Source organism: Balaenoptera musculus, chromosome 4 (genome assembly GCF_009873245.2).
Source record: "Balaenoptera musculus isolate JJ_BM4_2016_0621 chromosome 4, mBalMus1.pri.v3, whole genome shotgun sequence".
Taxonomy (NCBI): Eukaryota; Metazoa; Chordata; class Mammalia; order Artiodactyla; family Balaenopteridae; genus Balaenoptera; species Balaenoptera musculus.
In genome coordinates, this window is record NC_045788.1 from 40994289 (window position 1) to 41138467 (window position 144179).

At 37.7% G+C, this 144179-nt stretch overlaps 1 protein-coding gene across 1 annotated transcript; it reads right to left on the minus strand.

Annotated features, from left to right (window-relative positions):
• Positions 1-27819: 27819 nt before the first annotated feature.
• LOC118893961 (serine/threonine-protein kinase MARK2-like) lies at positions 27820-113751 on the minus strand. The gene is made up of 2 exons (XM_036849649.1): positions 113063-113751; positions 27820-28138 (listed from the first exon to the last, which is right to left on the minus strand). Exons 1-2 carry the CDS (start codon positions 113749-113751, stop codon positions 27820-27822), a joined length of 1008 nt encoding a protein of 335 aa, XP_036705544.1.
• Positions 113752-144179: the final 30428 nt, after the last annotated feature.

Here is a 144179-nt window from a genome sequence, read left to right on the forward strand (position 1 = left end):
TCTAATTGCTTTAGGTGCAAGGTTAGGTTTTTATTCGAGATGTTTCCTGTTTCTTGATGTAGGCTTGTATTGCTGTAAACTTCCCTCTCAGAACTGCTTTTGCTGCATCCCATAGGTTTTGGGTCGTTGTGTCTCCATTGTCATTTGTTTCTAGGTATTTTTTGATTTCCCCTTTGATTTCTTCAGTGATCACTTCGTTATTAAGTAGTGTATTGTGTAGCCTCCATGTGTTTGTATTTTTTACAGATCTTTTCCTGTAATTGATATCTAGTCTCATAGCGTTGTGGTCGGAAAAGATACTTGATACGATTTCAATTTTCTTAAATTTACCAAGGCTTGATTTGTGACCCAAGATATAATCTATCCTGGAGAATGTTCCATGAGCACTTGAGAAAAATGTGTATTCTGTTGTTTTTGGGTGGAATGTCCTATAAATATCAATTAAGTCCATCTTGTTTAATGTATCATTTAAAGCTTGTGTTTCCTTATTTATTTTCATTTTGGATGATCTGTCCATTGGTGAAAGTGGGGTGTTAAAGTCCCCTACTATGATTGTGTTACTGTCGATTTCCCCTTTTATGGCTGTTAGGATTTGCCTTATGTATTGAGGTGCTCCTATGTTGGGTGCATAAATATTTACAATTGTTATACCTTCCTCTTGGATCGATCCCTTGATCATTATATAGTGTCCTTCTTTGTCTCTTGTAATAGTCTTTATTTTAAAGTCTATTTTGTCTGATATGAGAATTGCTACTCCAGCTTTCTTTTGATTTCCATTTGCATGGAATATCTTTTTCCATCCCCTCACTTTCAGTCTGTATGTGTCTCTAGGTCTGAAGTGGGTCTCTTGTAGACAGCATATATATGGGTCTTGTTTTCGTATCCATTCAGCCAGTCTGTGTCTTTTGGTGGGAGCATTTAATCCATTTACATTTAAGGTAATTATTGATATGTATGTTCCTATTCCCATTTTCTTAAATATTTTGGGTTTGTTATTGTAGGTGTCTTCCTTCTCTTGTGTTTCTTGCCTAGAGAAGTTCCTTTAGCATTTGTTGTAAAGCTGGTTTGGTGGTGCTGAACTCTCTCAGCTTTTGCTGGTCTGTAAAGGTTTTAATTTCTCCATCAAATCTGAATGAGATCCTTGCTGGGTAGAGTAACCTTTGTTGTAGGTTTTTCTCCTTCATGACTTTAAGTATATCCTGCCACTCCCTTCTGGCTTGCAGAATTTCTGCTGAAAGATCAGCTGTTAACCTTATGGGGATTCCCTTGTGTGTTATTTGTTGTTTTTCCCTTGCTGCTTTTAATATGTTTTCTTTATATTTAATTTTTGATAGTTTGATTAATATGTGTCTTGGCGTGTTTCTCCTTGGATTTATCCTGTATGGGACTCTCTGTGCTTCCAGGACTTGATTAACTATTTCCTTTCCCATATTAGGGAAGTTTTCAACTATAATCTCTTCAAATATTTTCTTAGTCCTTTTCTTTTTCTCTTCTTCTTCTGGGACCCTTATAATTCGAATGTTGGTGCATTTAATGTTGTCCCAGAGGTCTCTGAGACTGTCCTCAGTTCTTTTCATTCTTTTTTCTTTATTCTGCTCTGCAGTAGTTATTTCCACTATTTTATCTTCTAGGTCACTTATCCGTTCTTCTGCCTCAGTTATTCTGCTATTGATCCCGTCTAGAGTATTTTTAATTTTATTTATTGTGTTTTTCATCATTGCTTGGTTCCTCTTTAGTTCTTCTACGTCCTTGTTAAATGTTTCTTGCATTTTGTCTATTCTATTTCCAAGAGTTTGGATCATCCTTACTATCATTATTCTGAATTCTTTTTCAGGTAGACTACCTATTTCCTCTTCATTTGTTAAGTCTGCTGTGTTTTGACCCTGCTCCTTCACCTGCTGTGTGTTTTTTTGTCTTCTCATTTTGCTTATCTTACTGTGTTTGGGGTCTTCTTTTCACAGGCTGCAGGTTCGTAGTTCCCGTTGTTTTTGGTATCTGTCCCCAGTGGCTAAGGTTGGTTCAGTGGGTTGTGTAGGCTTCCTGGTGGAGGGGACTAGTACCTGTGTTCTGGTGGATGAGGTTGGATCTTGTCTTTCTGGTGGGCACGTCCACATCTGGTGGTGTGTTTTGGCGTGTCTGTGGCCTTATTATGATTTTAGGCAGCCTCTCTGCTAATGGATGGGGCTGTGTTCCTGTCTTGCTAGTTGTTTGGCATAGGGTGTCCAGCACTGTAGCTTGCTGGTCGTTGAATGAAGCTGGGTCTTGATGTTGAGATGGAGATCTCTGAGAGATTTTCGCCGTTTGCTATTACGTGGAGCTGGGAGGTCTCTTGTGGACCAGTGTTCTGAAGTTGGCTCTCCCACCTCAGAGGCACAGCCCTGATGCCTGGCTGGAGCACCAGGAGCCTTTCATCCACATGGCTCAGAATAAAAGGGAGAAAAATATAGAAAGAAAGAAAGAGGATAAAATAAAATAAAACTATTATAATAAAAAATAAGAAAAAAAATTAAGAATAAATTTATTAAGAAAATTTTTTTTTAATTTTTAAAAATAGATTTATTATTTTTATAATAAAAAATAAAAAAATTAAGAAAAAATTTATTAAGAAAAATTTTTTTTCATTTTTAAAAATAAAAAATATGAAAAAACTTATTAAAAATTTTTTTAATTTCTAAAAATAGAAAATAAGGAAAAAATTATTAAGAAAACATTTATTAGGAAAAAATTTTTTTTAAGTAAGAAACAAACAAACAAAAAAAAAACGGACGGACCTAACCCTAGGACAAATGGTGAAAGCAAAGCTATACAGACAAAATCTCCCCCAGAAGCACAGACGTATACACTCACAAAAAAACGAAAAGGGGATAAATTAATATATCCTGCTCCCAAAGTCCACCTCCTGAATTTGGGATGATTCGTTGTCTATTCAGGCATTCAACAGATGCAGGCACATCAGGTTGTTTGTGGAGCTTTAATCCGCTGCTTCTGAGGCTGCTGGGAGAAATTTCCCTTTCTCTTCTTTGTTCGTATAGCTCCTGGAGTACAGCTTTGGATTTGGACCCGCCTCTGCATGTAGGTCGCCTGAGGGCGTCTGTTCCCCGCCCAGACAGAACGGGGTTAAAGGAGCAGCTGATTCGGGGGCTCTGGCTCACTCAGGATGGGGGGAGGGATGGGTACGGAGTGTGGGGCGAGGCTGCGGCGGCAGCAGCTGTGGTGACGTTGCAGCAGCCTGAGGCGCCGTGCATTCTCCCAAGGAAGTTGTCCCCGGATCACGGGAGCCTGGCAGTGGCAGGCTGCACCGGCTCCCGGGAGGGGCGGTGTGTAGAGTGACCTGTGCTCGCACACAGGCTTCTTGGTGGAGGCAGCAGCAGCCTTAGCGTCTCCTGCCCGTCTCTGGGGTCCGCGCTGATAACCGTGGCTCGCGCCCGTCTCTGGGGTCCACGCTGATAGCCGCGGCTCACGCCCGTCTCTTGAGCTCGTTTAGGCGGCGCTCTGAATCCCCTCTCCTTGCGTGCTGCGAAACAAAGAGGCAAGAAAAAGTGTCTTGCCTCTTTGGCAGCTGCAGACTTTTTCCCGGACTCCCTCCCGGCTAGCTGTGTTTCCCGGGACTCCCTCCCGGCTAACCCCTTCAGGCTGTGTTCACGCCACCAATCCCAGTCCTCTCCCTGCGATCTGACCGAAGCCAGAGCCTCAGCTCCCAGCCCCGCCCGCCCCGGCGGCTGAGCAGACAAGCCTCTCGGGCTGGTGAGTGCTACTCGGCACCGATCCTCCGTGCGGAAATCTCTCCGCTTTGCCCTCCGCACCCCCGTGGCTGCGCTCTCCTCCGTGGCTCCGAAGCTTTCCCCCTCTGCCACCCGCAGTCTCTGCCCGCGAAGGGGCTTCCTAGTGTGTGGAAACCTTTCCTCCTTCACAGCTCCTGCCCACTGGTGCAGGTACTGTCCCTATTCTTTTGTCTCTGTTATTTATTTTTTCTTTTGCCCTACCCAAGTACGTGGGGATTTTCTTGCCTTTTGGGAGGTCTGACGTCTTCTGCCAGCATTCAGTGGGTTTTCTGTAGGAGCAGTTCCACGTGTAGATATATTTCTACTGTATCTGTGGGAAGGAAGGTGATCTCCACGTCTTACTCTTCCACCATCTTTAATCCAGCCCCTACATTTCTTACTACATATTTTTATAGTCCTTCTCAAACGGAGTTTTCCATTTCACAGTGCCCTTGGCAGCACCTTTACCATACTTTCATCACAGCCTGGCCAACATGCTTTGACCACTAATGAAGTTGAACATATACAATGTGCTATTCAATAATTTTTTTCTGAAATTTTTCCATTTATATTCTTTTTCTTTTTAGACATTGTTTCCTTATACATTTAAATGTGCTCTTCAAAAATTAAAGGTATTAACTTTTGATGTGGAGGAGAAAAGCTTCCACTCTAATACTTAAACTCTAAGTCTTCTCAAAAATTATTTATTTTGACTGTAAAATAAAGGATACAAAATCTAATACCTCTTTTCCCTCTGGTTTGGTTTAGATCCAGATTTTTTTCCTCTACTCTTAGCTGTTGCAAACATTATCCATTGGCTGTTAGAATATGTAGAAAAGATATTTGTTGAGGCATTTGGGGTTATAAGTACAAAGAGTTTTGGCTGGATCTATAAAGAGAAGCCCCTTTGAAAAAATATTTAGCAAGTTAAATAAAAAAAGTATCCATCTAAACTTGTTGAGTCAGAGATTTTAATTCCAGTATGATTTTCTCAGGGGCAATCTCTGCGAGCTACTTAAAATGACAACAAATACCTTTTTAGAGACATTTCTTCTTTGATTTTTGCAGAGATCACTTTAATAATCCTATATGCTGTGATGGGCTGGGATATATAGTGTAGTTTTGTATGCTAATCTTTTCCATCCTTCTCAGCCAGACATGAAAATGGGTCCAGATTGTCCCAGTGTTCGACCCTCCAAAGAGGGAGGAGACTAACAGACTCAGGAGTGGGGAAGATTGGTAGATGCTGCAGCTGTGAGAAAAAGGGCCAGCCTCTAACTAGAGCTTGACAAGTAACTTACAGAATCCTGCCTTTAAAGGCTATTATCATTATACACTTGTCAGTAGCTTTTAGTTGTTATAATACATAAAAGCTTAACAGTGATTTTACTTTGAGCAGTGACAGTCATCACGGTGGAGATAAACTCTAAGCTGATAAATGCTCTGCTTAAAACCGGAGGATCTGATTCATTACCTAGTTCCAAACCCCAGTGTGACATGGTAGCATAATATTTTAGCTTTAGGGGTAGTGTTGTCGTAGTTTTATTGGTATGGTGTATTATTTATAATCTTAGCTACCATACCCCTTCTCTCTAACTATCCATCAACTTTTATATGTACAGCTAAAGAGAGTAGAAATCATCTTTCATAAAATTAAACCTAAATCCCTTAAATTTATTATATACAGTCTAGCTCATGGCAGGCCTTCCATATGGTCAACTAAATATTAGTAAACAGAACACTACATAAGAAAATTAGATTCTGTTATGAGTTAGACAGGGCTAATAAAAAAAAAACCTACTGGTTTCTATTTTAGATAGGTTGGGATTTAAATGAGGAGTACTAAATTTTACTGTATCTTTAGAGTACTATTCTGACATTTCTAGGCATCTCCATAAACTTTCATTGCCATATAACAGTTTATTAAGCTACTGGGTCTTCATAAATATGCAAACTACCTTACTAAGATTGTTTGCCATGATTGTTCATTAATTTGGTATTGAAAGGGCACTAACCCAGTCGATAGAAATGTCTAGTGGTGGAATGGTCTGTGGCATTCCTAATCTTGCAGCCTATTTGTCTTAAAGGGGGCCATAAACTATTAAAATAATAGAATCACATTATTTGCATAAGTGGAATTACTCTTTTGTTCATTGGGCTTGATATCTTTTGTGTAGTTACATTTCCCAAACCTGTAAACAGTCCTAAAAATGTAAGTTTGCCTCCTGGTAATTTTATTTTATTACATAGGCAGTTATTGTTTGGGAAATAAATTGCTGGCAGATTAAATGGACAAAAAAATTGGTCTTAGAGTGGATCAGGAAAAATGCATGTTTATTAAAGAAACTCTAGAGCGAAGAATTTATTTAAAATAAGGTCTAATTTCCTGAAGAGAGAAAGTTTATATAAATATTAAAAAACAGGTGTTTCATTAGTTTATTTAACTTTTAATTTGAAGTAATTATAGATTCATAGGAGGTTACAAAGAAATGTACAGGGAAGTCCCACGTATCCCTTCTAAACATCCAATGCCAATATCCCACACAACTACAGGATAATATCACAGCCAAGAATATGACATTGGCACAATCCATACAGATTATTCAGACTTCACCAGTTATATATGCACAATTTGTGTGTGTGTATGTATGTAGCTCTATGCAATTTTATCACATGTGTAACCTCTGTAACCACCACCACAATAAAGATACTCAACGGTACCATCACCACAAAGCTCCTTTGTGTTCCCCCCTTATAGCATTCCCATCTCCTCCCCTTTTCCTACCCTCTGGCAACCACTAATCTGTTCTCCATTTCTATAATTATGTCATTTCATGATTGTTACAGAGACGGAATCTTGCAGTATGAATCCTTTTGAGATTTGCTTTCTTCACTCAGCATCATTTTTTTGGAGGTTCATTCGGGTAGTTGCATGTAGTAGATCATTGGTGTTTGTGGCTGAGTAGTATGCCATGGCATGGATATACCGGTTTGTTGAACCATTCATCCTTTGAAAGGCATCTGGGTAGTTTGCAGTTTTTGGCTCAGATAAATGAATCTGCTATGAACATTTATGTATAAGTTCTTCTGTGAAAGTAAATGTGTATTTCTCTGGGATAAATGATCAATAGTACAATCACTGTATCATATAATAAGTCCATTTTCAGTTGGGACAGGAACTGCCAAACTATTCTCAGAGTGGCTGTGCCACTTTACATTCACCAGCAATGTGTGAGTGATCCAGTTTCTCTGCATCCCTGCCAGCATTTGGCATTTTTCATTTTAGCTATTCTGATAGGTCTGTAATGATACCTCACTGTGGTTTTAATTTGCATTTCTGCTGGCTACTAGTGTTAAACACATGAGTTTTTTTTTTTTAAGACTCTGCTTCTCTTTAAGATTTTTAGATACTGTATTAATCAAGGATTTGCAGAGGAACAGAATCAGTCGAATATGAGAGAGAAGGAGAGAGGCATTTAGTTTACTTGAAGGAATTGGCTATGCAAGTGTGGGGCTGGCAAGTGTAAAATCTATAGGACAATCTGCAGGTTGCAGATTCAGGTAAGAACTGATGTTGTAGTCTTGAGTCTGAAGGCTGGAAACTCAGGTAGAATTTCTATGTTGCAGTATGGAGACAGAATTTTCTTCTTTGGGACACCTCCGTTTTGCTCTTAAGGCTTTTAACTGATTGGATGAGGCCCACCCACATTACAGAGGGTAATCTGCCTTACTGAAAGTCAACTGATTGTAAATGTTAATCACATCGAAAAAATACCTTTACATTAATATCTAGATAGTATTTGACCAAACTAGTCTAGCCACCATAGTCTAGCCAAATTGATGGATAAAATTAACCATCACAGATACTTTTCATTGAAGGGATGCTTTTTTATTAGAACAATTTATTTATTTAAAATTTATGGAAAATATATTTGCCATTTCAACCAGTTTTAAGTGGATAGGTCAGTGACATAAGTATGTTCACAAAAGTATTTCACACTGTTGCACAACTGTCACCATCAACTGTCTCCAGGACTCTTTTCATCTTGCAAAACTGAAATTATATTCATTGAACAATAACTCCCTATTTCTCCTCCCCTGCAGTCTCTGGTTACCACTATCCTACTGTCTGTCTTCATGAATTGGACCACTCTAGGCAGCTCATAAGTTGAATCATACAACATTTGGTCTTTTGCGACCGGCTTATTTCACTGAGCCAAATGTCTTCAAGGTTCACTCATGTTGTAGTATGTGTCATAATTTCCTTCTTTTTAAGGCTGAATTATGATTGTATGCCACATTTTGTTTATCTGTTCATCTGTGGATGGACACTTGGATTGCTTCCACCTTTTGACTATTGTGAATAATGCTACTATGAATATGGGTTGCAATTATCTTTTTGCACCCTGCTTTCAATTCAGAAGTGGACTTTTCAACCCCGAAGTGGAATTGCTGGATTGTATGGTAATTCTATGTTTAATTTTTTGAGGAAACTCCATTCTGTTTTCTATAGTGGCTGTACCATATTACATTTGCACCAGCAGTGCACAAGGATTCCAATTTCCACATCCTCACCAACACTTGTTATTTTCTGTGTTATTTGTTCTTAAAAACTTTTTACTTGACTTTGGTCATTTAATAGCAGCATCTAGCTTCATTAGCAAATTTGCTTGTTAAATAGCACTTTTTGGAAAGAGCATATGAGCACATGTCAGGAGATTGGATTTCAGTCTTGGCTCTGCAGTTTAGAGCTGAGCTACCTTGGGCAGGTGGCTAAATGTTTTTCTTTATTATCAAACAGGAATAATATCCACATTGGGAAGGTGAAGTGAGGTTTTAGCTGTTTAGCATACAGATGCAATGCTTATTATTATTATTGTTGCTGTTGTTATTACTGTGTTTCCTGAAACATTCTACTAAACAGAGTGCATTGTCTTAGTTTTTTGTAAATGATAATATGACAAAAATGTAGCCTCTAATAAGTCTTTGCTCCTTTATTTCAGTTTCTCACCCAGTATTTAATTACCTGCATATCTTAAGAATGGTTTTATCTTTGATAATTATATTAATACATAATAAATAGTGACACATAATTTTCTAAATTTCTATATACTTTCTTACCAAACTATTTTATTTTTAACCTCATGACAGTCCCAGGGGTTGTACTGGGTTGCTCTGTCATTGTACAAATGAAGACACCAGCCTTCAGTCAGGACAGCATTGTGGAGGGGAGCCAGGCAGAGGGAACCTGGGCTGGGATGGTGTCCTCTGTCTCCCAAGTCTCAGCACATGCAGTTTCATGCGTGCCATCTTCCAGAAATGTAATCTTATCCTCTTGATCTGATAAAGTTTTTATTTTGGCTTTGTTCATACTGATTGTCAGAACAATTGCTAATAGGGGCTACCTTTGCATGATATCACACTTTATTCAGCTAATTACTTTTAGGGGAATTTTTGACCATACCATAAAATCATATGATGTGAAAACATTTACTACTGTCAGAATATATCCCAAGAATCCATACATTTTATTTTTCATGGCCACTCAATATATATGTGTTACATTTATAACATATCCACCTAAATATCTTATTCGTGAAAATGTAAGGGGCAACTTAAAGGTGTTTTACATTTCTGACTCTTGATATAAAATGAAAGCAAAACCAGAATAAACCAATCCCACTAAAACAATCACCGCTTCCATCAATACCACACCTGGGCAGCTACACACCCTTCAGAATGTGTGTGTGTGTGTGTGTGTGTGGGGGGGAGGAGCAGGGGGAATTGATAAGTGGGCAGGACCCTGCAATTTTATAGCCACTTTGAAAAGTCCAAGTTTGGTTGGAGTTCTTTTTATGACATTTTCTTGGGGCTAAAATCTGACACTACATTGTTCTTGATTCTGCTGGAAACTTCAGTACTCTGGTTTCCACATCTCTTTCTCTTTCTCTTTTTCTCCCCCCCATAGATTCAGCACAAACTCTGCTAATCTAACTTCCCAGATGGTTTGTGGGGTGGGGTGGAGCGCTGTGGGTAACCCATGGAAATGATAGCGCTGTCAAAAGTGTAAGGAGTCAGCTCTGTCCACTCGGAAATGTCCTGCATTTCTATTTGGTCTCAGTAGAAGACTGCACGAGAAATTCTGGATACCATTGGCACCCACCCTTCTGTACTCCAAGGTTCTCCTCTCTTCTTTACCTCCTTTCTTTATTTCATCTCTTCTCCTTAGTTTGTGGGCACAGGAGCATGTAGTAGATGAAGGTTTTATCACTGGAAGAGGAGGCATCTTCATTCTTTACTTGGCCTCAGAGAGTGACTCTATGACAGATCATCCATCTTGCAAATGCAGGCTCTTCTTCAGTGGAAAATGAGAACATAGAGAATCAGCACAAGTCAATCACCTCTAAAGGGAAAAGTAACTACAGGAGCTAGGTTAGGTGGATTAGGACAACACAACACTAAAGGGGAAAACTATTTCTAATAATTCTTGTTCCTTCCTTTTGGCTTTGCTTATCCTTTTATTTCTAGCCTTTCCTAGCCTGATCTGTTCTGTTTTCTCTGGGGAAAAAAAAAAGGAAAAATTTGCATTTATATTTATTCTTGTCAACTGAAAAATAAATGAAAAAACAGTTGGATATCTATAACATTACACTGGTGAAAAGTTTTACTTAATATCAGAAGAATTAATTTTGGCCCAATTATTCAGAACGTATATTGTGTTATCGACTTTATTTAGTTTTCCATAAACTTTCTTTCTCTTGGTGGTTATGAATTAGAAGCAGGGATGCTGACGCCATTCTAAATAATCTGATCTTTATTCGCACTGGTGACTCTTGGGAGGTGACTATGATCTGGTGGTTAGAAAATCCAATTTTTCTTCTGTCCCAAAGGAAAAGCAATTGGTAAGTGATCACCTCAGCTGAAGACAGGAGAGCCTTGATGAAATATTTCATTTGTACTTTAAAAAACTGCTGTAAGAATGTGACTGTCAGATTTTTACTGACAAAAATGGAAAAACAGTGAAGTAGAAGGCAGGGTAACTGGGCACTGTTCCTACTTAACTAGCTGAGTGACCTTGGGTAGTCATTCAAACTTTCTCCTTTTCATCTATGAGATCAGGCTAAGAATATCTTCTCTACCAGTCTCTTATAACATTTTTTAAAAAAAGGATCATAAGAAAAAATTACTTGAAAGCAATTTGAAAAGTAATTATAAAGTATACTGCTTGTGTAAAATAGCATAATAATATTATTGAGAGGAAAACAGTGAATTTACTTTTACTGTTGCCAATGTTAAATAGGTTTAAGTGGCAGATTTTTATTGCACATTAGAGGTTTATTTTGGGAAATATTCATGTCTTTAATAATGTTAGGGAAAAACTGAATATGATATGTTCCAGGACGGAATGTGTTTGCATGTGGAAAAAGATTAATTAACCAGGAAGTCTTTCCTACTTCAAAAATAAATGAAAATGCTTCTTTTCAGGTTTCTTGTTTTATGAAAATATAATAGGTCAAGATTTCTTTATATTCTCTTTTAAAAATGTTACTTTATTATGAAAGCTATTAAAATAACAAGAAATGTGAGGCAAAAATTGCCCATTGAAACCTAGTCAACATTTTTATGTGGCCAAGTTATTTCGAAATCATTGATCATATCTGTTTAAAATTTTTACAAACTGCAGTAATAATATAGATAGGGCTCTGTAGTCTATATTTTTACTTAATGTTACATCAGAAGGTTTTTTTCCATTTTATTAATCTTTTATTATTATTTAAATTTTTTTCTCTTCTCTTCCTCAAGGTAACCAATGTACCAAGCCTGGTACATACCATGCTATCCCTTCTCCATCATGAACCTCTTTGAAATCAGCAGATAACGGATCTAATTCATATTTTTTGAATAGCTTCATGACATTCCATGATAAGAAATTTATTTTATTATTTCCCTACTGTTGGCATTCAGTGTTTCTCAAGGTTTTTTGTTTTTTTTTTTTTGCCGCTACAACAATGCTCCAATAAATATTCATGTATTTATTTATTTAGTAGATATTTATTGAGCATCTGCTATGTGTCAGGCACTGTTCTAGCTCCTAGGAAATGCCTGTGGACAAAACAATATCCCAGCCCTCATGGAGCTATGTTTGAGCCAGGGAGACAGTCAGTAGATAATAAACACAGTAAAAATTGGATTATAGGGTGTGTTAGAAAGTGATGTGTTATGGAAAAAAGATAAAGTAGAACAGGGAAAGGGGTTTGGGAGCATGAGAGGATGAGTTACAATTATTATTATTTTTATTGGAGTAGATTTGATTTACAATGTTGTGTTAGCTTCAGGTGGACAGCAAAGTGAATCAGTTATACATATACATATATCCACTCTTTTTTAGATTCTTTTCCCATATAGGCCATTCCAGAGTATTAGGTAGAGCTCCCTGTGCTATACAGTAGGTCCTTATTAGTTATCTATTTTATGTATAGTAGTGTGTGTATGTCAGTCCCAATCTCCCAATTTATCCCTCCCCTCCTTTTCCCTCCTGGAAACCATAAGTTTGTTTTCTACATCTGTAACGCTATTTCTGTTTTGTAAATAAGTTCATTTGTACCATTTTTTTAGATTCCACGTGTAAACGATATCATATGATATTTGTCTTTCTGTGTCTGACTTACTTCACTCAGTATGACAATCTCTAGGTCCATCCACGTTGCTGCAAATGGCATTGTTTTGTTCTTTTTTATGGCTAATATTCCCTTGTATATATGTACGACATCTTTATCCATTCCTCTGTCAATGGACATTAAGGTTGCTTCCATGTCCTGGCTATTGTAAATAGTGCTGCAATGAACATTGGGGTGTATGTATCTTTTCAAATTGTGATTTTCTCTGGATATATGCCCCAGAGTGGGATTGCTGGATTATACGTTAGCTCAATTTTTACTTTTTTAAAGGAACCTCCATACTGTTCTCCATAGTGACTGCATCAGTTTACATTCCCACCAACAGTGCAAGAGGGTTCCCTTTTCTCCACACCCTCTCCAGCATTTATTATTTGTAGATATTTTGATGATGGCCATTCTGACTGGTGTGAGGTGATACCTTACTGTAGTTTTGATTTACACTTCTCTAATTATTAGTGATGTTGAGCATCTTCTCATGTGTTTTTTGGCCATCTGTATGTCTTCTTTGGAGAAATGACTGTTTAGATCTTCCATCCATTTTTTGATTGGGTTGTTTGCATTTTTGATATTGAGCTTCATGAGCTGTTTGTATATTTTGGAGATTAATCTCTTATTGGTGGCTTCGTTTGCAAATATTTTCTCCCATTCTGAGGGTTGTCTTTTTGTTTTGTTTATGGTTTCCTTTGCGTGCAAAAGCTTTTAAGTTTAATTAGATCCCATTTGTTTATTTTTGCTTTTATTTTCATTACTCTAGGAGATCAAAAAAGATCTTGCTACAATTTATGTCAGAGAATGTTCTGCCTATGTTTTCCTCTAAGAGTTTTATAGTATCCGGCCTTACTTTTAGGTCTTTAATCCATTTTGAATTTATTTTCGTGTATGGTGTTAGGGAGTGTTCTAATTTGTGAGTTACAATTATAATTTGAGTGGTTAGGACAGGTCTCATTGATTAGAAGGAATCTGACCAAAAATTTGAGGATGAGGGAATTAGGGGGGAAGAGAATTCCAGGCAGAGGAAACAGCCAGTGCAAAAACTCCAAGGTGGGAATGTGCCTGGGGGTGACCAGGAGGCCTGTGTGGCTGGAGCCAACTGCATGGGAAGTATGGTCAGAGAAGTAATAGGAGTACCGGGTCGTATAAGGCCTTATAGGCCATCATAGAGTCTTTAGCTGTTTTGAGTGAAACAAGGAGGTATGTCTGGGTTTTGAACAGAAGAATGAAATAATTTTTTTCATTCAACATTGTTTTGAAGAACTAGTCATATGAAGCTTTTAAAAAAATTTAATTACTGCTGGATATTTCATCATGTGATGTTTCACATTTGATTCATCCATCACCCTATTAATGGATATTTAGGTCATTTATAATTTTTGGTTACTACAAATCTTGCTGCAGTAAAAATAATGGTACATGTCTCCTTGTATACATGTGTCAGAATTCCTCTGGGATATATTCTCAGAAGTGCAAATGCAGGGACATTTTGTGACTGCATTAAGGATCATTTCTCTAAACAAATTTTTATTCCCCCATCCCTTTCCTAATAGATTTAGAATTTATTTTCTGCATTCCTGTATTCAGGTTCTTCAGAATTCATTTTTGGTTATGGTGCATGATAGCAATCTAGCTTTAATTTCTCTCTCATGGAAATTTTTGCTACAATATAACTTTTGAATAGCAAATGTGTGTGTTTGTATATTTGTCTATGTGTGTGTGTGTATAAATGTAGTGGGCAGAATAATGACCTCCAAAAGATATTCAAGTCCTAATCCCTAGAACCTGTGAATATGTTATCTTATAAGGCAAAAGGGACTGTGCAGACATGGTTAAATTAAGGATATTGATATGGGAGATTATCTTGGGTTATCCAGGTGGGCTCACAGTACTCATAGGGTCCTCATAAGAGGGAGGCAGAAGGATCAGAATCAGAAAAGTTGTGATGATAGAAGCAGAGGTCAGATCGATGCCAGGAACAGGCCATGACCCAAGGTATGGAGGTGGCCTCTGGAAGCTGGAAAAGGCAAGGAAATGGCCTCTAGAAGCTGGAAAGGGAGCTTCCAGAAGGAATGCAGCCCTGCTGACACCTTGATTTTAGGACTCCTGACCTCCAGAGTTGTAACTGAGTTGTTCTAGTAAGTTTGTATTCTAAGCCACTAAGTTTTTGATAAGTTGTAACAGTAATAGAAAATGAATACCATATATATATAGTGTGTGTGTATATATATATGTATATATATGTATGTATAGTAATACCATACACATGTATTTATTAATTATTACTTTTTTTTTCTATAGAGGTGAGATTTCTGGAATGCAGGAAGTATATATTTATAATTTTAATTAATATTTCCAAATCACTTTCCAAAATTGGTATAGCAATTCACACTTCCACTGAGATGTATTACATTGGCACTAGATACTAATATTTTCTTAAGTTTTTGGTCTTATAGCTGAAAAATAGTGTTTCAGTTTAGCTTTAATTTGCATTTCTTGATGGCTAGTGAAACTGAATACCTTTTCCCATATTTATGGGTCATTTGAATTTCCTCTGTGACTATTCATAACTTCTGTGCATTTTCTGAAGACTAAATTATCCTTTTGCTATAAATTGGTAGGAACTCTTTGCACTCTGTAGTTGACCCTTAACCTATTCTATGGGTTGTAAATATTTTTTCTGTTTATTTCTCCTCTTTTAATGCTAGTTTTGATGTTTTTTCACCTAGAAAATTATTTAAATTCTTATATAATCAGAAATGCTTATTTTTCCTTTAATTTCTTGGTTTCCTCTCATTTTTATTTTGATGTAGAAAAGAGGCTCATTTACCTTAAGGATCATTCTTAGTTTTAAAAAAATGATGACAACCTTGCTATTAGAGAAGTATTGTGTTAATATGAAGAGGAAAGCTTCCGTCATTATTTTCAGTCTCTATCAAAGCCTTATTCAGGTTTTGTAGTATGGGAGAGCATATCTGATAATGAATTTAAAATGATTGTTCTGGAAAACAGTATGGCGCTTCCTTTAAAAACTAAAAATAGAGCTACCATATAATCCAGCAATCCCACTGCTAGGCATATATCTAGAAAAGAGGAAAACTCTAATGTGAAAAGAAACATTTCTCCAAAGAAGATATACAGATGGCCAATAGGCACATGAAAAGATGCTCAACTTTGCTAATTATCAGAGAAATACAAATCCAAACTACAGTGAGGTATCACCTCACACGGGTCAGAATGGCCATTATCAAAAATTCTACAAATAATAAATGCTGGAGAGGGTGTGGAGAAAAGGGAACCTTCCTACAGTGTTGGTGGGAATGTAAACTGGTGCAGCCACAATGAAAAGTAGTATGGATGTTCCTTAAAAAAAAAAAAAATAGAGTCACCATATGATCCAGCAATCCCACTCTGGGGAATATATCCAGAGAAAACTCTAATTAGAAAAGTTACATGTACCCCAATGATCATAGCAGCACCATTTACAATTGCCAAGACGTGGAAGCAACCTAAGTGTCCATTGATAGATGACTAGATAAAGAAGATGTGGTGTAAATATACACAATGGAATACTACTCAGCCATAAAAAAGAGTGAAATAATGCCATTTGCAGCAACATGGATGGACCTAGAGATTATCATACTACGTGAAGTAAGTCAGACACAGAAAGACAAATATCATATGATAATATGATATCACTCACATGTGGAATCTAAAATATGATACAAATGAACTTATTTACAAAACAGAAACAGACTCACAGACATAGGAAGCAAATTTATGGTTGCCAAAGGGGATGGCGGGGATAAATCAGGAGTTTGGGATTAACAGATACACACTACTATATACAAAACAGATAAACAACAAGGACCTACTATAGAGCTACTACTATATATTACTATTATGTATACTTGACAAATATTATATGATATCACTTATATGTGGAATCTAAAAAATAATACAAATGATTCTATAAATAAAATAGAAATAGACTCACACACATAGAAAACAAACTTATGGTTACCAAAGGAGAGGGATAAATACAGGAGTATGGGATTAACAGATAACAAACTACTACACATAAAATGGATAATCAGTAAGGATTTACTGTATAGCACAGGGAACTATATTCAATATCTTGTAATAACCTATAATGGAAAATAATCTGAAAACAAATATAACTGAATCACTTTGCTGTACATCTGAAATGAACACAATATTGTAAATTAACTATGCTTCAATTAAAAAAAAAGTTGTTCCCACCAGTATCTGAGATCAGTGTTAAAGTGCTCTGGGAAACTTAGACTATTGCTATCTTTCTTTGTGTACAAATGGAATAGTGTGTTTTTACTGGCTTTATTGGTCAAACTAGTCAGATACCAGTCAGATTATCTGGAAACACACAACATGATTTGAATAGTTCAGTCTAATAACTGGTGTAGTTTTTTTGCTAGACCAACTTGGTTTCTTTGCTTTGACCCAAGTAGTCAAATCAGTTAAGGCATTTAAAGTGACCTGCTTTGAGTATCATATAGTTTTATTGTATCTACTGGGATACTTGACCATGAAATATGAAATAATCTGAATAACTCTTAGGACTCTATTTTGAGATCAATGCTTCTGCCATATAAGAAAGTGATAGATAATAGCAATTTAAGTAATGCCTGATACCTACTGATTACTTATCATGAGCCAGTTACTGTTTAAAGTGCTTTGCATCAAACTATCCATTAAATTCTGCAACAGCTTTATGCAGTAGATACTATTATAATCTTCATTTTACAGATGAGAATCCTGGAGGACAGAGAGGTTAAGTAACTTCCCCAAGATCACACAGCTCTATTGTAGTAGAGCCAGGATTTATAGGTAGGAAGTCTGGCTCTAGTCTTTGTGCTCTTAACCACTACACTACACTTTGTTAATTTATTTTCCGGTCTCCTTGACAACTCTACTGGATCTGTTTCAATTTCTTTGCCATGAGGAAAGAGAAAGTTTGGGTCAGCATTTTTCAGGCAGTTTCTCTATTCAGCCATAGAAAGTAATTTGAAGTTCTTTTCTGTAGTGATAGATGTAAGAATTGGGTTGGGTTTTGCTTTGCATAAGCTACATGTGTAATTAAGGAATCTTTCAGACACAGGGGTTTTATAAGGAAGTAGAAGTCAGATTGCCACTGCCAGTACTTTGATGAAAAGGTAATTAACTCCATTATGACTAATTTTGATGCTTTTATTTGACTAAAGAAATGAGAGATAAAAAAATCATTTTTAATTGATTTTGTTTCTGGTTGAGAGCTAACAGTGATAATGACGTGAACAATTATTAGACCACATTTTAATATTCCAGATTTAAAGATACATCTCCATGCTTTGTATTTCTAATGCACAATTCTGGATAAGTCCATTAGAACTATTTAAAATAATACACTGGTGTATCCTCTAAGTGTTATTAATCACTTACTTTCTTTGGTCCTTAATTGTCTAGATCTCAATCTTTTCTTGCCCCTTGTTTTAACATGTGGTTGGATCAGACAACAAGCCCAAGAGGCTCTTTCTATCCTGACAGAGCAAAGGGACAGGTGAATCATCACATTCATGTGCTTGGCAGCAACTGTGGGTCAGTTCTAGTTCTTTTTTTTTTTTTTTAAACTACTTTATTGACGTCTGACAGTGAAAAGCTGTCCATATTTAATGTATAGAGCTCAGTGAGTTTGGGGATAAGTATACACCCTTGAAACCATTGCCACCCTCAAGGCCATGGACATAATCATCACCTCCTAAAATTTCCTCCTGCCCCCATTATTTTATTATTATTATTATTATTTGTGGTAAGAATACTTAACATAAGATGTACCCTCTTAGCAAATTTTCAGTATACAATACAGTATTGTTAGCTATAGGCACTACGCTGCATAGCAGATCTCTGAAAATTATTTATCTTACGTGATTGAAACTTTATACCCTTTGACCATCACCTTCCCACTCCCCCTCCCTGCCGCTCTGGACACCCACCATTCCACTTTCCTCTATGAGTCTGACTATTTTCAATTACACATATAAGTGAGATCTTACAGTATTTGCCTTTTTTGTACTTGCTATAGGCCAATTCTAGTTCTTTCTCCTTCTCCTATGCACAGGATATTTTTCTTAATTATATATATTCTTATTTTTCTCTTTTTTTAGTTAAAAATTTATTTTAAAATAATTTCAAACTTAGAGAAAAACAACAATAATCAAGAAACTTTTTTCCTTCAACACTTTTCAGAGTAAGTTGCTGACATGATGCTTCACAATCCTAAAATACTTTAGTTTGTAATCCCAACAAAAAAAATACTTTTCTATATAACCACAACACAATGGTCAAAATCTGGAAATGGACTTTGATATATTACTGTCATCTAATTGTCTGACCCCCTTCAAATTTTCACCAGTTGTCCTAATAGTGTCCCTTATAACAAAAGGATCTAGCTCAGCATCATACATTGCATTTAATTGTCATGGTCCTTTAATTTACTTTCATCTGTAATCCTCAGTAATCCCCCTGATCCTGACACTTTTCAAGATTATAGGCAGGTTGTTTTTGAGAATACCCCTCATTTGGATTTATCTGATGGTTCTTTTTGAAAAAATTCAGTTTATGTATTTTTGGTCAGAATATCACAGACATGATTCTGTGTTCTTTTCATTGCATCTATTCAGGTGTTAATATGATTTTTATTTGCTCCTTTGCTGGTGATGTTGACTTTAATCACTTCATTGAGCTGGTGTTTGTCAATTTTATCCAATGTAGAGTTTCTCTTTTTTTTCTTTATACTTAATATGTATTTTGAAGGGTGGTACTTTGAGACTTTGTCAATATCACATTCCTTATTAGATTTCACCCACTGGCTTAGCATCTACTGATGTTTAGCTAATAAATAGCTAAATAGATTATTACTATACAGTTGCCAAATGATGATTTTTATAATTCAGTTATTTTTCTGCCTTTATTGGTTGATACTCTATTGTAAGAAAAAAAATTTCCTTCTCTCCATTCGTTTATATCAATATAGTCAAATAGATTCTTATGTTATTTAATGTAATCTTTTACTATCGTTATTTATTCTGATGCTCAAATTGACCCAGATTTGGTCAGTGGGACTCCTTCAAGCCTACTTCTCTGTTTTCTTAACATCTCTCTGTCATTTTTAAAGCCCTTTTAAACTTTTTTGACACAGAATTTCAGGATTGTTTTGTACTATCTCTGCTCCAGCTAATTCTCCAAGGAGCCCTGCTTCCTTTTAGTGAATAATACTGTTTAGAAACCAAGATCTGGCAGTAGGTGTGCTCAGTGTTCTTGAGGTATCTTGCTCTCAGAGCCTCTCATTGTATGGAGCTATGAAATATGTGTTTGTGTGTGTCTGTGTGTGAGAATATATACAGCACATACATTTATTTCTGTATTTATCAATGTGATTGAAAACTATGAGTTATGCTAATATATTCCATCCCTGACTTACAATGGTTTGACTCAGGATTTTTTAACTTTACAATGGTGTGAAAGTGATATGCATTCAGTAGAAACCTTACTTTGAATTTTGATCTTTTCCTGGGCTAGCAAATGTGGTACAATACTCTCCCATGATGCTGGGCAAGGCAGTGAGCTAAATTTCCCAGTCAGCCACGTGATCACAAGGATAAATAACTGATACACTTACACTCATTCAGTACCCATACAACCATTCTGTTTTTCACTTTCAGTACAGTATTCAATAAGTTACACAGGATATTCAATAAATTACACAGGGTATTCAATACATTTTTATAAAATAGTCTTTGTGTTAGTTGATTTTGACCAACTGCAGGCTAATGTAAAGGTCCTGAGCACGTTTAAGGTAGGCCAGGCTGAGCTGTGATTTGGTAGGTTAGCTGTACTAAACGTGTTTTTGAATTACAATACTTTCAACTTAAAATAGGTTTATTGGGACAAAACCCCATTGTAAGTCAAGGAAGATATGTACTTGAATTCAAATCTAACATTACAAAGCTGATTTCTAGTTTTGTCTCCTTCCATATTGTAACTTCCTTCTTCAACAGTGAAAAACTTGCCTTCCATTATTTTCAGTCTATATTTTTATTTGATCAATCTCTTATATAGAATCACTGTTTCCTCCACCCCCAACCCTGCACGAATGTTTACTTCTCACCCCATTCAGGTACCAAACTTCCGAGTGGGCCACTGCCATCACCTGCTGGAACACTCTTGCACTCTCTGCCATGTCCCATGGTCTCCCACCTCACCACTCAGGCTCTGACACTCTGAGTAGGGCTGTGCCCACCTCCCTTCTTCTCTGCCCCGCCTCTCTCACACCTTGCCCTACCTAATTGTTTTTAGTTTGAATTATCCAGGAAGGGAAGCAGATCATTACATTCTTTTGATATTTTATTTGTTCCCTATGATACAGATGGAGTTATTACCACCTCTTAAAGAGATAAGGACATACAGAGATTGTTCAAAGTCCTAAGACTTTGGGAGCTCAAACTCAGGTTGTTCTGACACCAGCTCCAGTGCCTCTTATTAGGACTAGCCATGATATCTAAACGGGTTCTCCAGTTTAGTGGTTCCCATCCAGCAGCTCAGCAGTAACTCACAGGTCTGAACAACTCTGCTTAAAGGATGGATGTGCACCTCCAAGGGCCAGGATTACCCCAGGAGTAATCACCTGATTACCCTCGCTAAGTCTCAAGGAAATAGCTGGGTGTAAAATTTAAAACATAAAAAACTGGTCAGGCACAATGACTGACCAATAAGAATGAACACTAGGTATAGGCTGGAGCAAGAATCCTGTAGCCCCCCAGATCTGCCAGGTTTTATTCCCTGGGAGGTTCAAGTGTTTCTGGTAGAGAGGCTGGGGCTGACAGGGTAGCAGTGGCAAAACTCATAATCTCGGACAGCCTCTATTTACCAACCAATATGGAACAATTTCAGTATTTTAACAATCAGTATGGCCTGTCCAGCGTTTACTGGATGGAAATCAGGCCTCTAGTTGCTAAGGCAGACACCATCATGTTCTTTTCACTTGGCAGGGTTTGGGAAAGGAAGGAAATAGACAAACTCACCCGGGTATATTCAGGGTAAAGCCAATGAACTGAATGTTAGGATGGGAGTGTTTGAGATATGAATTCATGTGTTTTCTACTGTTCCTTGTTCCTTTCTATCTGATCAAGAGACATCCATGGCCACTGTTAGGCATGTTATAGCAGAAACAGAGAAATTCCAGGCTCTGAAGGGCCTCAGGGTACAGACAACCTGAGCCCAGATGAAGTTTTCCTGAATTAGAGAGAGTGAAAGAATACGAGGGGAAGTGAAATGATACTAGAATTAGGTGTGTACCTGAAAGATGAGCCCTGTGTCCTTTGCCATCCCTCCTCACTTCCAGGGTAGGGCACAGGACAGAAATTCAGATAGGATTGGGAACCTGAGAGGAGTGGGGTCTTGTGCCTGCTTACTCAGATGGACCCTTAATTTTCCCTTGTGCCTCAAAGATAATGGAACAGTAGAAAGATTTCCTCGTTCCTAAATGATGCCCAGAAGAGGTGAAAAGCATCAGACAGCCTCACGGAATTGCTTATAACAGCAGAATCATGTGTGTTCATGCCCTAGGGGGACCATACAAGGAGCCATGCATTAAGGAACAAGGGACAACTCAACAACGACCACCTGTCATACATGACAGGAATCACGACGTCTTAGGAGATGCCAACACACAGAGATGGTGACTCAGACACAATGGCTATCCCAATGCCTTGTTGCAAGCCATAGAAACAATCTGATAGCTAAATGGCATCACAGGGAAAATGAGGATAGTCCTTGAACTGCCCTCTTTCTTTCCTTCAGGGAATAGGGATTTTAATAGGAATTGAGTTCAGTTGTTGAAAAATGAAGTTGTATTTCTTGCATATCTGAGGTGGTGGTCTGCTATTCTTCCCCTCTACATTTGGTGTATCTATACTGATCAGTACCTCTACCTGGTACTGATCAGTATAGATACCCCAGGATTTTATACTTTTCTTTCCAAGATGGCCCAAAGTAAACTGCCCAATGTGAGAGAGAGGCAATTGTGACTCAGCAGTATAACAGCTCAAAGACACTCAAGGCAGGCAGGAACTTTTGAACTCCACTATTTTGCAAGTGACAGTGACTTGGGGGAATGTAATTATCCAGGACAGTTCTTCCCACCTATAGCATCTGTTTTTCAGTCAGCTCCTGCTGCCTGAACACACTTTGGCAGCAGGGTTCACTGAGGCACAAAGGAGTCAAGTGGCTTGACTGGGCCACACAGAGAGGAAGTGGCTTGGTCTACCTTGAGATCTGGGACCATTATGGCATTCAATTATCTGCTGTCAACACTGGGGCTTCCTGCCTTCTGAATGCAGCTGCAGTCTCTTGCTGAAAAATTCACCTCCTTTCACATAGAAGGCGTAATTAAGAACACAGCTGCAAATTGGCTCTTCTCAACAATTTTCCCTGCTGTCCCATAAAATGTGAAAAATACGGGCCAGTACATTGATTAGACAGATTCTTAGGATTGAATTGTGTGTAATCTATCCACTTCTGGCACTTTGAAATAAGTTTTTTTGCTCTTCCACTGGAATTTAAAGGAAGGAACAGAAAATAACAGTAGCCTGGGTGCTTTTGGTTGGACACTTCATGGACACAGAGTGAGAGGATGTAATCAGCTCACATCTTCATGTGAGTTTGTAACACACACACATACACATACACACCCCACCCCCCAAACACACGCACTTTGTCTTGATGATGACACAGTGTATGTTTCCTGGCAAATATTGATCTATTCATTTCCTCTGTGAATTTTTTGAGTGAAGAATCCTTGAAGCAGCTTGTCATTTTTTTTGGCTCTGCCCATCTCTGTGAGATGAAGGAGAGGACATCTAGGTTGGGTGTACTGTACTTCCCAGGTGTCTATTCTTTTCTATTCTAGTGGTGTTGCATAGAGGAGTGGACTTACTATGTGCATTGGAATCAGGTTCAATTTCCAGACTCACCACTTAAGCTCTGAGAACTTAAGCAGTTAGTTTAGCCTTTAGGAGCCTCAATTTTCTCCACCTGTGAAGTTGCAGTGATTAGTGCTTGTTTGACAGAATTATCATGAACATTAAATGTAGTTGCAAATTTATGCTTTCTAGCATATTGCTTGGCCTATAGAATGTGCTCAATAAATCGCATGATTGTCTAAATCTTCACTGAGATTTAGAAACAAGAAACAAGCCTGTTAAAGGGAAAGAGGGTAATCTAGCTTTATTTTCATTGAATCATCACGACATTTATACAAAATAATTTGGGTTAGAATGGGGTCAATAAACTCAAGGAAACTATGGAGAATATTGTTTGGATGTAAGTTCTCTGAGCAACCTGTATTTAGGGAAAAATGCCAACAGTGAAACCACTTATAACCTAATTCTAAAAGAAAAAGGAGAAATGGTACTGCTGCACTGACATTTAAGGCAAGCCACCTACAGAGGACAAGGTATAGAGGAGGCACCACAAAGACACGGGCTACATGTTCCTGGATCTTTATTTACTTCACTCTGGTTCTTTCCCAAATAATGAGTTCAAGAGAGTTCTTGGCAGTTTCACAGCAAGCTCCCAGTTGAATGTTCCCACTTGTATTCTCTGTTCGCTACAGACCATGCACAGATGCCTTCTGTGCAGATTCGCCCTGATAAACGGCTGGGCCCCTACAGAATACGTGGCCTCAGATTGTGGGATGAAACGGTTGTCAGTGAGGGGGTGCTTGGTCATTACACGGCCCCCAAAAGGAGAGGAAAAATGGCCAGCGTATAACAGCAGCTTCAATGGAGGGAATTTAATACTCTTCCTACCTGGTTGCTGCCCTACTTTCGCTCCTGGGGAAGATCCTGCAGGAGGAAAAGCCAAGGTTCCGTGGTTTGCTCAGCCATAGTTAATGCACCTGTATCCTCCTGAAGATGAAAAGTCAGATTCTTTTTTTAAAATTGAATATAGTTGATTTACAATGTTGTGTTAGTTTTCTGGTGTATAGCAAAGTGATTCAGGTATACATATATATATATATATATATATATATATATATATATATATATATATATAATCTTTTCCATTAGGGTTTGTCCCAGGATATAGAATACAGTTCCCTGTGCTATACAGTAGAACCTTGTTGTTTATCCATTCTACATATAGCAGTTTGCATCTGCTAATCCCAACCTCCCAATCTATCGCCCCCCCCTTCTCCTTGGCAACCACAAGTCTGTTCTCTACGTCTGAGTCTGTATCTGTTTCATAGCTAACTTCATGTGCGTCATGTTTTAAAAGTCAGATTCTAAATCCGTGGAGGACATCTCAAATCAGAAAGTAATGCATTCCTTTAAGTGCTTTTGCAGCTTTTCTCTACCCTCTCACCCACCCACTCCAGTCCTGCCCACCACATTTAATCATAAAGAAATGAGCTGGAGAAATAAAAGCACATGCACCTAAATAGCATTCTTCGTAGAATAAAACAGATGTGTAAATCTCTTCGCCGGTACTTATTCTAATGAAGAAGATTAAATTCATCTTAAGTATTCACCTTTATACAGAGGAAGAGAGCTTTTAAGATGTGAACGAGCACAGATGCCCTGTGGTAAGAAAAGGCAGCTGGATTTGCCGTGTCAGGGAAGCGTGACTCCACAGTTTAAGTCCCCACAAATGCCGTTCAGAGCCACCGTACTTACATCAGAGACAGATGAGTGCAGGATGCTTGGACGAGGGCAGGGAAGGGAGCAGCGTTGCTTAACCTTTGTTCTTCACATCCCTCAGGAGAGCAGACAACACCTCTATTTTCAATGTTTCTTCTGAATGATTTCCCTCCTGGTGGATTGACAGGTACTCTGATTATCTGCCTAAGGAAAATGAAGGGATAAACAGCTGAGAGATGAAGATTGACTTGAAAGGACTATATCAAGGAGTGTATGTTACACTTGGATAAAGAAGGGTATAAAAAGGGGACTTGTGGAGAAATGTCAGATTAGCACCTAAATATATTTTGGAGAAAAACAGCATTTTGCCAAACTGGTCTTTACTTGAATAGTAACGATTTCAGATTGTCACTGTCATAGCTTAGAGATTTATTTGAGGAAGAGAAATGCCTTTCTCTTTTCACCATCTAGAACAGGGTTGTGTAATGGAGATCTTGAGGCATCTCATTCAGTTGTCTGGGGTCGAGGCTGGGAACCTTTATTTTAGAAGCTTCTCCTTTCAGGTGGATCTGATGGCAGTCAGGGTGGGGACCATACTAGTAGAGGTGGGTGGCATGTTCTGAAATGACTTCTTTGCTGCATTTGATTTCCTCCTGCTGGAAATTGTCTGGCCCCATTTCACCCATCTTCTCACCCTTAACCCAGCTTTGAATAGTCTTCAGGGCAGATGTCATGTAGCTGAGTATCACTACCTAATAATTGATTTTTCTCCCAGGTGGATTCTCAGCTGACTAGGGGTCAACTTAAAGACAGAGAAGATGAGGTTAGAAACAGGAGATTATTTCCTACCTGACCTTCTAGTTCTGACAGGTGCTTTATAATGGTGTAAGAATGAAGTGTTTTCCTTGAACAGAACAGTCTTAGGGGGGATTGTCTAATGTCATATTAGGGTTTTTGAAAAGAAGATCATAAGAACTGAGGAAAGCAACACTATAGCCACGGTAACCAAAAAGAACAGCCAAAGCAAGTGGTCCATGGCTATATAACATCATGTTTGCCAACTCTGTTATCTTCTCACAGAGTTCAATGATCTGGTGGGTGGCAGGAGAATTTTCTGTCAAAACCAGTTGTATAAGGGAGTGATGAAGCCTTTGGAAGCATCCCCGCATTATCTCCTTCTCACTGAATTAGAAAACAGAGCCACGAGCAAAGGCTATTTTTATGACCTTCTAGTGGTGTGAGCTCTGCTTTTGCCCACTTATGTCAAGACTGGAGCACGGCAGGGGAATTCCCTTGTGGCCTGGACAGATGGGGTCGTTAGGCCTTAATCTCTTTATCCTTGGCCACGGTTTGCACTGCTTTAATCCCCGGGCTCACATTGCTGCTGAGGCAGGGCATAATTCTTGTCATTAAGAGGGTGCACAATGTGGCATGTGTGTTTGAATATGAATTTGCATTCTCCCAGCTCACACTTCACTCCTTTTTTTGGAAAACGAAATACCCCAAGTCCCTGATGACTGAATATGAAAAATGCTCTGGGTAGGCTTTGCTTCAAAATCTGCTCCCCAGCTGTGTTTATATTTATCCTAGTCCTACTCACATGTCCCCTCTTCCTGGGGCCCGGAAAGGCAGATCATTGGTGACCGTGGACAGAGCACGGCACTTGGTGGCAGAAACAGGAGTTTCCAGGACTTGACCTCTGACCTTAATGAATACATTCAGCCCTTACCTAGCCCAGCTCACATTCACAGCCTGCATGAGTTCATTTATGTACTTTTGTCATTGCAGTTCTCTGCCCTCCCTGTCCCTACAGGCAAGAGGGTGCTCTTGTCATCTTTTTCCATGGGGAGGATTTGGAATAGGCAGTAACATAAATGATGAGCACCCGACCTCAGAAGAACTTGGTGTCCTATTCAGCAGTTTGTTTTTTCATCTGGGCCCGTTAGCAGGGAAGCATTTGTAAAGGTCTAAACGGCTATTGTTGTCTTTTGTGCTGGATACACACGTTCCTTCTTTGCTGTGTTTGGGTGTCCGTGGGGAGTGATGGGCACAGCCCACCCAGCGCAGCGCCTCCCCATCCCGGAAGGCAGCCGTTCTGCATAGAGCTCGGCCTTCTGCCTTGTGTAGGTGACACAACTGGCCAGCTGCCTTGCCTCTCTCTCTCTCTGTCCCGCTGACTGATGCTCCCAGGTTGTTCAGCCCCCTGTTCCCGAGGTTGTGCCTCAGGGCTCCTTAGAGCGCGTCGAGGCAACGCCCTCGACTGCTCTATTCTCCTGCCTGACTCACTCGTCTCCCACCTCCCCACTGGCCCTATTTCCCTCCCTTGCCAGATCCAGCTGGGCTGAGTGGCGGGGAACCATGTGTCCAGCCTGGCTGCATTCCAGAAAGGTCAGGAGGATTCCCCAAGGGAGAACAACACCGCTTCAGTGACCCCCCTGCACATTCTCCCTAACCTTCCAGATGTTGGCTTGACAACAGACAATACAGACTTCACCCCAACCTCTTAAGAGGCCATTGCCATGCTCAGAGCTGTGGACCCTGATGGCATTTCAACAGGGAACAAGGACTGATCCGGACATCTGCATCAGGCCTCCCTCAGGGGACTGAAGGCTGAGGAAAGAGCCCCAGATTTTCACGATCCCACAGTTTTCCCCCCTCACCCCACCTCGTGTTCTTCTAGAAGCGAACATTTGGGAAAGCTGAGTGCAGCGGCTTTGCGTGCTGGCAGATCCCTGGCCCAGGCCTGTGCTGGCCAGAACTGGGCGCGTGTGGCTTCAGGACTAGCCGAGTGGGTTTATGGTGCAGCCGTGTGTGGCCCAGGTGCCTTGCTGTGGCTCCAGGCACAGGACAGGCACATGCTATCAGCAAGACCTCTGTTTCCTGCTGTGACTTCCCAAGCACACTGCTCTCTGCAGTGTGTCCGAGGTCCACGGTGGTGGGCCAGGCCGGGCCAGAGTTGTAATATCCAGCACACAGCTGATTTGTTAGGAAACACCTTCAATGTGCAATGGTCGAAAATCACCTCAATGTCCTTAAGAGACCCAGGCAGCCTGCTGTGTGCACTGTGCTCGTCAAGTGAACATGGAATTGTCAGCAGATTCTTTCCCGAGCTGTCAGCACTGAAAATTTATGCTGCACATTAGGTCCTCCCTTGCTTGTAATGCTGACGACGGATGCGGGCACTTGATTTCTCCTCATTTTGCAGATGAGTTGGTTTGAAGACTGGAATTAAAACATGAGTGGCTTATCAGATAGCAGCAGTGAATGTGGCAGGAAGCCTAGAACCCGGCTCTCATTTCCATTTCCTTTTCCTTTCTCTTTCTTCTTCTTCCTCTGTCTCTCTGTTTGGCATTTCAAATCGTTGTTCTTTGTATGGTTCACCTTGATCGACTTGGTCTGTAAAACATTTTTTTGCTAGAAGCATGTAGATTCTCAATGTGAAAGGAAGCATAAATATTAGCTCTGCCAGTGCCGGCCATTAGAACTCTCTGCTGTGATGCAGATGTTCTCTATTCTGCTCTGTTCATTTCAGTAGCCATGGGCCCCGTGTGACTACTGAGCATTTGAAGTATGGCTAATATGACTAAGGAACTGAATTTTAAATTTTATTCAATTGTAATTCATCGAAATTTGAATTGAAATAGCCATTTGTGACTATTGACTACAAACCCATCCATTATACAGATGGGAAAGTGAGACCCAGGAAGTTTACTGGAACTTGCCCGAGAGCACAGAGTGAGCAGCTGTCTTAAAGCCATCTAGAGCAGGGGTCCCCAAACCCTGGGCCACGGACTGGTACCGGTCCGTGGCCTGTTAGGAACCAGGCCGCACAGCAGGGGGTGGGCGGCGGGCAGGCGAGCAAGGGAAGCTTCATCTGTATTTACAGCCGCCTCTCCCCGTCGCTTGCATTACTGCCTGAGCTCCGCCTCCTGTCAGCATTATGATGAGTAGTATAATTATTTCATTATATATTACCATGTAATAATAATAGAAATGAAGTGCACAATAAAGGTAATGCACTTGAATCATCCCCAAACCATCCCCCTTCCCCCAACCCTGGTCCATGGAAAAACTGTCTTCCATGAAACTGGTCCCTAGTGCCAGAAATGTTGGGGACGGCTGATCTAGAAGATTAGTAGGTACCTTTTGACTAATAAAATAGTAATTGATATCTTCAGCATAATGTTTTTAAATGCTTCATAATTTACAAAATAGAAGAAATAGGCTACTACTAAAATACCATTACATTTTGTGCCAGGTTAACCCTTTGCGTAGTAATTGCCTTGTATGAAAGGAGGGGTACACCAAGGGGGAAATTGGGCTGGGCAAGCCTGGCCTGTTATTCCACAAAAGGCCCTGGAGTGGCGCTGTTGTATAACTTCTGAGGCCTGTAGACTCCGAAATCAAAAAACCCAAACAAATGAAAAACCTACCTTGTTCTTCCTATTCCTGCTCTGTCCACCCCTAACCGTTTATTCTTTTATGTTCAGATCTTTGAATATTTTACTTCCTAGTAGAAAGAGAAATAAAATTCTCTCTCTGAGCCTACAAAAATAGAATTCCATTTGTAGGGGAGGAAAGTATGAATTTGGTTCTTATTTTTAAAATGCATTGAGAATTCTAACTCCTAAAGGAAGTTTGAACACCTGTTTATCCATTTTTTCAATAGATAAGGTTAAGGTGGTACAAAGCCGTTACTCACCAATACTCTGAGGTCTTGTGCTTTGAGGACACTTTCTTAAATGACATCTCAGATCACTTAAATGGTCAGCATGTCATTTCTGGGAAAGGTGGGGCAACACATATTTGTAGATGGTGGCAGGATAAGGACATCTGGCAGCTAACGTGCAAGGTTCCTGTCTAAGATTTCTGAAGACCTGACTAAAGGGCATATTTATAGTTTTCTGTGTAAGCCACCTGGTGCTTTAGCATCTGAGGCCCACAGATTCAGTTCCTCCCATCCTATTAATGTTGTTCTCTCTCCTGGAGAGAACACTTCATGTAGACATTCAATAATGCCGCGTGCCTTGTAATTCCCTTAAAAGTTAATGAACGTGTTAGAATTAATTTTAATAAATGTTGATTAATTGCAGTTTGACTTGTGTTTTGAAGAACAAAGGCGTCCCACAGTATTTGGCCGCTTTTCCTCAGTCACTGTGACGCTGCTCACAGCAGGTGGCGCTGTGGCCCCGCGGATGCCAGCAGGAAAGGCTGGTGCAGGACCAGAGGGAGAAACCCCACCAGACTCTCAATCCGGGCTCCACAACAAGAGCTACCCCATGACAATCAGGGCCTGGACAGAGACAGAATGAAGGGCTTAAGGAAAATTTAAAAGGGTCACTGAGACTGCAATTAACTCAAAATATGGGAATCGCTTGAGCCTTCTGTAATTTTATTCAATCAAGTTTTATTGAGTTCCTGACAGGTTTGGAGTCACATCTGTTGTGAATAGCATGGTTATTGCCTTCCCAAAATATCAGATAATGGTTTGCTGTGTGTGTGTGTATGTAAGTGTGTGCTGTGTGTGTGTGTGGTGTGTGTGTAAGTGTGTGGTGTATATGCAAGAATGTGTGTGTGTATGGTATATGGAAGAGTGTGTGTGGTGTGTCTGGAAGCATGTGTGGTGTGTGTGTGGTGTGTATGTGAGTGTGTGTGCATGAAGTGTATGTAAGCATGTGTGTGGTGTTTGTGTGTGTATGCAGTGTGTTTATGTATGTAGCTGTGGTGTGTGTGTGTGAGAGGTGGGGCGAATGGGGGGAGGAAAGATGTGTAACTGATACTACAACGTGCTGCCTATAGACAAATATGTTCTAGGTACTGCCGAGGCCAATACTTGCTGCTACACAGGAAAGATCTCTCATCACAGGTGCACAGAGAGGGAGCATAGCTACATCCTTTTTTTGTCTGGAGAACGAAGAGACAGAAATACTGACCTTGCAAGGTCACCTCCAGCTCTAACATTCTAGAAGTCTGTGGATATTTCCATAAACTCTGGCACTTTCTACACCTTCAGAGTTTACAAAACAGACCATTGTCCTTCAAATCAACTGGGCTAAGGGGAGTCACGGAGCTAGATTACTCTTGATGTCATGTCTTATTTGGCCTTCGGAGGCTATTTAACAGGCTTCCTGTCCAAATGGCCTGTGATGGTGACCAAGGCGATTAGGGAGATTGATTTGGCATGTACCATTTCATGCTCAGCTTCTTATGGTGAGAGATGGCAGAGCCCATCAGGGTCCAAGATAACCAAATTTGATTTTGCCCAAATTAGGACGTTAATTTTCCAAGTTGTTTTGGTGGTTGGTATGTTTAACTTAAATCTTATTATTTTTTAGAATAAGTGTCTCAGAAAGAGGATTTTCAAAATTATATTAAATTTAGTTGTCCTTCCTAAAGGTCTTTTTGTTCCCTTTACACTAGTTTATAGTTTAAAAATTAAAAAACAAAACAAAACACCAATAAAGTTTCAAATTAATTTCATGGTGTTATTTTCCGAGCTTCTTTGTGTATCACGTACTATGTCACTTCAATCTGTTCATTACTTTTAGGTTGCTTTATTTTTTTACTACTGTTTTTCTGCCATTTGAAGGCATTAAAATGCCAGAGAATAATAACCTTGAACAAAAAAGCCATGGCTAAAACAGCTCTGATATTTTCTGGATATTGATTCCCTAATTGGATTAGAGTCTCCCTTTGACAGAATTCCAACGAGGTAAAGGGCCAGTCCATGATTCACAGCTGGCTGTATCTCATCCCAGGGACCATGAGTGAAACTCATTCATTCAACAAACACTGATTCAGAGTCTACAGTGGGCCTGGCTCTGGGCGCTGCTGGCCTTGCCCTTACACTGCTTTCCTGATGTCAGTTATGGGGCGAGTAGGCAGGAAAGGCAGCACGAATTTTGGAGTCTCTTCAATCTGTTCTCATCTCTGTCTCAGCGGGGAAGAGCCTCTGGGAATTACTGAGGGGAAGGGAAATGGCAGGTGACCCGAGAAGCGTTGCCAAGGCTTTTCTCTCCGTGTACCTGGAAACCTAGGTGGCTCCTAGGTGACAGTCTAGACTTTATGGGATGCTTTTGGACCAGGCTCAAGACATTGTGGCTGCCCCAAGAGCATGAAGGCAGAATTAGCTTTCCAGTGGGGATTTAAGCCTACAATCCTGGTAGATAGCTTCTGAAATTGCAGCTGATGGGGAAATACATTTTGTGAGACTTCGAAAGATATTGGGAGTCTTGTGGATTTTTCACTGAAATATTCACTACAGATACTCAGGCAGAACTGACCATGACATGTCTATTTAAAAAAAAATATTAATTGATTGATATTACTTTCTTTCAATTAAGTTTTCTAGACTTTTGTGATTAGATTTGCAGGTCAGGCAAGGCAAGTTAGCCTGTAAGGTGCATATGTCCTGCCATGCTTTCTCATTCACTTACCCTCACCCTGGTTCCCTGGGAGTAGACTGGGCATTTTGTACCTAGAAACAAAAATTATGATCAGGCAATTACCACATATTAAGTGTTTTTAGATGCCTTACTTTATTTAACCCTGGCATCAACACTCTGAAGTAGATACCACACTAGTGACATCTTACTGAGGATCAGAGAAGTTTCCTCTTAGAGGCAGGATTTAAATCCGATTGTGTGAAATTCTAAAGTTCATGTTACTGTGGTCACCAAATGCAGTTGTCTTCCCAGGACCTCAAATACATGGGGGAGAGGTTGGCTGACCAGTTCTCAACAATATTTACTGATATTCATGGAAGCATTGCTTCCATGGATATCACCGCTGAAAGATGCCAAATTGGGCAATCAGGTGTTACTTAGCATCTTCATCCAGACTCACATTATTGTAATTGATGAAGTTGCTAATTTCTGGGTGAGACTATTGCCCAATATTACAGATTTCAGCATTTTTGAGAGGCAGCAACTGCACTGGATCTGGATATCTAAGCTTTTCTCACTGTTGCACTAGTTTCCTTGTTCCTCACCTGCTTTTTATTTTTTTTTGAATTTTATACAGCAGGTTCTTATTAGTTATCTATTTTATCTTATTAGTGTATACACGTCAGTACGTTTGTTCTCTACATCTGTGTCTCTATTTCTGCCTTGCAAACTGGTTCATCTGTACCATTTTTCTAGATTACACATATATGTGTTAATATATGATATTTGTTTTTCTCTTTCTGACTTACTTCACTCTGTATGACAGTCTCTAGGTCCATCCATGTCTCTACAAGTGACCCAATTTCATTTCTTTTTATGGCTGAGTAATATTCCATTGTATATATGTACCACATCTTCTTTATCCATTCGTATGTCGATGGGCATTTAGGTTGCTTCCATGACCTGGCTATTGTAAACAGTGCTGCAGTGAACATTGGGGTGCATGTGTCTTTTTGAATTATGGTTTTCTCTGGGTATATGCCCAGTAGTGGGATTACTGGGTCGTATGGTAGTTCTATCTTTAGTTTTTTAAGGAACCTCCATACTGTTCTCCGTAGTGGCTGTGTCAATTTACATTCCCACCAACAGTGCAAGGGTGTTCCCTTTTCTCCACACCCTCTCCAGCATTTGTTGTTTGTAGATTTTCTGATGATGCCCATTCTAACTGGTGTGAGGTGATACCTCATTGTAGTTTTGATTTGCATTTCTCTAATAACTAGTGATGTTGAGCAACTTTTCATGTGCCTCTTGGCCATCTGTATGTCTTCTTTGGAGAAATGTCTATTTAGGTCTTCTGCCCATTTTTTTTACTGGGTTGTTTGTTTTTTTAATATTGAGTTGTATGAGTTGTTTATATATTTTGGAGATTAATCCTTTGTCCATTGATTTGTTTGCAAATATTTTCTCCCATTCTGAGGATTGTCTTTTCATCTCGTTTATAGTTTCCTTTGCTGTGGAAAAGCTTTTAGGTTTCATTAGGTCCCATTTGTTTATTTTTCTTTTTATTTCCATTACTCTAAGAGGTGGATCAAAAAAGATCTTGCTGTAATTTACATCAAAGAGTGTTCTTCCTATGGTTTTCTCTAAGGGTTTTGTAGTGTCCGGTCTTACATTTAGGTCTCTAATCCATTTTGAGTTTATTTTTGTGTATGGTGTTAGGGAGTATTCTAATTTCATTCTTTTACCTGTAGCTGTCCAGTTTTCCCAGCACCACTTATTGAAGAGACTGTCTTTTCTCCATTGTATATCCTTGCCTTCTTTGTCATAGATTAGTTGACCATAGGTGTGTGGGTTTATCTCTGTGCCATTGATCTATATTCCTGTTTTTGTGCCAGTACCATATTGTCTTTTTAATTTTTAATTAATTAATTAATTAATTTATTTTTGGCTGTGTTGGGTCTTCGTTTCTGTGTGAGGGCTTTCTCTAGTTGCGGCAAGCGGGGGCCACTCTTCATCGCGGTGCGCGGGCCTCTCACTATTGCAGCCTGTCTTGTTGGGAGCACAGGCTCCAGACGTGCAGGCTCAGTAGTTGTGGCTCACGGGCCTAGTTGCTCCGTGGCATGTGGGATCCTCCCAGACCAGGGCTCGAACCAGTATCCACTGCATTGGCAGGCAGATTCTCAACCACTGCGCCACCAGGGAAGCCCACCATATTGTCTTGATTACTGTAGCTTTGTAGTATAGTCTGAAGTCAGGGAGTCTGATTCCTCCAGCTCTGTTTTTTCCCCTCAAGATTGCTTTGGCTATTTGGGATCTTTTGTGTCTTCATACAAATTTTAAGATTTTTTGTTCTAGTTCTGTGAAAAATGCCATTGGTAATTTGATAGGAATTGCACTGAATCTGTAGATTGCTTTGGGTAGTATAGTCATTTTCACAGTATTGATTCTTCCAGTCCACGAACATGGTATATCTCTCCATCTGTTTGTGTCATCTTTGATTTCTTTCATCAGTCTCTTATAGTTTTCTGAGTACAGGTCTTTTACCTCCTTAGGTAGGTTTATTCCTAGGTATTTTATTCTTTTTGGTGCAATGGTGAATGGGATTATTTCCTTAATTTCTCTTCCTGATCTTTCGTTGTTAGTGTATAGGAATGCCAGAGATTTCTGTGCATTAATTTTGTATCCTGCAACTTTACCAAATTCATTGATTAGCTCTAGTAGTTTTCTGGGGGCATCTTTAGGATTATCTATGTATCATGTCATCTGCAAACAGTGACAGTTTTACTTCTTCTTTTCCAATTTGTATTCTTTTTATTTCTTTTTCTTCTCTGATTGCTGTGGCTAGGACTTCCAAAACTATGTTGAATAATAGTGGTGAGAGTAGGCACCCTTATCTTGTTCCTGATCGTAGAGGAAATGTTTTCAATTTTTCACCATTGAGACTGATGTTGGCTGTGGGTTTGTCATACATGGCCTTTATTATGTTGAGGTAGGTTCCCTCTATGCCCACTTTCTGGAGATTTTTTATCATAAATGGGTGTTGAATTTTGTCAAAAGCTTTTTCTGCATCTATTGAGATGATCATATGATTTTTATTCTTCAATTTGTTAATATGGTGTATCACATTGATTGATTTGCATATATTGAAGAATCCTTGCATCCCTGGGATAAATCCCACTTGATCATGGTGTATGATCCTTTTAATGTGTTGTTGGATTCGGTTTCCTAGTATTTTGTTGAGGATTTTTGCCTGTATATTCATCAGTGATATTGGTCTGTAATTTTCTCTTTTTGTAGTGTCTTTGTCTGGTTTTGGTGTCAGGGTGATGGTGGCCTCATAGAATGAGTTTGGGAGTTGTCTTTCCTCTGTAGGTTTTTGGATGAGTTTGAGAAGAATGGATGCTAGCTCTTCTCTAAATGTTTGATTGAATTCACCTGTGAAACCATCCGGTTCTGGATTTTTTTTTTGTTGTTGATAGATTTTTAATCACAGTTTCAATGTCATTACTTGTGATTTGTCTGTTCATATTTTCTGTTACTTCCTGGTTCAGTCTTGGAAGGTTATACCTTTCTAAGAATGTGTCCATTTCTTCCAGGTTGTCCATTTTATTGGCATAGAGTTGCTTTTAGTAGTCTCTTATGATGCTTTGTATTCCTGCAGTGTCTGTTGTAACTTCTCCTTTTTCATTTCTAGTTTTATTGATTTCAGTCCCCTCCCTCTTTTTCTTGAAGAGTGTGGCTAAAGATTTATCAAAGAAACAGCTTTTAGTTTTTTGATCTTTGCTATTGTTTTCTTTGTCTCTATTTCATTTATTTCTGCTCTGATCTTTATGATTTCTTTCCGTCTACTAACTTTGGACTTTGTTCTTCTTTCTCTAGTTCCTTTAGGTATAAGGTTAGAATGTTGATTTAAGATTTTTCTTATTTCTTGAGGTAGGCTTTTATTGCTATAAACTTCCCTCTTAGAACTGCTTTTGTTGCATCCCATAGGTTTTGCATCATCGTGTTTTCTTTGTCATTTGTCTCTAGGTATTTTTTGATTTCCTCTTTGATTTCTTACTGATCTCTTGGTTATTTAGTAATGTTCTGTTTAGCCTCCATGTGTTTGTGTATTTTACATTTTTTTCCCTGTAGTTGATTTCTGATCTCATAGCATTGTGGTCGGAAAAGATGCTTGATACAATTTCAATTTTTCTAAGTTTACCCAGGCTTCATTTGTGATCCAAGATGTGATCTATCCTGGAGAATATTCCATGTGCACTTGAGAAGAAAGTGTAGTCTGCTGTTCGGATGGAATGTCCTATAAATATCAATTCAATCTATCTGGTCTATTGTGTCATTTAAGACCTACCTTGCAAACTTGTACTTTCTTCACAAGCAGGATATATTTCTGTATTTTTGAGGTATATACAATAGTAATGAATACTGCTAAGAAGGGAAAATCCTGTGACCAATATCTTTGCAGTGTCTAAAAATATGCAAATACTCTCTGGAACAAAGTTTTTGCTTGGGTGTATTGCTATAAGTAAAATTATTTCCCATCTGCATGACAGTTGAATTTTGGTGGCTGTTTTTTCCCACCCAATCAATACCTTTGACCTTTTATTCCCTGAAATAAGCTCCCCCTATGTAAAAAGTTATATTGGCTCTATGATATACCTGTGAAATCTTAGGCTGGCTTCTAAGCCTGGACTGAATTTCCTCATATTTCTCAAAGTAAGTTTGCCAAATGACACTCCTGACATTCATATCTTTGTGTTTAAACAAAGTGGGGACTAACTTGAAAGTGAAGCTCTGTAATGACTAGTAGATACTTTATTATTGTTTCTGATTGTTATATATAGAAGATAAAAAGAATCTATTAGTTTCATTTTTTTCTTTCCTTTATATACCACAAATTTACTAGTTCAAGTAAGTGCCAGGCACTTACAAAGCTCCAAATGATGCTTTTACAATTTATAAAATGCTTTCATGTACATTATAACCTTTAATATTCCAGATATTCATGAAGTAATAGTGAATACCAATGACCCCAAAGAATATATAGCTAATTAAATAATTATTTGGCTTAATTTTCTATTTTTATTTGTAGTTTTATTTGCTTCTTAATTGTTTATTGCATCCTGGCTAATTTTCACATCTGAACACCTGCTGGGTTGCATATTTGGACATGACTGTGGTCAGTTTTAGAGTTGACAATTTAAAGATTGATATAAAAATGAATAGGATTTCCTCAAGAAGAGGATTAGGATTTTGCCTGAGGGAAATTGGTATTTTCTCAGTCTGTGATTGCACTGGTGAAGCCTAGAAAGTAATTCTAGGCTCCTGAATATATTTCTATATAATTCTTGCTCTAAGGAATAAGAAGACTTTTGTGGGTCCAGATGGATTGTACAGCTGATGCACTGATGTGCACCTTCAAGGAAGTAGAAGGGTAGCTGTGGAAAGTGCCCTGTGAACTGTGGTAGAGACAGAGACCCCCAAAACAAGGCCAGAGACATGGGGTTGGGGCCGGTTGGGTAGACTGCAATATTCCACAACAATGTGTTTTACTTCTCTGAAGAATTTGCATTTTTATATCTAAAATTAAGAACAGGAGAAAATGTGATGTCAAACTTTTTTTCCCTGAAACTGTGAAGGAAGCATCTCCTAAATATGAAAATCATAATAAAGCATACTTTTGCAACAGATAATAATCCAATAAGGAAAAGAGCTTTGATTGCTGGTAATTTTGATAGTTTGGCTTTACTATACGAAATATTCAGATAGGGATATTTATTTCTTTATAGTGGATAAAGGAATGCATTTGTATGTGTTGTTTCCTTGAGTTCATAAACAAAATATACAAAATGTGACTGTTTTCAAAATATATGTTGGATTCTGGAGGAGTGTTAAATTTATTTCTTTATTTTTCAAAGCTGGCAATGTGCCTATGGCCACCTTGAGTGCCAGTGGAAGAGAACAGTGTTATTTCAATGACAGGGGCCATCTCTGATGGCTGTTAACTTATGAAACACAAACTAACTAGGTGTATTTTTTTTCAGTGGAGGGGAGGAAAAATGAGTGGCCTAGAACGTCTGTAACCCTTTAGTGCCTTGGCACAATGAGAACTCCCCACTGGAGAGATGATGGTTTAATGCATTAGCATCACATGATGCTAATGAATTAAAACATTTGGGATTATCTGCTCTAAGTTAACTATAAGAGCAAACCTCGTGTTTCCATAAGAAATGTTTATATGTGTTTCTCTCTTCCTAAATTTTATAACAAGGTGTACAATAAAACGTATGTCTGCTAGCACATGGGCAGACACAAGGAGACACAGGAAGAGGATACTACAACACAGGTGATAATAGAGACAAAACAGCTCTGTCTCATCAGACACAAGAAAGGGTTCGCCCAAACAATAAAACTGTCTTAGAAAATATCTGTCACATTTAAGCAATCATAACTATTACCTATAATTTTATTTTCTCTTAGAAACAGATCCCTAATGCAAAACACTTTTTTTTGATACATCCACTTGATAACCAATACATATCATCCATAGTTATTATATACAGTTTTAATACAGGAGAAGTGACACTAAATCTAGAAATTTAATTTTGACCTAAGCTAAGTCAAGTTTTTCTCAGCAGAAGATTCTGGGGGAAGTGTAATTAATAAAAACCAATAAATAAAAAGATGATGTGGATTAATCAGATCTGGAGAAGGAGTAGGAAGTATTCAGGTTGGTTGTAGCCCATAGATGGCAGGAAAATTAAAAATGGAAATACAATACCAGAAAGAGAATATAAAAAAGAGAACGTGACTTCATCTATATAAATTTTTTAATTTAAAATGAAAATAATCTGAGAAGGGGTGTATTTTGCCAGGTGTAGTTTGTGGCAGTGTGGAATACAAAGGAATATTTTGGTTTTTGATATGTGAAAGAGATATAATCATAGGTGTCCATGTGAACAAAAAAATAATTAAAAATAGAAAAGTCTGTTTTCCCTATGCAAGCTGAAAAAGTTTTCCCTAGGCCTTTTGTAGTGGACACTTTGAAATTCCAAATCTCTAGGCCTGTAAAGCTTTAACTTTATTTCTGCTTATGATTCACTTTAAAAGGTTGGCTGACTTATTGGACCTGTAGAGAGTAGCAAATTTGGTTTGGGTATTACATTTCATTTCTTAAAAGTCCCATGCATCTCATTAGACTTACTTGTGATTAAACTTGAAATATATGCTATGTTTATGCAACTTCAATAGAGAAAAATATTTGTGGGCTTGCCTTAAATTAAGTGAAGTAATGCAAAGCATGAATGGGACATTAATGAGGTCATTAGCATTTCTGGGAATAATGTATTTTCAGTCAATATAGGAATGATTATTTATGGTTGGGTTTATCCATGAGTAAAAGAAGCCAGGGTATCTATTTCAATGGAGGTTATAACTGCCTTAATTAAAAAGTTTAAAAGAAAAAGAAAATATAGCGATGATCTATATTGAAGGTAAATTTATGGTAGATATGAAGTTAGTTGGAACAATAATGTGGTTATGTGGGAGGGCAGTTTAACTTTTTCCCTCATATTTTCTTTTTGAGTTAATTAGGTATAAAAAGTCAGGTGCTGGGCTTCCCTGGTGGCGCAGTGGTTGAGAATCTGCCTGCCAATGCAGGGGACACGGGTTCGAGCCCTGGTCTGGGAAGATCCCATATGCCGCGGAGCAACTAGGCCCGTGAGCCACAACTACTGAGCCTGCGCGTCTGGAGCCTGTGCTCCGCAACAAGAGGGGCCGCGATAGTGAGAGGCCCGCGCACCGCGATGAAGAGTGGCCCCCGCTTGCCGCAACTGGGGAGGGCCCTCGCACAGAAACGAAGACCCAACACAGCCATGAATAAATAAATAAATAAATTAAATTAAAAAAAAAAAAAAAAAAAAAAAGTCAGGTGCTAGTGCTTACATTTTAGACTTTAGACAATATATTGGACTTAAACTAGAGACTGTTACTAGTGTTTTATTTGGTTTTGTAGCAAAAACAAACTTTAAAATGATAGTGTGTTTAGAAGTATTTTTTGTAAACCTAGGTTTTTAGGGTTCAATTCCTAGAGTTTTGGAGATGTAACTTTGATCTAGAAAGATGTTGCTTTTTTTTTTTTTTTTAGAAAAATGTTATTTGTTAAATTTGACTGATTCATCGTAAAACTGATAAGGAAAATGGGGTTTGTAAGCACATGATCTGTATAATGCCTCAAATTACACTTAATTGTGTAAGAAATGTTGGGCCTTTTTTTTTTTTTCTTAGAATATAACAAATTTAATTAAGGTTCTTGTTAAATCTTAGCCTCATGGATGAAAAGAGAATGAGAAACTCCAATTACATAAAAGGGTATTTGAGTAAGCTTCAAAGAAGTGATTCTAACAGGATCAACAATGGCTGTGGAGTTGGCAGATGTCTGGTCCCTCCCCTAAAAGTCAGCCTGAATCACTAATATTCATGATTTCATCGTGTCTAGGAGCTCTTTGGGCAGATACCTCAAGGAGGAGTAGTAATTAACAGTTGGGGCGGCTGGAGGGGGAATTCAGTTGGAGGAATTTGAATAAGGTGAAGTAAGTTGGAGGAATTTGAATAAGGTGAAATAAGGCTCCCAGACACCCAGACACCAGGTTAACAAAGCACCAGCTAGTGATGACCTAATTGCAACTTGTGCAGGTTAAGTTTCAAAGTTCCTGGCAAAAAGAAGTAAAAAGCAGCTAGTAACCATCTGTTGACTTGACTAGATGAAGTACCCTATGAGGGCAGTGGCCATGCCATTTACTGCTATGTCCCCAGCAGTGCCTGGCACAGAGATGTGTTCAGTAAATGTTGAATGAAGGAGAGAAATACCAGATAAATGAAGCATCAAGTATGGTTAACAAATCTACTTTGCTGAGTGCATTCTGGGAAAAATAGGCCTAAAATTAGTGATTTGGGATTTGAGTCCTACCGGTAGCAAAATCAGGCTAATAAAATATTAAAGAAAAAAACACTGAACCAACTCACTGCTGTAATTATTCTGGACCAGAGCTCAATTAAGCTCTTTAGAGTTGCCCTACTCCAAGTGGGGTCTGCAGACCAGCTCTGGTGTGCAGTGAGAGTGAGTGTTTGGAGAACTTTATAGCCTTTTGAGCAATTTTTTGTAACTTGGATCTAATAATGAAAAAAGTTTGGGCTTGTATTTTACATATATCTATTTTTAATTATTTTTCGAGTAATTAATTTTTATTTAAATTTAGTTATGTCAGTCCGTGACAGATTGAGGGAAAAATCCAACAAAACTGTTCCTTCATAACTGATCATTAGAGAAACAAACTCTGAAATCATTATGCTATTTCCCCATACTATTTGCAATTAAAAAATCCTAAACTTTAAAATAAATTTTTTTTGAAATGGTGCAAAACTTAAATTCTTCCTATGTGTTCTCCTCTCTCTATGTCTCTCTGGGCCCCAAGGACATGCTCTGTCTGCCTCTTGGTTAACCTAGCCCTGCAAGGTGATCCCTGAATATATAGGAACAGAACTACTAGTGACTTGCAAGTTTCTGTCTGACTGTATTATCTGTGTTAGCCACTGGAGCAGTTCAAGAACAACTGAATCCATGTGGGTGTCTGTTCTGTCTGTAACTAGGAGGTGCTTTCTCCTTCTGCAGGGGTCCTGAATTCAGGGCACATTGGGGTTAGTTCTTGGTAATGAATCCCTATTCCTAACCAGGTTAAGACTAGTGACTCTAGCATAAAGAGGGAGCAGACAAGTGCAGGAATATATAATTTAACATGCAGTTATCGGCGTTTTTGTAATTTTCAGCTCAGGGCCGAATAGTCTGGACTGGAGAGATTCTTTGGATTGCTCTGTCAGATGGGATAAATCCTTTTGCTTGCAAAATGAACAGTGGGCTTAAATGAAGATCAGCAGTTTCAGAGCTGTTGCACCCAATTCCACACTTCTGACTCTGTTAGAACTTCCACTGATTTTAATGGTGATGTTCAAAGATTCAGTCTGTCACACATAGATGAGAAGTGGGCTTATAAAATGCACCTGAAGCTGGTGGATTTTATTGGTAGGTATGGTAACGCCCATCACCTTGGGGGAAATACTTGTAATTGGCTTAACCCTTGCTGTTTGTGATTAATCACCTCTTCTGAAATAAGATGATTCAAGGTAGTCTGCCTAGTACTTCTGAAAACACACACAGAAGTCTAGCTGGCTAGAGAACAAAGTAAGTTTGAGTTCTTTATTCTACCTTTCCTTTCCAAAATCAGTAAGCTATATAGTTGTATTTAAATACTCAAGGATAGTCTAACAATTGAATACAGCATTTTGAGATCGTTATGTACTTGTTTGTACTAACACTAGAGATCAGATCTGGAGCACCTCCTTTACAGTGAAGTGGGAGATTCGTGATGGCTCCATCTCCTATGGGACCCACGCTATTTCCTCCATTGGCATCTCAGTGTCCGCACTTGTGAAATAAGGTAATTGAACTTAAACCTCTCCAAGGTCTCTTTTGGTTTTCAGCTTATGAAAATCCCTTTTAAATTACTATTGAGTACCTATTAGATAACAAACAATGTGCTAGATGCCATGGAGAATACGCAAGAGAGGAGCAGGATACTTTGATGCATACATGCTTACGTCCCATCCTAATAGGTATCTTGAGATAAAGATGCAGTATTTGTGCTTTGATTTTTGAGCAAAGTCATACACATCTCAGAGATCCCTGATACTTCATCTCTTCTCAAGTGTCACAGAATTTCTGAGTGTCTGGGATGAGGCAGGGGATGGGTTAATATAGAGTTGCTAAAAGATTAATGGTTAAAAATCAAACACTTTTCTAGAAAATATAAATAGGCAGTTCCCTCCCACCCCCCAATTTAAAAATAATATGACAGGATGTGTAAGATTATTAGTAACTAAAGGAATCAGATGGTAAGAATTTTGCACCTTCTAGACAGTTCTGTCAGTTTGGGTAAGTTAGGTTTGCTGAGATAACAGACAACCCCTGAATTTTACAGGCTTGTTACAACATGATTTTTCACTCAGGGTGCAGTCCTCTATGGGTCTGGAAGATTCTTTGGGGCATCTGTTCTCTAGGCTGCAACTCAGGGAACCCACCATCTTGTAGAAACACCATCTTGAAGATTTGACCTCCTTAGACAATGTGGCAGGGGGAAGAGAGAGCAGGCAGAATTTTGCACCAGTTCTTGAATGCTTTTATCTAGAACTGACAGAAGTCATTTCCACTCACATTTATTGGCCAAAACAAGTCATCTGGCTCCAGCTAACTTCAAGAGGGTGGAAAGGTATAATCCTCCCCAGTACCTGGAAGGAGAGGAGAATTGGAAATATTGGTGAGCAGTAGTAGTATTTACCAAAATTATTAAGTATTAAAAAAATGGGCAGAGTTATGAGGACAAGGGCTCTTTTTGTACACCGATGGTGTATATGAATTGGTTCAGTTTTTATAGGTGATCATTTAAAACAATTAGTAAAATATACCATTGCTTGGATCCAGCAATTTTAGCAATATGACCCCAGCTAAACTTTACTGAGTCTTACTATGCACCAGCTACTGTGTTGAGAAATCTACACACTTTATTATATTTAGTGCTTACTTTTAGGAGTTTATCCTAAGAAAATAAGTGGACATATGCATAAAAATTTTCACAGGAACTTTTTCTTTTAAATAAGAAGAGACCTGCATTAATAAGAGGAAACAACCTACATATCCACCAGGAAGGGACTAATTAAATAACATATGTACCCAATGGACCACTATAACATGCATCTGTGTTCTTGGCCATTATTTATTACTGAGTGAAAAAAATTTACAAGGAAGCAAGTATAATATTGTCATATAAAAAATATATAGGAAACAGTTTGGAAAGCTAAACACTTATTTTTTTAAAAAAATGTGGTACCCTCAGTGTTGTGAGATTACAAAATCCTGAATCTCTTACAATGAGGATGTGTTTCCTTTAAAATGAATATAAAGCAAATTTTATTTTAAAATAAATTGTAATCATTTGTTTTTTATTGCTTCAGTTCGCAAAAGGCAGCCTCAAAACATTATGCACCTGTAAAAGACATATATGAGGTACTTTGCCTTTAAAAAACTGATCATCTTACAAGAAGACAAAGTTTTCATGTGTTTTAATTAGAAAAGAATATAAGATAGAACGGAATATTGCCCAATGTGTATGGTACAAAGGAAAATTGTTGGAGAGGGTCAGAAATGAGAATGAATGTTACCTTGAGTTAGCAAGAAAAACTTCATGGAAGAAAAAACACAGTTTGAGTCTTAATGATAGCTGTGGTTGAAAAGTTGAGGTGAAAGGGAAATCATGCAAAAAAAGTGCTATATAATGGTAGGAATTGACGTGGTGTTTAAGGCCAAATCCAGCTAATTTCAGAAGGTATTATCAGGAGTCAGAGTGAGAAGGGATTCTCCCATTACCTGGAACGTGCTAGATGTTCTACCATTAGAGATATATGCAGTTGTATCTGCAGGGGATCTGTTCTAGGACCTGCCTTGGACACCGAAATCCATGGATGCTCAAATCCCATAGTTGGTTCTTGTTATCTATGGAATCCGCATCTGCTGATTAACCCATCTTCGTGAAAAATAATTGCATGAAAGTGGACCTGTGCAGTTTAAAGCCGTGTTTTTCAAGGGTCAACTGTAAATGAAAACATTTCCTTGAAAGAGAAACCTTTAAGACGGAATTCTAGTTTGTTAAGAAAATTAATGTCAGGAAGATCTCTTTTTTTTTCTTTTCTTTTTTTTAAACCATTCTCTCAAAGAAAAAATAAGTTGAATACAATACGAGCCTTATATGAGTAAGAAAAAACAATTATTGGCCTGTTTATTTAAACTGGCTTTTTCTTCTCTCTTCCTCCAGTGCACGTTCCAAGTAATCAAATAGAAAATTCTTTCTGTATTACAAACTTAGTATATTATCTCCTGAAGAATAAAAGTCAATGTAATTATTAAGAGTAAATTTCTTTTCACTTCTTGGACTTGGGCAAACTTCTGGTACTCAAGTGGGAAGGATTTATGCTCCTTATTGATTGCACAGAGAAACCACTTTTTATATTAAGCGATATTACATAGGGCCCTAGATTCAACAACAGATTTTATTATTCGTTTGGTTATGAACCTCTCAACTGTGAGTTGAAATCTTGTCCAGGTCCCAAGAGGAGGATTTTCTTGTGTCTTTTAAAGTCGATTTGAAAAAGCTGGAGCACCTCCACCATGGAATTAAAATTCCTAAAAAATTTTTTACCATAACGTTTATTAAAATGCCGCAGGTCAGAGCATTCTTTGTGGAGGATTTCTTTAAATAGTAAGATAAATTTACTTCTTTTATTTTTAAAATTTTTAAAAAATTTATTTTATTGAAGTGTAGTTGATTTACAATGTTGTGTTAATTTCTGGTGTACAGCAAAGTGATTCAGTTACACACATATATATATATACATATATATTCTTTTTCATATTCTTTTCTACTATGGTTTATCACAGGATATCAAATATAGTTCCCTGTGCTATAGAGTAGGACCTCGTTTATCCGTTCTATATATAATAATTTGCATCTGCTAATCCCAAACTCCCACTCCCTCCCTCCCCCTCCCCTCCCCCTGGGCAACTGCAAGTCTATTCTCTGCCTCAGTTATTCTGCTATTGATTCCTTCTAGTGTAGTTTTCATTTCAGTTATTGTATTGTTCATCTCTGTTTGTTTGTTCTTTAATTCTTCTAGGTCTTTGTTAAACATTTCTTTCATCTTCTCAATCTTTGCCTCCATTCTTATTCCGAGGTCCTGGATCATCTTCACTATCATTATTCTGAATTCTTTTTCTGGAAGGTTGCCTATCTCCACTTCATTTAGTTGTTTTTCTGTGGTTTTATCTTGTTCCTTCATCTGGTACATAGCCCTCTGCCTTTTCATCTTGTCTATCTTTCTGTGAATGTGGTTTTTGTTCCACAGGCTGCAGGATTATAGTTTTTCTTGCTTCTGCTGTCTGCGCTCTGGTGGTTGAGGCTATCTAAGAGGCTTGATGGGACGCTCTGGTGGTAGGTAGAGCTGACTGTTGCTGTGGTGGTCAGAGCTCAGTAAAACTTTAATCCACTTGACTGTTGTTGGGTGGGGCTGGGTTCCCTCCCTGTTGGTTGTTTTGCCTGAGGCAACCCAACACTGGAGCCTACCTGGGCTCTTTGGTGGGGCTAATGACAGACTCTGGGAGGGCTCATGCCAAGGAGTACTTCCCAGAACTTCTGCTGCCAATGTCCTTGTCCCCACAGTGAAACAGAGCCCCGCTCCGCCTCTGCCAGAGACCTTCCAACACTAGCAGGTAGGTCTGGTTCAGTCTCCCCCAGGGTCACTGCTCCTTCCCCTGGGTCCTGATGAGCACACTACTTTGTGTGTGCCCTCCAAGAGTGGGGTCTCTGTTTCCCCCAGTCCTGTCGAAGTCCTGCAATCAATTCCCACTAGGCTTCAAAGTCTGATTCTCTAGGAATTCCTCCTCCCGTTGCCAGACCCCCAGGTTGGGAAGCCTGACGTGGGGCTGAGAACCTTCACCCCAGTGGGCGGACTTCTGTGGTATAAGTGTTCGCCAGTCTGTGAGTCACCCACCCAGCAGTTATGGGATTTGATTTTACTCTGATTGCGCCCCTCCTACCGTCTCACTGTGGCTTCTCCTTTGTCTTTTGATGTGGGGTATCTTTTTTGGTGAGATCCAGTGTCTTTCTGTCAATGATTGTCCAGCAGCTAGTTGTGATTCTGGTGTTCTCGCAAGAGGGAGTGAGAGCACATCCTTCTACTCCGCCATCTTGGTTCGCTACTCTCAAGTCTATTCTCTATGTCTGTGAGTCTGTTTCTGTTAAGATAAATGTATATATGTGCCACATCTTCTTTATCCATTCATCTGTTGATGGACACTTAGGTTGCTTCCATGTCCTGGCTATTGTAAACAGAGCTTCAATGAACATTGTGGTACATGACTCTTTTTGAATTATGGTTTTCTCAGGGTATATGACCAGTAGTGGGATTGCTGGGTGGTATGGTAGTTCTATTTTTAGTTTTTTAAGGAACCTCCATACTGTTCTCCATAGTGGCTGTATCAATTTACATTCCCACCAACAGTGCAGGAGAGTTCCCTTTTCTCCACACCCTCTCCAGCATTTATTGTTTGTAGATTTTTTGATGATGGCACATATATACAATGGAATATTACTCAGCCATAAAAAGGAACGAAACTGAGTTATTTGTAGTGAGGTGGATGGACCTAGAGTCTGTCATACAGAGTGAAGTAAGTCAGAAAGAGAAAAACAAATACTGTATGCTAACACATATATATGGAATCTAAAAAAAAAAGAAAGAAAATGGTCAGAGGAACCTAGGGGCAAGACAGGAATAAAGATGCAGACCTACTAGAGAATGGACTTGAGGATATGGGGAGGGGGAAGGGTAAGCTGGGACAAAGTGAGAGAGTAGCATGAACATATATACACTACCAAACGTAAAATAGATAGCTAGTGGGAAGCAGCCACATAGCACAGGGAGATCAGCTCGGTGCTTTGTGACCACCTAGAGGGGTGGGATAGGGAGGGTGGGAGGCAGGGAGATGCAAGAGGGAAGAGATTTGGGGACATATGTATATGTATAACTGATTCACTTTGTTATAAAGCAGAAACTGACACACCATTGTAAAGCAATTATACTCTAGTAAAGATGTTAAAAAAAAAGATAAATGTAAACAGTATTCTGGTTGTAAACAAATGTTCTCTAGGCTTGTCTTGTGTTTTAAACTAAATATATTCTAAATAATTCAGTTTAAACCTCAGCTCTTCTCTAGCTGTAGCAATCACACAATAAACATTTGTATGTTTCTTCAGTATTTTTGCCACTAGGACCTAATACTTGGCAGAACTGATTAGAAAAATATATTCAAGTCCCATACTTAATAGAAAAAAATGCCCCTGTATATCAGAAAATTGCTTAGACTTGAAACATTGAACAGAACAATAAACAGCTTTGTTTGGTGATCTCACTTTTAAAGATATTGCTGCAATTATTTGAATATATAACTTTTCTTTTTTTCTCTCCTAAAGGAAAAATGAAAACAATACAAGTAACTGTTGAAATATTAAGTTGAGTGTAATTTTCCTATTCCAATTTTAAATGTTCTCAAGGAAAATTAAATGGTGCTGATTGTAGCCCCAAGTTCCTATTGTGCTGCAGTGCTAAATAATAAAAATGAAATATATTTTTATAACCCAGTAGTGCAACAGAGCTGCACTTGGCTCGACCACATACAAAGAAGCCTTGTTTTGGCTGCATTTTGCTGGGGATGCTTTCTCTATTTATAGGCTCTAGTGAAGCCTTCTGGGGAATGATTACTCAGTGTAGCCATGTTTCTGTCAAAGGATCTGGAAAAAAAAAACAACAGAAAGAAATCTCTGGCATAGAACACACTAATCAATATGTAATGATATGGCTGGATCAATAACTTCTAATTTTCTAGGTTTGTAAAATGTCAACTGTATGAATGTATTAGCAGGTTAAAAAGTTTCCAAGTAGAACAAATGCGTAAATTCAAGAGAGCTTTTTTCAATCTGTTTTATTCATGAATATCACTTTTTATTTCAGATAAAGTTTATGGTTAATAGCATCCTCAGTGTGCAAATAGCACCCTGTCCGCATTTTTCTTTTCTAACAATAGAAGTCATGATTCCTCTTTCCCAGAGTGAAGAGTTTTCATTCACACTGTGTTACATCATCCTGGAGAAAAGATAAACATTTATGAGGTAGCAAGTGTCACAACTTGTGAAGATGCAATGTCTTTTGTTTAGTCATTAAACCTCCCACCCACACTTTTTACATTTATAGAGATCAAACATTAAATAGAACTTTTTATATGTAAAATACTAGAAAACAATTTATCTCTGAAATGCTATAATCTCCTGTCATCTAGGTTCTGAGCTGGGTGCTCTGTGTGCATTTTAATTGGTGATTCCCACATTCTGGTGGGTGGATTTTCCCTTCCACCAGCCCTTCCTTTTTCTCTCCCTCTTTCCTATTTCATTCCTTCTTTTTCCTTTCCTTCACCTTCCTTTCAATTTTCTTTTTGAGAACTTTAAGAAATTATTATAAAATTAGTTCATGCTAATTTTGGAAAATTTAAGAAAAATGGAAAAGTGTAGGATAAAAATAACATTCTTCAAAATCAACCATCATTATCATTTCATATATTTTCCTTCAATTTTTTAAAACAAATATTTTGTTTTACAAAGTTGACATAAACATTCAATTTTATATCTTTCACTTTTTCACTTATGCCACGTATCTTATAGTTTTATTAAAAACTCTTTAAAGTGTTACTTAAATTATTTGTCCCCACAAAAATATACCATTTATTAAAAGCTTAGAAAAGCCTGCATCATTTCATAATTTACTCTCATTTCTCTTATAATTTTAATCTTTTCCTCTCACTTCAATCTCTATTTGAAGTATATACAAGTCTCTCCCACATTAAACACATCATTTTGTAATTGTATGCCTCACTCTAAATTACTGCCCTTTCTCCTTCTCTTGGGAGTCACCCTCTCAGTCACTTTTAAAACCATTCTATTCAGACTTCAGCCTCCATTGGTCTATACAACTTGCTCTGGAAAATGGCACCAATGACAGCAGGTTCACCCAACTCACTGGTTTCTTTGCAATCTTATCTGTGTCACATTTTTTTGGAGGGCTGCTCTTCCTCTCCCTACCCCTTGGTGTGTTAGTGCCCCCCAGGGGTCTGTCCTGGCTCTTCTTTTCAACCTTTGCACTCATCCTCTCCCGCGATTACTACCACAACCCATATATCCATTACTCTCAAGTACAAAATTCAGATCCAACTTTCTTTCTGTTGACTATTATCACTTAGTTGCTCCTCAGGCAATTCCGTCTCTTCATGTCCACATGCTATTATTCTCTTTCTCTCTGCTTTATTTTCTCTTAGATTCCCTTTCTTACCTTCCTGGTTCCAGAGTCAGAATATTGGGAATCATCTTTGCTCCTTTGTCGTACCCATCTCATCCCCTCTGTTCAAATCATAAAGATCTGAAAGGGAGCCACCATCACTTCACCCATGTCTGCTCCTCCTTCCCTCCTCAAAGCTACTGCTTCAGCTCAGTCTTGTGACATGTCAGCCTGGGTATTCCCAGCCCCACTGCTTTGTTCCTCCTTTTCACTAATGCTAGTGATCTTTAAGCTGTTTGCCAACACCTACTTGAATTTCAAAACTTAGATTGAAGGTCAACCCTATAAAAGTTTTCCTGACTTTCATCTTTCCAAAGTAAAATTGAATACTCTTTCCTTGTTGATATTTTTGCTGTACTGTGCATACACTTTTCCAGGACAATTACCATCATACTGTATTTACATTTCTTTGTCTCTGCATTAGATTATAACACATTATAAGGCAGGGATCATGTCTTTAAGAGCATTTTTTTTTTTTTTGTCCTTGTATTACTTGTACCTGGAACATAGGAGGTATGTAATAATTGGTAAATGAATGAACAAATGTCTAGGCTTATAATGTTTAATCTTTTCATTTATTTATTTAGAATAGTTTCAATTTAACGCTTATATATAATTCTGTAAACCATATCATAAATCTTTATTTGAATTTTGCATTCTTTCCTATGGATAGAAATAATCCCTGGAAGTTTAATTACTGGGACAAAGAATAGGAATATTTTGAAGATTCTTGATACATATTGCCCAAATATGTATCAGAATGTTTGATGTTTTTAACAGTTTAATTCAAATTTTAGTAAATATTTGTTTTTAAACAATAGCATAGTGAAATCATAGATTTTTAAAAAATTTCCTGCTGGAGAGCTATTTTTGTGTTGGGTAGTATACAGTTTCTATTTGCAAACTGACAGTGACATGCTGAAGTTGGTAATATTAAATGACCCTCTATTTCCCAATGCCATGGAAAGTATGGAAGGTAGCATTTAATAAAAGCCAAATAGGCAATATACAAAAGCTTAAGTTTTTTCCTTTCTTTTTCTTTTGTCACAGTCTAATAAATTCCTAGTGGACTTTGATTATTAAGAAACAGTGCAAGGCCTACCTTTTTAACCTTCCTTTCTGAATAGACTATTGATTCAACTTAAACTACTTTTTAAAAGTTCAATATGCGCATCTGGGGAGTTTGCTACCTCTGTGCTTTACAGAAAGGTTGTGAGAATTAATACGTTTATTGAGCATTACGTGCCTTTGGGATGAAAGGTTTGGTATAAACAACTCTAGTATTGTTACTTAAAAGCAAACTTCTTTGGGGAAAGAAAAAAGGCTTCCACAGTAACTTTTGATTAAAAGTTATGTACTCCAGTACTTTTTTCCAAAGGCGATCTCCAAGGAAGCCTTGAAAATTGTGCACCTTGCCATCTGCTGATATGATACAGCACAAAAGAGAAGTGATACGGACTCATTTTTGTCCACCTATTTTAAGCCAGTATGGTCTTGATTTGATCTCAGCTCATCTTAGCCACCCTGAGTTTATTGTTGTGTTTTACTTATGGTTTGAATCATTTCTTGATTGATTTTATTGTTTAATTGGAACTGAATTAATGTGGCTAATTCCCTGGCAGACCTTTCTCTCTCTCTCTCTTTTTTTTTTAACAGAGCAGATCCCATGTGATCTGGAATGCATGGGGTTTTGGTAGCTATGGTAACCACATCATAAACCTTGATGGATGGCAGCTGCTTTAAGCACTTCCACTATTAGAACCTTATGGGCACTCTATGTGTTCAGCTAAGAATGACATTTGCCCACAGGGATTATAAAACAAAAAGAACTTTTACTCTTGATTTGGCAGTGAGGAGATAACAGACACGTACTAACTAGGACATAATGAAACTGGATGAGGATTACTCTGATAAATACTACTAAAAGGGAGAAACTGGGGTTAAAGCGGAGTGTAGTATAAATGGCCTAGCAGTGTAACCTCTCTCTACACTGTAAGTGCATCTGGTAACAAACACTGTGTTTGTATGTTATTACCTGTGAGTCATGTGTGGGTCAATAAATCAAGTTTAGGAAGGAATTATAAGTCCAGAACTTTTGAAAATTGTAATATGTTTACCTGAAAGATGGGAAAGAAGACATTTATTAGGTTTTTGATGACTTGGGGAGTGGGAATGAGGAGATGGTAGGTAGCCTGATAGATGACAGAATAGGGATTCAAAATCACTCAGATGAACTGAAGGTGGTGTAACCCATGAAAATGTGGTTAGAATTAGGCAGAAAGCTTTAAGTTAAAAGAGAAGAGCACTGTGGTCACACTCAAGGAGAAGCATTTTAGAGAGATATTGAATATTCAAGGGAGGCTAAAAATAAGCAGGGTCTCATAACAGAAAATGCTATATTTAGGAGAATAGATCACTGAGTGCTATTTAATAAATCAAGAATTTCAGAAACCGGTACGATTGAGTAGAGTAACAAATGCAATACATGAGGTAGTTCCAGAGGGCTGCAGTAATACAGGGTCAAAGGGAATATGAAAAAAAGCAAAATTAACATAGGCCTTCGAGAGCATTCTTTTGTCACTCAGAATGCCTGATTAGCTGTTCACTAGGTTAAAAGAAACAAACTACAAATGGAGTACAAGAAACAAACTACAAGTGGATGACTCTGGAAAAGTCATCAAGACATTTCTAGGCAGTGAATTCTGTTACTTACTAGAAATGCTTTATTGGGAGAGATTTTGAAATCACTCCCTTTAAGGGTCTTTAAAAGCAGGATGGTAATTTTGTTGTGAGAGGTAGCATGATGACTAAGGCTGTAATGGGCTCTGTGCTTCTAAAATCCTCTTCAGCAGTCTTGAAAATACGGTTTCCTTTCTGATGGAGGAAACATAACATTCTCAATTTTCTCTGTGGAATTGGCCTGTAAAATTCCATGGAGGGTGAATACACTTAGTCTAATCCATCATTTACTCAAATGTTCTAAGTCCCAGGAGATTTCAGTGGATCCCAGCATTGTGGTAAAATGTCCTCTTTGGACATCTTAATTAACTGGAGTTGGTAATTTTTCCTTTTACCTCTCTTCTTATAACCTTTTCCACATTTAGTTTAGGCATTTATATAAGAAACACATCAAATTTTCAAGCTCTGTCATAATTTGAATAATTAGAATAGTTTTTCCGGCAGTTTAAAAAGTTATAAAAAAGACTAAGGTGGCTTGGAGCCAATACAGTATTTTATTGGACTTTGTTTTTTTCTGTTGCATACAATTATTTGGAGCATTTTGGTCTTAATCAGCGCTATGCTGGCTTATGGAACATAAGATACTCAAAGTAGCTGAAGTAAAAAACAATAATTTATCAGTAGGCAATGAGAAAACTTCATGGAACTAAAGGGCAACAAGTACAGCTGAGCCTCATTGAAGGGCTGGACTCAGGAACTGGAAACATGTTAGGTACAAAACAATCCCCCTATACTCCCTTTTTTCTATGTACCTAGTGTCAAATGTAGACTCTTTTTATATGACCAAGGTAACTGATCTTGAGTTCCAACGTCAAATTCTTGTGAAAGACATTCTAATAAGATCATTTGGATCAGCTGTGGCAGGAGAGTCCAGGCATGTGGCAGTGGCTTCTCAAAGTGTGGCCCTTGGATAATCACCTGGGCATTTGTTAGGAATGCAAATTCTTGGACCAGATCACAGATCTCTGATGAAAAATTCAGGAGGTGGGGCTCAGACATCTGAATTTTAGCAAGCCCTACAGGTAATTATGAGGCACCCTGAAGTTTGGAAACCTCTGTAGGGTGACCAGCTTATTTGGTTTTCCCTCCTCGTCTGGGCATTGAAAGTCCAGCATCTGGGAAACTCCTCAGTCCAGGACAAACCAGGACAGTTGGCTACTCTGTTCCTTAGTATGGGCTGTAGGAGCAGGTGCTGAGATGCAGGATGCATGTGCTAAGGGGGCCTGGGAAGTTCTCTTAGGCAGGGGTGTAGGAAAGGTAGAAAAATAATTATAAATTGGTATTTTTAAAGTGAACCCCTCAATTTAATTGTATTTGAGCAACGCTTCCAATTTAACCGGAAAAATTAGTTATTAAAACAACCATCTTTAAGATATTGTGGTATCCCCTAGTGTATTCTCTTAACTTTCCTCTTTTATGTTTTTAAAACGTGATGAGGGCTTCCCTGGTGGTGCAGTGGTTGAGAATCTGCCTGCCAATGCAGGGAACACGGGTTTGAGCACTGGTCTGGGAAGATCCCACATGCCGTGGAGCAACTAGGCCCATGAGCCGCAGTTGCTGAGCCTGCACATCTGGAACCTGGGCTCCACAACAAGAGAGGCCGCGACAGTGAGAGGCCCACACACCGCGATGAAGAGAGGGTCCCACTTGCCGCAACTAGAGAAAGCCCTTGCACAGAAACAAAGACCCAACACAGCCATAAATAAAAACAAACAAACAAACAAACAAACAAACAAAACCGTGATGAGCCTTGTGAGAGCACCAGAATCGCAACTAACTGCTGAACAGTCATCAACAGGAAGACACTGGAACTCACCAAAAAAATACCCCACATCCAAAGACAAAGGAGAAGCCACAATGAGATGGTAGGAGGGGTGCAATCACAATAAAATCAAATCCCATAACTGCTGGGTGGGTGACTCACAAACTGGAGAACAATTATACCACAGAAGTCCACCCACTGGAGTGAAGGTTCTGAGCCCCACGTCAGGCTTCCCAACCTGGGGGTCAGTCAATGGGAGGAGGAATTCCTAGAGAATCAGACTTGGAAGGCTAGCGGGATTTGACTGTAGGACTTTGACAGGACTGGGGGAAACAGAGACTCCACTCTTGGAGGGCACACACAAAATAGTGTGCACATTGGGACCCAGGGGAAGGAGCAGTGACCCCACAGGAGACTGAACCAGACCTAGTGTTGGAGGGTCTCCTGCAGAGGTGGAGGGTGGCTGTGGTTCACTGTGGGGACAAGGACACTGGCAGCAGAAGTTCTGGGAAGTACTCCTTGGCGTGAGCCCTCCCAGAGTCTGCCATTAGCCCCACCAAAGAGCTGGCTAGGCTACAGTGTTGGGTCACCTCAGGCCAAAAAATCAACAGGGAGGGAACCCAGCCACACCCATCAGCAGAAAAATGAATTAAAGTTTTACTGAGCTCTGCCCAACAGAGCAACATCCAGCTCTACCCCCCACCAGTCCCTCCCATCAGGAAGCTTGCACAAGCCTCTTAGATAGACTCATCCACCAGAGGGCAGACAGCAGAAGCAAGAAGAACTACAATCTTATAGCCTGTGGAAGGAAAACCACATTCACAGAAATATAGACAAAATGAAAAGGCAGAGGACTTTGTACCAGATGAAGGAACAAGATAAAACCCCAGAAAAACAACTAAATGAAGTGAAGATAGGCCACCTTCCAGAAAAAGAACTCAGAATAATGGTAGTGAAGATGATCCAGGACCTCGGAAAAAGAAAGGAGGCAAAGATTGAGAAGATGCAAGAAATGTTTAGCAAAGACCTAGAAGAATTAAAGAACAAATACCTAGAAGAATTAAAGAACAAACAAACAAAGATTAACAATACAATAACTGAGATGGAAAATACACTAGAAGGAATCAATAGCAGAATAACTGAGGCAGAAGAATGGATAAGTGACCTGGAAGACAGAATGGTGGAATTCACTGCTGAGGAACAGAATAAAGAAAAAAGAATGAAAAGAAATGAAGACAACTTAAGAGGCCTCTGGAACAACGTTACACACAATAATATTCACATTATAGGGGTCCCAGAAGGAGAAGAGAGAGAGAAAGGACCAGAGAAAATATTTGAAGAGATTATAATTGAAAACTTCCCTAACAAGGGAAAGGAAATAGCCACCGAAGTCCAGGAAGCACAGAGAGTCCCAGGCAGGATAAACCCAAGGAGAAACACACCGAGACACATAGTAGTCAAATTGACAAAAATTAAAGACAGAGAAAAATTATTGAAAGCAACAAGGGAAAAATGACAAATAATGTACAGAGGAACTGCCATAAGGTTAAGAGCTGATTTCTCAGCAGAAACTCTACAAGCCAGAAGGGAGTGGCACATAAAGTGATGAAAGGGAAGAATATACAACAAAGATTACTCTACCTGGAAATGATCTCATTCAGATACGACAGAAAAATCAAAAGCTTTACAGACAAGCAAAAGCTAAGAGAATTCAGCACCACCAAACCAGCTCTACAACAAATGCTAAAGGAACATCTCTAAGTGGGAAGCACAGGAGACGAAAAGGATTTACAAAAACAAACCCATAACAATTACGAAAATGGTAATAGGAACATACATATCGATAATTACCTTAAACGTAAATGGATCAAATGATCCAGCCAAAAGACACAGGCTCGCTGAATGGATACAAAAACAAGACCCATATATATGCTGTCTACAAGTGACCCACTTCAGACCTAGGGACACATACAGACTGAGAGTGAGGGGATGGAAAAGGATATTCCATGCAAATGGAAATCAACAGAAAGCTGGAGTAGCAATACTCATATCAGATAAAATAGACTTTAAAATAAAGAATGTTACAAGAGACAAGGAAGGACACTACATAATGATCAAGGTATCAATCCAAGAGGAAGCTATAACAATTATAAATATATATGCACCCAACATAGGAGCATTGCCTCAATACATAAGACAACTGCTAACAGCTATAAAAGAGGAAATCGACATTAACACATTAATAGTGGGGGACTTTAACACCTCACTTACACCAATGGACAGATCATCCAGACAGAAAATTAACAAGGAAACACAAGCTTTAAAGAACACAATAGACCAGGTAGATTGAATTGATATTTATAGGACATTCCATCCAAAATCAGCAGATTACACTTTCTTCTTAAGTGCACACGGAACATTCTCCAGGATAGATCACATCTTGGGTCACAAATCAAGATTCGGTAAATTTAAGAAAATTGAAATCATATCAAGCATCTTTTCCAACCACAACACTATGAGATTAGACATCCATTACAGGGAATAAAGCATAAAGAACACAAACACATGGAGGCTAAACAATATGTTACTAAATAACGAAGAGATCACTGAAGAAATCAAAGAGGAAATCAAAAAATACCTAGAGACAAATGACAATGAAAACACAACGATCCAAAACCTATGGGATGCAACAAAAACAGTTCTACGAGGGAAGTTTATAGCAATACAAGCCTACCTCAAGAAACAAGAGAATTCTCAAATAAACAATCTGACCTTACACCTAAAGGAACTAGAGAAAGAAGAACAAACAAAACCTAAAGTTAGTAGAAGGAAAGCAATCATAAGGATCAGAGCAGAAATAAATGAAATAGAAACAAAGAAAATAGCAAAGATCAATACAACTAAATGCTGGTTCTTTCAGAAGATAAAAAACATTGATAAACCATTAGCCAGACTCATGAAGAAAAAGAGGGAGAGGACTCAAATCAATAAAATTAGAAATGAAAAAGGAGACGTACAATGAACAGTGCAGAAATACAAAGCATCATAAGAGACTTCTACAAGCAACTCTATGCCAATAAAATGGACAACCTGGAAGAAATGGACACATTCTTAGAAAGGTATAACCTTCCAAGACTGAACCAGGAAGAAATAGAAAATATGAACAGACTAATCACAAGTAATGAAATTGAAACTGTGATTAAAAATCTTCCAACAGACAAAAGTCCAGGACCAGATGGCTTCATGGGCAAATTCTGTCAAACATTTAGAAAAGAGTTAACATCTATCCTTCTGAAACTCTTCCAAAAAATTGCAGAGGAAGGAACACTCCCAAACTCATTCTATGAGGCCACCATCACCCTGATACCAAAACCAGACAAAGATACTACAAAGAAAAAAAAAATTACAGACCAATATCACTGATGAATATAGATGCAAAAATCCTCAACAAAATACTAGCAAACAGAATCCAACAACACATTAAAAGGATCATACACCATGAACAAGTGGGATTTACCCCAGAGATGCAAGGATTCTTCAATATACGCAAATCAATCAATGTGATACACCATATTAACAAATTGAATAAAAACCATATGATCATTTCAATAGATGCAGAAAAAGCTTTTGACAAAATTCAACACCTATTTATGATAAAAACTCTCCAGAAAGTGGGCATAGAGGAAACCTACCTCAACATAATAAAGGCCATATATGACAAACCCACAGCCAACATCATTCTCAATGGTGAAAAACTGAAAACATTTCCTCTAAGATCAGGAACAAGACAGGGGTGCCTACTCTTACCACTATTATTCAACATAGCTTTGGAAGTCCTAGCCACGGCAATCAGAGAAGAAAAAGAAATAAAAAGAATCCAAATTGGAAAAGAAGAAGTAAAACTGTCACTGTTTGCAGATGACATGATACTATACATAGAGAATACTAAAAATGCCACCAGAAAACTACTAGAGCTAATCAATGAGTTTGGTAAAGTATCAGGATACAAAATTAATGCACAGCAATCTCTGGCATTCCTATACACTAACAACGAAAGATCAGAAAGAGAAATTAAGGAAACAATCCCATTCACCGTTGCAACAAAAATAATAAAATACCTAGGAATAAACCTACCTAAGGAGGTAAAAGACCTGTACTCAGAAAACTATACGACACTGATGAAAGAAATCAAAGATGACACAAACAGATGGAGAGATATACCATGTTCGCGGACTGGAAGCATCAATATTGTGAAAATGACTATGCTACCCAAAGCAATCTGCAGATTCAATGCAATCCCTATATCAAATTACCAATGGCATTTTTTACAGAACTAGAACAAAATATCTTAAAATTTGTGTGGAGACAGAAAAGACCCTGAATAGCCAAAGCAGTCTTGAGGGGAAAAAAAGGAGCTGGAGGAATCAGACTCCCTGACTTCAAGCTATACTACAAAGCTACAGTAATCAAGACAATATGGTATTGGCACAAAAATACAAATATAGATCAATGGAACAGGATAGAAAGCCCAGAGATAAACCCATGTACCTGTGGTCAACTAATCTATGACAAAGGAGGCAAGGATATACAATGGAGAAAAGACAGTCTCTTCAATAAGTGGTGCTGGGAAAACTGGACAGCTACATGTGAAAGAATGAAATTAGAACACTCCCTAACACCATACACAAAAATAAAGTCAAAATGGATTATAGACCTAAATGTAAGACCTGACACTCTAAATCTCTTAGAGGAAAACATAGGAAGAACACTGTTTGACATAAATCACAGCAAGATCTTTTTTGATCCACCTCCTAGAGTAATGGAAATAAAAAGAAAAACAAAGAAATGGGACCTAATGAAACTTAGGTTTCATTAGGCTTTCCTTTGCAAAGCAAAGGAAAGTATAAACAAGACGAGAAGACAACCCTCAGAATGGAGAAAATATTTGCAGATGAATCAATGGAGAAAGGATTAATCACCAAAATATAGAAACAGCTCATGCAGCTCAATATTAAAAAACAAAAAACCCAATGAAAAAATGGGCAGAAGACCTAAATAGACATTTCTCCAAAGGAGACATACAGATAGCCAAGAAGCACATGAAAAGCTGCTCAACATCACTAATTATTAGAGAAATGCAAATCAAAACTACAATGAGGTATCACCTCACATCAGTTAGAATGGGCATCATCAGAAAATCTACAAACAACAAATGTTGGAGAGGGTGTGGATCAAAGGGAACCCTCTTGCACTGTTGGTGGGAGTGTAAATGGATACAACCACTATGGAGAACAGTATGGAGGTTCCTTAAAAATCTAAAAATAGAATTACCATATGACCCAGCAATCCCACTACGGGGCATATACCCAGAGAAAATCATAATTCAAAAAGACACATGCACCCCAATGTTCATTGTAGCACTATTTACAATAGCCAGGTCATGGAAGCAACCTAAATGCCCATCGACAGATGAATGGATAAAGAAGCTGTGGTACATATAGACAATGGAATATTACTCAGCCATAAAAAAGGAATGAAATTTGGTCATTTGTGGAGACGTGGATGGATCTAGATACTGTCATACAGTGTCAAGTAAGTCAGAAAGAGAAAAGCAAATATTGTATATTAACACATATATGTGGAACCTGGAAAAATGCTACAGATGAACTGGTTTGCAGGGCAGAAATAGAGACACAGATGTAGAGAACAAATGTATGGACACCAAAGGAGGAAAGTGGTGGGTGGTGGTGGTGGGATGAATTGGGAGATTGGGATTGACATATATACACTAATATGTATAAAATAGATAACTAATAAGAACGGGCTGTATAAAAAAATAAATAAAATTCAAAAATTCAAAAAACTAATCATGATTAGCACTCCAAAGTTAGCTTATCAGAGTATCTTATAGAATGTTAAGTTTCTAGGGTTTTCTTTGTGTTTGCCCTCTCCAAAAGACAGATAGGAAACTGTCTGAATTAACCACAATACCAGTGGTGAATAGACAGAAGCTACAGCTTCTCTTGTTTTGAAAATACAAGGTCAAAGTAATACATTTATAAATTAATTGTACTTTGTGAGAATCCAAATTTCATATTAGAGAACTCAAGCAAGTCAGGGAAGTACTGTGTTGCCATGGGTCATCAAACGTATTCCATTACTGAGCTCACTCAGGGTAAGGGTATATTTCATTGTTTGTTCTTTGCAGAAGTTGGCGACTCAAGCGAGTTATCATTCTACATTAAATCAAAAACCTCTAAATACCTTCATCGTAATGAAAAAAGTCTTTCACAATGGACAGTTTGAAAGATGTAAAAGTTATTCTCTGTCACTGAGATTTTATGGGGAAAGCTGGTTCTAAGCACTACCTTTCTCAGCTTTCTAATAAATCAACACTATTGAAAACATTTAAAGTGTCAGTGTGGCATAGAAATTATCCCCATAGAAAATTATGACTTTTTTTTTGCTTTTCTATTGTTTCAAGAACACTTTACAATATTGCCAATGCCTGCCACTCCTCTAAACCCTATAGCAGATGTGAACAGCATCATATATTGGAAAACATGATGGCTGTGCATTCATAAGAAAGTCTTATAGAACAAAATGCATTAATGTTTCCTAGCTGCATTGGGATTTATATTAAATCACCAGGAATCATATTCTGTGGGATTTAAAAGAGACTTAGAATCTCTTGATTTAAAGTCTTAAAGGGGAGCAGCTCTGGGGATTTATAGAGTTTTCAAATTTGCTAATACTGAAAAGTGTTATTATTCTAGAAAGTCTTTATTAAGCAAAATAAATAACACCTTTTATCTTTCCAGAGGGGAACTTTAACTTCTAGGAGGAAAGTACTATGTAAGGAATAAATGTTGCTTTCACATTCCATTCAATCAAAGAAGCTGGCTAATGACACGCTAAAGTTTGATTCTTTTAAGAGGCCCATTGGTGAGGGCTCATTTATCCTTGTTTGATATATGAGTTAATCTTGGATCAAACAATGATTGGTAGGTAAACCTATATCAATTTATGGAATAATTATTCCACAGACACCTTGTAGTGAAATATTAAAGTGTTTTGACATTTCTGAACCTTAAATACGTTAAGTTTCCCGGAGGGAAGCTAGTCCCGTATTTCTAAAGTGTTTTAATTATGCACTTGATTCTAAACAAAGACCTGAGAGAAACTTTCTACTTTTTCATTAAATTACTGAGTTGGAAGAGAATTTAGACCATTAGGTTCAACTTCCTAATTTTACACATGAGAAAACTGGAACCATGGCTTGGCCAAGGTTACAAGGTGCAAGGTGCTTATCTCATGGGGAAAACACTGATGGTTAAATTTGATCTAACCGAAAGTGACTTCTGTGAATTTTCCCCCAATTTTAGCCTATTGTTTGGAAAATGAAAAGTTTAGTTTGGGAAAAAGAGGCTTTAGAATTTAATGGTGTAATATGTATAAATTTGATAGTGTCATATCAGATATGTACAGAATAGAACTCTGTTCTTTTCTAATAACTTATTTTCCTCTTTGAGTCTTCATTACTGCTCAGCAGAAGATTGAAAAATTATTTTTTAATTGAAGCGTAGTTGATTTAGTTTCAGGTGTACAACATAGTGTTTCAAAATTTTTATAGATTTTACTCCCCTTAAAGTTCTAAAAAGAAGATTGAAATTTTTGTTTTTATTTATCTTTAATTTAAAAAAATTTTTATTGGAGTATAGTTGATTTACAATGTTGTGTTACTTTCTATTGTGAAGCAAAGTGAATCAGCTATACATATGCATATATCCACTCTTTTTTAGATTCTTTCCCCATGTGGTCATTACAGAGTATTGAGTAGAGTTCCCTGTGCTATACAGTAGGTGCTTATTCGTTATCTATTATATATAGTAGTGTGTATATGCCAATCCCAATCTCCCAATTTATCCCTCCCCACCTTTCCCCCTTGGAAACCATAAGATTGTTTTCTACATCTGTGATTCTATTCCTGTTCAAAATTTTCATTTCTACATATTCCAATCCCTTCCAGCTTAAAACTGAATTGTTCTCAGGTCCATCAGATTCAAATATGTTTTTAGAGTCCAGTTTGGGTATAGTTGACTCAGTCACCACTGGGCTCCCGACACTTCAGTTGAACGGTCTTTCTATCTGTCTCTGAGCCTCCATCCCTCCTTCCTCATCCTCCCCCAGCATCAATGACATCTGTAGTCTGTAGGAAGACACCTGCCGTGAGGAGAGGATTGGCCTGGATGTGCTTGTCCAAATCCTGGCTTTTGATACAGACCATATCTCACCACTAGCACCCTAGAAGGTGACTCTTTTGGTTACCCTATTCATAAGGCTCTTTAGCTAATTGTGAGCTACCCAATGCTTCTAGGATATCCATGCCACAGCCAATGCTTGTGTGATTCATGGCTTCTTGTGGGGCTCAGTGCCTCCGTTATTCATGCACTCAGTCACCATTTAAAGAAGATTCTCTGGCCACAGAAAACCCCCCTGCTGGATCCTTTCCACATCTGAAATGGAAAGAGAGAGCAGACCCAGGCAGCACACAGGCCCTTTCTTTCCTTACCTCTTCCTGTTTAGTTGTGTCACACTGCCATTTCTCTATGGTTCTCCTTTCTTAGTGCCCAGCACCAAAGGGACCATCTGTGGCTTTTATCCCATAGCCAACTCCTATGGGAACAAGGAAACCACTGGAATTTACAAACCCTTAATCTTCAGGTCTCTCAAATTTTATGGCTAGACTTGTTGAATGCCACCTTCTATTGGGTAAGGATAAACACCTTCCTTCTCCAAATTCTCCAGGTTCAAACATCCATTTATCTCACTTTTTTTTTAAAAATTGAAATATCGTTAATTTACAATGTTGTATTAGTTGCAAGTATACATCAAAGTGATTAAGTTATACATACATATATATATATATTCTTTTTCATATTTTTTTCCCTTATAGGTTATTACAAGATACTGAATATAGCTCCCTGTGCTATACAGTAGGTCCTTGTTGTTTACCTATTTTATATATAGTAGCATGTATATGTTAATCTTAAACTCCTAATTTATCTCCCCTCCCCGGCTATCCCCTTTGGTAACTGTAAGTTTGTTTTCTATGTCTCTGACTCTATTTCTCTTATGTAAATAAGTTCACTTGTATCATTTTTTAAGATTCCACATGTAAGTGATATAATATGGTATTTGTCTTTCTCTGTCTGACTTACTTCACTTATATGATAATCTCTAGGTCCATCCATGTTGCTGCAATTGGCATTGTTTCATTCTTTTTTGTGTCCATTTATCTCTTGAGTTGGTTAAGACCAAAGGATTAGTACTGACTCATTTGCATCTTTGATGGATTTAGGGCCTAATACTCAGTGCTAAAATCATATTTGAATTTATGTATTTTGGAATGTGTTATTTTATTAAAAATTTTTTTTGTAGACAGCAGTTTCTGAAGTAATTTATATTCTTTTAGTTTAGCCACTAGAGGAGGGAAGAAATCAACAGGGATCCTGGGAGAATAAGAGGAGATTTTATTGATATTTATCCCTAGTTTCCTGTGGCTTTGGATGATCCAGTACATATCAGCAGAGAAAGAATAACCATCTGATATAATTGCAAAGATTTTGTGGCCTGCACACTTAAAACCAGTCATTGATTAAGCAGTTTGGAAGACAGTGGGGAGAACCTAGAATTTTTCACTTTATTTCATGGAACAACTTTGAAAGATGAAAAATAGGTAGGTTTAGACATTAAGGGAGCGTTTTTCAAGCACTAGCAAAACTACATTAAAAGTGGATCTTGTCCCAATAAAAGGATGGCTGACTCACCAGAATGATGCCTTTGACAAATCATGGCCAACATTTAGTGAGCTCTTACTATTGGCCAAGCCGTGTTCTACTTTATGTGTATTCAATAATTTAGTCCTCACAACTCTTTGAGGTAGCTTTGTTATATTACCCCTTGTCAGTTTACAGATGAGGTGATTAAGGCCCAGTGGGGTTAAGGAACTTGCTCAAGTATGTCAGCTGGAAAGTGTCAGAGCTGGGATTATGAACCCAGGTGTCTGTGCACCTAACCACTCCACCATACTATTGGCTTCTCAAAGATACCATTAAATCTAACCATCAGGATTCCTTATACCAACCTGAAAGTGAGGTGTCAAGAAGGCAGCACGTCATCCTACAGTGTGGTTTTCTTTGCTGGGCTGGACTGAGGTGCCCCACGTTTCTCCTATCTCAAGAGGGTGGTGATGCTGTCATCTGCCTTCCCTGGGCATATTTTGAAATATGATTCTGGAGCCCATACAGAGTTAATTTAGCAGGGTGGGCTGGAGTTCTGAGATCTGCATACTTTCAGTGGTGCCCAGATGGTTCTGATGTAATGCAGGTTTCTTTCTGGATCTTGGTCTTTTCTCTGAGTGCTGAGTCTCTAGTTTTGATCCTTACGCAATGCTTTTCCACACATTTCAGGCAGGGGGAACAGCAGTGCAAAGGCTCTGGGGTGGGGTGGGAATAAGATTTGCATGTTTAAAGATCAGGAAAAAGGCCAGTGTGGTTGGGACTTGGTGAGAAGTGGGAGAGGAATAGAAAATGTGACCGTAGGGGTCAGACCACATAGGGCCTCTAGGCTATGGTATGGGGTTTGCATTTAATGCCACATAAAATGGAACACCATGGATACTTAAATGCAGGGCTGATGTGGTCAAATTTAACGTCTTAACCATCACATGAAATTCAAGCAGGTTTTTCAAAGTAAAATATTTTCACTAGGCTCTCTATCTAAGAGGAGATAGGCATCTGGGCTGCTTTTCTGAAGATAATTGTTTCTTTAGATATTTCTTTCCACAAAGTTATTTTTATCTCATGTTTTACATGTAATATCATAGGTCATTCTACTGAAAAATTGAGACAGCTATTTCTTATTCTTTTTGCTTGGTTTTTAACATAAATTTTAAAATTCTCTGCATTAAAATCCACGTTCTCAAATTTACTGTATTAGTTTTTTTATTCCTGCTGTAACAAATTACTGCAAATGTAGTGGTTTAAAATAGCACAAATTTATTTTCTTGCAGTTCTGTAGGTCAGAAGTCTGACACAGGTCTCACTGGGCTAAGATGAAGGTGTCAGCAGGATTGTGTTCCTTTCTGGGGGGCTTCAGGGGAAATTCATTTCCTTCCCTTTTCCGGCTTCTGGAGGCCACCCATTCCTTGGCTCCTGGCCCCCTTTCTCCACCATCAAAACCAGCAATGTTCATCTCTCTGATTGTTCTTCTGTAGTCACATCTCCCTTTGACCCCTGCTGGTAAAGTTTCTCTGCTTTTAAGCACCCATGTGATTAAGCAACACTCAGATAATCCAGAATAATCTCCCTTTATCTCAAGGTCCTTAACTTAACCACATTGGCAAAATCCCATTTGCCATGAAAGGTAACACATTCACTGGTTGTAGGGATTAGGATGTGGACATCTTCGGGTGTGGCATTATTCTCCCTACCACACCGTTGCTTCTTTTAGAAGGAAATTGCCTTTAGATTGAAATTTTTATAAAAAATTCAGTGCAACATAAAAGTTAGAAGCTGGTTTGAATCTGGCATTCGGAATGGTGATTTTTCAGTGAGGTGTTCTTCTTTTTCTCTATGAAATCAACAAAATATTTCATCATTTTCTGAAGCCTTTACCAGCCCTGTTATGCCTTAAATGTGTACAGAAGCTTCTGTATTACACATAAACTGTTTTTCTTTCAATTGTTTCCTCTCCAAGTATTCTTTCCTTTTATTTGTGCATTATCTTGATGTCAAAGCATTTCTCAACTTGACATTTTCTTTCCAAGGTTTTAGGCTTCCAGCCTAAAATAAAAGCACAGACTTTGTATTGCTTTATAGGAGAAACACATCACAAAGTTGTTTTTATTCACTACCTGGTTACTTCACTTTCTGACACCAACATCATTTTAATCTCTAAAAAGTGCAGATGTTTCATATGACATATATTCAAAAGAGGTCATAGATAAACAATTAAAATTTTATTGGTGTTCTTGGCTAAGTGTCGGCTTTAAAATGAATAGATTTATGTTTATCTGATTTAAACATATACAAACATACACATGTATACATTTTATGAACTTTCACTTGTAATCTTTTCTCATTGTCTTATCACCTGGCAGCTGACTACCTATGAAATAGACTGCCAGGTACTTAGAATTCTACTGAAAGTTTAAATATAGGTGGAAAGGATTTGAAACATATTATCATCAACCAATATATTATAATCATCAATCCTTTTGTTGTTATCTATTTCCCAAGACTGTACAAGCCTGTTCTATCAGAGTTCTTATTAACTCTTCCACATAAGGATTTGCATTTAGCATTATAGCTTTTTAAGCAAATTTTAAACTTGAGAATTACATGACTGTACATGTGTATGTCTATTCCACTTAGTAGGAAGGACCAAAAAAACTTCACAGGTTTTGTCATTTAATTTGCTCTGTCCCCACATTTTTGTAAATGTTATGGCTGTTCCTTGACAAGTCTCTAATTTTTCAAACAGAATGACTATTCACAAGAGGATTTCAATTTTCAGCACTTGGCTTTTAATTATTTTTTCTTCTTAAATATGCAGCTTAAACTGTGAAAATGCCAGTTTGAACTTCACTTACTCAAATTCAAATATCAACCAAAGTCTCCTTAACTCTCATGGTATTTCATCTTTGCTAAAATCTCTACTTCTTTTATGTCACATTCGGGAAACTCTGCCCTGCCTACTCTTCACCTCGAGGGGTAGGAGAGTCTAGTTTCTGCATCATTCTGGAGACTACATTTTTTTCATCCCAGTTTTCTGCCTTTGTTTCCAAATTTTGAATTATGGTTAAGTTCCCTTGCAGATTGGTGATATATTCTGAATCCCCCAGGAGGTAGGGTGTGTGTCGGGGACAGCTGATAAATGACAGTAGATTAGCATCACCATTAGTGGGGCCACTGGGGAAGCTGGGTTATAGGAGTGACTTTTAGAAAATCTGTTTTCTTAATCTCTGGATTAAAACATATGCATCTTTTGAAAGGTATATTTCAATATAAACTAATCTAATTTAGGAAAATATCCAGGACTATAAAATAGTTACGTGGTAAATTTGATATGATGTTACTGCTCAGTTTGTGAAAATATTCAGGTCAACTTACACCAATTTGAAAATACCGTATTTGCTGACAAATGGCACAATATATCATAGGCCTAAAAATTGGTTTATAAAACAATCTAAACATTGCATGCAGAGTCAAGATATTTGAAGGATGTACTTGAGGGAGTGCACACCTCCATTTCATGGGACAATAAAGAACTCAGTGCTAAGGAAATTGATGTTATGCTAGAAAGTTCCCTATCTGAAATATGTATACATGTTGTGAAGGGGAAAAGAAAGCCATCTGTCTAACACGTGACTTCTAAGTATTGGAAACAAAAGTCTAGACTATAATGGATATAACTCAATATTTAAATTCTTCCATTAACAATCTTAAGGTAATTAATTCTTAAATATGTGAGAATTGATTGGGTGAAGGAAAGTGTAAGTTGCTGCCGAGTATTTCAAGTTGAATACAACGTGGCCTTTGCTTTCATGATCATTTAATTGGAGGGAAAAAGCATGCATGGAAGTAATTACTGAACTTGATAGAGAGTGTTCACGGCCTTAAAAAAGGTAGAGCTCAAATATTGTCGGATGTTAGAGGATAAACAGTTACTTTTAACTGATTCTGGAAAAGCTTAGTGGAATTGGTATTTGAAACGGGCTATGAAGGTTATTTACAAATCTGGGCATTCAGAAGGAACAGTACAGGGGAGGCTTGGAGGGTGGAGAGTAGAGGATGTAGTTCAGCTGAAAGTGTGGAAGGACAGAGTGAAAAATAGGACACGTGGCCCAAACTGACACTCCTGCTGCATCCCATCTGAAGACATATTTTCATTGGCTTGAAAAGTATCAACTTTTCTTTTGAATTAGTTTCTTAAATTTAAAAACCAGGAGGTTTTATATAAGGATATCGATTTCTGGCTTCTCTTGAGACGTCAGGCCCACATTGTTCCCTGGCAGGAATCAGGTGGAGCAGAGGAGAAACCTCTTCAGATGGCGCTCATGGCCTCCATTGGTTTTTCTGCCCCAACACCTGCCTCGCCTCTCTTGGGTTTGAGGTCCCACTACCAAGTTAAGACTAGATCATGGAGAGTCTTGTATGAACGAATTAGAAAATTTAACTTTTTTAGTTTTTTTTGGTTCAAAATGGTTTTTGAGAGAAGGAATGACATAACCAGAACACTGTTTCAGATAGATCTATCCAGGAGCTCTATTTTAGGTGGATTTGAAAAGTGAGAAATTAGAGGTGGAAGGAAAAATTAGGAAGCTACACAGTAAAGTAGGTGAGATACAATGAGGGTGAAACTAGGAGAGGGGCCAAGGAGAGAATTATGAAAGTGGAATTTGTAAGATTTTGTGACTGTTCATCTATGTGAGGTTTGAGACAGGGAAGAATTCAAGGGTCTTACTTGTCTCCACCTCTGTTGCCCACATAGTGCCTGTGTAGTATTGATTTGTATTTAAGGGACATCAGAGCAAACAACCCTATGAAACTTTGGGGTTTATTTATTATAAATATGCTAAGGATTTTGTTCACATATTATGTAGAATCTCTTCACAATTACCCACAGAGGAATTTTTTCTCTGGTCTTGGTACTAGAAATGTGAATGTATATATTGAAGAGCTGTGTGGTTTTCTTTGTCTGGACACTGTGAACTGTGTAACTACTTGTACCCATCCTTTCTCTTTGGCTAATATAGGAGCTCAGTGCCAAATATGTGACTGTATTAATTTTACTACAAGTACTTTGTGTACTAACTTTATTCTTGGCTCCATCTTAAGTTTTTTTTTTAAACTTTAAACATACTACTTTTAAAAAAATGGTTTTTTTTAAATTAAAAGAATTTCCGGGCTTCCCTGGTGGCGCAGTGGTTGGGAGTCTGCCTGCCGGTGCAGGGGACGCGGGTTCGAGCCCTGGTCTGGGAGGATCCCACTATGCCTCGGAGCAACTAGGCCCGTGAGCCACAACTACTGAGCCTGCGCGTCTGGAGCCTGTGCTCCGCAAGAAGAGAGGCCGCGACAGTGAGAGGCCCGCGCACCGCGATGAAGAGTGGCCCCAACTTGCCGCAACTAGAGAAAGTACTCGCACAGAAACGAAGATCCAACACAGCCATAAATAAATAAATAAATAAATAAAATAAAAAAAAAAAAGAATTTCCTTCTCTTTGTTTTATTGTCTTTACTACTAATTCTAAAGGTATTTATGTAATTATCATGGAATTTTAAGTTACCTTATATCTTTTTACAGAATAATCTAGAGTAAAAAGGATATATTATAATCACATTAATTAAGCTCATGTTTAAATTAAGCCTGAATTTCCCCTTTTATGGCTTTATAAAGATTAAATAGAAAAGTATCTGGATTTGATAAAAAGTAAAATAAGGGAAATATTTTATGAGGATTCTCAAGGTTTGAAAATCTAGGGCAAATTCATCGACTCAAAGACAAGCCAAGAAATGTTACTCAGAAATAGGACAATATTACAGATATGTTATCAAGTTCGTACCTGGTTAGAAAAAAAAATCTTATTTCATTATAAAAGGCCATCTAAAAATATGCACATTCTAACATCAAGGTGGTATTCATTCTGATTTGTATATAATTCTATCCTGGAGTTATGTTTGAAAAAAGTTTTCCAGATGTGGGGGAAAATACCCCCAAAAAACTGTCTTTGCCTATGACTCAAAAGTGGATTAAGGACTCTAATCCACTGAAACATCTTGCTAATAAGTAGATACTAGTCTGGTAGTTCTATTCCTTGAATATTTTTGCTTGGATTTTCAAACAATTACCTATGTTCTTTCAGCATATTTTTGACATTCTGAAACTGCTGACACAAGCGAGAGATGCTTCTTATCCTTAGAATGGAAAGGAGTTGAGACTATGATGAAAACATTCATGGCAAAACATTTATGTAGACTGAAAAAATGCAACATGCATTTTTGGTTTATATAAGCAAAGTAATTTCACTTTTAAAGACTGGAAGAAGTGTTATTGCCTATTTTATTTGAAATTAATACCTCTGATATTATTACAGATTGGAGAGAAAAGCATTAGACTGGGAGTCAGGCTTATTCCAGATCAAACTTCAATGGGCTCAATGACTTTAGGCAACTTGGTTAGTCTATCTGCAATTTACTTTCTTCATTTCTAAAATGGCACAGTGTCTTTGAACTAGGTGATCTCTTCCAATTCTAACATTGTATAATTTTCATCTCTATTATCCATATGTGGCTAAAAGATTCATGCAGGACAAGTCCTCTCTATGGATAAAGAGGTCCTTTTGGTTTGAGGCTTTCATCTTTTAAGAGCTTCCTTTTGGTTTTACATTTGTCTCTTTGCTTTGTGCCTGCTTATTTTAAATTTGACTCTATCATTGACAGCTTCATAAAGTGAGTGGAAATAGATCATGCTGAGGAGAAGAAAAATTGATTAAAGAGAAAGATCAATAAGGCTGAAGAAGAAGAAGAAGAGGAATGTGTTGAAGCTGAGAAAATAGTTAATCAAGAGAGTAGGAAGAGAGGGTTGAGAATCATAGCCTCAAAACCTTTTTGATTTGGGAAATATTTCTGTATTTTATCCCTTTATTTAGAATTAACTATTTGAATAAATTCCCTCAGACCATTTCTATGTGTCAAGGACCATGGGTCAAAGATGTTTGGCTCATTTTATTTTCTTTTTTGCTTATTTTATGTCTCTTATTGACTTCTGAAAACAAATTTGTCTACTCTCAATTCAGCGAATCTGTTCATATTTGAATGTATTCTTGTTAAATTTTTAGAGCTGATTCCTTTTTAAAAGTCATGATTAAAATCCCACTTAGGTTCTGGAACATACACTCTTGTTTCTCATTCGACCTTCCTGACAATGCTTTTCCCTCTCCTTTGCTGGTTCCTTCTTATCTTTGGGAAGGACTTTAAACGTTGAACAGCCCCAGGACTCCCTCCTCAGGCCTTGTACCATCTTCATGTGCTCTGATCTTTAGGTGGTCTCATCCAGTCTTCTTGTATTACATACCATCTATATGCCGAAAAGTCTTAATTGTCAGAACTCCCATAGAGACCCTGAGAGAAACTTGCTAACTATACAAAACTGGTTTATTAAACTTGCTAAGCAAGGGGCTTGACAAAACCTCAAGGGCTTCTCAAAGGAGGACATAAGGAAGGGCACTTAGAGGGCTTTAAGGGCTGGAGTTAGTCATCTGGTAGTTTTAAGACGGAAGCAAGTGTGTCTGGGCAGGGGTTGGTCAGAATTGAGTGAGCTGCTATTCAAATGCCTCCTTGTCAGAAACGTCTTCCTTGATTATTCTACGTAAAATAGAGCAACTCTATTCCAACTTTATATTCACTCAAACTGCTTTATGATTCATAACACTTCTCACTGTTTGGCATATTTTATATCGATTTCCTTTTTTTAAAAAAATTTTTCTTCAAACAGAAAGTCACAAAAATTATAATCATCTTCATCAGTTCACTCAGTCCCATGTAATTAATTTTTTTTCATCTTGATATTTTGTTAGCACTTTTATGAGTTCATCAGGTTTCCATTAGAGTTCTGAAAATGCTTATTCATTCAGTTCAGCAGTATAGTCAGTTACCAGAAACCTGTACTTAGAGTCTTTTCCATGAATTCCTTGAAGATGAAACCCTTTTATAGGAACATATTTACAAAAGCTTCAGAGTACACCCAGAACTGTCTGTAAATGACAAAAGACTTAAAAATGACATTGGTTAAGATTTGATGAAAGTTCATAATAATGCAATTGACAAGGAAAATTAGTTATTTCTGAGATATACATTTTAAAGTAATAACTAGAATTATGACTTATAACGTTATACCAGAACATTTAAGATTTTCAGAAATTTCATGTAATGTCTGAAACATTTATATTAACATATTTCCATACAAATAACCCAATGAAAGTTTAGTATTAGTTGTTTTGTTTGTTTGTTTGTTTGTTTTTTTATACTGCAGGTTCTTATTAGTCATCAATTTTATACACAGCGTATACATGTCAATCCCAATCGCCCAATTCAACACACCACCATCCCCACCCCACCGTGGTTTTCCCCCCTTGGTGTCCATATGTCCTCTACATCTGTGTCTCAACTTCTGCCCCGAAAACCGGCTCATCTGTACCATTTTTCTAGGTTCCACATACATGCGTTAATATAGGATATTTGTTTTTCTCTTTCTGACTTACTTCACTCTGTATGACAGTCTCTAGATCCGTCCACGTCTCAACAAATGACTCAATTTCATTCCTTTTTATGGCTGAGTAATATTCCATTGTATATATGTGCCACAACTTCTTTATCCATTCATCTGTCGATGGGCATTTAGGTTTCTTCCATGACCTGGCTATTGTAAATAGTGCTGCAATGAACATTGGGGTGCATGTGTCTTTTTGAATTATGGTTTTCTCTGGGTATATGCCCCGTAGTGGGATTGCTGGGTTGTATGGTAGTTCTATTTTTAGTTTTTTAAGGAACCTCCATACTGTTCTCCATAGTGGCTGTATCAATTTACATTCCCACCAACAGTGCAAGAAGGTTCTCTTTTCTCCACACCCTCTCCAGCATTTGTTATTTGTAGATTTTCTGATGATGCCCTTTATAACTGGTGTGAGGTGATACCTCATTGTAGTTTTGATTTGCATTTCTCTAATAAATAGTGATGTTGAGCAGGTTTTCATGTGCTTCTTGGCCATCTGTATGTCTTCTTTGGAGAAATGTCTATTTAGGTCTTCTGCCCAGTTTTGGATTAGGTTGTTTGTTTCTTTACTGTTGAGCTGCATGAGCTGTTTATATATTTTGGAGATTAATCCTTTCTCTGTTGATTCGTTTGCAAATATTTTCTCCCATTCTGAGGGTTATCTTTTCGTCTTGTTTATGGTTTCCTTTGCTGTGAAAAAGTTTTGAAGTTTCATTAGGTCCCATTTATTTATTTTTGTTTTTATTTCCATTACTCTAGGAAGTGGATCAAAAAAGATCTTGCTGTGATTTATGTCAAAGAGTGTTCTTCCTCTAAGAGTTTTATAGTGTCCAGTCTTACATTTAGGTCTCAAATCCATTTTGAGTTTATTTTTGTGTATGGTGTTAGGGAGTGTTCTAATTTCATTCTTTTACATGTAGCTGTTCAGTTTTCCCAGCACCACTTACTGAAGAGACTGTCTTTTCTCCATTGTATATCTTTGCCTCCTTTGTCATAGATTAGTTGACTATAGGTGCGTGGGTTTATCTCTGGGCTTTCTATCTTGTTCCATTGATCTATGTTTCTGTTTTTGTGCCAGTACCATATTGTCTTGATTACTGTAGCTTTGTAGTATAGTGTGAAGTCAGGGAGTCTGGTTCCTCCAGCTCCGTTTTTTTCCCTCAAGACTGCTTTGGCTCTTCGGGGTCTTTTGTGTCTCCATACAAATTTTAAGATGATTTGTTCTAGTTCCGTAAAAAATGCCATTAGTAATTTGATAGGGCTTGCATTGAATCTGTAGATTGCTTTGGGTAGTATAGTCATTTTCACAATATTGATTCTTCCAATCCAGGAACATGGTATATCTCTCCATCTCTTGGTATCATCTTTAATTTCTTTCATCAGTGTCTTATAGTTTTCTGCATACAGGTCTTTTGTCTCCCTAGGTAGGTTTATTCCTAGGTATTTTATTCTTTTTGTTGCAATGGTAAATGGGAGTGTTTCCATAATTTCTCTTTCAGATTTTTCATCATTAGTGTATAGGAATGCCAGAGATTGCTGTGCATTAATTTTGTATCCTGCAACTTTACCAAATTCATTGATTAGCTCTAGTAGTTTTCTGGTGGCTTTTTTAGGATTCTCTATGTATAGTATCATGTCATCTGCAAACAGTGACAGTTTCACTTCTTCTTTCCCAATTTGTGTTCCTTTTATTTCTTTTTTTTCTCTGATTGCCATGGCTAGGACTTCCAAAACTATGTTGAATAATAGTGGTAAGAGTGGACATCCTTGTCTCGTTCCTGATCTTAGAGGAAATGCTTTCAGTTTTTCACCATTGAGAATGATGTTTGCTGTGGGTTTGTCATATATGGCCTTTATTATGTTGAGGTAGTTTCCCTCTATCCCACTTTCTGGAGAGTTTTTATCATAAATGGGTGTTGAATTTCGTCAAAAGCTTTTTCAGCATCTATTGAGATGATCATATGGTTTTTATTCTTCAGTTTGTTAATATGGTATATCACAATGATTGATTTTCATATATTGAAGAATCCTTGCATCCCTGGGATAAATCCCACTTGATCATGGTGTATGATCCTTTTAATGTGTTGTTGGATTCTGTTTGCTAGTATTTTGTTGAGGATTTTTGCATCTATATTCGTCAGTGATATTGGTCTGCAATTTTCTTTTTTTGTAGTATCTATGTCTGGTTTTGGTATCAGGGTGATGGTGGCCTCATAGAATGAGTTTGGGAGTGTTCCTTCCTCTGCAATTTTTTGGAAGAGTTTGAGAAGGATAGGTGTTAGCTCTTCTCTAAATGTTTGATAGAATTCACCTGTGAAGCCATCTGGTCCTGGACTTTTGTTTGTTGGAAGATTTTTAATCACAGTTTCAATTTCATTACTTGTGATTGGTCTTTTTATATTTTCTGTTTCTTCCTGTTCAGTCTTGGAAGGTTATACCTTTCTAGGAATGTGTCCATTTCTTCCAGGTTGTCCATTTTATTGGCATAGAGTTGCTTGTAGTAGTCTCTTAGGATGCTTTGTATTTCTGCGGTGTCTGTTGTAACTTCTCCTTTTTCATTTCTAATTTTATTGAATTGAGTCCTCTCCCTCGTTTTCTTCATGAGTCTGCCTGCCTAATGGTTTATCAATTTTGTTTATCGTCTCAAAGAACCATCTTTTAGTTTTATTGATCTTTGCTATTGTTTTCTGTGTTTCTAGTTCATTTATTTCTGCTCTGATCTTTATGATTCTTTCCTTCTGCTAAGTTTGGGTTTTGTTTATTCTTCTTTCTCTAGTTCCTTTAAGTGTGAGGTTAGATTGTTTACTTGAGATTTTTCCTGTTTCTTGAGGTAGGCTTGTATAGCTATAAACTTCCCTCTTAGAACTGCTTTTGCTGCATCCCATAGGTTTTGGATCCTCGTGTTTTCATTGTCATTTGTGTCTAGGTATTTTTTGATTTCCTCTTTGATTTCTTCAGTGATCTCTTGGTTGTTTAGTAACGTATTGTTTAGCCTCCATGTGTTTGTGTTCTTTATGCTTTTTTCCCTGTAATTGATTTCTAATCTCATAGCGTTGTGGTCAGAAAAGAAGCTTGATATAATTTCAATTTTTTAAAATTTATTGAGGCTTGATTTGTGACGCAAGATGTGATCTATCCTGGAGAATGTTCCATGAGCACTTGAGAAGAAAGTGTAATCTGCTGTTTTTGGATGGAATGTCCTATAAATATCAATTAAGTCCATCTTGTTTAATATATCATTTAAAGCTTGTGTTTCCTTATTTATTTTCATTTTGGATGATCTGTCCATTGGTGTAAGTGAGGTGTTAAAGTCTCCCAGAATTATTGTGTTACTGTCGATTTCCTCTTTTATAGCTGTTAGCAGTTGCCTTATGTATTGAGGTGCTCCTATGTTGGGTGCATATAAATTTATAATTGTTATATCTTCTTCTTGGATTGATCCCTTGATCATTATTTAGTGTCCTTCCTTGTCTCTTGTAACATTCTTTATTTTAAAGTCTATTTTATCTAATATGAGTATAGCTACTCCAGCTTTGTTTTGATTTCCATTTGCATGGAATATGTTTTTCATCCCCTCACTTTCAGTCTGTATGTGTCCCTAGGTCTGAAGTGGGTCTCTTGTAGACAGCATATATATGGGTCTTGTTTTTGTATCCATTCAGCAAGCCTGTGTCTTTTAATCCATTCACGTTTAAGGTAATTATCCATATATATGTACCTATGACCATTTTCTTAATTGTTTTGGGCTTGTTTTTGTACATCCTTTTCTTCTCTTGTGTTTCCCACTTAGAGAAGTTCCTTTAGCATTTTTTGTAGAGCTGGTTTGTTGGTGCTGAATTCTCTTAGTTTTTGCTTGTCTGTAAAGCTTTTGATTTCTCCATCGAATCTGAATGAGATCCTTGCTGGGTAGAGTAATCTTGGTTGTAGGTTCTTCCCTTTCATCACTTTAAGTATATCATGCCACCCCCTTCTGGCTTGTAGAGTTTCTGCTGAGAAATCAGCTGTTAACCTTATGGGAGTTCCCTTGTATTTATTTGTCAGTTTTCCCTTGCTGCTTTCAGTAGTTTTTCTTTGTCTTTAATTTTTGCCAATTTGATTACTATGTGTCTCGGCGTGTTTCTCCTTGAGTTTATCCTGTATGGGACTCTCCGCACTTCCTGGACTTCGGTGGCTATTTCCTTTCCCATGTTAGGGAATTTTCGACTATAATCTCTTCAAATATTTTCTCTGGTCCTTTCTCTCTCTCTTCTCCTTCTGTGACCCCTTTAATGTGAATGTTGTTGTGTCTAATGTTTTCCCAGAGGTCTCTTAGGCTGTCTTCATTTCTTTTCATTCTTTTTTCTTTAGTCTGTTCTGCAGCAGTGAATTCCACCATTCTGTCTTCCAGGTCACTTATCGGTTCTTCTGCCTCAGTTATTCTGCTATTGATTCCTTCTAGTGTAGTTTTCATTTCAGTTATTGTATTGTTCATCTCTGTTTGTTTGTTCTTTAATTCTTCTAGTTCTTTGTTAAACATTTCTTGCATCTTCTCGATCTTTGCCTCCATTCCTTTTCCGAGGTCCTGGATCATCTTCACTATCATTATTCTGAATACTTTTTCTGTAAGGTTGCCTATCTCCACTTCATTTAGTTGTTTTTCTAGGGTTTTATCTTGTTCCTTCATCTGGTACATAGCCCTCTGCCTTTTCATCTTGTCTATCTTTCTGTGAATGTGGTTTTTGTTCCACAGGCTGCAGGATTGTAGTTCTTCTTGCTTCAGCTGTCCACCCTCTGGTCCCGATTTCCTTTTTATTCTTGCACTCCTCCCACTGTTATGTAAAGCTCCACTAGGGCAGAGTTCTCACCTTTCTGGCTCACCACCAGATCCCTAGCACTTAGAACAAAGCCTGGCACCTAATAAGTATTCAGTGTTCCTTTGTGGAATAAATGAATAAATGCTGGTCTTAATTAATGCTAGTGTATTGACTACCCTTAAACTTTTAATTATTTAGTAATTATTTCTCAGTTTAAATATGTAACTAGATTTGAAGCCATTTCAAAAGCTGCAAACAGTTGGTCCCCAGCAGAGGCTCATCTTTTAAGCTTGTCTAGGTTTGTGGCTGGGGTGTCCCTTTTCAGATGGTGACAGTTCCAAGTGACTAGTCCAAGACAGTGGTTAGTGGACATGAGGGATGCGACCTCTTGTTTTTTTATTTTTATGAAACTCGGTATAAAAAGGGGAGCAAATGGCGTTTCTTTTGTTCTTCTAATTTCCTTTCTTCATTTCTATTTGCCTCCCTCCCACAAATCACCTCCCTTGCTCTTTTTTCTTTTTTTCGTAAGGAACGTTAGCTCTTTTTACTTACCCCTCGAAAAATAATTTGGTCTAATTTTAATATAGTGGAAAAAAATGAAACACTGATTTTGGTTTCTGCCAAACTTTCCAGAAGTCTCTCAAAGCCATGTTTCATAGTCAGTATTTATTTGCATAAACTTACAACGAGTTTTAAAATAGATAAGCAATGGGGTGTGTGCCACGAGTGCTCTGATTTGAGAATGAACAAGGTGTATGAGAATAAATTTCATTGTACGTGGTGTGTCCATGTGATGATTTGTGCAGGTCTTCTGAAGCAAGATCTTGGGTCAGGAGATCAGATGACAGCTAGAATTGTACCTGAGGCTTTGAAGAAGCTTAGGATATGCATCTTCCTTTGTTTTTTTTTGGTAAATTTTTTTAAAATTTTTATCAATGTAATACACAGGTTAAAATTTTTTTTTAAAGTACCAAGAGGCTTATAATGTCTAAAGTAACAACAGCAGCTGCCCCTGCTGCACTCGCCACTCTTCTGGCAAGTCTCAGTCCCCAGTGATAGCTGTTTTGAACGCTTAACAGATTTTTTTCTAGTATTTAACTTTACTTGTGAAAATAGTATGCTTATATCATTGTTTCTTGATGTATCAATGCTAGATTCTACCTTTTGACTTTCTGTTATGTTAGGTAAGCTTTTAGCTCTCCTACATCACCTTTCCAAATCTCTTCCCTTATCCATCCGATAGAGTTACAACATAATAAAACAATAATCATTTAAATTAACATAATTCTGCCAATATTATTCTCTGAAAGCCAAGTAGTATATTATGATTACATTTCCTTTCTTCAACTTTTTGCTTCTCCTATAGTTACCGCTTATCAAATTCATTTTTTTCCCCTGTAGTTAGCAATTATCTAATTTACTTCTTGATTGTTATCTTTAATTTTTCAAATGCTTTACCAGATCTCTCATTAGAGCCATAGAGTTGAATAATTCCAAGCAGTATCATTCACCCTGGAGTTGTGTAATATTGTAGTATTGTAAGCCTGTCAGTAATTTTTCTCCTAGTCCCCTGCTGCATTTCCATATAAATTTTAGAATCAGCTTGCAAGTTTCTACAAAAGAAATCTAGCTAGAATTTTGTTTGGGTTTGCATTAAATCTATAAATCACTTTGAGAAGTGCTGACATGCTGATATCTTAATATTTAGCCTTCCAATCCCTGAACAAGGTATGTTTCTCCATTAATTATGTCTTCTTTATTTTTTCTCTGTATTGTTTTATAGTTTTCAGTGTAGAGTTCTTACACATCTTTTACCAGATTTATCTCTAATGATATTTAAATGATATTGTTTTAAAATTTCAATTTCTAATTGTTTGAGATACAATATAGGAATACAATTAACTTTCCTGGCATCCTGCAACTTGCTAAACTCACTTATTAGATTATAAGAATGCACTTATTATAAGAGCATTTTTGTAGATTTCATCAAATTTTACATGTAGATGATCAATGTTATCTATGAATAAAGGCAATTTTTAAATTTCCAATCTGGATGCCTTTTACTTCCCTTTCTTACCTTATTGCACTGTCTAGAACAACTAGTGTGTTGACTAGAAGTAGTGAGAGTGAACACCCTTGTGTTGTTCCTAATCTTGGGGGTGGAGCATTCAGTCTTTCATCATTAAGTATGTTGGTGATAGGTTTTTTCATAGACATCCTCAGTATGCTAGAGCTATTATGAGGAATGGATGTTGGATTTTATAAAATGCTTTATCAGTATCTACTGAAATTATAATATGTTTTTTCTTTTCGGTTCTTTAGTATGATGAAATACACTGATTGGTTTTAAAATGTTAAACCAAGCTTGTACTCTTGGGCTAAACACCACTTAATCATGATAATTTATACTTTTTAATATATCATTGATTTAATTTTCTAAATTTCTGTTTAGAATTTTTGCATATAATTTCATGAAAAATATGGTCTGTATTTTTTTTTCTTGTCATATCTCTGTTAGGTTTTAGGATCAGGGTAATGCTGGCTCCACAGAATGAATTCGAAAGTATTATCTTCTCTTCAATTTTGTAGAAAATTTTGTGCAGAATTGGATTTTTTCCCTTAAATATGCTTCCAAGTTCATTATTTCATCAGTGAAATAATCTGGATCTGGAATTTTCTTCATGAGACAAATTTTAATTAGAAAATTAAATTTCCTTAATAGATTTGGTACTGACATTATCTAGTTCTTCTTGGTGATCTTTGGTACTTTGAGACATTCAAAGAATTTTCCATTTCATTTACGTTTTAAAATTTACTCACGTAAAGTTATTCATAATATTACATTGTTATTCTTTTACTATATGTATAATTTATAGTGACGTCAACTCTCTCATCACTGATATTGGCAATTTGTGTCTTATCTCCTTTTATTCTGATCAGTCTGGCTAGATGTCTGTGAATTCTATTGATCTTAAAGTGTATTTCCTATAAGCAGCATAAATTGGGTCTTGCTTTATTTAACCAATATGACAATCTCTGATTTTTAATTGGTGATATTTATATTTAATATGATTATTGATATGGTTAGATTTAAATTTATCACCTTATGATTTGTTTTCTATTGTTTTATTTGTTTTTTTCCCCTTTTCCTCTTTTTATTTCTTTAGATTTAATTGAGTATTTTTCATGATTCTATTTTACCCAACCTTTTGACTTATTAGTTATAACTTTTAAAATTTTTGTTATTTTAGTGCTTGCTTTAGGGTTTATAGTATATTACAATGTACTGTCAAGTGATAGTATACTGTGTATACTGTGTATACTGTACTGTACAGTACAAGATCTTTACAATGGTGTACTTCCATTTCTCCCCTTCTGACCTTTGTGCAATTGTTGTCACATATTTTACTGTTATGTTTATTGTAAACTCCACCATGCATTATTATTCTTTTTGTTTAAATGCTTAATTATCTTTAAAGGAGATTTAAGTAATAAGATTAAGACTTATATATTTACCCAGATAGTTCACATTTCCTGTGTTCTTCATTTTGTTGTGTAGATCCAGCTTTTCATTTAGTATCATTTCCCTGTACCTGAAGGAATTCCTTTAATAATCTTTGTAATTGGGTCTGCTGGTAATTAATTCTTTCAGCTTTCATATATCTGAAAATGTCATTATTTTACCTTCATTTTTGAGAGATAATTTTGATGTATGTGGAATTAGTCTTCTAGCATCTAGTGTTGTCTATTAAGAAATCTGTTTATATTTTAATTCTTGTTAAATGTACCTCTGGAAGCTTTTAGGATCATGTCTTTATCTCTGATGCCTGGAAAATTTAGAGTGATGGACCTTAGTATCTATCTTATTGTACGGGGAATTTCCTGACCTTTCTATCTAGAGACTATCAAACTTTAATTGTGGGAAATTTATTTCCTTCACAATTTTCACTCTTCTAATATTTCTCTTTTTTCTCTCCTACAAGTATTAATTCAATGTTAGCTTCCTTGATTGACTGTCTATGACTTATCACTTCCCCTCTTAAAAAAAAAAAAAAAAAACTTTGAGTGTGTGTGTATTTGTGACTTACTTTTTTTCTGGGCAATTTAATTTCTAGCAGTTTTCTAAATTTTGTATTCCTTTGTTTATGGATTTTTTTGCTGTTATCGTTTTAATATTCAGGAGTTCTTTCTGACTTTAAAATTTTCTTTTAAACATTCTTTTCTCATTTTTCTTTTTTGTACCATGCTTTTCTTTTCTTTTTTTTTTTTTCTATTTTAATATATTCTATTTGTTTATGTTTAGAACTTTTCATTGTCTGTTTTGTCTGCATGGATGCTTTTTTACTGTTTGCTTATCCCTTTCATTTTGGTGTCTTTCCTAAATTATCAGTGATCCTTGCTTGGCTGTCCTTTCATATTTAAGAGTGAGACACTACAAAGTGAAAGGTTATCATTTGAGTATTTGAGGGGCATGTCTTCATGTCAAGGTGCTCCTCGGAGAACCACTTTACTTTACTTGGGCACACCTAATTGTCCATGTGGAAAGATATATTTATATATTTTCCCTAAGGCAATTTCTTTTCTCTAGAAAAGAATATTTCAGTTTTCTTCATGGGAAGAATAGTCTGGCTACAAGTTTGCAGGAAACAAAAAGGGGCATCGGGGGCCTCTCATGATTCATATGCAGACTTCTTTTCAGTCTCATGTTTCATTTTGACCTTTACTGTACCTGATGTCCTTAAGTCCCAAACTTCTTCCTTGTTTTTCTTCTGACGGTAAAGCTTCAAGCTCTTGTCTGAGATGGGCTGGGATATACAAGTCAGCTGGTATGGGGGTGTTATCTAACCCCATGTGATGGAGAGGAACACTGGAGGTCTGAGCTCCACATGCAGTTGTCAGCCAATCCTTTATTGTAGCCCTTAGTCCCTTCCACTCCTCTGTGGTACCCAGGGTCACAGTACTGCTTTCTCAGAAGCAAATCGGCTTGCTTCTTAGAGGTATTCCTGCAGGTGCTTTAGGCTGTAGCTTTCTCTATGCACTGAATCAGTTTCTACTCTTCCATTCTCTTGAATATTCTTTATTTTTTTATTAGAGTATAATTGCTTTACAATATTGTGTTAGTTTCTGCTGTACAGTGAAGTGAATTTATATGTATACATATATCTCCTCCTCCAGGGCCTCCCTCCCCCACCATCCCACCCATCTAGGTCATCACAGAGCACTGAGTTGAGTTCCCTGTGCTATATAGCACGTTCCAACTAGCTATCTATTTTACACATGGTAGGGTATTTATGTCAAACCTAATTTCCCAATTCATCCCACCCTCCCCTTCCCTGCCATGTCCACACGTCTGTTCTCTACATCTGCCTTTCTATTTCTGCTCCTCAAATAGGTTCATCTGTACCATTTTTTCTAGATTCCACATATATGTGTTAATATACGATATTTGTTTTTCCCTTTCTGACTTACTTCACTCTGTATGACAGACTATGTCCATCCACATCTCCACAAATGACCCAATTTCATTTCTTTTTATGGCTGAGTAATATTCCATTATACATATGTACCACATCTTCTTTATCCATTCATCTGTTGATGGACACTTAAGTTGTTTCCATGTCCTGGCTATTGTAAATAGTGCTGCAATGAATGTTGGAGTACATGTGTCTTTTTGAATTATGGTTTTCTCAGGGTATATGCCCAGTAGTGGGATTGTGGGTCATATGGTAGTTCTAGTTTTAGTTTTTTAAGGAACCTCTGTACTGTTCTCCACAGTGGCTATATCAATTTACATTCCCACATTCTCCAGAATAGATCACACTTTGGGTCACAAATCAAGCCTTGGAAAATTTAGAGAAAATTGAAATCATATCAAGCATCTTTTCCAACCACAACACTATGAGATTAGAAATCAATTACAGGAAGAAAACTGTAAAAAACACAAACACATGGAGGCAAGCAGTGCACTGTTAAATAACCAAGCGATTACTGAAGAAATCAAAGAAGAAATTAAAAAATATCTAGAAACAAATGACAACGAGAACATGACGATCCAAAACCTATGGGATGCAGCAAAGCAGTTCTAAGAGGGAAGTTTATAGCTATTCAAGCTCACCTCAAGAAACAAATAAATCTCAAATCAACAATCTAACCCTACACTTAAAACAACTAGAGAAAGAAGAACAAAGAAAACCCAAGTTAGTAGAAGGAAAGAAATCATAAAGATCAGAGTAGAAATAAATGAAATGGAAACGAAGAAAACAATAGCAAAGATCAATATAACTAAAAGTTGGTTCTTTGAGAAGTTAATCAAAATTGATAAACCTTTAGCCAGACTCATCATGAAAAAAAGGGAGAGGACCCAAATCAATAAAATTAGAAATGAAAAAGGAGAAATTACAACTGACACCACAGAAATACAAAGGATCATAAAAGGCTACTACAAGCAGCTCTATGCCAACAAAATGGACAACCTGGAAGAAATGGACAAATTCTTGGAAAGGTACAGCTTTACAAGACTGAACCAGGAAGAACTGGAAAATATTAACAGACCAATCACAAGTAATGAAATTTAAGCTGTAATTAAAAATATTCCAACAAACAAAAGTCCAGGACCAGATGGCTTCACAGGCAAATTCTATCAAACATTTAGAAAACAGTTAACACCCATCTTTCTCAAACTCTTCCAAAAAATTGCAGAGGGAAGAACACTCCCAAACTCGTTCTACGAGGGCACCATCACCCTGATACCAAAACCAGATAAAGATATCAGAAAAAAAGAAAATTATAGACCAATATCACTAATGAACATAGACGCAAAAATCCTCAGCAAAATACTAGCAAACTGAATCCAACAACACATTAAAAGGATCATACACCAATGATCAAGTGGGATTTACCTCAGGGATACAAGTATTCTTCAATATATGCAAAAAAAAATCTATGTGATACATCATATTAACAAATTAAAGAATAAAATCTATTGAATATTCTTATCTGCTATCTTTGCACTGCTGTTCTCATTATCCACGTGGGTTCATAGTTGTAGGTTTTTTTTTTTCTTTTTTTTTTTAAAGAATCATGTTCAAGCCTTCACTGGCATTTTAATTGGTTTCTTTTAAAAGACTGCACTAGAGTTGAGTTAGGTTTAAATTGCCATAAAGACTTCTGGCTATGTTTTAAAGGAATCCAGTCCAAGAAGGCGCAGAGAAAGAGGTTTTCTTCATCATCTACTGCATGTTAGGTTTTGTACAATGCACTTAAACCTTCTTTGTATGTTAGGTAGCTTATCTCCCTTTTAAAAGTAAGGAAACAAAGGCTTGTTAATAAACATTCTCCAGGCTATATAAGAAAGAACCCAGCTTTATAAGCGATGCAATTTCAGATCATTCTCTATTTACTAGTGCTTCTCAACTCCTAGGGTAACCTGTTGGCCCATTTTGTCTGGGACCATCCTTGTTTTGTCATGGAAAGTCCCACGTGCCTGGAAACTCCTCAGTCTGAGGCAAAATATGATGTTTCTGGTTGCACGTTAAAATCAAAACAGAGGTTTTCAAAAAAAAATACAAATTCCTGGGTCTCACCTTCCCACGAATCTGATTTAATGACTCTGAGGTGGGACCAGAATTACTTGATTCAAATGTTCAAAACACTACCTTACACCATGCTGCCACTCAGGAAGTCAATAGCCTGAATTCCACTATCTTTTAATCCCTAGCTGTTATGTAAACCATTAAGTCCAGGGGTTATCAGTATATATAACATGACAAAGGAGTAGCCTCTAGACAGGTGTTGTTGGCCAAACTGGCCTGCTGCCAATCTTTGTAAATAAAGTTTTATTGTAATACAGCCACACCCATCACATTGTCTATGGATACTTTCTTGTTATTGCTATAGCTGCAGAGTTGAGTAGTTTGAGACTATTGGGTCCATAAATCCTGAAATATTTACACACTGGTGTTTTACATAAAAGATTTTCTGACTCCTGCTCAACCTTAACTACCATGACTCAAAACCCAACCCAAACCAAACCAAACCAAACGAGGCCCATCATATTATAAGTGCCACTGGGCACTCAGCAAAAGAATTCTTCCTCAACTCACGCTTAAGGCCTGAGGTGGAAAGGGAGTTGTGAAATGCCTTTCAGATTTAATGTGTGCACATATAACCTGGGGATCTGGTTAAAATTCAGATTCTGTTTCAGTAATGTGGGGTGGGACCAAAACCCTGCATTTCTTTTTTTATAAATTTATTTATTTATTTATTTTATTTGTTTTTGGCTGTGTTGGGTCTTCGTTTCTGTGCGAGGGCTTTCTCTAGTTGCGGCAAGTGGGGGCCACTCTTCATCGCGGTGCGCAGGCCTCTCACTATCGCGCCCTCTCTTGTTGCGGAGCACGGGCTCCAGACGCTCAGGCTCAGCAGTTGTGGCTCACGGGCCTAGTTGCTCCGTGGCATGTGGGATCTTCCCAGACCAGGACTTGAACCCGTGTCCCCTGCATTGGCAGGCAGACTCTCAACCACTGTGCCACCAGGGAAGCCCCAAAACCCTGCATTTCTAACAAATTTGCAGATGGTGCTAATGTTCCTTCTCCAGGTACCACAGGTGGAGAAGCAGGGATGTAGGCCACTGGCAGCTTATCACAGTAAAGGGTGAGGTCACCTAAAGCCACACGGCAACTGATTGCCACAATAAAAAGAGCTACTGCCTATTGACCATGTCTATGATCCAGGTACGACAAATCAGGAAGAACACCCTAGTGTGGGAAAGAAGCAGGTCTTTAATGCCACTTTAGAACAGTGGCTCTCACAGTGTGTAGCAGCGACATCACCATCAGCATCAGGATGCAGCATCTTAGATGATCAGCTTCATATCCAACTCTGGACTGGGAAATTCTGGGAAGGCACAGGTTGCTGTGCTTAAGGTGGGATGAGTCAAATAATGAAAATTTCCCTATCTGCCAGGGACAGTTTCCCTCTGATACTCTGAAGGAGGGTAACGGGATTGGGAATGCCATGCAGACCTGAGGTACCACACGTTTCTGACTAAATCAAAGAAACTGCAACCCTACCCAGAGTAAAATAATACTTTTTTAACCAAAAGAAAAGAAAGCTCTGGGTACCTAATTTTGCACTTGAATCTGTTTTGTTGTTGATTTTACTTTAAGTTGATGGTATCTCCTATATCTTTATTTAAAAAATTAAATTACAAATAGTGTTTAGAGTAGAAAATTAGAAATAAAAATATTAAATTGAAGTCAACCATAATCATATAAAATGCCAAGATAAACATGCTTATTTTCCCAAGCCTTTACCCAAACTGGTTATTACACATTTTGAAAACAAATTCAGTAAATGAAAAATTGTATCTCATTTTTTTAATTGACATTATTTCAATATGGGAATATTGTTTATAAAAGTAATGTGCACCCATTTAAAAACAATCAAACAATTCAGAAGTATATGCCATAGAAATTTAGTTTCTTTAAATCCTAACAACTTGGTGTATAAAGACTGATAGGTGTATAAATACTTATTTACATAACTAGACTCATTATTCTGTAGCCTGCTTTGTTTAAGCCAATAACTTTTTGATCAGATAGACCTGGATTTGAGGAACTGTGCCATACATTGGCTGGGTAAACTTGGAAAAGTTATGTAAATTCTTTCATGCTCTGTAAAATGCACCAATCATATAGATGTGTATATTGTATGTATAAATATATATGTATATATATAATATATGCCTATGCCCCAACTTATCTTTTGCATTTCTGGTTTTTTTTTTGACATGCATTCTTTCTAACTTTTATGTGATCAAATCAATTCAATTATTTTTAAGTATTTTCTTTAAAGTTTGGTGTTCTGTTTTCCATACCTTTTTAGTATAGAATATGCACTATTAATGTTTATGTTGATGTTTTGATAAAGAGATTTTTAGTTTTTGGAAGAGTCAAACTTCCTGGAAGTTTAAGTTCAGCCTAAGGAGACTTGATTTTCATCCTTTTATTACCAGAAGGATATACACAACAATACAGCTGATATGTTTTCAAATTATAGATCTGAGGTCCTTGAAGTCCTGCTAGAGCTCCAAGGTGGGTCCTTGACAGATATAACTTGGCAATTCTCACAGAAGCTTATAAGTAACTGGTGTATTTTTCAGAATTTAAGACATACCATGTCCTGATTCCAAGCACACTTAATCCAAAAGTATTTAGAAAACGCTTTACTGTACGGAAACGTGGATTTGTTGAGAGCCTCGTGATCTGGCTGCCTCCTGGAGAAATACTATGGTTATTTTAAATGGGGCTGTGATGCTGAAATGGTGGAAGCAAGGAAAGATGCCTTGATCTTCACCACCAATTTCAGGCCAAGAGATTAAAAGTGAAGGATGCTGCTGAAGGTCTGAGTCAGAGCGAAGCATCACTTACCTGTACCACAGCTTTTATCTGTCATCTTTTATTGGCCAAGCGAAGATGCTGCAAATGAAAGCATTTGGAGCCACTGTAATGATAGACCATCAACAGTACGGTTGAACTTGCTTTAACCTTGGTGGTTTCTTGCTATTCCTTTGTCAGTCAAGGTATTTGACACCATGTCCTTTAGTTACTTGAAGTTACCTTAATACCACCTTGTTAAACTTTTCCTTTCATTGCTAGTAAAACATTTTCTTTTTTGTAAGGTATGTCTTTTGGTATAGAATTCTGAGGAGAACCTTATCTACTAAATTATTCTATAAAAATAACATATATATTACCTAAATTCCTAATAAAATTTTCAACACCTGCTGCTTGCCACTTGACATTTTCACCAACATGAGCATTATTAAGTTTCTGTTAAGTTTTAAGGGTTTTCATGTGACTTACAGATAGCCTTGGATGTTAATAACTTTGTTTAAATGCACATTGCAAACTTGCAAGGAAAGCAAATCAAAGTAAACACTATTTCTCTTGTCAATTGAGATGCACAAAAATCCTTGACAATGGTTTTAGTGTACAAGGAAACAAGAATCACTGAAATCATGACTAAGCAAAAGCTACTAATAAGCAAGAACACTTAGTGGTAATGAAAACATTCTCACTTGAGGTACTTGTAGCTTGCAAGTTATTAAAGCCAAACCATTACCCTTTATTGTCTACTCAAACTTTTATTATCTGTTCAATATACTGCATTAGGGTTTGTGGAAAGAGTGGACATATTTTATAGTTTCATAAATTCTTCTGGTTTTATTTGTCAATATTTACTATTTTGAGATGCCGTATTTTTACTAGCCTAGTGCAATTAGCTTTCAACAGCATCTTTAAATTATTATCTGTGTTGCAATAAAAAAAAGTCAGAGTTTATTATTACTGCCTATTAAATCTACTCAATGTTTAAATACACGACATTGACATATTCCATAAAGAAGAAAATAAATCTTCACTCACACCATATCTAATGGATATGATTTTGTGATTCTTAATAATCTTTGTGTGTTTGGTATATATAATTTGCCTTTGAGGGTTATTTATTTAGCTTGTGAACTCTTAACCAACATTATCTCTCATACCTTCCCTAACTAGGACTTGTAAAGAAGTAAAAAAGAAAAATCATTCATAACAATGAGCACAGTGAATTAGCTGAGGGGGTAAGTCAGTTACGGCCTGTGGGCCTCATCTACTCCACTGCCTGTGAGCACGGCCACGCTCATTTGTGTACATATTGTTTACGGTTGCTTCTGTGCTACTTTGGGAGAGTCGACAGAGAAGTTGTGACAGAGATCTATGGTACACAAAACCAAAAATATTAACTATCTAAATTACAGAAAAAATTTGCCAGCCCCTTAGTTTGATTACTTTTTTGGAGGAGAGTTTGCTTGGCCACCACAGATTATACTTTTGATGTGTTAGGTTCTATTTATTAAAAAAAATTGGTATTTATTTTTCTGGTTTTGAATGGCCAATACATGAATATGGTGTAAAATTTAACACGTACAAAGGGAGGGTACGGTGAAAAGGAAGCCTCTTGTCCACTCTTTGATTTTCTGTTTCCCTTCTGAAAGACTACCATTGTTACCTGGTTTTTGCTGTGTCTTTTCAGAAATATTCTGTCTATATAAACTTATACGATTGTGATCATACTTTTGAACAGATAACAATATATACATTCTTTTCTGCATTTTGATTTTTGAAAAAAATCTTAACTATCTTAGAGATTGTTCTACAGTTGTACACATAGAGCTGCCTTTTATTTTAAATAACTAATAGTATTCCATTATATTGTTTAATTATAATTTATTTAGCACCTTTTTAAGGGACATTTTGTTTATGGCAGTTTTTGCAATTATAAAATTCTGCAAAATTTCTTTTGGTCTATATATTTTTATGTTCATATATATATGTGCAAATATATCTCTAGGATAATTTCCTGGAAGTGCATTCCACACCTCAAGCATATGTGTGCTCAAATAACAAATGTTGGCAAGGATGTGGAGAAAAGGGAACCCTCCCACATGGCTGGTAGTAATGTAAATTGGTAGAGCCGCTGTGGAAGACAGTATGGAGGATTCTCAAAAAACTGAAAAGAGAACTACCATATGATCCAGCAATTCCACTCCTGGGTATATATTTGAAAAAAGCAAAAGCACTAATTCAAAAAGACATATGCACGCCAAAGTTCATAGCAGGATTATTTACAATTTCCAAGATATGGAAGCAACCTATGCCCATCAACAGATGAATGGATTAAGAAGGTGTGGTATATATATATATATATATATATATATATATATATATACACAGTGGAATACTACTCAGCCATAAAAGATGAAATTTTGCCATTTGCAGTAACCTGGATGGACTTGGAGGGCATTATGCTAAGTGAAATAAGTCAGACAGAGGAAGACGAATACTGTGTGATATTACTTGCATGTGGAATCTAAAAAAATACCACAAACAAGTGAATATAACAAAAAAGAAACAGACTCACAGATGTAGAGAACAAACTAGTGATTACCAGTGGGGAGAGGGAAGGGGGGAAGGGCAACACAGGGGTAGGAGAGTAAGAGGTACAAACTATTAGGTATAAAATAAGCTACAAGGATATATTATACAAGGGGAATATAGTCAATATATTATAATAACTATAAATGGAGTATAACCTTTATAAATTGTGACTCTATTGTACACCTGTAAATTGTGTAATATAGTATATCAATATATTTCAATAAAAATAAATATAAATTAAAAAAGGATATGTGCGCTTGAAATGTTTTTGATAAATGTTGCCATATTGCCCTCTACAGAGTAGGTACCAATTTGCAGCCCTGCCTAGCAAAGTATTATATAAGAACACCTGTTACTACATCCACATGCCAGCATAGAGTGTTCTCAAACTTTTTGATATTATCTTTCTGGTAGAGAAAAAAGTGTATCTCGTTGTAGTTTTAATTTATATTTATGTTGTAATGAGTGAGGTTTAGCACATTTTCATATATTATAAGCCATTTGTTTTTTCTTTTCTGTGAACAGTTTATGTTGATTCATTTATTATTATTAAAAGAATTTCCTTTTCCTGTTACGAGCCTCTCTCTCTTCCCTCTGGCTTTAACAAACAAATGCACACTTTCCTAGAAGTCGAGTGGGTTGGCCACTCTCAGCTCTGTCACTTGAAGGGGACTGCTTCTGAGCTTCCGAACTGGGGAGTGTTGTTTCTTACTTCCTGTCATAATTTTGTTACTGTGTAAAACACACAACCTTCCTTTTAGGGACCTACAATTTAACACATCTCTATCTCTATCTATTGCACATTATGAGTCACTATGAAAGAGAGGATAGCTTTCAATATATGGCAGTAAATTTAAACATATTTTTATCATGGAAATATTTTTTTAACAAAAGTCTTTTGCACATATCTAAATATATAAAACAAATTTGTTTGAAAAACAGATTTTAGAAGAAACCACTTACAGTCTTATCAAGTTGAATATCATAAAGTCTTTATCACCTCTAAAGAGCTCAAATAAATCCTTGCAGGAGAATGAGGGCTTGGTTGCCAGAACCAGCAGTGAGGAGGTTTTCACATATAAGTACCAGAATCTGGTGAGTGACCTGATTGAATCCGCAGATCTAATCTGACACCTGGAGAACCCATTTATCTCAGCTTGATTATCAAGGAAAAATAATCAAGCTTTCTAGATCTGAAGTAACTTACTGATTATGAACAGACTATGCTGATTAATTTTGGTAAAAAAAATAGTGTGCTCAGATCAACCAATGTAAAACTAAAAGAATCATTTACAGTAGTATCTTCTAAGTATTCTGTTCATTAGGTCTGATCATCCATTTATATAGGTGTACAATATGCAACTAATACATATTGGAAGATTTACCATGGATGTTCTTGGCTGAAAGTTAGCTACTATATTTACAGTTGGGTCTAATGGAACAGGCTGGGTCTCTAACCGGGCTAGGCTTGTCCCCAGGCTCGTATGCTTCAAGGTGAATATGGTACTACTTTCTGGAGTGTCAATTTTTCTTGAAAAAAAATTTTATTAATTATAAAGTCACATACTTAATACATTTAATTATTTAATTAATGTAAAATTATGTGTGTGTGCATATGTGAATGTGTGTGTGTATAAAGAATAGAGAAAGCAATTGTGAAAATGTTAAGAAAAGGTTTAGAAACACAGTTCTAGGTGAAGGGCATTTTCTTGTTTATTGTACTATTCTTATAACTTTTCTGAAGGTTTGAAATGGGAGGCCCTGATCGTGATGAAAATTTGTCTCCATCCTTCTTCTTCACTAGATAACACTGGGTATGATCTAGATATAATTTATAATTAAAGGTGGGTAAACATTTAAAAAAATGGCTTCAATGGTTTTATTGTAAGCATAAATAGCAAAACTCCTTATTGACCAATAGTTGCTGGTTGATTTGAGAGCCTAGAGAGAAAGAAAATGACACAAGGGCACAACTGGAAGATTGGGTGCCTAAGATGGGCAATATGGTGCATGTTCCCTGCAGTTGAGCCAAAAGAGCCATACCATGTAATGCTCACGTACTGGCAGTCAGAGTAAAGGAGCAGAGTGTGAGTTCCCTGGACGTCTACAGATGCTCTATGCTATTTCTTCTGAAATAGTTTTGCTGTTTTTGAACCAAGTGTTTAAACTTTCGATTGTGCACTAAAATATTAATTCCTACAGATCAGTTCAACTTGCTGCAGTTATACCCAAACATTTTGCCTACATTTATACTACTATGTCAGAGGTCTTATTTTTTATTAAGCTGGTTCCTGATTGACATGATTATCTCCCAAATCTGTATCTGTGAGTGTGTGTACTGTGGTTTTAAAGTCATTCTTCATCTACTTTCTTAAATTACAATTGTTTAAAATCAATTCTTCAACTGGTGACAACATTTGGTGAGGAAAAAGAAATACTTTGAAGTACAGATTAAAGCCATTAAAAATAAAACAGATAATGGGAGAAAATTCACAGCAGCCAGAAATCAGCAAGTGTGAAACAAACGTGACATTGTTTCTAAAACTCCTCATAATTAAGCTTGGGAATAATTAATATGTTAGCATCAGGCCAACTGTAACTACTGAATAAAGTGTCAGATAAAAAAGTAGAATATATTTAAAAACCTAAATATGGGATTATCATCACAGAAACACAGGTGAGCCTAAGCCTTGGTATCTCTTTTTTTTTAAACATCTTTATTGAAGTATAACTGCTTTACAATGGTGTGTTAGTTTCTGCTTTATAACAAAGTGAATCAGTTATACATATACATATGTTCCCATATCTCTTCCCTCTTGCATCTCCCTCTCTCCCACCCTCCCCATCCCACCCCTCTAGGTGGTCACAAAGCACCGAGCTGATCTCCCTGTGCTATGCGGCTGCTTCCAACTAGCTATCTATTTTACATTTGGTAGTGTATATATGTCCATGACACTCTCTCACCCTGTCCCATCTCACCCCTCCCCCTCCCTATATCCTCAAGTCCATTCTCTAGTAGGTCTGTGTCTTTATTCCCGTCTTGCCACTAGGTTCTTCATGGCCTTTTTTTTTTCTTCCTTAGATTCCATATATATGTGTTAGCATACTGTATTTGTTTTTCTCTTTCTGACTTACTTCACTCTGTATGACAGACTCTAACTCCATCCACCTCATTACAAATACCTCCATTTCATTTCTTTTTATGGCTGAGTAATATTCCATTGTATATATGTGCCACATCTTCTTTATCCATTCATCTGATGATGGACACTTAGGTTGCTTCCATGTCCTGGCTATTGTAAATAGAGGTGCGATGAACATTTTGGTACATGACTCTTTTTAAACTATGGTTTTCTCAGGGTATATGCCCAGTAGTGGGATTGCTGGGTCGTATGGTAGTTCTATTTTTAGTTTTTTAAGGAAACTCTGTACTGTTCTCCATAGTGGCTGTATCAATTTACATTCCCACCAACAGTGCAAGAGTGTTCCCTTTCCTCCACACCCTCTCCAGCATTTATTGTTTCTAGATTTTTTGATGATGGCCATTCTGACTGGTGTGAGATGATATCTCATTGTAGTTTTGATTTGCATTTCTCTAATGATTAATGATGTTGAGCATTCTTTCATGTGTCTGTTGGCAATCTGTATATCTTCTTTGGAGAAATGTCTATTTAGGTCTTCTGCCCATTTTTGGATTGGGTTGTTCGTTTTTTTGTTATTGAGCTGCATGAGCTGCTTGTAAATCTTGGCTATTAATCCTTTGTCAGTTGCTTCATTTACAAATATTTTCTCCCATTCTGAGGGTTGTCTTTTGGTCTTGTTTATGGTTTCCTTTGCTGTGCAAAAGCTTTTAAGTTTCATTAGGTCCCATTTGTTTATTTGTGTTTTTATTTCCATTTCTCTAGGAGCTGGGTCAAAAAGAATCTTGCTGTGATTTATGTCATAGAGTGTTCTGCCTATGTTTTCCTCTAAGAGTTTGATAGTGTCTGGCCTTACACTTAGGTCTTTAATCCATTTTGAGTTTATTTTTGTGTATGGTGTCAGGGAGTGTTCTAATTTCATACTTTTACATGTATCTGTCCAATTTTCCCAGCACCACTTATTGAAGAGGCTGTCTTTTCTCCACTGTATATGCTTGCCTCCTTTATCAAAGATAAGGTGACCATACGTGCATGGGTTTACCTCTGGGCTTTCTATCCTGTTCCATTGATCTATATTTCTGTTTTTGTGCCAGTACCAAACTGTCTTGATTACTGTAGCTTTGTAATATAGTCTGAAGTCAGGGAGCCTGATTCCTCCAGCTCCATTTTACGTTCTCAAGATTGCTTTGGCTATTCGGGGTCTTTTGTGTTTCCATACAAATTGTGATATTTTTTGTTCTAGTTCTGTGAAAAATGCCAGTGGTAGTTTGAAAGGGATTGCATTGAATCTGTAGATTGCTTTGGGTAGTAGAGTCATTTTCACAACGTTGATTGTTCCAATCCAAGAACATGGTATATCTCTCCATCTGTTTGTATCATCTCTAATTTCTTTCATCAGTGTCTTATAATTTTCTGCATACAGGTCTTTTCTCTCCTTAGGTAGGTTTATTCCTAGATATTTTATTCTTTTTGTTGCAGTGGTAAACGGGAGTGTTTTCTTAATTTCACTTTCAGATTTTTCGTCATTAGTGTATAGAAATGCAAGAGATTTCTGTGCATTAATTTTGTATCCTGCTACTTTACCAAATTCATTGATTAGCTCTAGTAGTTTTCTGAGAGCATCTTTAAGTTTCTCTATGTACAGTATCATGTCATCTGCAAACAGTGACAGCTTTACTTCTTCTTTTCCGATTTGGATTCCTTTTATTTCTTTGTCTTCTCTGATTGCTGTGGCTAACACTTCCAAAACTATGTTGAATAATAGTGGTGAGAGTGGGCAACCTTGTCTTGTTCCTGATCTTAGTGGAAATGGTTCCAGTTTTTCACCTTTGAGGACAATGTTGGCTGTGGGTTTGTCATATATGGCCTTTATCATGTTGATGAAAGTTCCCTCTATGCCTACTTTCTGCAGGGCTTTTATCATAAATGGGTGTTGAATTTTGTCGAAAGCTTTCTCTGCATCTATTGAGATGATCATATGGTTTTTCTCCTTCAATTTGTTAATATGGTGTATCACGTTGATTGATTTGCATATATTGAAGAATCCTTGCATTCCTGGGATAAACCCCACTTGATCATGGTGTATGATCGTTTTAATGTGCTGTTGGATTCTGTTTGCTAGTATTTTGTTGAGGTTTTTTGCATCTATGTTCATCAGTGATATTGGCCTGTAGTTTTCTTTCTTTGTGACATCTTTGTCTGGTTTTGGTATCAGGGTGATGGTGGCCTCGTAGAATGAGTTTGGGAGTGTTCCTCCCTCTGCAATATTTTGGAAGAGTTTGAGAAGGATAGGTGTTAGCTCTTCTCTAAAGGTTTGATGGAATTCACCTGTGAAGCCATCTGGTCCTGGGCTTTTGTTTGTTGGAAGGTTTTTAATCACAGTTTCAATTTCAGTGCTTGTGATTGGTCTGTTCATATTTTCTATTTCTTCCTGGTTCAGTCCCGGCAGGTTGTGCATTTCTAAGAATCTGTCCATTTCTTCCAGGTTGTCCATTTTATTGGCATAGAGTTGCTTGTAGTAATCTCTCATGATCGTTTGTATTTCTGCAGTGTCAGTGGTTACTTCTCCTTTTTCATTTCTAATTCTATTGATCTGAGTCTTCTCCCTTTTTCCCTTGATGAGTCTGGCTAATGGTTTATCAATTTTGTTTATCTTCTCAAAGAACCAGCTTTTAGTTTCATTGATTTTTGCTATTGTTTCCTTCATTTCTTTTTCATTTATTTCTGACCTAATCTTTATGATTTCTTTCCTTCTGCTGGCTTTGGGTTTTTTTTGTTCTTCTTTCTCTAATTGTTTTAGGTGCAAGGTTAGGTTGTTTATTCGAGATGTTTCCTGTTTCTTGAGGTAGGCTTGTATTGCTATAAACTTCCCTCTTAGCACTGCTTTTGCTGCATCCCATAGGTTTTGGGTCGTCGTATCTCCATTGTCATTTGTTTCTAGGTATTTTTTGATTTCCCCTTTGATTTCTTCAGTGATCACTTCGTTATTAAGTAGTGTATTGTGTAGCCTCCATGTGTTTGTATTTTTTACAGATCTTTTCCTGTAATTGATATCTAGTCTTATAGCGTTGTGGTCGGAAAAGATACTTGATACGATTTCAATTTTCTTAAATTTACCAAGGCTTGATTTGTGACCCAAGATATGATCTATCCTGGAGAATGTTCCATAAGCACTTGAGAAAAATGTGTATTCTGTTGTTTTTGGGTGGAATGTCCTATAAATATCAATTAAGTCCATCTTGTTTAATGTATCGTTTAAAGCTTGTGTTTCCTTATTTATTTTCATTTTGGATGATCTGTCCATTGGTGAAAGTGGGGTGTTAAAGTCCCCTACTATGATTGTGTTGCTGTCGATTTCCCCTTTTATGGCTGTTAGTATTTGCCTTATGTATTGAGGTGCTCCTATGTTGGGTGCATAAATATTTACAATTGTTATACCTTCCTCTTGGATCGATCCCTTGATCATTATATAGTGTCCTTCTTTGTCTCTTGTAATAGTCTTTATTTTAAAGTCTATTTTGTCTGATATGAGAATTGCTACTCCAGCTTTCTTTTGATTTCCATTTGCATGGAATATCTTTTCCATCCCCTCACTTTCAGTCTGTATGTGTCTCTAGGTCTGAAGTGGGTCTCTTGTAGACAGCATATATATGGGTCTTGTTTTTGTATCCATTCAGCCAGTCTGTGTCTTTTGGTGGGAGCATTTAATCCATTTACATTTAAGGTAATTATCGATATGTATGTTCCTATTCCCATTTTCTTAAATGTTTTGGATTTGTTATTGTAGGTGTTTTCCTTCTCTTGTGTTTCTTGCCTAGAGAAGTTCCCTTAGCATTTGTTGTAAAGCTGGTTTTGTGGTGCTGAACTCTCTGAACTTTTGCTTGTCTGTAAAGGTTTTAATTTCTCCATCAAATCTGAATGAGATCCTTGCTGGGTAGATTAATCTTGGTTGTAGGTTTTTCTCCTTCATCACTTTAAGTATATCCTGCCACTCCCTTCTGGCTTGCAGAGTTTCTGCTGAAAGATCAGCTGTTAACCTTATGGGGATTCCCTTGTGTGTTATTTGCTGTTTTTCCCTTGCTGCTCTTAATATGTTTTCTTTATATCTTGCTATCTCTTATTTATAAAAAAGAAAATAAATCTCGTCTTTAGTGGCAAATGTATGAGTTTATTACTCTTGCAGTAACATTTACAAACCCTGAAAACTTAGAAGAAAAACATTCTCAAAGGAGAAACATCCTGGCCAGAAAGACTATAATAAAAAGTCCAAATAGTAAAAGAAAGGTATTTTAAAAATTCTTCTCGTCAGTTTCAGCTTCACCTTGAAAGGTGACACGCCTGTGATTGGAATCACTATGTGATGGAAATGGCTGAATCTATTTTGGATCAAAACCAGGCAGCCAAACTAACAAAAATAGTCCCTTATGAAGCATTGCCTACTCTAATATGTTCAAAAGTCATGCTTTCAACACTGATTGAGAGACTGAGGTTCACTTGGTTGGATAAAAGCATGGATAATAATAGTTTGACTTTTAAAATTTGGCTGTGTTTGCTATATTTATAACAATGTCTATGAAGGGAGGTTATTTTGTAAGGTTCAATAAGGGAACTTTAAATGTTCAGTAAGGGAATTTTAATAAAAACTGTCCAGACATGTGCACAGATGGGCCCCATCTATAAAAGGAAGAGATGCTTTAGGAACCTTCAGTACACTGAAGGCCACCCTTCATTTACACCCTACCTCAAACAGTCTGCCTCCTGACGTTTTCCTTGTGAACCAGGGTTGGGAGAAAGGAGGTGGGAGGGACAAAATTATGTATTTTAGGAAAATAGTTATTTGAATGCTAAACTTTGTGGATAACTTTATGATGAACGAGGTAATGTAGAAGGCTTGCTCTATCATACTGTGGAAGGGACTTGTCAAAATTCAAGGTTCATGTTTTTCCTCCAGTAAAAAAAGACTTTAAGACAAGTGTAAAGGTTGGATGGCTAAAGTAAGTGAATCTATTACTTATTTAATTTAGTGTGGCTGAATCCACTCAACCAACAATTGTGTAGAAAGGCTGTTTTGATGCAATAATAAAAGAGATTTGAGAGTTAGATGCAGACAGTTAATTATGGGAACTATGAGTTAGTTGAGATCCTAGAGCTGTAGAGAGAATTAATAGAGCTAATGAACATAAAATTAAATGCCTAGCACAAAGTAGGTATTCCAAAAAGATAGGTGATTCATTTTATGCATGTTAAAAATGAAACATTAGTGAAGTAAAGGACATAATTATTCAACTTCAGTAAAAATATCATTGCATGAGTGTTTTTCGGAGATAAAAGAACATCCGTGGACCTGAGTGACCTGACTTCTTAGAAGATATAGATATCAAAATTTTTACTACTGGTAGCTGAAAAATTGTGTGGCATACAACCGTTGGTGTGCTGGAGGTACTGTCTCTGGCTCACAAGAATCAATTGTAAAGTTTTCAGAAACTTTCGTAAGCTGGTTGACATTCCATTGGTAGCTTGAAATCATCCATGGTGGGAATACTTATCCCACAGAAATCGGCAAAAGCAAGATCTTAGGACTTTTTTCTCTTTCCTTTTAGAAGGTGGTTGATAAACATTTACAAGTACACCACTGTATACAGCCTCAAGGTCTGGACTTTCCTCCTTTGTGATTGACTTGGCATTTAGCAGTTAAAAAAAGTATTATTTTTATTCTCATACTTTTAAATAGGAGTTTTTAAAGTGTAATGACGTCAAGCAGGAGAAAAGAAATTGAATGCTTAATTAATATGTGGTGCCTCGTATTAATTTATCCAATTTTCTAAAATTGATACATATGACTGTGTATACATTAATAAGAAAGATGGTAAAATAGGTAACCAACAAGGACCTACTGTAAAATAAATAAATAAGAAAGATAGACTTATTTTTCCTGATAGTAAATAATTTAAAATCTTGTTTTCTTAAAATGAAACAAACATGAATTTATTATAGGGTAAAAATTATATTTATAAACACTTAAACTAAAATGAGAGAATTAAAAAAATTTTTGCTTTATGGGTGAGCTCATTCTAGTTTTGTCTTTGTAATTGTTGAGAAGACTTGATTATTCTTTTTGGCTATTAGATAGTTTTCCAACAAAATACTTAACAAAAACAGATATACATCAAATAAGGAAATCACCTAAAACCCAAATATGTAAGAGTATAGTGTGAAAGTAAATTTTGTTTACATATACACACAAACACACACACCAAATAGCCTTCTTTATGAGCAACTTCCTATTGCAGCTGTAACAAATTGTCATAAACTGGGTCTCTTAAAAACAAATGTAATTATCTTACAGCTTGATGTTCAGAAGTGTAAAATTAGTTACCTTGAGGAAAAACCAAGGTGTTGGCAGGTGTTGCATTCCTTCTGTAGGCTCTAGAGGAGAATCCATTTTCTTGCCTTTTCCAGCTTCTAAAAGTCACTGCATTCCTTGGTTAGTGGCTCCTCCCTCTGTCTTCAAATGCAGCAGTGTAGTAATATTTTCAAATCTCTCGCCCCACTGCCCCTGCCTCTGATCTCTGCTTCCATTGTCCCATTGCCTTCTCTGACTCTGTCTTCCTCCCTCTTTTCCCTTATAAAGACACTTGTGATTGCATTGTAGTCGCCCAGATGATCCAGGATAATCCTGCCATCTCAAGATCCTTAATTTAGTCCCATCAGCAAAGTCCCTTTTGCCATATGAGGTAACATATTCACAGGTTCTGGAGAATCTTTGGATGGCCATTATTCTCTCTAACACAGTCTGCCCTCTGGCCCCCAAAGATTCATGTTTGTCCCAGTTGCAAAGTATAGTTATGCCATTCCAAGTTCCCAAAAGTCTAAATCCATTATAGCATCAACTCAAGACCAAAATCTCATCTAAACCTCATTAATGCAATGTCTAATTTTGTAAGTAAGGAGTTTGTTTTTATGAGGGTGATGTAAGTCGGAGTATATTAAGTAGGGGAGTGATATGATCTTATTTGCATTTTGAAAAGATGTCCCTGGTTGTAGTACAGGGAATAGATTTCATGTGTGTGTGTATATATGCATGCACGTGCTTGTGTGAAGGGTACGAGAGAGGGGGTGCTCAAAAGTGGATGTTGGAAAGTCAGTTAGGAGGCACTTATAGGAGTCCTAGTAAGACTAGAAGGTGGCTTGGATCAGGATGGCATCAATGAGAAGGGAGAGAATAAGTAGAGCTGGGTTATTTTTTGGAGTTAGAACTGCAAGAACCCATGGGAAGACCACAAACTGTGGGAGGGCTGGGATGAGACCGAAATCCAGGAATCTTCCTAGGCTTTACGCATTAGGATTTGGGTGGAGCCACTTACTGAAATGAAAAAGACTAGGGAAAGATTGGATGTGGGGTCTGTGGGGGGGGTATACAAATATTTTTCTTTTGAGCATATGTTACATTTGAGAAATATATTAAGCATTTAGAGGGAAATATCAAGCAATCTGTGGAATATGAGTCTGTAACTCAGTGGCAAGGCCAGGAGTAGAGATCTGTATTTTTAAAAATTGTATTGAAGTATACTTGATTTACAATGTTGTGTTTAATATCTGCTGTACAGCAAAGTGACTCAGTTATACATAAATATATTCTTTTTCATATTCTTTTCCATTAGGATTTATCACAGGATATTGAATATAGTTCCCTGTGCTATACAGCAGGACCTTGTTGTTTATCTATCCTATATGTAACAGTTTGCATCTGCTAATCCCAAACTCCCATTCCTTCCCTCCCCCACCCCCTCCTCCCCCTTGGCAACCACAAGTCTGTTCTCTATGTCTGTGAGTCTGTTCCTGTTTCATAGATATGTTCATTTGTGTCGCATTTTGGATTCTGCATATAAGTGATATCACATGGTATTTGTCTTTGTCTGACTTACTTCACTTAGTATGATAATCTCTAGGTCCATCCATGTTGCTGAAATGGCATTATTTCATTCTTTTTTATGGCTGAGTAATGTTCCATCATATATATATATATATATATATATATATATATATATATATATATATATATATGTATATATGTATATATGTATATATCTATATCTGTCTATCTATCTATCTCACATCTTCTTTATCCATTCATCTGTTGATGGACATTTAGGTTGTTTTCACATCTTGGCTATTGCACATAGTGCTGCTATGAACATAGGCATGCATGTATCTTTTTGAATTATAGTTTTGTCTGGATATATGCCTAGGAGTGGGATTGCTGGATCATGTTGCAACTCTATTTTTAGTTTTTTGAGGAACCTCCATACTGTTTTCCATAGTGCCTGCACCTGGAGATATGTATTTAGGAATATTTGGCCTATAGAAAACCATGGAACTGCATAGAATCATTCCCACAGAGGGGGTGGATAAAGCATGCTTAGGCATTCTGACCATTTTCTAACCAGAGAGAGGCAAAGTTAGAGTTTTGGGATTGAGTTGAGACAGTGATGAGAAATCCCTTAGGTGGTGACAAGAATTTCTCAGGCAACACATTTTATCCCAGTTTAAAGAGTTTTAATGGAAAAATTATGCTTTGTTTATAATTGGGCAATTTCCCTCTATGTACAGAAATTCGTGGTTGGCTGTCTTCATGGGTAATGATTCTCAAACTTTTAAAGCCATGGACCTTTTGGGAAGGTCAAAGGGACCTTTGGTCCCCTAAGCTTACAACTGTTACTTTCCAGTGGATGATAACTTCATGAAAACAAATGACTAGAGAGAAATAAAACAGAGAAATTGCAGGAAACCTGTTGATAGCAACTTATGTAAAGTATTTATTAACTTTAGCACTATTTTATGGAACAATATAATTAAAACAACCTACTATCCTTTAGTAAGTTGAATGCTAAAAATCCTCTAGCAAACAGTTAATTCACTTAATAAGGTTCTAATAATTAAGAGGTTATTAGTAAGTAGTCCAAACACCTTTTATGTAAAATTATGAAAGTGCTTGTTATTCATCTGTAAGCACCTAAAACTGGATTTAAGATTTTAACTAGAGAATCACTGGTCGAAGGAAGGGCACTGGGCTGCCAGGCTGTTCATCATCTCTCATCTATGACGTTCCTTGCATTGTAGGGTCCATGGCAATACCTTCTTTTATAATGTCCATCCTCTGGGCAAATGCTACTTGTAATGAAAATTCCTTCTTTTGATTTCATAATCTCTTAATGATAGTTGAAGTTGGTAGGTTTTATGTTGTAAGCATGCAGTTGTAAATTTGCTCTTTTTGAATGGTAAGACTTTTGTTGGTTTTGGTGGAGTACTTGAGGAATTTGTAGATTACAGATGCATGGCCCATGAATCCCTGGTCTCTTTAAAGCTCTACCTTTGTTTCGACAACCTGGTGTTGAAACACCATTCCTCATTCCTCCTGTTGATGTGGGATGTGCTGGAGGAGTCACTGTTCCTCTCTGGAGGCTGCTAGTAGGATGTTTAGACTTCCCCTCTGGCATCCGTGTGTGCCAAGCTCTGCCCAGGCCTTTCTGGGGTTGAGACTTTACATTTTGCTCCCCTGTGAAAAGCACTCAAGGGGTTAAGTGCTTAAGGGTTTAGGGGAGGTGACATTAAAACTTGCTTTTTAGAAATGTATCTGGTGAGTGTGTGTTCTTTATATAGTTTCAACTTCATAAGAAGAAAAATAAATTGTTCTTAGTTCCATTTTGTAACTAGGATATTGCCTTCAAATAGATGAAACCCCTTCCTGACCACAAAACTGAGGTTTCAAAACAAAACGCTATACAGAAAAATTCAAGATTGGGTAATTTACATTGCCAGAAGGGAAGGGAGGATAGGGAGACCAAGGTCACAGGAGAACAAATGAAAGCTCTTATGTTTGCTATGTTTATTAAAATAAATCTAATGCAATAAATGAAATCAGGATTACAGGCAATTTAAACATACTAAATTAGTAAGAACTGGAACTGTTCAATTTTCTATACCTTATTTTTGTTCTTAGAAATTGATAGGAATTCCTTCTTCCATGATTTTAATGAGATCTTTATATGTGAATTTCTGTGTTGCAAAAAATATGTGTATGAAATGGCATTGTAATGTGTGTGATGTGTCTTGTAATTGTTCTGTTTCTGAATGACTCAGTTTTCATTTCAACTTTCTGGGTCCTTTCATGATCTCAGAGACCAATTATTTAGATGTTGGAGATAGAAAAAAAAGGCTGGAAACTTTATTTAGCGGAGCTGGTTGCAGATTTTCTAAGTCCTCTAAGGAAGACACATTCTTAATTCTGTTCATGATCATTTCAGGCTGAACTATGCAACCTTTCATCTCTTTTTTGCACAGGGCTTGGATCACTCACTCCAAATAGAGTGTGGGTACTTTGATGCTTCCAAGCCTTCACTGGCAAAGCCCTCCAGCTCTTTCTTCTCTTTTACTTGACTTTTTTCCTTTCATTTTCCAACTCCCAAATATTTCCAAAGTAAGAGTGCAAGTTTGAGTTCTGGAAAAAAATTCACACTCTTGAGGAAGAGTTATTTTATATATATATATATATAAATAATTCCATTATTTATATATATATATATAAATTATTTATATATATATATAAATAATTCCATCTAAATTAACAATTCTTAGTTGAAAGGTGAAATAAGTCTTCAGAGTTGAAAAGACATGAATCCGAGGCATGGCTGTGCCACTCTCTATGTGGCCTTGGGAAGTTATTTAATTTCTCTGTCTGCCAGTTTTTTTAAATAATAATATGTTTCTCAGACAGGAAGTACTAAATTAGTTTATACACAAAGAATATTTAATACGCTGCCTGGCATATTAATGCTCAATAAGTTATTAATATTGGTTACAATAAATATTACATGTGTGTATGTGTCTATAACATTATGTGTTATATAGCATTAAGTGAACATTTAGAGGGACACAGTTTCTTTTGCAATGTCATTTTTTTTATCTTGAAGACACCTCCATTTGAATGACATTCTAAGCACTATCACCTTACTTCAAATCAGTTACGAATACATCAGTTATTAATTTAGTTACTGAAATGGCAAGCCAAGGGGGGAGGAAAATGAGCCTCTCTTCAGGTTATGGTGGCATCACAGGAGGAGCTGGTTAAAACAAATGTGTAAGGACTGCTGCAAAAAATGAGTTTAGAAGTGGTCAATGTTGAGGTTTAAGGATGTGAAATAATCACACCTCCACTCAGCTCTCAAACTATAGGAGAAGATCAGCACTACGGGTAAAGCAGAATCGCAGAACACTGCATGGGCTCAAGGCCAAACTGAGCTTCCCATTCCTATCCTTTGACACAGACCACCGGCAGGTCTTCCCTGGCAATGGGGGTGTCCTACGTTTCTGCATCTCTGTTTGCCATAGGATTGGTGGAAACTAAGAGGAGAGCAATGCTTGAGAGAGAGAGAGAGAGAGAGCGGATGAATTGCATAAGCAGCAAGCAGGGAACACCTAGTTTATGCATGGAGGCAGGAGCAGGTGAAGATGTAGTGATGGTTTTGTTGCTTCCCTCATGGACAGTATTAATTGGGAAGAATTTCTGTCGTTGTTTTGTCTCATTTCTGGCTGATGCCGAGACTGTCTTTGGACAATGCTTGACAGAATTAACTTATGAGAATGCTTCGCAGTTATCGGTCCTCTGAGATCTGGGAATGAAGAAAACATGCCTCAGTACATTTGTTGGGGTGAAATTTGAGATGGTCAGAGTATGAGGTACAGTGTGGGAATGCAGTTTACCGAAGCGTATTGAGTATGTTAGAGGAACACGGAAGAGTGGGATACATACTTAGAAAGGAGGAGTAGAAGGACTCCTATGACAAACCAGTTATGTTACTTTTGCTGCTTTTGGGGAGCACAGGGCTCAGGAAAAGTGCAACGTTGTGACTGTGGAAGAGTCATTACAAAAGGTTTAAGACCAGGAGGCATTCACAGAGGGGTGCAATCCAGTTGTATTTCCCTTACAGTGTCACACGTTCTGATCGTCTCCTTTCCCTTTCCAATCAAAACGAACAAAGCTGATTGCACTTCCCTGCTCTTAAATCCTTCGGTCATTCTCTCATGCTGCTCAGTCACACACCTATCTCTTGGCTCCATTTGAATCCATTCTGTTTTCTGTCAGCCTCTTTTCAGGAGACAAAATAATTTTCCACTTTTTTATGCAGGGAAATTTAGCTCGCTTTTTCCAGTGCAAACAGCCAACTCAGCTCTGGGCCTCCCTCTGCTGAGCAAAGATTTGGACAAAGCTCCAAAATGACTATTTGCCAGATCCTCAATAAACTTAACACGGCCTGACACCCTCCACGAATGTGTTGGGGAGAATAGGAGGGTTTCATTCGTCCACTTACAATTCAATAATCCCAGAAAGGAGAATTTCAAAAGGATTTTCAAAAGGAGTTTTGATATCAAATAATACTAATGCAAAACTAGAATTTGATTTTCTTTCTTTCAAAATGACAAAATTTTCTTGGATTATTGGTCTGCTCTTAGTAATAGGTTGTAAAAGGTTATTAACTTCTGCAGAGTTTATCTAGATAACAAAGATTCTATATCTTACCAGAATAATCTTCTGTGGTTTATGTTGACTTTTTTATTTCCTTGATTATTTAAGAAAACAAAGACTTCTCACATCAAAATTCTCTATAATCATATGTTTATGTTTATTTTAAAATATTTTGTTACTACTTTGAAATGGGTTGCTAAGTATTGTCTTTCAGGTGCCCATGATCCAATTCCTATCTGAAGTGTTCAAATCTCCTGACAGCTTTTGATTTTCTTCCTTTCCAAAATTGAGTCATATCTCTTGCACCTGAAACTGTCTTTGATATTTCTAAGAGGGGCCTTTGGAAGATCGCAAAGGATTTATTCTTTCCCCTCGTAAAAAGAATAGTGTTAGAAATTGTTAATTTGGGGGGATATGTTACTATTGATGAGCTGCATGGGAAGTATTATCAAATCCGAAGAGATGTTTAACCATCCCTAGGTTATATTTGTATGGTTAAGTGTTATAAAAACAAAATATTTCAGAAATTATATGCTGTATGGGAAGGTCTAGAGATTTGTTAATGCTGTGTCCATGAGATATTTTTATTTATCAGGGTCCTGGTGCTGCTTTGCCTGATATTAGACAACAGTATAGGGTTATCATATTTTCATAACATAATTTCAGTTATTTAAAAAAATATTTCAAGTCATAATGTCAGTTATATTTTAAAATACCAGCTTGCTCTAGATTTACTTTTTAACTTGAATTTAGCATCTCATATGCCAGTGGTTTTCAATGGGGGATTTACATCACTTGCTTAAGGAATTTAATTAATGTATGGATCTTAGGAACTATTCCGGACTTAGACAGTCTCTTTATTTGATATTCTTGATATTTTCTTAATATATTCTAAATACATGCTTGATATATTCATAGTAAATTATGTCTCAGGATTAATATATGTTATATCTGAAGATTTTTTCCTTTGTAAAGATTATGTTTATCTATTTTTAAAAATTAGGTACAATATCTACTCTTCTTTGAAAATGGGATAATGATTATGTTTACAGATATGTTGTCTAAAACTTTTTAGATTGACTTTTATCTAGTTTTACATGCCATAGAAACAATCACATTTCAATTGCGTTAGTCTTATAATGAACTCTCATCAGATCTTTCTCTTTTGAAAATTATCAGTAATATATTAACCACAGCTATTTTAAATCTTTTGTCATCTAGAGATAGTTTTTGTTTGTTTTTCTTTAATACTTTCCTAAAAGCACTTGCAATCAGCTATAGGCCAGAGCACTTTGTTTTCAATAAAGGATTGTTTTAGAGGCCCAAGGAAAAGGACTGTACACAGTACATTTGGGCATAGACTTCTTCTTTTTTTTTTTTAAGGTCTTAATTCATTTTAATATGTTATACTGAGACTTATAGGGAACATGAGTAAGAAAGTAATATTTTTGGGAAAGTTCTTGGACTAAATTCTTTATATGTTTCGTACATAAAGCTAATTGGAATTATTTTTTAAAGTAATTAATTAATTAATTTTTGGCTGCATTGGGTCTTCATTGCTGTGCACAGTCTTTCTGTAGTTGTGGCGAGACGGGGCTACTCGTTGTTGTGGTGTGCAGACTTCTTATTGCAGTGGCTTCTCTTGTTGTGGAGCACGGGCTCTAAGCATGCGGGCTTCAGTAGTTGTAGCGCATGGGCTTAGTTGCTCCACGGCATGTGGGATCTTCCCGGACCAGGGCTTGAACCCGTGTCCTCTGCATTGGCAGGCAGATTCTTAACCACTGCACCACCAGGGAAGCCCGATCAATATATTAAAAAAAATTTATATTGGAGTATAGTAGGTGTACGGCAAGGTGAATCAGTTATACATACACATATATCCACTGTTTTAGATTCGTTTCCCATATAGGTCATTACAGAGTATTGAGTAGAGTTCCCTGTGGTATAGAATAGGTCCTTATTAGTTATCTATTTTATATATAGTAGTGTGTATATGTCAATCCCAATCTTCCAATTTATCCCTCTCCCCCTTTTCCCCCTTGGTAACATAAGTTTGTTTTCTGATGGCATCATTTAAATAAATTTGAGACCAGTGGCTGAATCAGGATTTTTAGAATTCTAGCTGAGAAGCTGATAGATTCATGAGACTGCTGACCCAAGATTAAGCAGAATGAGAATTAGTTATACAGGACTAAATGAACTGATCAAGGATGATTGTGGATTTTGTTTGGAATGTTGTTGAGATTTTAATGTTCTATTTTCTGGATATATAAAGAATCCCATTCCCTTTTCTTCAAGTTATATATAATACATTACTATTTAGTAGACTATGCTCTTGTAAACTGAAACTTTTGTCAATTATATCTTTTTCCCCTTGAAGAATACTGCAAGTATTCTTATTTTCAGGACAATATAATTATTTATACAGTCTCAATAAGAATCTGTTTTTCTTATTATGAGGACATAATTGAAGTCACTGGTTATGTAACTAAGTTCTTACATGGAATGTCATATTTGATAATGATGCTCATTTAATCAGATATGACCAGCTACTTTTAAAGAACACAGTTTGACTCTATGGAGCCAATTCTTACAAAGCCCTCCTGGAAAAAACTAACCTGGTACCTGCTTTTGAGGTTCCCAACCTCATAGATGTGTAAGGAAGTCATTTCCTGGTTGGTCCAGTGAGAAGTAAAGGGTAAATTCAGCAACTGGTTTGTTTATACACTGCACATTCTAAAGAAAGATTTGGTCCTTGCCCTGGCTCCTGGGCAGTAAACGCTCAGCTTTGGAATATTCTGGCTGCTAAGAGTGTCTGTTTACCTGGGGGGTCACAACCATATCACATATTCTATGCTAACAGTGTGACTTCTGGTGGGGACCTTGGGCCATGTGGTATCAGCTTCAACTCTGGAGGAGCTGGAGGCTAAGGTAAGTTACACAGGCAGTCATCCCTGCCTATGTGACTGATCCGTGATAAAGACCCCAGACACCAGGCTTGGATAAGCTTCCTTGGTTGGCAACACTCCTATGTGTTGACACCCACCATTTCTGGGAGGATTAAGTTGTTGTCCATAGGACTCCATTGGGAGAGGACAACAGGAGGCTTCTACCTAGTGTTTCCTGGACTCTGCCCTATGTACTTCTTCCCTTTGCTGTTTTTAGTTTACATCCTTTTTTTGTAATAAACCATAACTGTGAATATAATGGGTTTTCTGAGTTCTGTGAATCACTGAGCCAGAGAGTGTTCTTGGGGATCCCAAACACCACCCAAGAAACTTAGGATCTTTCAGGAACCTCAAGAGGAGAATTCTCACAAAAAATTTTTTTTTTCTTGCAAATTTTTGATTACTACTGGTGAGATCTGATGGAGAGTTCTTGTCTTAGCTTAAGTGTGATAAAGAGAAATTTTGTGTTTCAATGGAAAACTATGCATTCTCTATAGCACACACTTTTGTTCATTGTCTTTGAGCTATTTTGCACCTCTTTTATTTTTATTATGTTAATTTATTTTTTATTAAAGTATAGTTGATTTATAATGTTTCAGGTATACAGCAAAGTGATTCAGTTATATATATATTCTTTCTCAGATTCTTTTCCATTATAGGTTATTACAAGATATTGAATATAGTTCCCTGTGCTATACAGTAGGACTTTGTTGTTTATCTATTTTATATATAGTAGTGTGTATCTATTAATCCCAAATTCCTAATTTATCCCTACACATATCCCTACAAATTTCCTCTTTGGTAACCATATCTATTTTCTATGTCTTTGAGTCTATTTCTGTTTTGTAAATCAGTTCATTTGTATCATTTTTTTAGATTCCACATATAGGTGACATCATATCATATTTGTCTTTCTCTGACTGACTTACTTCACTTAGTTTGATAATCTCTAGGTCTATCCATGTTGCTGCAAATGGCATTGTTTCATTCTTTTTTATGGCCGAGTAATATTCCATTATACGTGTATACCACATCTTTAGCCATTCATCTGTCAATGGACATTTAGGTTGCTTCCATGTCTTGGCTATTGTAAATAGTGATGCTATGAACACTGGGGTATTTTGCACCTCTTTTAAATTGTTGGTAAATGATGGCTATGCAAACTCTGTCTTTTCTATAGAGATTTAATTGATTTTCTCTCCACCTATAGATAAACCAGTTTTGGTACCTAATCATAAATTGGGCTGAATCTTGCTACCTTGCCCAAATTGTCAATCATTACCAAATTTTCAAATCTTCCATTCCCTTCAAATCTGGCTACTATTCATCAAAGTCTTCAAATTTTTCTCACTTCCTGGCTCAGCGTCATTGTGAACTAAAATCCCTACTAGGACTCTAGGTTGCCTGGCAGCTGGCCCTTTTCCCCAGGATCTGAAGAAACTCTGGAGCCTGAAACTTGACATAATCCTCTACACCTCAGCAGGCCATGCATAGTCCTGAAGTCTCCCTGGACAAGCCACTGCCTGGGCCACTTTGGAAGTCTGGTGAAATGTTCTGGTCATGCATGCCCTTATATGAGAGGTAACTAAGACTGTGCATAACACCAAGAACATCACCATCCTAGCTCAAGAGCTTCACAGAACTCAATGAGTGGAATACGTAACTGAAAGATTTTCCTCTGCTCATCTGTTGAAATCCAGTGAACTGGTTACTTTCAGTGCAGGGTTCAACTCCTGGCTCTTTTTAAAAAACAGTCTTTTACACCAATATACCTCTTTTTCATTTTAGGCATCCCTCTTTTAAGATGGCTTATCTCCAGAACCTTAAAACAATGGACTTTTGCCATCTCCTCTCAACAAAGAGTTTTCCTCTTTTATAGGAAAATTGCCAACAAGAGTCCTCCAGAGACTATTCTTTAGACCCTGTTCCGTCCCACTCAGGACGATTATGATCTCCTCTGAGTTGTTCAGCAGCAAATAACGTTCATCTTGATGAAAGGGGGGACTGACAAAGCTGAACTTTACCTGAGTCCTGTGTTCCTGGGAAGCAGCCATGATTAAGAAATCTCCATTCTTCTGTATCTCTGAAATGCCTAATGCAAAGGACTACCTTGTCCTTGCATATTTCAAAATAAAATCCACTTCTATCTTTTCTCAGTTATAGAGGTCTTTTTTTTTCTTTTTTTTGGAGCATCAAGTTTATTAACTAGAATTGGAAGAACCAAGGAGTACTTGGAACAAGAACTATCCCCCTCCCCCACCAACACGGAAGACAGAAGAGTAGGGGAGGGGAGACGTGCCCCAGGAATGACAGTCCAGTCTCTCAAGTTTCACCCAGGTGGGGGTTGAGGGGCAGACCTGCAGCCACGGTGGCCTCGCTTTCGGTCGCCCGGGCTGCTCCGGACCATCCTCTGAGCTGGCCAGGGTCTTGGATACGATGCTTCTGAAGGCCGTGCAGAGAACACACTCCTCTTCCCCTGCACCGGGCCCCAGGGAGCGCGGCGGCCTGACCTTCCTGCCTCGGTCATCCATGGGGTTCACATGGGCTCACTTTATTATGACGCCTCATGCTGGGCAGCTTGCAACAAAGATGTTTCAAAATAAAGTTCCAGATTCTCCCAGCCACCCCTTGCTTTTTCTGGCTCTGGCCAGAGAGAGTGGATGAGGACACACTCTCAGGCTGCCCAGCGTGGGAGGACCTTCCAGTGTTGGACACACCCAGGGGGCAGCTGCTTCCCTCTGGGGCTCCAATCCTGCTGCTGCTGGAGGTGGATGTCCCAGTGCCACACTGGGGAGCTGGGCTGGGGGTGGCAGTCCTCGCCTCCAGGCTGGGTGGGGGACAGGCAGACTCACCGGTCTTCTGCCCTGCCTGCTGGTCTTCCTGCAGCTGCACATTTTTTCTGTGGTAGAGCCACCTGGTTTGCAGGGAGGACACCACAGGGCTTGGAGAAGGCTCAAGTTCACTGCCGCAGAGGTCCCCGCAAGAGAAGGGCTTCAGAGTTATGATGGAGACCTCCACCTTGGGTTTCTTGGAGCTCACACTGCCTGTCCCAGTGTCCTGGATCTGGTCGCAAGTCAAGCCCGGAGTCCTCACCATTGTCACCTCCCGGTCCTCTTCACAGGGTGGCTGGAGTGGCTCCTTCTGGCCCATGTTGACCCATGGATGCCTCATGAGGTCAGGTAAGGTGCCTCTGTCACTGGGGTTGAGGGCAATCATTTTTTGTAACAGATCCCTTATCTTCAAAGACAGATAAGGTGGGATGGGGTATTGCCCTTGTAGGATTTGCTTCCGCAGCTCCTGGAAGTCTTTTCCCACAAAGGGCTGGGACCCAGTTACCATGGTGTACAGCACTACTCCCAAGCTCCACATGTCCACCGCAGGGCCGCTGTAGCTCTGCCCCAGGAAGAGTTCCGGGGCAGCATAAGGGTGTGTGCTGCAGATCGTGTCCAGTTGGACAATGTCATCACACTTGTTGCTGAGGCCAAAGTCTGTAAGTTTGATATTCATGTTGGAATCAAAGAGGAGGCTCAGTGGCTTCAGGTCCCGGTGCACGATGCCCCTCCGGTGGCAGTGCTGCAGGGCGGAGACCAGCTGCTGGAACGGGCCTCGGGCCTCCGCCTCTGTCATACGGCCATGGATCTTCAAATAGCGGTACATGTCCCCCCCACTGAGGTACTCCATCACCATGAAAAATGTCTCCTCTGTGTCAATCACCCCCAGCAGTTTTACAATATTGGGGTGATTCAGAGCCTTCAGACTGCACACTTCCCGGAAAAGTGCCTGGACACTTGAGAAGCTCTGACGCCTTTTCTTTATGACCTTCACAGCCACCTGTGTCCCGGTCAGAATGTGCCGGGCCAACTTCACTTTACCGAAGGTGCCTTCACCAATGGTGTGGAGGATCTCGAAGTCATCAATATGAGCCTTCTTGCCAGCAGATTTGGCTGTGAGGCCCTGCATCCTGGTGATCTGCTAACTACACTGACTGACAGCACTACCTAGCAACGCTAACTACGCTAACTAACAATGCTAACTGTACTAACAGGGCTAAGTATGCTGTCTCTACTAACAACGCTAACTACGCTAACTGTACCAACAGCGCTAACTAGTACTAACTACACTAACTATGCTAATCAAGTATTAACTATACCAACAATACTCACTATGCTAACTGTAGAAAGAACAATGAGACAAATAAAAAAGAGTAGAAAAAAGAGAAACGAAAATCAACAAAATGGCAGAAACAAGGAAAACACAAGCTAACTGTAGGTCCAAGGCCGTCAGGTCACCAAAAGCAGCTTCCTGGGCTCTAAGGACCAAAAACCTGGGCCCACCTTTCTCTTTCATAGGGCTTTGTGAAGTACATCACAATGGTGCACTCTGAGGTCAGAGCAAGAAATGGACCCATCACCGCTGGGGATACACCACAGTGGTTTTCTCACTTTTTGAGTTCAAGGCCCCTTTACACTTAGGAAAAAGGATCCCAAAGAAATTTTTCTTTACGTGTGTTATTAGATATTGGTATTCACTTTGTTATAAATAAAAATCTGCAGGATACTTCAGTGGCCTTTTTATTTCTAGTTTGAAAATGTGTAATAATTTTAAAGACCTCATAATGTCTACACTTGAAATGTTCAATTCCTTTCCCTTAAATTCTGGTCTCAAAATAAGGTTACAACTTAACTGACTTCACGATACTATACAAAATGTTCTGTTGCATAAGACATGATACGGTACATTATGAAAGTCTATGAAGCTGAGAGAAGATTTGTCAGGAAGGTCATTGAGCAGATTTCTCATCAGGAGCCTCGGAGGCCAGATGGCATGACTCAATGTACTTGAAGTGTTGAAGGAAAGAAACCATCAACCAAGAATCCTATATCTAGCAAAACTTTCCTTCCAAAATGAGGGAGAAATCAAGACATTCCCAGTTAATCAAGAGTTGAGAGAGTTCTTAACCACCAGACCCGCCTGCCACAGGGAGTTCTTCAGGTTGGAGTCAAGGACCCTGGACAGTAGCTCAAAGCCTTATGAAGAAATAAAGACCTCTGGTAAAAGTAGACAGACGGGCGACGAGAAAAGCTAGTACTGTTGTAACTTTGGTTTGTAGCTCCACTTTTTGTCTTCTATTTGATTTAAGAGACGTCTCACTGTGGCTTCTCCTCTGTCCTTGGACGTGGGGTATCCTCCTTGGTGAAGTCCAGGGTCTTCCTGTCAGTGATTGTCCAGCAGCCAGTTTTGATTCTGGTGCTCTCGCAAGAGGGAGAGAGAGCACGTCCTTCTACTCCGCCATCTTGGTTAATCCCCCTCAGTTATAGAGGTCTTGAGTTAATCTTTTCTAGAGCTCAGGGATGACCCCAGCTGACATTGTTTTACATAATCCATGTAACGATACCAGTTTATGTTTGGTCACTCTATACATTTTCAGAGAAATGTAGGTCTATAACATATAGACCACTTTCCTGCTAAGAGGAAGAATAGCTGACTTGCAGCTTTGTTCCCAGGAGGTAAAATTAATAACCACAACAAAAGGTGGTGACTCCTTTCAAGGCCAATCATAACAGGTAAAATCATAACAAGTCAATAAGAGAACTGAGATTTCCAAGCAATCAGCTTGATGCACTATATCACATAAATTTATATCTAATAAGCTATAGGTTATAAATGTAGTTTTAACAGCTGCAGCCTTTACAGAGTTCTTAAAAGCAAGGTGATTAACACTTTGCAATATTTGAACAAAGGCAAGTGTTGACTTTAGTCCTCTTATTGCCTTAAAAAGAAGGTGAGGAATTGGTTTTCATAATATGGAACCACAAGCAATATTAATATTTAACATTTCTCTGCACATGCAGAGTTATCTTGTCTCTAAAGTATGGTATCCTCCTGACTTTTTATATACGTGTGGCTATCTAAATGCAGATTTTTTTTTTTCAATTAGACCTTGCCCCATTCAATTACACAGCCAGGCAACAGATACTGTACTCATCTCCAGGATAAATTCCCATTAGAGAGCATGAGACTGAATTTACAGTACAGCTTGAGCATTCCTGGCACAGATTATACTTGCGAATTTACAGCACATACTGTTTCACACGAGCTGACTGAATTGCAGATGCATTACAATAAAGCTGCTTCCTTTTGTGTCCCCAGTGCCTTTGTGGACCTGGAACATTCACAGCAACCTGTACTTTGGTATTAAGCTTGATTTAAAACAGTTCCTGATGTCTAGATTATAAAGAGTTCGGGAAGAGTTATGTGCACAAAATTGGTTAACAGAAATGAGAGCTTTGGCATGTAAATCCTCCGTCAAAATTTTGAAATTATTGCCCCAGTGAATTCACCCACATGCCCACCACTTTCAAATGTAATAGAAAGTGATGACTACTATTGTTACACTTTTCACCAAGAGGGGATTGCATTGTAATGTGCTGCAAGGAGAGAGAAATATACTAGACATGCTTAAATAACTTGTAGTGGCCTAATGAGATGGAGAAGGGAGTGTATTTAATTGTGTAGTGAGCAGCTACATCAGTACTCTTCATATGTAGAGAGAAGAGGGAATATGTGTGTGTTTGTGCTTGTGTGTGTGTGTACATGGGTGCATAAATGTCAGTCAAGCTGTACCTGGGGTAATAGGAGATAATTTTTTAAACGTATCTATGACCCTCACAAAAAATAGGGTCAGAACAATTAAAGATTCTATTTATACATTTCTATTACACATTTAAAAGGAGAACTGCTTTGTTTGATTAAAAAACAAATCTTCATTTACTTAGTCATGTATATAGAATTTAAATAATGCAGATTTACCCTTTTTGTTCCCAGTCTACAAGTAACCTTTTTCAAGCTCAGCAGTTACACAATAATATAATATTATTCTATGCAAATTTTCAATAACTCATCTATATTGCAGATTAGGCAAAAATAAAAGCACAGAGGAAAAAGATAACTGTGAGGTGTTTTGCTTTCTTGTGATAATTTGGCAAAGTCACGTAGATTGATATTGACAAAGCAAATCAATGATTATGGCACTTGTTATAGTTCTCTATCATTTCTACTTTCTTTCACCCCTTATTTCAAAATTTCCTTTTCCCCAAACACAATAAATTTTTGTGCTCCACCAGTTTCTGAGCTCACTACAAATATTCTAGAAATGCAAACATATTTGATATCTCCATCATTGAATTTGTGGTGTATAAATTCATCTGGATTCCCAAAATTTGGTCATCAAACATTGCCCTCTGTGGTTATTCCAGATTTTCACAAACTCTCAAGTCTCTATTCAACAGCCAGCTTCCTCTCACTTAGGAGATTCTCATCTAATTCAGAGAGAAAATGGTGGTCAGTTGGGTGCCCTGTCTCAGCTTCATGCAGCTGCACTCTTATTTCCTTCCCTACAGAATCAACTAAAGAGATGTTTTTCTATTCAAGGCTAATATTTTAATTTCTCTCTCTCTCTTGTATTTGTAATAAGACAATCATATCATCCTCAAATAATAACTCCTTTATCTTCCTTTTCAATGTTTATGGCTCACGGTTCTCCTTTCTGGTTTTGCAATGACTAATAATCTCCAGGATAATGTTAAATAATAGTGTTTCTGAAATTAATACTGCCTCTTTTAATATTTCACCATTAGGTAGGATGTTTTCCTTAAGTTAATATTATTTTACTTTATTTATGCTTGTTTGATTTTTCCTTTTTCTGGCTTCTCTAATTGAATTCTGCTTTGTACATTTATTTTTGTCTTCTTACATTTTATTAAATTCATTTCCATCCACCTATTTTCTTCTGGATGTTATTTGAGCTACATCACGTAGGTTTTGATATGCAGTGCTTTCACTGTCATTTGTTTTTTAAAAAAGTTTATAATTTGATTTAGAATGAAGTTTATAACTTCATTTTTTTCTGTCTTCTTACTTTTTATTAAATTCATTTTCATCCACCTATTTTCTTCTGGATGTTATTTGAGCTACATCACGTAGGTTTTGATATGCAGTGCTTTCCTTGTCATTTGTTTTTTAAAAAAGTTTATAATTTGATTTACAATGAAGTTTATAACTTCCTAGAGGATGGATGTGTGTGTGTGTGTGTGTGTGTGTGTGTGTATGCATAGGAAAGGGAGTCTTATAATCTGGTTAGAATATATGTCCTGCATAATTTTTATGTTTCCGAGTTTAAAATTTTGCTTGTTGTATGTGTTTCACAGATGTTTTAAAACCTTATTATTATTTAAGACCTATTAGTTAACTGACTCCTTCCACTGAGTTCATAATAATGCCTAAATCTCTGCTCTTAAAACTCTTCCAGGACTTTGGGATCCTCTTCTAGATATTCAGTCCCTCCTCTTTTAAATTGCCAAGGCTCTTGAAAGAGTGACCACTTGCTGGGTCTGCTTCTGTATTTCCCATTCACTCTTCAATGTATTGCAGTCTATCTTTCATTCCCAAAAGATACACCCAGTAACCAACAATTTCATAATTTGCCACATACAGTGGACCCTTCTCAGTCCTTCTCTCCCAGTTTGGTGTCAATTTGCAGCCACATTTTGGAAAGTAAAGCTTTATAATCGATTGTCCATTCTAAGAACATATAAACTCTTATATAAGTCTCATTTAAGAGAGAGATTATTTAATTTTCATAAGGCTTAAAACAATACTGAAGCGACAGGAAATGGAGAAGAGATGGTTGATATATTTCAGTTGGAGAAATAAAGGAATCAAATGTTAAAACTTATCTATCATCCTAGATTTAATCTAAGTTACTGTAAAATCCTTGTTGCACGGTTTTAGATCTTTGTGAATGAAGTGAAGTAGCATTCTGGCTCCACACTGCCACACGTCTCCCTGCTTCGTATACTTTCCCATCATGTTTACTGAAAGCAGAGGGCAGAGGCAAGGTTGGAACTTTGGGTCAGTCTGGCAGATCCTCAGCCGTGCTTTGTCCTTTAGCACAGGAGCTTTCTCTGATCGGAGTACCTTTGTTTCCTCAGCTTCCTGATGGTTCCATTTGCGTTGTCCCTGGAGCTGTCACTGGAAAACCACAGCTTGCAGGTGCTCTTCTGAAGTCAAGTTCCTCGGTGCCAGGACTGTTGTGGGTTGGCGCAGAACATAGAGAAGGACCAGAACTAGGTGTGTAAGACACTGCGAGGTCCACCCTCCAGGTTGGAGTTGTTACTGAACTCAGGTGAACTTAGCTGCTCGCTGCTTAAAAACCAATAATTTGAGGGGCAAATGTCAGTAGAAAGGAAAGGTGTTTGAATCAGAAAAGCCGACAATCTGGGGAGATAGTGGACTTGTGTCCAAAGACCAACTGTGAAGGTTCTGCTCACTCATGACAGTTTTTAAAAAGGAAAAAGGAGGAAGAAAAAGGAAGTGAATCATCGAGGCAGGAGGTTGGGCTCTGCATCATTCTCCATTGAGTGCAGACTGGCTGACTCTTTCCCCAGATGTTATCTTGCCTGCATGATCTACCTGCAGGATTGCTAAGGGGGCTGTTGAGTATAGAGAGCTAGTCATTTTTTTTAACTGGTTAATTCTTCACTCTTACTTCTTTTTATCTAAGATGAAGAAGTGACAGGTGTGCACTCAGGAGAGCATAAGTCAGGAGTTAGATTAACTGGCCTAGTGATCTCAGTCCTATAATTAGGTTCTTTTAAGGTTAGAGGGGAGCAGAAATGGGCAAACAGGACAGGGGCAAAAGAGCTGCTTTCAGATTGATGCCTTGGGATTAAGCAGAGGAGGGCCAGGAGGAAACAGAAGGGAGTTCAGAAGTCTGGGCACAAATTTAGGAAACAGAGTCACACAGGTGAAACAACTGGGGAGAGCAGGAAGAAGAATAGGTACCAGCAATGAAGAAATTCTGGATTCTTCAGCAAATTTCTCATCTAACCAGGAGCTTATTATGTGTTTCCTGCTTAGGTAGAAAGGAGACATGTACCATCCCCCTCTGTCCACAATGTGCAGGGTGTAGGAGGGGAGTGAACGAGCAGAAACTAAAGGCAGAGCTGGAATTTCAGTGTTTTCTGAGTTCACTCTGAAAGCAGCATCTCTCATTTCTTTCTTTTTTTCTCATGACCCTTGAAGCAGCAGAGGTCATTTTTACATAAATTTCTCTCCCTTTGAATGCAGAAATGTTGATGAAATTTTTGAAGATGTTAATTTTAAGTGTCTCACATACCCAAACAGCATAAACAACACGTGAATTGGATTACCATATGGAAAATGACAAGTTTTTTTCTCCTTCTTACACTGAAGTCAACAGGATGCAGAAAAATTTACTGTTCCTTGTTGCTGCTGTTTTGCACATTAAAAATAATAGAGATAAGCGAAGTTGGGGTCAAGCTGGGCTTCTATTCTTCAGTCCTTTCCTTTCTCAAGGTTGCTGTGTTACTCTTTCAGGATAGACTTGAAAAGTATCTGCTGACATTTGGAAAAAATGAGTTTCTTTGTTATGAATCACATAAGCACGGTGTTTCTTTTTAAAATTTTTCTCCCAGAAAGTGAGAAAACAGAAATTTACCAGGTTAATATGAGATTTAACAAAGTCTTTGATAGTTAACATCTCAGTGTTTAGATCATAGCTCCTTGCTTCTTTTCTTTCTGGGGAAATAATCATCAACCTTGCAGTTGGAACATGGTGCAGAAGGTGAGGCTGAATGCATGGCCTGGGAGATGCAGGCTGTAGAGAAGGACGCTGCTGAAATGTATATGCGGATGAATGTGCTTTTGTTATAATTTTTGGTGACATATATAAGTACCTGTAGGTTCCTCCTGCCCTTTTCCCATTTTCTTATCCCAACTTGTTCCAGCTCAAGATGGTTTCAAGTGGCCATTACACTTTTGGGCTCAGTGTAATTATAACAGGGCAACATGGCAGTCATAATGGAAGTGGCTGTGGGAATAGAGACATTTTAATTTTATCTTTGTGATGCTGCAACTTGCTGTATGTAAACCATCTCTCAAAGACTGCTTCTTGTTCTGATTTCTCAGGATCTTTTTAAACTAAAAAGGTAATATTCAACAGCAAAACAAGAATTTATTGATCATCTACTATGTGCTTGGCATATTTGTTAGAGTTAAAATTATCTGAGAGGCAGTCATAGTCTCTTTTATTGGAGTTAAACTGTCAGTGTTCTGTGACAGAACCATATGGGTTTTCCTGTCCTAAATGGCAGCCACTTGCTACATGTGGCTGTCGACTGAAAAAAAAAAAAAAAAAGAAAACAAAACCAAAAACCAAAAATCAAAAAATGCAGAACATGATAGCTGTGAGTTCAGTTTTATTTGGGGCTTACTGAGGACTATAGCCTAGGAGACAGCCTCTCACATGGCTCTGAGGAACTGCTCTGAAGAGATGGGGTGACGTCAGTATATATATATGATTTGGTGAAGCGGGTACATGCAATCAAGCACACTTCTTGTTAGAAGGTTGCTGCTAGTCACCGGGAGCAGGTCTCTATTAATGATTTTAGTGCTTTTCTAGGTATGAGAAGATGTAAGAAACGGGGTTTATAAAATTTTCTCCTGAAAATATCTAACTCTCTGAAGGCCTGTTCAGCCAGATGTTCCCAGAGCACAGAGAGCCTCCTTCCTGATCTCTGTCCCGAACTCCTTTCAGGGGGTGTTGAAGGTCAACGACTGCAGCGACTAATGACCTAATCCTTGTACAGCCGGATGGCGAGTGACATTCCTTAGTTGGCAAAGCCAATAAGCACTTGAACTGTGGCTAATATGAACTGAGATGTACTGTAAGCATAAATTACACACTGGATTTAGATGAATTAGTATAAAAAATGTAAAATACCTATTAATATTTATATTGATTACCCATTCAAATAATAATGTTTTAGGTATATTGGGTTAAATATTCTAGCAAAGTTAATTTCACCTACTTCTTTTTACCTTTTTAAATGTAGCTAGTAGAAAATTTAAGATTATATAGGGGCCTTGTATTATATAGCACTGATCTAGGGTGTTCATTAAAATAGTGTGTTCTTATATTCTATTCTCAGAGATTCTGAGTCTGGTCTAGGGTTAAGAACCAGGGACCTGCTGCATTTTTAAACAAGCATCCTAGATGTGATCTAAGGACTAAACTTTGACAAATAAAACTGGAGCACAGGATAGTCATAGAGACACACAACTGAGTAGTAAGTAAGGAGATTGCCTTAGTCCATTGGGTCTACTCTAACAAAGTACCTGAGTAGCTTATAAACAGCAGACATTTATTTCTCACAGTTCTGGAGGCTGGAAGTCTGAGATGAGAGTGCCAGCATAGTTAGGTGAGGGCCCCTTTCCACATCGCAGACTTCTTGTTGTGTCCTTACATGGCAGAAGGAGCTAGGGAGCTCCCTGGAAACTTTTTATAAAGACGCTAATCCCATTCATGGGGGCTCTGCCCTCAGGACCTAATCGCATCCCAAAAGTTCTGCCTCCTAATACCATCATCTTGGGCATTAGGTTTTCAACATATGAATTTGGGGGGGACACAAGCATTCAGATCACAGCAGTGCTTAAATAAAGAATGATAAAGGCTACAATGGGAAAAAGTCCAGTGAAAGTACAAGGCTATATAGAGACATTTGACTAGGGGGAGGCAAGTCAAGACAGGCTTTCCAGAGAAATAACCTGAATCCTAATGCTGAGGAGGAGTTAGTTAGGTGAAGGTGGGGTCTTTATTCCAAACAGAGGGACCAGTGCAAAAGTCAGAGGTGAGAGGGAAAGAGCTTGCGCTCAAAATTTATAATACAGTTGAGAGAAAGAATAGAGGTTCAGAGGAGTAATGATTCTAGAAAAATAAGTGTGACCCAGTCGTGAAGGACTTATAAGCTATGGTAAGGGGTCTGGATTTTTTTCTTAAGATAATGAGGCCAAAGTAAAGAGATTTTGAAGAATGGAGTGGCGTTATAAAGTGGATGGTGGGAATGTCTGTGGACAGTGATATATCAGTTACAAGGCTGTCATGGAATCCAGGTGTAAGGATAGTCACTGAAATTAGTGGGCATAGTGAAGAGAAGGAGAAATTAAAAGGATGTGAGGAATATTTAGGAAGAAAAATCAATAGGATTTGAGATTGATAGGACGTGGGAGGATAAGATAGATGGAGTCAAAGATTACTCCAAGGTATGAAAATGCTAAAAAATCTATACAAAGAGTAAAAAATACATAGTCATTTAAGGTGATAGTTTTTAAGATTAAAATCTCCCTTAGAAAAATTTTTATGAGAATGTGGGAAATAATATACGTGAAATTTTAAGGTCTTATGGTAGAAATTTCTTTGCGGCCTTAATGTCAGGCAGAGCTATGCCTCCTCTTCATCTTTTGTTTTTCACTGAGACCGAATCTTCTGATTTTGTCTCCTCTTTGTTGTGATGACTTGGAAATGTAAACCCAAATTTGTGGCCCTTTTTAGGCCTGTACATGACAAAATTGTTCAAATTACTGTGCTCTAATTTTGCTAGTGGAATTACTATTTTTCTCCCCTTAAATTCCTTTCACTCCTATACTCTCAGTTAATTTATTCTTGTGTGTTTTATGCAATATTAAAACAACCTCATTTTGTGTGCGTTGTGAACAAAGCAAGGTGTAAATAAACATGGAATAATTTGACCTTGGGAAAATGATGCTGTACAAACTAACATGTGATTATAAAAAGTGCTTTTTTTAACTGTGAAAATTAAGAAGCGCAATGACAAAACTCCTTGGAAACTACAGATTTTACCTTGCTTAATCTATGATATTTATCATTAATTTAACAACAAGAATTCCTATACCTCTTGCACATAGAAGGTCCTGCTGGGCTAGAAGTAAAGGCTACTGTCCATGCTCTCAATGGGATTTTCTACTTGTTTTCCTTTGTACATGACTTGTCAGGTATGAGTTCATGAATTTAATTTATTTACTTTTTCTATAATGTGCATTCCTCAAAGCGGCTTTCCATTACCTAACAATCACATGGAATCTAGCTTTCAATAAGTTCTATCAATCTCTTGCATTGATCTTTTTAAACTGAGTGATAAAATTATGCATTGTTTTTCATATCTTTGCAGTCACATGGGGAATTAATTTCATATAGAGTAATAGGACTTGGCAGTTATATGATAATTTCTATTTATTGCATCTATTGTCTTCTACTCCAGTGAATTACAGGGTTCTGGAGAAATTGCTTTGAGGATTTTTTTCTAAGCTAGGAAAGAGTATATATCCCAAACCAAATTACAAGGTGTTTCCTCAACTTTTTCACTGCAAGCTTTTAAAATTGGTATGGAGCATTGTTATAGAGAAGTTGAAATTGGTTCTGTGCTTTTAACTTTTATTTTATTGGAAAAGCATAACCATTCATTATAAAGTAATGGGTGTGGGTTCAAACTCTAGGATCCTTCCCTGGTTTCCATAACACCCCACACTCCTTGCTTACTCCCATCTCTCTGGCTATTCCTCCAAGCTTATTTTGTTGAATCTTTTCTCCTTCCTCAGCTCTAAATTTGGCATTCTTGAGGGCTCAGACCTTGTCCTTTTTTTTTGTTCTTTTTCCTTCTCTGTCTACACTGTCTCCTTAGGTGACCTGTCCTAGTTCTCTGGGTTCAAATGCATCTCTACGTGGATGACTCCCAAATATGTGTCTTCAGCCTTAGCCTTTTCTTGAGCTCCAGACTTGTGTCTCCATTTGGATTTCCCACAAGCACCTCAGATGAACAAGTCCAAAAGAGGACTCTGGATTTCCTGTCTTCTAAACGTGTCTTCCCAGTCTTTCCCATCTCAAAAACAGCCTTGTCTACCCAGTTGCTCAGACCAGACTGAAAGGCCATTTTAAATTCCTCTCTTCCTCCATGTTTAAATGATGAGGCTAGTGATAACTAACATTTCTTGAGCACTTTAGTCTGTGCCAGACCCTCTCCTGAGGACTTCAATTCTACGAAATAGGCACAGTAATTGTCTTCATCTCACAGATGAGAAAACTGAGATACAAAGAAGTTTTGTAACTTGCTCAGTTAAGTGGTGGAGCTGAGGTCCCATCCAGGAGAAAGGCTGTTTGGTTCCACCTCCAGAGTCTACCCAGAATTTGTCCACTTATCTCTATTGTCACTGCTAATAATGTAGTCTAAGTCACAATCCTCTCTCTGCTAGACTACCTCAACATTTCCAACTAGCTTGCATTCTTGGTCCAATCCAAACCACTGTACTGTGGTCTTTTCTTATGCAAGTCAAGTTGAAACACTGCCATGACTTCCCACGGAGCTCAAAAAACCCCCCCAAAACAACAAAAAATCTAAGCTCCTCCCAGGGTCTACAAGATCCTACACGATTCACTTTCTAACCTCTTCAACTTCACTTGAACCATTCTTCTTTCCCTCATCCCCTTGACTCCAGTCACACTGGTCTTTTCAGTTTTTGAGAAAACAACAGTTGTTCATACCTCAAAGCCATTCTACTTGCTATTCTCTCTGGCTGGAATAATTTTTCCTCAGATTGTTTAATGTGTGTGAGGCTCTTTCCCCTCATTCAGGTTTCATCTCAATTGTTATCTCCTTAGAGTCAATGCCCCAACCATACGTAACCCCTGTACACCCCTCCGGCTTGACTCACAGGCTATTCCATTATCCTGCTTTGTTTTCTTTAGAACACTTACTAGTATCTGATAATATATATGGTTTGTTGTCATTGTTTACTGCCTCTCCCTTGACTCTAACTAGACTGTAAACACTGTTGGTAGGATCTCTGTCAATAGGCTCACTGCAGTATCATCAGTCCCAGGATATTGTCTGGCACAGAGTAGGCACGAATAAGTATTTGTCTTTGAATACTTTTTCTTTTCCTGAGAAATTGTCCAACCACAAGTAACTGACTGCTTTTGTAGCTTTTGTAGCTTTGTGGCCTGGATAAAACAATATCCTTGACACATCATCCCCAAGGAATTTTCAACTATATTGAGACGATTTATAATTGCCTTGTCAGCTTTTCGAAGATACATCTCACCAGAGCTGGGACTAGGATAAGCTGAGAGAAGCACTCACACTGGGTGCCAAAAAAGTCTCAATGATCAAAATAAATAATATTTTAATATAATATAAATATCTTAAAAATGCACTATTAAAAAATCAAATTGGCAAGCAGGGGCCGAAACAAAACTGTGCCTGCATTTGTCAATAAAGTTTAAAGTTCACACTGGACTCTGATATCTATGAGGGTAGAGACCTTGCTTTGTTCACCACTCTTTTCCCAGTGCCTGCTTAGAACAGTACTGGAGACATAGTAGGCATTCGATAAATGTTTCATGAATTACTGAATAAATAATTTTTATCTCAAAGTTTTAAATAGTTATGAATATCTACCATGGGTAAAATGCTGAGTTTTTTTTTACTATGAACTAAAATAAAGTTTGAGAAATGGCCCCTGCCCTCAAGATGGATCTCAAGATCACAAGGTAAACTTAAGATTATAAAACACTAGCCAAGACAAACCTGATCTTCAGGTTTCTGTGCTACTTTGAAGGATTTGTTTCTCTCTCAATGTCCTATATTGATACTTTTTTTTTTGGTCTCCTAAAGTCCATCTTTCTTCCTTCTATCTTGCTTTCCCCCCCATTTACTACTTCCCAGGGCTAGTGTAATATAGTCAAATGTGGGGAATGGTGAAAAGGGAACAGTAGCCAAAATGACTTTTCTCTCTGGAGTTGATCCTACACAGGTGAAAATGCTCAGCCCTAGGCCATCAGAGATTGCTCATTCCTCTAACTGGATAATTTCCTAGTCCTCAACATCCGTTCTGACACTCTTTGACACAGCTGAACCCTGCACACTAACCATATTTAAAGTTGAATCATTTCACTACACAGAGTGCAGGAAAAGATCATAGTATTGGTGATTTGTAGCCTTTTACCCCAACATACATAAAGATCAATTCTTAAAAAAATTATTATATTTGACTTTACATATGCGGATGTACTTGGAGACCTTTTTCCATCATCTGAAGCCTAAACTTCTCTTGCCTTAGAAGGTAAGATTGTTATAATTTCAGTTCAGTATTTTCTAGCCTGTTAGAATTCTTTGTTTTCTATCATGACATTTGACAGCAAAGCATCATGTATTATTATCAACTCAAGGGTAAATTAATCCTAACAGTTTTACCTGCTGTGATCCCTTCTTCTGTCACCTTCCTCTGAGAGGGAGAAAGTGAAATAAATAAGTGTCAAAGTACCTATGTAACTAGTAGAGTTAAAAATCTTCTGGGTTGATAGTGAGGTGATAAGGGAATACACTGCTCTAGGGAAGGTAAATTAATGCAATGTTTATCAGAAAAAATTGGCAATATATATAAAGAGTCTTAAAATGGTCTAAATCATACCCTGCAGTTATACTTTGGGGATTGCATGCTATCAAAATAATACAAAATGCAGAGAAATATATCTGTACAAAGACAGTTGCCATTGCATTATCTGGAATGGTGAAACATTGGAAACAATGTAGATGTCCAACAAGAAATAAACAATTGGTAAAAAAAAAATTATGATAAAACCTGGTAACTGACTAGTAGGGTACATATCAAAATGATACTTCAAAGATCTTCTTAATCACAAGGGAAAATATTCTGTGAAAGAGCCAAAGTACAAAATTGTTATCAAGTTAGATCTTGAGTAAGTAAAAAAAGAATTACATAGACAGATTTCACCTAAAGCGAGATCTGTCAAAGAGGAAATAGTGATCTGGATGATGAATTAATAGATAATGACTTTATTTACAGTTTTATATATTTTTATTTTTTCTACAGTAAATATAGGCCATGTTGATAATTGGGAGAAAAAATGTTTTCCTAAGTGCAGTGGCTCCCCCTTTGGTTTGGAACTCCCTGGAGCTCTGCTCCAGTTGTGATCACATCCAGAAACTTAAGATTTCTCAGCTGCCTAATAAGCCAGAGAGCAGAATGATCTGGATGATTCATCCAGGATTTGGCTTGAGCTGCTGTGCTCATCACACGGTCCTCCTGTTCCTGAGCAACAACTGTGAGGTTTATGAGCCCTGGAAGGTTAGCAAGTTAGAGCTGGAATTAGCTGCATTCTGATCTCTGTTACACAGATGTGGCTTTCATTGATTTTTATGGGAGATTTGTGCACATAATGAAGAGAAAAATGTCACTGATTTAATGTAGCTTGAGCAGTAAGCCTTTACTAATGTGACTCCTTCAGTAGGAGGCAAACGTTCTCATTTTTGTATTTTTAGTTATAGAAAAACATTGGCTTAGATTCCTTTGACTAAGGAAGCCCCAATGACTTCAGATCAACCGAGGCACTTATATCTGAGTCATGTTATTATTTGCTTTCCACTGGCTCAAGCATTTAATAATCTCAGTTATAAGTTAATGAAACCAAGATATGTATTGTGTTCAATCTCTCTCCCCTCTTACCAATTTGGGTTAGACAAAGGTTTCTCAAACTTGGCATTATTGGCATTTTGGGATGTATAATTTTTGTTGTAAGGGACCATCTTGTGCATTGTAGGATATTTAGCAGCATTCCTGGACTCTACCCACTAGATACTAATAACACCACTTTCCTACAGTTGTGACAATCAAAGATGTTTCCAGACCTTGCCAAGTATTCCCTGGGGGTCACAATCTCCCCCAACTGAGAACCACTAGGTTAGACAAAGTACAATAAAAAGCAAGTTAAAGAGAACACAACAATTTTAAATTCCAAACATGTTATTAAAATCATTAATGCTCTTTCTTGTTTAGGAAATTATTTAAGATAGCTAGAAAGAAACCTCCAAAATTAAATAAAAACACAGAAACAAATAACCATAAAGAAAAGATTGATAAATTGCTCTTCATCAAAAATTTTTTTAAAACTTCTGCTTATCAAATGACTGTTAAGAAAATTAATAGATCACAAATTTGGACAAAATATTTACAAAACATATATCTGGCAAAGAATTTATGTGCAGAATGTATAAAGATTTCCTATAACTCAATAGTAAAAAAGAGCCAATGCTAAAAATGGGCAAAAGACTTGAACAGACACTTCAGAAAGGAATGTGTACAACGGTCAGTCAGTAAACACATGACAACATGCTCAACATTATCAGGTATTAGGGAAGCACAAATAGAAACAACAGTGAAGTGACACTACCAATCTACAGAATAGCTAATGTTAAAAAGGCCAACAAAAAATTTGGGCAAGTATATGAGAACATGGAACTGCTAGATTTGGGAATATAAGTAGTATACTCCAAAGGGACCCTTTGGAAAAAGGTTTGGTGATCTCTGAAAGGTTAAACATATATGTGTCCTATGACTCAGCAATTATACTCCTAGATATTTACTCAGGAGAAATAAAAACATATTAAAACAAAGTCTTATACAAGAATGTTCATAGTATATGGTTGATTATACTCCAATATCAGACACAACCCCATATTCATCAACAAGAGAACAGGTAAACAAAACAGGGATATTCACACAGGGCAGATATTCTGCAGTAAGAAGGAGCAAGCTGCTTGTACACACAACAACGTGAATGAATTTCGCAGATATTTTGCCGCGTGAAAGAAGATGTATACAAAGAAGTACCTGTTTATTATGTAATTAAATTCATTTAAATTTTAAGAACAGGCAAATCATAACTAACTATTTTGAGAACTAGTCTATGGTAAAACAAGTAAACAAACAAACCCAGAAAAGTATGGGGATTAACTGAGATGAGGCATAAGTGAACTTTCTGGAGTAATGGAAATATTTTATATCTTGATAGGAATGGGGGTTAGTGGGTGTATCCATTTGTCAAAATTTCATCAAATTGTACCCTTAACATTTGTGCATTACATTGGATCTAAATTTTACCACCCCTCAATATCCCCCTGCCCCCAAGCTACTGAATTCTAATAATAGGTTTGCTTGCCACAGAGGTATGAGTTAGTGGTTCTGAAATTGCTTTTAGTGTAGTGTAAGTTTGAGAAAAATGAGTAAATATATTGAACATAATGGAAACCCAGTGTCTAAATGTTGGAGGAGGGAGTTACAAATAAGGATAGATGGAAGACTAGAATGCACCCTGTGGTGCTGAATTAGATTTGGAGGTATTAAAATGAACTCATTGTGTGTGTTTGTGTACACATTATATATGTTTTCTCTTTTCTAGCTTTGTACACTGAAGAGGCTTGGAAGCAATGCCATTCCAGTAGCAGTGAGTACACCTAGCACCCATTTCTTGGTTACTAAATACTGTTCTCTAAAAGAAACCAGAGCTCCTTGGAGAAATAGTTGATATCAAGGGCCAATGTGGGGAAAATATAAGATAAGCCTGAGATATCTTGCTATGCTAGAAAGTAAGGAAGTACTTAGAGAATGATGGGGACTTGTCGAAAAGACACAGGCACCAACTTGAAGGGGCTCCCTACTGGCTAAATCTGGGACAAATTGGACTTCTAAATTAAAAAAAAAGATAATAATAGATTTTTTTTATTGGAGTATAATTGCTTTACAATGTTGTGTTAGTTTCTGCTGTACAGTAAAGTGAATCAGCTCTATGTATACATATATCCCTTCCTTCTTGGACCTCCCCCACCCCATCCCACCCATCTAGGTCATCACAGAGCACCAAGCTGAGCTCCCTGTGTTATGCAGCAGGTTCCCACTAGCTATCTATTTTACACATGGTAATAAAATAATAATCCAGGGGTCCATAATGATACAAGTAAGAAATAAATAAAAAAATAAGGAACAGGAAAAGCTCTTCCGTACAACAGAATGTTAACAAATAAATATAGAAGGAATTATGGAGTTAGGATATCTTCAATAGGTATTAAAACTAGTAGGTAAAGTTTTTGAGGAACGGGAAACTTACATTACTTCAAAGATTCTGTCACAAATCGTTTATTGCAAATTGAATAATGGTAACTATGCTATGGAGAAACTGGGTATACCACCTTTACCAAGTTATCAAGGTTAACCTCACCTGTAATGAGACATACAGACATCAAGTGGCTTTGGATACAATGCAATGAGAAGGACACAACATCACTTCTATGGTGTTTCTGCCCAAAATGCATATGTTGAAGTCAATCATGAGGAAACCTCAAATAAACTCTGGTATTTATTGCTTCAAAAGTCTCAAGTCAAGAATGACTGAGATAGGCTAAGAAATATACAAGAAACTGTAGTGTTATGACATGAGTTTAATGTGAATCCTGGACTGAGAGAGAAAAGAAAATATAGCTACAAAAGACTTTATTGGTACAATTTATGAAATTTGAATATCAACTGTGGATTAAAAAATTAAACAAATTTCCTGTTTTTCATAATTATACTGCTACATAAGAAAATACTACTTTTATTTTTTTTAAGAAATGAAGGGTTTAGAAATAAGGAGACATTTCTCCATCTTGCTCTCAAATGACTCAGAAAAAAATTTATTCACACACATTCACACATATGTGTGTGCATGTGAGAGAGAGAGAAGATGATAAAGCAAATGAACAAATTATAAACAATTGATGAATCTGGATATAGAACATACTGTACTTTCTTGCAGGATTCTCATAATTGTAAGTTTACACTATCAAAATAAAAAGTTTCAAATAAAAAAAGGAAAACAATGTAAAAGATAAATAAGGGTAGCAAAGTTGAACTGCAATAAGCAGGTGTATTAGTTTCTATGGTGGTGTAACATATTATCCCAAATTTAGCTGCTTAATAAAACACAAACATTTATTATCTCACAGTTTCCATGGGGCAGGATTTTAAGTTCAACTTAGCTCAGTGTCCCACAGGGCTGCTATGAAGATATTGGTTGGGCTGCATTTTCATTCAGAGGCTTGAATGGGGAAGGGTCTGCTTCCAAACTCATTAAAGTTGTTGACAGAGTTCATTTCTTTTTGGTGTATGACTGATAATCTTAACTTCTTATTAGCTGTCAGATGAAGATTATTGTCAGATCCCAGGGGGTACCCACAATTCCCTGCTGTGTGGTCCTCTCTGTAGGCAGTTCACAATGTGGCTGTTCACTTCTTGAAGCCTAGCAGAAGAGTGTCTTACTCCAGTGTGCTTAGACAGACTCTTATGTAACATAACATAATCAAAGGAGTGACTGTCGATCCCTTGCCATATTCTATTAGTTAGAAACAAGTTACAGGACCCTTCCATGCTCTAGGGAATAGGGTTACACAAAGGAGAGGGCACCAGAAAGTGGGAATTACTGGTGGCACTCTAGAGTTGGTCTACCACATCATGAAATTACTAAGTCAAATAAATGTGATTCATCCATTTCTATATAATTTTCTATCTTCAATTTAAACTAAATTAAGAAATGGTAAAATTATTTTCTAAGAACTGTTGATGTTACATATTTGAGAGAAACAATTTTAGACACTGAACAAAATGTTATCATTTTTTGGTATTCACTCAGAATCTTTAGAACATGTTTCCTTATGTTTCAGAAATATTTTACATGATCAATCCTGCCTACTAAAGGTGTTCTGTCATAAATACTGTACACCAAATATGTTTGAATTTTTTTCTAGTCAATGGTGGGATTGCATTTCCCTGTCCCTTTTCTGGTTGGGTGTTATCTTGTGACTTGTAGGTATAATCAGGTGACTTGCTTTGATCAACAAAATATAGGTGGGAGCTTTCATTGCATATATGTCCATTGGCATATTCATCTTTATCTGACTCAAAATCTTTGAAAAAATATGTCACAAAGGGGCTCCTGTCAGCCTGGATCTTTGAATGATTGCAATGGGCAGAGTCTCCATACTGAAATGAGAAATGAATTCTTGTTGCGTTAGGTGACTGCTATTTTTAGCTTTTTTTATTATTGCAGCCAGACCTAGTCTATCCTGACTGGTATGGACATTTGTTGTCAGAATTGGCATGCCACTATAACAAGACCCTAAGTTATGTACTGTTGATTGAATGGTTAGTTGATTGGTGATAAGGAAACAGAAGCTAACAGCATGGTGATTCGTCATATTCAGGAAAGAAATATTTGGTAAAACTCTCAGCTAGGGAGCAGATCATGTCCTTAGTGATTAGTATGCTAGATAGAGTAAGAGGTTAGAGAGTCGGACGTGAGCTTTGCATGTTGGTGAGGAATAGCAAGAAAAAGATGATAATTTTGATGTACAGTTTCAGGGACCATGCCACCCAATATCAGCAGTGCAAACTACAGGGCTTGTATCCAGTGAAAGCGGCAGAGGGTTCTTCCCTGGAAGAGTCCCACTCTGTGGTTTGGGAGTTTTTTCTGGCTGCAGAGCCTTGAATCCTGACCTTCTGGCTCTCAGGTTAGTTCTGGAAGTTACCTAAAGTTATTCAATAAATTTCATTTCTGCTTAAAGTTGCCTTGTGTGTTTTGTTGTTAGTCAATGAGGATGCTGAGTAACACAGAAAGTGTGCATGCTTTCACATTCGCTGAGACATTTTTACAAGCACTTACTGTGTGTCAGGTACTGGGCCAGATCCTGAAAATACAATCGTGAACATGACAGGCATGGACTTTGACTTCAAGAAGCTCAAATTCTTTAAATTTGTTTGTTTTTGCAAATATTTATAAATTTTTTGTAGGGGTGGAGAATTTTTATTTTTCCTTTACCCATTTTAGGTTCTCCAACTGGAGCCCAGTAAAGTGACAAAAGTCAGATTAACAACAGAAAAACAAATAAATTCATTAACATGTGCATTACCCATATACATGGGGGCACTTACTGATGAGTAAATCAAAGAGGTGTTTAAAACTTGGGCTTTTGTAGCATCTTAACAAAAGAACAACAAATTTTTAGAGAGGTGACAAGACAAAGGAAAAAGACCTTCAGTTTCTAGGGTAGCAAATTGTGGGAAGATAAATAATTTGGGGAACAAATGGAATATAGTTATCCCTTGGTATCCACGGGGATTAGTTCCAGGACCCCACGCAGACAGCAAAATTTGTGGATGCTCAAGTCCCTTATACAAAATGATGTAATATTTGCATATAGCTTACTCACATTCTCCTGTATACTTTAAATCATCTCTAGATTACTTATAGTACTTAATAAAGTGTAAATGCTATGTAAATAGTTGCTGATGTGTTGCAAATTTAGGTTTGCTTTTTGGAATTTTCTGGAATTTTTTGGAAATATTTTCAGTTTGAAGTTGGTTGAATCTGTGGATGTGGAAACCACGGATATGGATGATTGACTGTATAAAGGTTAGTTGTAAGGATTGTTATGTAGGTGCATTTGGTGATATCTCTGGGCTGATAAGTATCTAGAGTTGTCTCCAGTGTCTCTATCTTCCTGATAGAAAGGGGAGGAAAGACGCCTTTACAAATTTTATGTCCCACTTTTAGGCAAAACAGAGGAAGGGTGGAGAGCATTTTTTCATAACTGCATCATTTTAATTGCCTTCAGCTCAAAATAATCCTTATATCAAAGAGGCATATTTTGGGGTGGCATATTCTGCTACCCTTCATTATATTTAATGCATTCCAATAATGTATACCACAAAGCTACTCATTCGGAGATACTATTTCAGAAATAAATATGTGTATCTGTTATTTATATGACATTTCGTAATGGAAGCTATTTTCATTTTAACTCAAAGATTAAACCAGAAACATAAATAAGCAAGAAAACATTTTTATAGCTTGTATAATTCTTTTTTTTTTTTTTACAGTTTTTATTGTTAACTCTAATATACTTTTGTTATACTTATCAGATGATTTTATTTCTTCCAGGAACACTGTTTCACCACTCAACAGTGAAACAATGCGTTTTAAAAGTTAGTGCTAATTCTTGAGTTTGACACCAGATGCTTCATTTTGAGAAAACTATGGCAAGAACAAAATAAAAATTTGCATCTTTTAAATATATCTCCTCTTAGCTGTTTGCTTCATATTTTTAATTTAAGGAAAGCAAAAAATTAGACTTTCTATAGCAATTGGAAAGTTTGTTTATACACAGCTGCAAATTATATTTGACAAATAGAAAATAACATTTCATCAGAAGCTATGTTTTTCAAATAGCATATGCTTTCCTGGAGTTTTAACTGAAACTTTAATTTTTTTTTTCTATAAACATGTAGATGCATTTAAGGGGTAATTAATGGGAAATCATTTACCTAAGTTAAATCTCTTGGGTAAGTGTGATTTCAAATCCTTGGGAGCTGAAATTTTATAATCAGGATTAATTAATTTCTCAGGAAGGGATGTATTTGCCTAAGAAACATTAACTACTGAACATGAAGTGTGGATTTCAGAGGTAAACCTTCGATATGAAGCTCCACAGGCACATTCCAAATCATTAGACGTGATTTATATGGGGACTTCTAGTTATAGCTGTCTTTGGAAGCTGCATTCCAAATGGGAGATGGAAATAAAGCTTAAGATTTCCGCCTTAGGAACACTGCAGAGCAGGGAGGAGGGGCAATAAAGGGATAAGAACACTCGGTCTGGGGTCATGGGATCCGGCTCTGCTATTAAATGCCTTTCTTTTTCTTACCTGTAAAATGAATGAATTGGATTATATGACCTCCAAAGTTCCCCTGAGCTCTAAGTTCTGTGGCTATGAGACAAATAGGGTAGAAACAATAAAACTAATTGATACTTCTTTAAGCTGTAAATTGAAAAGGAAACTAAAAAATAGGGCTGTACAATGAAAAACTTTGACTTGTTCGTGGATATTTCCTATTAGAATTCTTTGGTGCTTGTACCACTGGTGTTGATTACATGAAAACAATTACCTTGGGTTTAATTTATTAATTTCACAGCAAGAGAAAACAAGAACTACCCCACTCAGATAAACGGAAAGGAATAAAGGGAATAGGGCCAAAGATAAAATGAATTCTCAATTCTAAGAGAGAATTTTTGGTGAATCAATTCTGTAAACAAAGCTGACACTCTTTGACTTGACTTAATATGATATGAGGGAGCTAAGGGTAGAAAGGATCTGACTCATTGTCTGGAGTGAAAAGTAGAAAAATTAGGATTTTTTTTGAAAGGAAAAAAAAAACTTGTTTAGGAGTCCAGTCATGACTGGTTTTGGGTGGAATTTTGTGACCTGAATAAAGAGTTGGTGGTTATTGTACTCGGTGTGGTTATAAATGAAATGGATCCTTATAGGTAACACAAGAAGTGGTTAGAGTATTTGTCTTAATGTGTACAACTTGTTAATATCTCTGCAAAGGAAACGGCCTGCAAATTGTCCCTGCAAATTTTTTTTTTTATAAATTTATGATTTATTTTTGGCTGTGTTGGGTCTTCGTTTCTGTGCGAGGGCTTTCTCTAGTTGCGGCAAGTGGGGGCCACTCTTCATCGCAGTGCGCGGGCCTCTCACTATCGCGGCCTCTCTTGTTGCGGAGCACAGGCTCCAGACACGCAGGCTCAGTAATTGTGGCTCACGGGCCCAGCTGCTCCGCGGCATGTGGGATCTTCCCAGACCAGGGCTCGAACCCATGTCCCCTGCATTGGCAGGCAGATTCTCAACCACTGCACATCAGGGAAGCCCTCTGCAAATTTTTTAATGCTCTGAACTAACCTCTAATATTGTCTTCCTTTCTCCCTATGTTATTCGACTGCTCTAGCTGTGGGCGTCTCAAATCCTCGTCCTTCTCTGCCACTAGGATACAGCCTCTCCCTTAGGAATCATTTGCCAGCCTTCTCACAAACTGTGCACCTGAACCCATATATGATTGGAACCTTTTAATATGGAAAATGCTTGAAATGAATGATCCCGGTGAGAGTTCCTGCCATGTCCCCTTGCTGCAAGCAGAGGTCTTATTTTTAAGCTCTTTGAATGCAGTCTCTTTTATTAGGTTCCCTGGGTATAGTGGATGCTTAATAAATAATGATGAAGGTTTTTAAATCTCATTTTACAAATGAGAAGTCAGAAGTGTTTTGGTTGATGTGGATTAACAAGTCATCTAGTGAGTCAAACCTTACCCTCAGGATCCCCACACAGTATATCCAGTTTGACCTGAGGTGCAACATCAGGTGAGTAGACAAAATGAGCATATTTATCCAGCACAGGCTGGAAGAAATAGACTTTCCAAAACAGTAAAAATGTTCATAAATGAAGAGATTTTCATTGTTAGTAGTAAGGAATAGAAAAATGTGCGATATTATGATACAACTATGGAATGTGCATAATAAATATAACAGTAATTATTTGCTTTACAAAATAAATTGGGAATGAATATTGTGATGTTATTTAAGGATAGCACTGTCATGTGAGAAGTGGAGGCAGAAAAAAATAATCTGTAGACTATTTTGCATGAGTGTAAAATCAAATTAAAAAATCTGAACTTCCTATAGGTAACGCACTCTGCTCTACGCTATAATAGAACAGTTTATGGGCAGAGAGATGATATTCAAGGAGCGTATAGTACGTGGTGTCAGGGATGGAGTGGACTAGAGAAAAGGATGAGAACAAAATAAACAGATGTCTTTATTTCAAGCTTGATTAAGATAATTATCATTAAGATAATGGAGTGCAAGAAGCATTCTAAGGAGAAAGAGACTGTACACAGCCAGGAGAATTAGAGAAAACGTTGCAGAGGATTTCCAAGGTGTATACATTTTCAATAGACCAAAATAGAGGTAGAGATGGTTGCATTTTGGATGTAGGAATCAACTCTCTTTCATTCTTCTATAACAAATTGTTAAGCATCTACTGCATACCTGCCTGGTGTAGAAAATGGCATCCTAAAATGAATAAACCTGATTTCTGATTCTAGAAACTTCCTACCTGGGCAGACTTGTCTTACTGGATATGTGTTCCAGGAGGGATCCTTTTTGCTACTGGAGATCTATGTTATTCTAGTGGTGCCCTTAGTTAATTCCAGTGGGAAAAATCCTTCCAATTCTTACCCACAAATTCTTCATAAGATGATTGGAGAAGTCTCAGCCTTTCTTTCCAATTTATATCCCAACTCACTAGTTTTCCTCAGATCCAGTTACTTTGCACTGATGGAGATATGTAACGGGAAGGTGGTGTTTTTGAAGGCAGACCTTTTACAAAAGTGTGAGCCATGTGAATGTTCTTTCATTCTGACTTCCCTCCATCCCCACTTCCTTCTTTCTCGAGAACCCTGATTTCAGACCATCCATTTCAGATGGAGTCTGGTACCCTGCCATCTCTTAGGAAGTTTCACTTCTTACTTAAGGAGAAGTTTCTGTCTCTTTCTGAACATCCTGATAGCTTGTGAATGCAAGAGACTGATACTCCTTTTATGGTCAGGGTGTCTTTTTCAGCTCAGGCTGCTGTAACAAAATACCTTAGACTGAGTGGCTAAAACAACAAACATTTATTTCTCACATTCTGGAGGTGAAGAAGTCCAAGATCCAGGCACTGCCAGATCTGGTGTCTGGTGAGAGGTCCTGCTTCCTGGGTTGTATGTGGATGGCCTCCTTTTTGTTGTTTCCCCACATGGCAGAGAGTGGTAGCAAGCTCTCAAGTCTCTCCTTATAAGGGCACTAATCCTATTCATGAGGACTCCACCTTCATGGCCTAAATACTTCCCAAAGTCTCCACCTTCTAATACCATCACACTGGAGGTTCAGATTTCAACATATGAATCTGGTGGGACACATGCAGTCCATATGATGACTCCAAAGGCAGGGTAGGGGTTTTAGTAGGCTTCAGCCCTGTGTTTGAAGGTGATGATATGACCTAAATTATATTCACTTTTCCTCCCAGCTAACCAAAAAGAAAGCACATTTGTTTTTAGTCTGAGCATCCATTTATTTTTCCAAGAAAAATATATCTAATATATGGAAGGGATATTTCCCCTGTTGGCATGACTTTAGCCCTGCCCTTTGTGAAATGAAAACCCTGTAAATATTTAATTTTTTAAAAAACTTTATTTATTTTATTTATTTATTTTTGGCTGCATTGGGTCTTTTTTGCTGCGCGTGGGCCTTCTCTAGTTGCAGCTAGCGGGGACTACTCTTTGCTGCAGCGTGCGTGCTTCTCATTGCGGTAGCTTCTTTGTTGTGGAGCACGGGCTCCAGGCGCATGGTCTTCAGTGGTTGTGGCATGTTGGCTCAGTACTTGTGGCATGTAGGCTCTACAGCACAGGCCCAGTAGTTGTGGCACACAGGCTTAGCTGCTCCACAGCTTGTGGGATCTTCCCAGACCTGGGAATGAACCTGTGTCCCTTGCATTGGCAGGTGGATTCTTAACCACTGCGCCACCAGGGAAGTCCTCCCTGTAAATATTGTGATGGGAGCACTGGACTCCTATGTCTTTTTTATATTATAAGAGTCACCATTCTTGCTCTGATTGGCTCTCTCTTGGCCATTTTGGATGAGTGGTTCCCACTCTGTTTAAGTGCTTTCTGAGTCCAAATCTCCCTTGATAGAAGGAACTTGTAACTGTGTGCATATGTGTGTAAGTGTATGGGGAGGTCAGTTTTTTTCTGAAAAGCTTAATATGGAGAAAGTGTTAAAAGAAAGCGGGTGTGTCTTGGACTAGAAGTGAGCTTGATTATTAAAATACCAAAATGAATTTGCCGTCGGGTAGTCATCTATTAAGAGATCACACAACATAAATTGCAGTGTATACACAGATTGCACAGCATGGGATCAGGTAAGACCTAAGGGATTAGTTAGCCATCACTTTTGAAAAGAGGTTCAGTTGCTATCCAGGTTCCAAATACATCTAACGCAAAGGAGTGTGGAGAGGAATTTTCCTGAAAAAGGAATGTTAAATGGTGTACCCTATATATAGTTCCACACCATTTTACTCCCCCGGGAAAGATGACATTTGTTTTAGGGAGGTAGATTTGAATAAATTTGCCTCTTTGGGCTGCTAATCAGTATGCAGAATATCAGCCAAGAAAAGTCAATTTCTCTCCTATACTTTTAACTCTCTTGGAAAGTGTTGGGGTTTATACTTCAACTGCTCAGGTAGCCTCCTCTCCTTGTTTTGACAGATGGTGAATAAATACTAACAATTCTTTATTAGAGGCACATCCCTGCTCTTTGTATCAATGAATTCCATAGCCATGGGGGCTGGCTTCCTACTCAGGTGTAGATTACAAGGTCTGTGTAGCCCCAGTGAATCTCCTAGCTTCCAGATTTATCCACAGAGGGGCCTCTCCACTCTCCCTTGTCTCATTTGTCAAGGGCCCTTCATTCTCCTACTGGCTTTCTGTCTCATGGCCCTACTGGACCACTCACACATTTGGTGGTTTGCTAGAAGGATTCACAGATTTCAGCGTCATACTCTCATATTCACAGTTCAGATTTATTAGAGAAGCACAGTAAGGATACACAACCAGATCAGAAAGGGGAAAAACATATTAGGCAGAGTCTGGAGAAATCCATGTGCAGGCGTCCTATGCCCTCTTCCTCCTGGGAGGGGTCGCACACAGCACACTCTCCCTCTGCAATAAAAGTACATCCACATATGTGCAAAGTGTCTGCCTAGGGAAGGCTGCTTGTGACTGATTTCAGGGTTTTCACTGGGGGCTGATCACAGAGACACCCATGCCCAATAAAATTCCAGACTCTAAGACAGAAAAAGGGTGGGTGCTCACCATAAAAAACATTTTTTTGTACAATTTAAGTAAGCTGGCACAGCAGTCTAACTTTACACTTAGTGAACATTTTAAAAGCCATGTTCCCAGATGCCAGCCAAGGGCCAGTCTTGAAAGCAAGAACTTCTAAAGATAGCAGCCTCAGGGAAGTCGCATTAGCTCTTTCCTGCCAACTTCCCTACTTCAGTTGCTTTGGAAGCAATGATTTGTTTTGAGTCCTGAAGACATATATGATGTCTGTTTGTTAACTTCACTGATCCTCAGTTTTCTCCCCTGGAAAATAGGTTTGGAAACCAGTTACCAGTGATTTGGCACAAAACTATTTAATTCAAAGCAATTTGTTATAAAGTAGGTTGATTGGTATTGATGCTGAAAACTTGACCTCTGTGCACTGGTGCCAAATTGAATCTTAGAGACGGAGTTTTGGGTGAAGCAGAAAAGAATAGCTTTATTGCTTTGCCAGGCAAAGGGGGAAACAGCGGGCCCATGATCCTTAAAAACTGTGTGTCCCAACTCAGGAGGATTTGGTGAGGAGTTTTGTAGTAATGATTCAAGGGCAAAGTTACTGATGAGAATCAAAGTATGTGCAGGGCCTGCACTCCTTTAATCTGGCCTCAGGTGGTCTCTTGATGAGCTTCTCTGGTTCTCAAGGCTATCAAACCATGATCTTCTCTTTGGAATGAAAAATGCTAACATCTTCCATTTGTTGGGGGTTTTAGTTCTGTAAACAGCTCAAAGATATTGTTATGTGTACCCCTTGAGGTGGAAAGAGGACCCTGCCCCAAGGCTGCACTGTGGTTTCTTGGCTGCTCCTCCTTTGTCTCTGCATCCCCTCCCTTGCCTGATTAGCAACTGTTTGAAAGACTTCCATGCCCAGGAACCCCACAGGGTCCTGCCCCATTTCAGTATGACAAATTTTTTTTTTTAATTAATTTATTTGTTTTATTTATGGCTGTGTTGGGTCCTCGTTTCTCTGCGAGGGCTTTCTCTAGTTGCGGCAAGCTGGGGCCACTCTTCGTCGCGGTGCGCGGGCCTCTCACTATCGCGGCCTCTCTTGTTGCGGAGCACAGGCTCCAGACGCGCGGGCTCAGCAATTGTGGCTCACGGGCCCAGCCGCTCCGTGGCATGCGGGATCTTCCCAGACCCGCGTCCCCTGCATCGGCAGGCAGACTCTCAACCACTGTGCCACCAGGGAAGCCCCACCAGTATGACAATTTTATCGGAAATGAATACCTTCTAAAAATTAGTTCAGGACGTTTATGCTAAAGTGCTTTGTAAACTGTACATTGAAATGCTGTCCAAAATATTATTTTTTAATTCCTACTTTTTTGGCTCCCAGCGTGGTAGAACATGGCCTTCTCCAGACAGTTCTGAGCTCTGTGTGTGCTCTGGGGACTGGACACTCTGAATGGCAGAGGGGCTGTTGCAGGACTGCTGTAGTGTGACCTTTGTGGAGAAATTGACACCACTTTGTGCCTCACCTGTTTCACTTTAGAAATGACACAAAGGAAGCATCTGATCTCACTTTATAAGATGACAGTTAGAAGCACAGATTCTAAATCTAGGTGACCTCAGCTTGAATCCTAATTATTCCACTGGCTGGCTTTTTATCCTGGGCAAGTGACTTAACCTCTTTGAGCTTCAGCTTCCTTATCTATGAGATGGGATAAAAGCAACAATACTTTGTGTTGTCCTGAGCTTTAAATGAACTGATACATATAAAGTACTTATAACAGTGTCTGGCGCTTGGTAAGTTCCTTATAAATATATACTATTATTAATATCAACTTTTTGATATCTTCAACATTGTATTGTGTAACAGAAAGAAAATAGACTTTTGAGTCAGAGAGATCTGCATTCATTTCTGGCTCAGCCCCTTATTATCTGTATGAATTTTGGAAAGTTACACAACCTCTCTGAACTCTTTGCTCCCTAGATAAGAAAATGGGAATGATCTTTATCTGGCAGGGTTTTATGTGTTTAGGGTTAGAAATACTATAAATAAAGCGGTCAGCACGTAGTAGATACTTACTAAATTATTATTGTTTATTGATTCATTCTGTAACTATTTATAGAGCACCTATTATGTGTCAGGCCTTATTCTGGACTTTGGAGAGATGGTATAGAATAAGCCAAGTCCCTGCTGCTTGCTGCTGACCTGTGTGAGGAAAGACGCATGGTAAATAAATAAACTCATGCCTATATAATCGAATATCAGATAGTGATAAGTGCAATGAGGTGAAAAGCCCCAGCGAGATGGTAAAGCCAGGTGAGGCAAAGAGAGTGATTCGAGACTGAGATTGGTTTTGGATAGGGTGAGGATGGCAGTCATTATGAGAAAGTGACATTTATGTAGACACTAGAATAATGTGAATTAGGGAGAGGTGCAGAGACCTGGGAGGAAAAGTGTTCCAGGCAAGTGGAATAGCAAAGGTAAACGCCCTGAGGATGGGAGAAAACTTGGCATGTGTGAAGAACAGTAAAACACCCAACATGACAGGAGAATGGTGAAAGGGTTCAGAGTGAGCCTTCCCAAAATGTACCACATTGGTGTGCGGATTATTTTGAGCTGAAGGCAAGCAAGACTCACAGACTCAAGAAAAACTTTACCTCTCCCTTAACTACCTGAAAGAATTTAGATAGGGCACCTGGCCCAGAAAAAGGGCTATTTACTAGAGATAACTTTTTATCTGAATGACCTATCTGTATGGCAGGACAAACATCTAATTACCAAAATTCTTCTTGTCCTGTGAGTTGCCCTTTTCCCCTTTGACGCCCAGGCCCCTATCCCATTCCTTAGCTCAGGATGGCATAGAAGCCTCAACTGCCCAACTTGGCCTTGGGTCCCATATTCTTATGGGGCCTCCATACGTATATAATTGAACTTTTTTTTTTCCTACCAATCTACCTTATTTTAATTTATTTATTAGATCAGCCTAAGAACCATAAAGGGTAGAGGAAAAATTTTTCCTCCCCTACGGTGGTAAACAATGGGAGAAGGATGGAGGTCAGAGAGACAGAGAGAGGACAGGTCAGTCAAGATCTGGCTACTCAAGGGAGAAATGTTGGGTTTTCTTCAAAGAGGAATGAGGAGCCATTGCAGAGTGTAGACGGAAAGGCATAATCTAATCTTCATGTAAAAACTCAGCTCAGTTGGTAGTAGGGCAAGGGAGAGCAGGTAGGAGTCTCTTTCAGAAAATGAGACAAGTGATGGTGGCCAGGACTAAGTAGTAGAGATGAAGATGCTGAGACTGCATGATTGCAAATATTATTATTAACGGTATTATTTATTTTAGCTTGTAATTACTAGTATTGTTAGCCTGAGACAACTCTCATTTCATTTAGAGCAAAAGAAATGCAAGTTAATCTTTCCCTAAACAATGTTTTTGAAGAGGTTATTTTGTATTTTTGAAAGGGAAATATCCTAAAGGAGAAGTGTTATGAAGTGGCCTTATTTTATTCCCATCACAGCTATATGGGAGTGAGGCTTATTACTTTTGTGATTTCTCATATTTCCTCATTATAAAATCCCCAAACCACTTAGAAGAGAAAGGAGTGTGAACATCTTGGGTGTCATGTGTGCAATGATGATTTGGCAAATGTCTCATCAACTTGTCTTCACTGGTTATAGAGTTTTCCTTCAGGACGGCTGCCTCCTGCCCCTCTAATGGGGTGTTGAATTTCCCCAGAGTAGGTGTGAAAGCTTGGTTGTCACGGTGGTTTCGGTACTTTATGCAGGTTGTGGCTTACCTACCCTGTTTGGATGTTTTTCTTTTGTCAGTATTTGATTGGATTCTTTCATCTGTGATTCAATGTCTGTATTAAACCCATTTGCTTCTCTGCTCCTTCTCAAGACTTTATTATGTGGAAGAAAAAGCCTGTGT

What these genes read in the sequence shown, in the direction of transcription:
- LOC118893961 (XM_036849649.1), bottom strand. Translation starts at nt 113,751, where the DNA reads ATGCAGGGCCTCACAGCCAAATCTGCTGGCAAGAAGGCTCATATTGAT. An exon ending in CGGAAGCAAATCCTACAAGG is followed by an intron (nt 28,139 to 113,062) that starts GCAATACCCCAT and finishes TGCACATTGAAG; the next exon opens with GTGTTTCCTAACAAATCAGC.